At 33.2% G+C, this 144,179-nt stretch overlaps 6 protein-coding genes and 1 pseudogene across 9 annotated transcripts in view; 3 read left to right on the forward strand and 4 right to left on the reverse strand.

Moving 5' to 3' along the window:
* Nucleotides 1–8,211: 8,211 nt before the first annotated feature.
* Nucleotides 8,212–14,197, reverse strand: LOC100243657 (G-type lectin S-receptor-like serine/threonine-protein kinase LECRK3; annotated as a pseudogene).
* Nucleotides 14,198–21,773: 7,576 nt separating this feature from the next.
* On the reverse strand, nucleotides 21,774–24,196 carry LOC100248793 (G-type lectin S-receptor-like serine/threonine-protein kinase LECRK3). Its single transcript, XM_002275579.4, has one exon. It carries the CDS (start codon nucleotides 24,194–24,196, stop codon nucleotides 21,890–21,892), a length of 2,307 nt encoding a protein of 768 aa, XP_002275615.1. The 3' UTR covers nucleotides 21,774–21,889.
* Nucleotides 24,197–31,492: 7,296 nt separating this feature from the next.
* Nucleotides 31,493–34,032, reverse strand: LOC100253884 (G-type lectin S-receptor-like serine/threonine-protein kinase LECRK3). Its single transcript, XM_002275556.4, has one exon. The coding sequence runs from the start codon at nucleotides 34,004–34,006 to the stop codon at nucleotides 31,688–31,690; it is 2,319 nt and encodes a 772-aa protein (XP_002275592.1). The 5' UTR covers nucleotides 34,007–34,032; the 3' UTR covers nucleotides 31,493–31,687.
* A 12,323-nt stretch (nucleotides 34,033–46,355) lies between these two features.
* LOC100259251 (probable serine/threonine-protein kinase WNK6) lies at nucleotides 46,356–50,989 on the forward strand. Of its 3 annotated transcripts, XM_002275529.5 has the most exons (9): nucleotides 46,356–46,658; nucleotides 47,240–47,364; nucleotides 47,684–47,721; nucleotides 47,860–48,087; nucleotides 48,189–48,409; nucleotides 48,642–48,799; nucleotides 48,889–49,330; nucleotides 49,411–50,221; nucleotides 50,621–50,989. In XM_002275529.5, the coding sequence occupies exons 2-9, from the start codon at nucleotides 47,263–47,265 to the stop codon at nucleotides 50,781–50,783; spliced, it is 2,163 nt and encodes a 720-aa protein (XP_002275565.2). In that variant the 5' UTR covers nucleotides 46,356–46,658; nucleotides 47,240–47,262; the 3' UTR covers nucleotides 50,784–50,989. The 3 variants fall into 3 exon arrangements, with proteins under 3 accessions (XP_002275565.2, XP_059592511.1, XP_010649407.1); XM_059736528.1 differs by lacking the exon at nucleotides 50,621–50,989 and having other exon boundaries at nucleotides 46,359–46,687; nucleotides 49,411–50,386; XM_010651105.3 differs by lacking the exons at nucleotides 46,356–46,658; nucleotides 47,240–47,364; nucleotides 47,684–47,721 and having other exon boundaries at nucleotides 47,978–48,087; nucleotides 48,168–48,409.
* Nucleotides 50,763–87,243, forward strand: LOC100264422 (protein TONSOKU). 2 transcript variants are annotated; one of them, XM_059736527.1, is made up of 21 exons: nucleotides 50,763–50,863; nucleotides 60,077–60,874; nucleotides 64,177–64,353; nucleotides 64,632–64,723; nucleotides 65,430–65,528; nucleotides 66,148–66,602; nucleotides 66,690–66,733; nucleotides 66,812–66,907; nucleotides 67,013–67,063; nucleotides 67,637–67,784; nucleotides 70,688–70,804; nucleotides 76,870–76,970; nucleotides 77,158–77,281; nucleotides 77,449–77,561; nucleotides 78,431–78,542; nucleotides 78,827–78,931; nucleotides 79,028–79,094; nucleotides 79,188–79,308; nucleotides 79,408–79,581; nucleotides 85,989–86,106; nucleotides 86,369–87,243. In XM_059736527.1, the coding sequence occupies exons 2-21, from the start codon at nucleotides 60,230–60,232 to the stop codon at nucleotides 86,911–86,913; spliced, it is 3,504 nt and encodes a 1,167-aa protein (XP_059592510.1). In that variant the 5' UTR covers nucleotides 50,763–50,863; nucleotides 60,077–60,229; the 3' UTR covers nucleotides 86,914–87,243. The 2 variants fall into 2 exon arrangements, with proteins under 2 accessions (XP_059592510.1, XP_059592509.1); XM_059736526.1 differs by lacking the exon at nucleotides 50,763–50,863 and adding an exon at nucleotides 57,965–58,376.
* Nucleotides 87,244–110,216: 22,973 nt separating this feature from the next.
* LOC100264434 (U-box domain-containing protein 27) lies at nucleotides 110,217–113,503 on the forward strand. The gene has a single exon (XM_002281934.4). The coding sequence runs from the start codon at nucleotides 112,104–112,106 to the stop codon at nucleotides 113,340–113,342; it is 1,239 nt and encodes a 412-aa protein (XP_002281970.1). The 5' UTR covers nucleotides 110,217–112,103; the 3' UTR covers nucleotides 113,343–113,503.
* Nucleotides 113,504–141,467: 27,964 nt separating this feature from the next.
* Nucleotides 141,468–144,179, reverse strand: part of LOC132253690 (uncharacterized) — a 2,848-nt gene continuing 136 nt past the window's right edge. Inside the window, exons 2-4 of the mRNA XM_059736609.1 lie at nucleotides 143,471–144,055; nucleotides 142,220–143,352; nucleotides 141,468–142,119 (exon numbers count right to left, since the gene is read on the reverse strand). Coding sequence (XP_059592592.1) covers nucleotides 141,586–142,119; nucleotides 142,220–143,352; nucleotides 143,471–144,029 — 2,226 coding nt within the window. The 5' untranslated portion in view covers nucleotides 144,030–144,055 and the 3' untranslated portion in view covers nucleotides 141,468–141,585. The remainder of the gene's footprint in view (nucleotides 142,120–142,219; nucleotides 143,353–143,470; nucleotides 144,056–144,179) is intronic.

Raw genomic sequence — 144,179 nt, forward strand, 5'->3', positions numbered from 1 at the left:
CATCCTTTATCCTAGTTTCCTTGTATTCCTTGAGCTAAACTTGTAAAACAAGAATTTGTATTGAGTAATTCATTTCTTGTCATCCTTGTGAGGGAAGAATCCAAGTGAGATATATCACTTAGTGATTCCCAAGTGTGTAGTATCACTTAAAGAATTGTTCAAGAGTATGACATCTCTCGAGATTTGTAGATGGCCCCCTGGTATTGAGAATCCAAGTATAGAAGGCTAGAATGTTTGGTTTGGAAGCTTTGGTATAGAGAAACATGAAGCTTAGGATTGAAGTGAGAAGAGAGTGACATAAGTTGGGATGGGGCCAAACGACTATAAATCATTGTTTGCAATTTTTCTTTCATTCTCTCTTCACATTTCAATGTCTTATTAGTGGTTATGTTTGTCTCTTGCATTCATATTGTCAAAATTTATAAAAATTGATCGTTACCCTTCTTGGGTGATTGTTAGACTAATATAAACCTAAAATAGTAGTACTCTAATTATTTTTATAAAATATTAAACTCTTTAAGGAATAACCATCTAAGTTTTATCTCATTTGGATCATGATAACCCTAGTACAAAAATTTGGGATAGATTGGTGAATATTAGGGAGATTCAACAAATTAAGATAGTTTTGAACAACTTGTGTTTCTCAAAATTTTGGAATGTTTCAATTAAGGATCTTGATCGATAGTTAATTTTATATGTTATACCTAAAAAACAAAAAGGAGAATAAAGATTCAATTTTGAATATGTTTGCATAGGAAAAGAATTTGGTAAATATCAATAGGTTTTTATTATTATGTGTTAAGATAGTTTTGGATTTTGGTAATTCTGTATTATTTGAGTTTGTTATGGTTTATTACTTATTTGTATATTTTTTTTAACTCATTATAGTGTAGATGTAGAGAGTTGTATAATTTTTGGAGCTCATTTGATTAGTGAGAAAAATCAAGAAATTGAGTGGTATTTTAGAACCATTAATCAAGTTGAGGCTTAGTAGTCTTTTGGTAAACATTTGACTTTGTTATTAATCTTCAATATCTAGACTCCTAAATGGGCTCATTGGCTTGAGTCCTAATCGAAGTGGACTTTATTTTCATATATTCTTATTTTTAGAAATGTTGTATATTTCTATTTAAGGTGATGTCTAGGTAAGAATAGGTTCATAGGTATTTGGATATAGGTCTTAAAAGTAAGACATGATATTACAAAGTTAGATTTGAGTTTCCACTATTCTATCCATCAATTACATTGAGATTTATTTGAGCATTCAAGCTTGTTTGACTTGCATTATAGATGACATCTACACTAGGAGTTGTACTTAAGATCCAAGCTATAGGTTCCTTACAAGTTGATGAGTTGGTTACAATTGGTTGATAGACTTAGACAAACCATTTGAGGTTATAGTATACTAATTGAAATGATGACTTGTCTTGGTCGTCCTTCGAGTTTAAGCTTAAGATCACTTAGGTTCCTTTATAAGCTTAAGTCACTTGGGCACTTTTTAGGTTAGATTTCACTTAGATGTTTTTCTAAGATATGCCACTTAGATAGTTTTTTAGGTTAGATTCACTTGGGCACTTTTAACCCACTTTAGTCCACTTAGAAGCATTTTAAGATTAAGTTCCACTTAGGTGTTATTTTAGGCTTTTAGTTCACTTAGGTTTAATCTTGAACTTGATTGCATGATCTTAGGGTAAAGCGAGTATTTGAACTTGATTTTGATGTTTAAGGTCGAATCTAATTTTTCCTTGTTGCATGAATTGATATTCTAATTTCCTTATACATGCATGTGAGTGGTTACTTTTTTTTAATTTATTTTCGATTAAATGATTTTGACTTTGATTTTTTCCTTTTTGCATGAGATTTGATGCAAATTCTGGAAAGGAAAAAAGGCTCCCCCAATGGCAATGGAAGAGATCTCCCGGGTTGCATACGTATGGGAATTAGCATGTTGCCATGGAAAGGGACGCCCAATCCACTTGCCATATAAAAAGGTACACACGAATTGCAAATAAGGAAGCCATGGATTCTCTAGGATAGGAACACGCAGCAATTTGGAAGAAAGGGTTGCAAATCCCATAAAGAAAAAATCCATGACATCTTTAAGAAATTAGGAGAACCACTCATAAGGATGAGATGGGGCAGCAGGATATGGACCAAGAGAGAGCACCAATGCGTCTTGAGGACAAGAAGGCGGCCATATAAAATTCAAAATGGGGCGGCCACAAGAGAAGGAACCAACTGTCATGTCCACGAGAGAAGGATGCATGGTCCACCTTCGATGAGGATTCATACAACTGCATAGAAGTGGAAAGGGCCTAGTGTATAAAATCAATATAGTCACACATGGATTAAATGAGCCCTCTACTTTCATAGAGAAAAAACGGCCAGCGCACCAAGAGGAGGGATTTCCACTTTCCATTAACAAACACATGTCTATAAATAAAAGGATTCCACGGATTCTCTCCATGAGTATGTTTACGTTGAGGGGATGCACAGTCCGCAATGAAGACAGCCTGCATGCACAAGGGGATCTTGACACGGGATGCAATTTTTAAGAGAAAAAGTGAGCTGCACCATGGGGGGAAACGCATGCAGCCTACATAAATAAGATGTAGGCTGCACCATAAAAGGGAACAAGAACACCACGACCTACACCTTTGAAAGTGAGTAACACGCATACATAGAAAGGTGGCAACGCACCATAAGGCACATGCCATTGGAAAAAATACCACAACCACGGCTCCGTATCCTTGGAGACAACCAGCCCACACACAGTCCACATGTAATGTCGAAAAAGGTAAGTAAAGTTTTTGTTTAGTTTTAGTTTTTGATTCATTTATATTAATTCGAACTGTTTGAATTTTGTTTTTGTTTTAGTTTGATTCATTGTTTTAGATTGAAAAGCTTGAAGTTCATTTAGTTTTAGTTTCGTTTCATTATATTTGATTGAAAAGCTTAGATTTTTGTTTAATCTAGTTTTGATTTCTTTTATCTTAGTTTGAAAAGTTAGTCTTTGTTTTGTTTTTATTTTGATTTATTATGATAATTTGAAAAGTTAAAATTTTGTTTATTTTAGTTTTTATTTATCATGTTAGTTTTAAAAGTCAAAACTTTGCTTTGATTTTTAGTAGTTAGTTTGAAAAGTTATAATCTTGTTTTGTTTAGTTTTGATTCATTACTTTAGTTTAAAAAGCTAGGATTTTGTTTAATTAGGTCTTGATTCATTAATGTTATATTAAAAAGTTAAAAAATTTTAAATTTAGTTTTGATTCATTTATTTTAGTTTCAAAAGATAGAATTTTGTTCAACTTTAATGTTGATTCGTTATTTTGATCGAAAATTAGAACTATGTCTAATTAGTTTTGATTCATCTTATCTAGTTTAGGTACTTTTGTAATTTCTAGTTTACTAGTTTAATTAATCCCACGTGTTAAAGTTTGTGTTTTTAAATTCGTTCTGGTTTTTTTTATTATTATTATTTTAATTCTTTAGCATAATTGATCCCGTGTAATAAATCTCATTTAAAAAAAAAATTGATTTGATATAGTTTCAATTCATTTTTATTTAGTTTAGGTGTTTCTATAATATTAGTTTATTAGTCTAATTGATCCTATGTGATTAAATCTATGTTTTTTTTCTTAATTTGTAAGTCTTTTTTATTCATCCTTTTTAGTTCATAAGTTTCTAGAATTTAATTTGTTTAGTGTAATTGGTTCTATGTCATTATTTTTGTGTTTTAAACTTGCTAATTTTAATTCTTGGTAGATCTACTTTTAGTTTTTAGTTTGTGTTCTCCAAAATTTTAGCTAACTAGTCTAATTGGTCTTAAGTTGTATGATTCATGTTTTAAGTATATTAATTTTCATTCTTAGTTGATATTAGTTCAGTTAATGTGCATTAGAATTCCATGTACTCGTGTTACTATATTCATATTATTATATTCTCAATTTATGTGTTTGATTGATTTTTGTTATTTCTTGATTGATATTTTGTTAGTTTCATTTGACCTAAAGTCGTTTAGTTTACGACTTTGATGTTTGTTTATTAAATTTGTTTTTCAGAAGCCATCAGAAAATAATGAAGACTGGCCTTTACCCTCACCATTATTAGTCTTGGTTGATTACTAAATATTCCACTTAGTAAGTTTGGTTTTCTTTTGTTTTGTTAGGTGTTTTGATTTCTATGTGTTGTTGTTTGAAAATATAACTTTTCCTTTTTATAAAGAAAACTTTTTCTCAAAAGATCCTTTTGAAAATATATTTCAAACAACTCATCTAGGTCCTTATGGTCAAAATCTTTTTTCTTAAAAAGTATGCAAATGGATTTAATTCGGTTTGCATTCTCTTCTTTGTTTTAAAAAATTTTGGTTGAGTGGAATATGAATCCAAACTCCTGATCTCAAATAAATGGGATAATTCTTGACTTTGATGAGTTTACAAGTACTCATATGAGATTGGGAATGCATGGACTAAATTTATGTATGTTAATCGGAGGTTTGGTGAGACCCATACATAAACTTTCTTTTTTTCTTTTTCTTTTTTTCTAAACCTTTTTATTGTCAGCTTGTTTGGCTTACTATGTCTATGAATTAAAAAATTTATTTGACTTACTTTGGATTCTTCTAAAAATTTTCTTCTTATTGTATGATATTGTGGACTTCTTGAACTTTGTTTTAGAATTGTGTTGGAGTTAAAAAGCCTCTAAAAAATATATGGAGTTGTGAACTCATCTTCTAGTGTGTTCAATATTCACTCAGTTCTGGACAGTGAACTATTTTTGTGCTTTTAAATTATTGGATGCCTTTGCAAAATTATTTTGATATTTTTCCTTGATTCTAGCCTTCTTGAAGTTGATTTTAGACACAAAATATTACAAACTACTTTCCCAATTGAGAGATATACTTTTTTCTCTTGATACACCCACAACACTATCCTGATTTTAGATAGAGGGTATGCTTGCTTGAATTTAAAATTGATCCATGTGTATACTTGCGTTGCCATAATTTTTCTTGTAAATTTTAAATTCTGAGTATATTGTATGATTTTTTTTTCATGATTTTATCATACCTCTGTCTGGATTGGTTAAAAAAATGTGTTTCTGCATGTCTTGAATTTATGTTATGTTCTGGACCTTTTGGATGTCTTTTGTAAATTGGGATTAATTGGAACTTTAATAAATTTCTTGGCCACTTGGGTGATAATATGGACATGTAGGAAAGGTTCCATGATTTTTTGTGCAATTAAATTCTCATTGTAGATATTTTTTTAGGATTTGGTTTGTGATAGCTTCTATTCTAACTACATGTTGGAAATTCTATATAACACTTACTTTGTTATTTAATCTAGAGTTAATTAACATCTCATGACTTGATTTCATCTTTTGTATTGTGTTATAGATATAATGAGAATGTTGCCTAATTTTCTCCATGATGAAATATTACTCCTAGGTATTTATTTAGGATTTTTCTATTGAAACCGACTGTTTTGACCACTTGTTGCATGCTTTGTTTTAGTCCTTAATTTTGGTATTTTTGACTCTCATGTTCATTGGTTTAACTTTACCAATGGGTTGTATGCTTGTCCTATGTAATAGTTGACATTTCTTTAAACTCCTAAACTAATTTTTGATAATGTGTGAGAACTTGCTATGTGATTGTATGCATGAAATATACATTCTTGAGTTTAGATTTTTCTTAATGTTCAATCTCATTAAGTTCTTTTCATCTCATTTAAGTTGCATATATGTCATTTATATTAGGATTTAGTATCATATTTATTTTTTATTATAATTGTTTGATCCCTTTTGGCTTTATGCAAGCGCACTGTAAGTCTTGAAGTGTTATTCAAGTACGTTCCTTGCATCCTTTACCTCTTTAGCTATGTAAATATGCATACTTTGTGTGAGAACAACCTCATATGATATTGCTTTGTCATATTCTAGTTAGTGTTTGATTACTTGAATGAGATAGAATGCATGTTGTATCTTGTATTATATTGTCAAACTAACTTTAATGTTTTCATGAAAGTGCTTTGAGTTATAGCTAAGGTATGCAATCCTCTCGTCCTATGTGCTTATTTTCTTTGGTATGATTGTTTTAGTAACATGTTGTTAGGCTTTAGACATAATCACTTTTGCTATTTTTGGTATCCTTGATTTATTAATCAATTATCATGTTTGCCTCAACCTAGTCAATAGAGACTTGTTTTCAAGGCTTAGAAGTATGTTACATTTATGGTACTTTCTCAATAGGTAACCTAACCTCCATACTTAGACACAGGTTTTCAAAGATGCGTTTTTCCAAAAATATGGAGTCACTCTCAAGGTATTTATTTCTTATTTTATTTTTTTTCTTAAAAATAAAAATAAAAATAAGTGTCAACTCCAATTTTATAAAAATCAAATTTTCACTAAGAAAGCGAGTCCCGTTGTCGTGTAGGGACACACGAGAAAAATACGGGTCCACATCCCAACAACAATATATATACTATGCTTCAACAATGTATAAGGATATCAAATTTTGTTTCTTACTCAACCAAGCCATGAGACAATCACAAATGAAAAAAAACAAGCACCTGAAATGTTTTTCTTATCTTCTACATTTCCAACCCAATTAGCATCAAAATATCCAGCAATAGTAGGAGAAGAATCATAAGGATACCATAGTCCATAGTCTAAAGTCCCACTAATATAACATTTAATCCTTTTAACTGAAGTTAAGCGACTTTTTGGGGTTTGCTTGGTACCTAGCACAAGCTCCAACACTAAAGGATATGCCTAGACGACTCACATTAAGGTATAAGAAACTTCCTACCATGCTTCTATAGAGCTTTTGCTCTACATTTTTTCTAGATGTGTCCTTGCTAAGCTTGGTGGTAGTGCTCATAGATGTCCTAGAGTGCTTTGTAGATTCAAGACCAAATTTCTTTACTAACTCCCTAGCATATTTAGACAATGAAAGAAAGATGTCATCTTTTAGTTGTCTAATTTGTAATCCTAGGAAGCAATTTAGTTCACTTACCATACTCATCTCAAATTTAGATTTCATTTCTTTAACAAAGCTAAGGGCAAGGTTACTAGAGATGGCTCCAAAAACAATATCATTAACATAAATTTGGGTCACTAATAACTCAAATTTAGACCTATGGATAAATAAAGTTCTATCAACTCCCCCTCTCTCAAAATCTTTCTCAAAAGATAAGCAGTAAACCTCTCATACCAAGTTCTAGGAGCTTGTTAATTTTAAACAATAGAAGTCTTTTTTTAACCTATAAACATGATTAGGGAATTTTGGATCCTCGAAACCCTTAGGTTGCTCAACATAAACTTCTACATTTAGAAACATACTCTTAACATCCATTTGGAAACGTTTCATCCTCAAGAAACATGCAAGCTAGAAGTATTCTAATTGACTCTAACCAAGAAACATGAGCAAAAGTTTTCTCAAAATCAGTCCCCTCTATTTGAGAGTATCGTTGGGCTACTAGCCTAGCTTTTTTTCTCATAATGACCCCATTTTCATCTTATTTATTCTTAAATATCCATTTAGTACCCATCACATGCTTATCTTTAGGCCTAGGGATTAAGTACCACACATCATTCCTTATGAATTGATTTAGTTATTCCTATAGTGTGGTAGTCCAAGATTCATCTTCCAAGGCTTCCTCCACATTCTCAAACTCCAATTGGGAGGTATAACATATAAAGCTTATCTAAAGCTTATCTAATTTAGTCTTGATTGTCTCCTTGTAACCATGGATTCATCTAAGTTGCCTTTAACATTTGATATAGGGTAATTCTTAGGTATTCTTAATTTAGGTTTATAATTTCATCAAATTTATCAACTTGAAGTGCATTCTTATCCTTGTTGGGCTCTATTGTTTCTTCATGATGGTTTTCTAGGCTATCCTCATTTTCAGAGTTATCCCCATTTGATTCCAGGGTAAAATTTTCATTGTCAATTATATCCTTATCATACCCAGTGTCATTAATGACCACATTTAAAGATTTCTAGATAACTTGTGAATTTGATTATAAACCTTATAGGCTTTACCCTTATTGGAATCCCTAGAAAAAAAATACCTAAATTGGATTTTGAATCGAATTTGCCTAGGTTTTCTCCATTCCTGAGTATGTAACACTCATTGCCAAATGTCCTAAAGTACTTAAGGTTAGGTTTTCTCCCAATCCATAATTTATAAGAGGTCTACTTTGTTCATGGCCTAAGAAACTATTGGCAATGTAACATGCAATATCTAATCGCTTTAGCCCAAAATTGCATGGATGTATCGTCTGTGTGTAGCATGACTCTAGCCATTTCTTGAATGACTCTATTTTTCCTTTCAATAACTTCATTCTACTAAGGAGTTCTAGGATATGAGTACTCATGTTTAATTCCCTTTGAATCACAAAAGAGATCAACGTCAATATTGTCAAATTCTCTTCCCTTATCACTCCTAATTCTTACAATTGGACGACCTATTTCAACCTAAATTCTAGTTCATAAAGGGTTCAAGTGTTCAAAGGCCTCGGATTTTTGCCTAAAGAAACACGTGAAGGAATACCTGTAAAAACCATCAACTATAACTAGGACATATCTTTTCCTACCTCTATTTTCAGTATGCATAAGACCCATAAGATCCATATGAAGAAGGTCTAAAGGTCTAGTGTGTTGATTTCTTGAATTCTTTTGTATGTACATTTCACTTGTTTACCTTTCATGCACTCACCACAAATAGGTTTGAGCTAGCCACATTAACTCATCAATTCCTCTAACTCTATCATTATTCACTATGTGGACAAGATCCCTATAATTTATGTGACCTAACCTTCTGTGCCAAAGTTCAATTATATCAAGTTTTGCCCTACTGCACACTAGAGATGTTTTAGAGTTAGGTTTATTGCATAACAATTATCAACTGTTCTATGCCTTGTGAAAATGACTTCTCCATTTACTGGTAGCTCTTAAACTTTTTTGGAATTACTAGATAGTTGCTCATAGGATGCTAAAAATATTTAAGAAATATTGGTAAGTGAAACCCCAAAAGGGGTTGTAACCCAAGTACATGGGAAGTGTGTCAGTAGCATCAATAGAAGGAAACAGGAAAAAAAACACCCTAGGGTAACAGGATAATTACAAAGAAAAGTTAAAATTCAAGAAAGACATCCGTCCATCCCCCAAGAACTCAACCATCTATATTAATAGATTGCAACAAAAACTCCTTTTACTTCTTGTCTGGAATCTCACTTCCTGAAAAATCTGGAAATTCTGGTACAGGATGGTTTGACATTTTGAATAGGAGTGAATTCCATTTTTAAAATTTTTGGGTTATCTGTATGTTATTTACTTATTATTTTTCTTTTTGGATTTCATTATTGCATAGGGGAATTTTGTCCAAACAATGTTTTGAGGCTATCCCGACTTTTAAAAGTATGATAGATCAGATGTGACATGACTTGGAGAGATGGCACTTGAAATTAATTAGAGCATTGTTGGAAAGCAAGGGAATTTGAGGTGGTAGCAAAAGTGGGCTTGAAGGTTTTAACTATGGGGTTGGAGGAAAAGTTGAATAAAAGTAGTAGAATAAAAAGCAATTTGCAAGGGTGTAGGATATGACCCTTTTGGAATGTAACAGTGAGTTATTTTTCATGAAGCCAACCCAAATACTTGGGACCAAACTTTCTATTATTAGGATGATGACTGTTATTGAGATTGACAAATTTACATTTTTGTGAAGAGAATAATAAAAACAAGAATTGGCTTATAATTGATGGGATTGGAGGAAAAAATTATTGCATGCACATTGCTTTGAAAAGTTTGAGTAAATATATTTTCATTCTCTATTCAATAGTTCTGAAAACCCATGGTTGTTTAGAATGCCTTTTTTTCTACTTTGTTTTGGATGCATGTCCTTAGAAAAGCTACTTCTCAAGATTGGTTAGAAGCTTTACCTATTTCCAAGTTAGTCTTTTATAACTTGAATGGTTTGATAGGTGCATGATACTGAATCATTTGTTTGCACTAAGGGGTGCTTTCCTATTTTGATTATAGAATGTTATCGGGATATATATATATATATATATATATGTTATAGGTAAATTTTTGTGCCTATTTTGCCCCAATCTCCCATAAACACCCCCATCTCTTTACCACTTGAGTCAGGCCTCAAGGGTAGAATGTTATTAGGATATATTCCTTGTCATTTTTCTTTCCTCTTTTTTCTTTTTCTTTTTTATTTTTTTTTATTTTTTATATCCTTCCTCAGCATAGTTTGTTTATTTAAAAAGTAATGTTCTCCATGCTGGTAAATTTTACAGAGTTCATTTTTTCTCCGTTAACAGATTATAGGAGTGAAAAGAAGACAGATGTCAATTAGTTCTGGTTCTAAATCAAGGGATAAGGTTGTGATTGTGGAGGAGGTAACTTTACAGGGTGTTTTTGTGCTTTGGACAAAGTTTCCAAGTGCCATTGATGTAGAAAGGAAACCTGTGATGTCCATCCATTAGCATGACACAGGAGTTCTTGTTTCTTATCTCATTGCAGCCAAATTGAGGCTGATGTTGTGGAGTATTAATCTGTTTTACCAGCATTTGATATACCCTACTGATTCTCAGGAGATTATAACTTGTATTGTTCGTCATACATAGTGACTAAAATTATGAATCCAACGGTTAATTCCAGTCATTTTTGGATTTATATTTATAATCGAATGGGTTATAATTCGCTATACCGAGAGTGTGTTACTCTTTCATCAGACGGTCTTATTTCTTCCTCACTTCTACATTTATACTTACGGATATTTTTGTAAGTCTGCCCTACATTCTATATGGCTGCTCCCTGCATTCCCTAGTAAACCATCTTTTGTAGTACTAAACTTTCATGACTCCCAATTAAGCATGCTCGCGCACTTGGTAATCAAGAATTTCTTTTATTTCTGCTTGATTTACATGTATTTGTGTTCAACAAGCTAAGACCTTCACTAAGAAAACTGGTATTGAGTGTCCTCGGACCGAGCCATGGATCTGGCCAGATGTTAAGTTATTAGGAGGCATAAGATATTGAGTTGTAAGGAATTGACATGCAACAGATAAAACCATGTGTGAACTTGTGCATGAGCATCCAGAAATTTGCATTCTGTTTCTGACCATGCATGGTATTGAAGTTAGATACATGTTGTGTACTCTCATTGAACAAACCACAGCTTTACTTTTAACGTAATTGCGGAGAAATTCTAAACACAAGCTGAAGCCAGCAAGCACCTAAGGAGGGAAAACAAAAGTGCAAGATACCAATTACTATGTTTAGTCACATACACAAACACCATACCCTGAAATAGTAGTAAAACAAACATGCATTGTCCGACTCTAGATGGAAGAAAGAAAAGAACCAGGACTTGGAGGTACTGGGATGTCTACAGTACCTCCCAACATCATGAGGACCTTCTTCATTGATGGACGAAGCGATGGCTCGTCCAGGATGCACCAAAGACCAACTTTAACCATCCTATCCAATTGTCTCCTGTCCACCTCTTCATCGCCCACTAGTTTACCAAGCTGACCAGCTTCGAAACATTGGTAGACCCATTCTTCAAGAATGACTTCTTCTTCCGGGAGGCTCCAGTCTACATTCCTCCGACAACATATGGTCTCCAACAACACAATTCCATAGCTGTAAACATCTGCTTTAACCGACACTGGCTGTTTGCGATGCCACTCAGGAGCAACATAGCCCCTTGTTCCTCTGATCCCGGTAGATGTATTGGTCTGGTCATGCATCAGCAGCTTTGCTAATCCAAAGTCAGAAATTTTTGCACACCTATACTCATCCATGAGTATGTTTTGCGGTTTAATATCACAAATGTATTATCTGTGTCTCACACTCTTCATGCAGATAGAGAATGCCTCTTGCTACGTTGAGAGCAATTCCCATTCTCTCAATCCAGCGAGGTTGTTTTCCAGGTGTGAAGAGCAAATCTGCAAGTGATCCATTGCTCATGTATTGATATACCAAAAGCTTGTTTTGACCGTCAAGGCAGTAACCTAGCAATCTGACGAGATTCCTGTGGTGTGTTCTCCCAATTACTTTTAATTCATTTTGAAATTCTCTTTGCCCTTCAGCCAACTCCTTCGCTAGTTTCTTGACTGCTACAATCCTCCGGCCGTTTGATATGGCTCCCTTATAAACAGTCCCAGAAGCTCCCTTACCAATCTCTTCCTTAAAACCGTCGGTAACCTTCTCAAGTTCCATGTAGGTAAATGATCGCAGAGCAACGTCTTCAGTCAATCCAACATTCCCAGTCTCTGAGATCTTCTTGTATGCCCATAGATTCTTTCTACGAATTAGAACTCCAGATATGGCCAAGATAATGAGTGCAAAAGATGCTAATGAAACACTGATAACTAGGATGTCCGTCCGGAGCTCTTTCTTGCTTCCATGTGGAGAAACTTCTGGGGAACCCATCTTCACAAAGAGTATGTTTGAATCACCTAGCGATCTTCTCCCAAATCGCAAAGGAAGTCGTTGTTTTTTGCAACTTCCATCCTCAAACAGGGCAGCTTCACAGTTACAGTCCTCCAAGCAGGCTTGTTCACAATCTTCTTGGGTTGGTACTGATAGATTGGAGTAGGAAGCCTCTTCCCACCTGGTGTTCTCCAATGTTGACATGGTGTATTTGGTTCTTCCATCATTGCTTTTGCAAATTTCTTCTTTGAAATTTCTTATGCAGCCCGAACTCCAGTTGCTTTCCACAACAAAATAAAATCCAGGAAGACACTTACAGTCAGGCCTCTCATCAAGCAGAATACAAAACCCATTAACCCCGCATAGACCCTTAGGAGCACACTTGTCGTTTGAAGACCTCCATAAAATTGACCAGCTGCCGTTCTGACCCGAATCATGTGAGTACAGTTTGAAGATCCCATCCGGATCGATTTTCAGAAGATGGAGGTTTTCATTGTCATAACCTCCATCTGTTATATTCAATATATTGGAGCCATTAGTATTGAGCAAGTAAAGATGACCTCCACCATCAAGAAGTAGGGTCACATTATCTCCTACTCCACCTGTCTCTGATGTATAATAAGCATATGTTGGCGCGTCTGGAGTTTTCACCGGGTATTGCACAAGGTTCCCATTATTTTGCATCTTCAGGCGAAACATTCCAGTTGAGGGGTTAGTTTCCGACACACTAGAAAACAGCTCTTTCCCTGCCGAGAGACGTTGACCTGGTAAAAGGGTATCAGTTTGGAGATCAAAACTCTGCCATACGATGTCCCCATCAGAATTGTAGAGCACGAAATTTCCCGAATCCAGCATGGAAGCAGAAGAAGCTGAAGCAGAATTGGCAATCTCCTTTTGCTGACCCTGCGTTTGCAACCTGAGCCTGCCTTCACTAGTAAAGTGCAAGGTAGCGGTGCTGGGGACTGGGGGATCATCTCGGTTGGCTGTCCACACTACAGTTTTCTGGGGAATTCCGATGAGAAAAATTCCTAGATAATAGCCATTACCCTGCTTGTAGAATCCAAAGGCATATAGGCGGTTGGGTGACAGCCAAAAGGAGTTGGAAGTGGGTGTTAGAGAAGAACCTCGACTTATATTAGAACCTCTTTGCTGGGCTACTGCTGCAACACAAAATGCAGAGAGAAGAAGAAACAGTAAAGTAGTTGAAGCCATTAGAGATAAGCTTTCTCTATCTTTTCTGTTTCGGCCCTTTCCCTACAACAGTCGAGGTAACAAGTAAATAAGGGCAGGATTGCGCGTATAGGAGAAATGAGGAGCAGATGTGTCAAAGACTTTGGTCTATTTTGGATGGAAAAGTATGCAAAGAAAAGTCTTTAGTTCCAAAAGCATGAGCGTGGGGTAAGCCCTTTCCTCATTTTCTTTGTCTTGGAGTAGATGACACTGCATGTAATGTGGTTAATTCATGTGGGCCATCAAACTGAAGAACAACTGTTGGAGCTCATACTAGATTTCACAAATCTGAAGATCTTCCCCAGAAAGCTTTCTTCTCAAATGGTGGCCTAACCCTATTTCCCAGAATGAGTGTGGGCTGTTGATTTGGTGAATAAAAAGAATGATGTAACAACTAGATTAAAGAACAATAATTAATCCTCCCTCCCTCTTGTCTTTTTCATTTTATTTATTTATTTTATATTTTATATTTGAATGTAAGCCAAACTTTGATAAGGAAAGGGCAAAGGAGTGAGGTCTTTAATTCTAATTTGACACGGCTTACCTATATTATTTCTAATTTGATTCATTATTACGGCAGCCATTTTCCAAGAGCTGCATATTTGGTTTAGAAGCTCTATGACCGTGACACTAATAATGATATAAAATTATATTTCTTTAAATCTAGTGTAACTCAACAGCACATAAGAGAGTGATACTAATAATAATATAAAGTTGAGCCTAACTCTATCAGATGAGTTCTTTATATATATTCACAATTTAGTGACAAAAATTAAATTTGACATTGATTTACATATTTTATCCGAATTTCGTTACGTATTAGTGAGCTAAAAAAAATTAAACTAGAATTTCCTTAAAAAAATTGAGATAAATGCCCTTTGAACCAATGTCATGATGACTAAGGACCGCATCATATGACGAGGAAGAAGGGTTTGAAGTTTTGACTTCTTATGAAAATATTGAATAGATTTTGAGATCATTTCTTGAATTTTAGAAAATTAGTTTTTGAGAATTTTCCACCTTAATTTAAATGGAAAGAAAATTAGATGGACTTCAAGTGTTTCTAGAAGTTGAAATGACTCGATACATATTCAATTTTAAAATATATATACATACATACACACGTACATATATATATATATACATATATATATATATATATTCCTCGTTCGGTTTATTTATCACTTAAATATTTTATTTTATTTCAATTAATAAATATTTTGTACAACTCATAGATTGAACATTTGTGAATCATTTGATATTTTATATTTTATTTTTTTATTGAATCCTTCAGTTTTTTAGTTTTAGCATTAGATTCATATACTTCTCTTAATTCAAATAATATAGTAAGATTTATTTTTCTTTAAGTAGTATGGACGATCTTTAATTGATAAGCATATTCTGATTTTTTTTTTCACATTACTTTAGAAGTGTATTTTTGAATGATTATATAAATGAATATATATATATATATATATATATATATAGATATGTTAAACAACCATCTTATTTTTTTAGTAATGATTTTTTAATTAGTTTTTTAAATTCATATTTTTTATCGACCAACATGATATAAGTATGCCTAGTAAAGGCAATGGATGTACTTGCACATCCTAATTAGATGGATGAACTCAAACAAACAAATGAAAAAATAAAAATTAAAAACTTAAAAATAAAAATAAAAAGTAAAAAATAAAAAAATCTTTTTCAACCAAACGAATCATATGAGAATCTTATTCAATATACTTAAGATGAAAGATGCAAATACCAATAAATTCATTCATTAAACTTAAGTAGGATATGCAAGGTGATCCCATTAACTCTACTAGGCATAATGGGCTCATCATTTGATTTTATCATTGGTAGACCCAATATTATATTTAATAGTGTTTGTGTGCTAGATTTCATGTAACATCCTAGATTTTAAGTAGGATTTTTTTTTCAATTTTTGATTAAAAGTTGTTAATGCAATTTAAAAAATTATAAATATAATAATTAAAAATCCCTAATAATTTTAAAATAATTAAGGAAGTAAAAAAAAATAATGAACTAGCATGATTGATTTACAACAATGATAGGCAAATAACAATAACAACTTTTGCCCAATGAAAAAAATCATAGTAATAATTTGAATTGCTTATATATAAATAAAGTTGGTTAATAAGATGTAGTTAGATATGATGATATAGACATTTAATCAATAGAACTTAGTGATATTTTTTTTTACAACATTGAAATAAAATCAAATAACATTTGTAAAAAATGTTAATTATCCAAAACATGTGGAAATGACTTTTGAATTACTATTTGGCATTAAGTAGAGATGGTAAATTATGGCAAACATAAGAGTAAGAGTTAAATAATATTAAAATAAGTATTTTAATTAAATTAGCAAGGATTTGTAACAAAACATGGAGATAAAGCAATAACCAAAAACATATTTTAAAGAAAAGTTAATATTGAATATAAGTATAACATTAAATTGTAATGACCTAATTGTTTTTTTAACAAAAACAATTTGGGGAAATTTCTCCAAATTTTTATAGCAAGTTATATTCTCCTTAAATCATAAATTTCTTAAATTCAAAATATTCAACACCTATAATTAATTCAAGTGATTAAAAATAACTAGGAAATAAATGAGAATAGTTAGTTAATTTAAAGAAAGTAATTTTAGGGGACACTTGACACGTAGAGAGGAGTACAGAGATTTTAAGAGTATTATTATTATTCTTTCATTAGCTAGTGACACTTTTGGCACCCTATAAAGATAAGGAGAGATCAGTAGTAAATTTACAAGGCACTCAAAAAGTATACAATGTTAAATTGGAGGGAAAAATTGCAATTTCTTCTATTCTTCTATTTCAACTTCTCTCTCTCTTCTTAATTTTGGTGATAAGACTTCTAAAGGGTGTACGAAGAGAGCAAGGGTTAAAAGATATGTAGAGAAAACTTTCTTCCGCTATGTGAGTAATCTTACGATTAAGAAAATCGTTTCCATTTTTAAAAAATCAGATATAATTTCCATTTACAACATAGTTTTTTTCCCCCTAAATTTGGTTGAGATAATGCAGTTAATAAAATTTTATAATTTTTAACCATTTTCTTTTAGTTTACCAATAATTTGGTTGCCTTTAAAGTAAAGGAAAACGTTAACATACAGAATGTTTTTAATGTCCAAATATATATGCCTACTCGTGAGTATTCTCATTACTTATAATAGTGGCACAATGAAAAGGCTACAACCTTTTTTTTGCCCCCTCAAATTATGAGCTTTTTGATAGCCTAGAAAATGAGAATAAAAATATTGGATTCCAAGTCTTTATTCATATATATTTATTGAAAGTGTTTGAGAAGGAACTCGTATGGTGTTCTTAACTCAAGGAGATTTTGACTTGAGTTATTGCAACATTTGCAGGACCCAAATCGAAGGTCAATAATCTCTAATGCAATAGATTTGAGTTGCTATGAAGATAACTTTATGAAAAGAAGAAAATTCTCGTGAAGAGGAATATCCTATTTTTGTTATTTTGAGCAAGCAGTGTTCTTCACTTTTTTAGGATTTTTTGAAAAGATATTAAGACCCCAAATTATTTTTATAAATAGTAGACTCGGTAACAAGTTGTACCAACTAAGTTTTGTTAATTTGGAAAATATCAGTCCCATAGTAAAAAATTTTAATAAATTAGGAAACATCCGTGACAGGTTAGCCAAGACAATTTTGGACTAATCATGTTTCTCAAATTCTGAAATTTTTTAGAAAGATATTATATGACACTAAGGTTTGGTTAGTTTATTATTTTAATGATAACAAAAAAATTGAATCTAATGTTTTACATTTGAGTGTGATAGACAAAGATATCTCCTTGGAGCTATCAAGAAAAAGATACATAAAGTAAAAGTAGAAATATTAGGGAGAATCAAGAAAAGGTATATCAAGTCCATCTTTAGGATGTTTATGTAAGATGGTGGGTACATTAGGTTAGGATTGTATATCATCTATTTAAAGCACCAAAAATCATTCAATTGGACTCAAGCTTTCATTAAATATTTTCAAAATTGGATGAAGTATCTTTCTAAAAAAAAACCTCATTTGATTAATGCAATTCATGTTTTAAAATCTTTTCAAAAAGTTAAGGAGTTCATAAGCCGCTTCCCTCATAATTTTGCACTTAAACTTGAGTGTCTTTTAAAAAATCTCAAAATTCAAGGGAACTAGCCAATCTCTATGTCAATTGATCCAAGGTGGACTTAGATAAAAATGGCTTAGAGGATAGTAGCCATCAATTAAGGCTTAAACCTCAACTAGTTGAGCAAATGGTCAAACTTGATGCTCCATCAATTGATGCTTGTGCTTTAATGGTTCAGTGCAATCCTTTTTTTTTATTTCAAATGAAAAGCAATTGATGGATTGAAAAGTTAATCAATCAAACCTAACTGTGCTTAATGACTAGTTCAGGCCTCCAACTCCTATTTAAAAGTTGCATGTGTCATGTATTGTATAGAGGAGATTTCTGAATCATTGTTGAAATACTTTTTGGGTCTTTTAGAGTATTTTGAGTGCACTTTGAGCCAAAATTTTGTATATTCATTTATTACATCCTTTATCCTAGTTTCCTTGTATTCCTTGAGCTAAAATTGTAAAACAAGAATTTGTATTGAGCAATTCATTTCTTGGTAATCCTTGTGAGGGAAAAATCCAAGTGAGAGAGATCACTTAGCAATTCCCAAGTGTGAAGTATCACTTAAAGAATTGTTCAAGAGTATGACACCTCTCAATGTTTGTAGATGGTCCCTTGGTATTGAGAATCTAAGTATAGAAGGCTTGGTATTGAGAATCTAAGTATAGAAGGCTAGAATGTTTGGTTTGGAAGCTTTGGTATAGAGAAACATGAAGCTTAGGATTGAAGTAAGAGAACAGTGACCTAAGTTGGGATGGGGCCAAATGACTATAAATCATTGTTTGCAATTTTTCTTCCATTCTATCTTCACATTTCAACATCTTATTATTGGTTATGTTTGTCTCTTGCATTCATATTGTCAAAATTTGTAAAAATTGACCGTTACCCTTCCTAGGTAATTGTTAGACTAATATAAACCTAACACTGTAATACTCCTAATTATTTTTTATAAAATATTAAACTCTTTAAGGAATAACCATCTAAGTTTTATCTCATTTGGATCATGATAACCCAAGTAAAAATATGGGATAGATTGATGAATATTAGGGAGATTCAACAAATTATGATAGTTTTGAACAACTAGTGTTTCTCAAAATTTTGGAATGTTTCAATTAAGGATCTTGATTGATAGTTAATTTTATATGCTATACCTAAAAAAACAAAAAACAAAAAAGGGATGAAGATTCAATTTTGAATATGTTTCCATAGGAGAAGAATTTGGTAAATATCAGTAGGTATTTATTATTATGTGTTAAGATAGTTTTGGACTTTGGTAATTTTTGTATAATTTGAGTTTGTTATGGTTTATTAATTATTTGTATAATTTTTTTAACTCGTTATAGAGTAGATGTAGAAAGTTGTATAATTTTTTGAGCTCATTTGTTTAGTGAGAAAAATCAAGAAATTGAGTGGTATTTTAGAACCATTAATCAAGTTGAGGCTTAGTAGTCTTTTGGTAAACATTTAAATTTGCTATTAATCTTCAATAACTTTAATGAATTCAATTTCGGTAACAGGATAATTACAAAGATCCATCCCCCAAGAACTCAACCATCCATATTAACAAACTGGAAAAAAAAACTCCTTTTACCTCCTGTCCAGAATCTCACTTCCTGAAAATTCTGAAAATTCTGGTACAGGGGTTTTACATTTTGAATAGGAGTGAATTCCATTTTTTTTAATTATTGTGTTATTAGTATGTTATTTATTTATTATTTTTCTTTTTGGATTTCATTATTGCATAAGGGAATTTTGTCCAATTAAAAGTATGATAGATCAGATGTGACATGACTTGGAGAGATGGCACTTGAAATTAATTAGAGCATTGTTGGAAGCCAAAGCAAGGGAATTTGAGGTGGTAGCAAAAGTGGGCTTGAAGGTTTTAACTATGGGGTTGGAGGAAAAGTTGAATAAAAGTAGTAGAATAAAAAGCAATTTGCAAGGATGTAGGATATGACCCTTTTGGAATGTAACAGTGAGTTATTTTTCATGAAGCCAACCCAAATACTTGGGACCAAACTTTCTATTATTAGGATGATGACTGTTATTGAGATTTGACAAATTTACATTTTTGTGAAGAGAATAATAAAAACAAGAATTGGCTTATTATTGATGGGATTGGAGGAAGAAATTACTACATGCACATTGCTTTGAAAAGTTTGTATAAATATATTTTCATTCTCCACTCAATACTTCCGAAATCCCATGGTTGTTTAGAATGGCCTTTTTTTTTTATTTGTTTTGGATACATGTCCTTAGACGAGCTATTTCCCAAGATTGGTTAGAAGCTTTATTTACCTATTTCCAAGTTTTACTTTTATAGCTTGAATGGTTTGATAGGTCCATGATACCGAATCATTTGTTTGCATTATGGGGATAGATATATATATATTGATAGGTAAATTTTTGTGTCCATTGGGACTTGCACCAATTTCCCATAAACACTCCCCATGCCTTTATCACTTCAGTCTGCCTCAAGCGTAGAATGTTATTAGGATATATTCCTTGTCTTTTTTTTTTTTTTTTCTTGTCATCTTTTCTTTAAGTTTCTTTTTTGAAAAAAATGTAGGTTTTTCTTTGGTGGTGGTACCCAGTAGATTAGGTTGATACACCAAACTCTTATGGTGATTGCTTCACAGGTGTAAATAGATAGCACCTTCACAATTGTTCCTTTATTCTTCCTCACAACATAGCTAGATACATTCCTATGAATATAGTAAGATGTACGTTCATATGCTGAAAAGGAAGTGTGGAGTACATCAATTGTTACCTAAGATTTTTTCTTGGTTTTCTTGTCCAAAAATTTTGTTTATTTTACATGTTTTGCGTTCTCTTTTGGTTGGATTAATTGCTTTTCTCTTTGTTCTTTTCCTTCCCCAGCATGGTTCTTTGATTTAAAAAGTAATGGTCTCCATGCTGATAAATTTTACGCAGTTCATTTTTCTCTCTATTAACAGGTTATAGGAGTGAAAAGAAGGGAGGTGTCTATTAGTTCCGTTCTAAATCGAGGGATAAGGTTATGATTGTGGAGGAGGTAGCTTCACAAGGTGTTTTTGATGCTTTGGAAAAAGTTTCCAAACGCCATTGATGTAGAAAGGAGACCTGTGATTTCCATCCATTAGCATGACAGATGTGTTCTTGTTTCTTGTCTCATTGCAGCCAAAACGGATGCTGGTGTTGTGGAGTGTTAATCTGCTTTGCGTGTATTTGATATACCCTACTGATTCTCAGGAGACTATAACTTGTATTGTTTGTCATACATAGTGACTAAAATTGTGAATCCAACTGTTAATTGCAGTCATTTTTGGATTTATGTTTATAAATAAATAGTTTATAATTCGCTATACCAAGAGTGTGTTGCTCTTTCATCAGAGGGTCTTATTTCGTCATCACTTCTACATGTGTGCTTCAGGTTATTTTTGTAAGTCTGCCCTACATTCTATATGGCTGTTCTCTGCATTCCGTAATAAAACATCTTTTGTAGTACTAAACTTTCATGATGACTCTCAATTAAGCATGTTCTCGTACTTGGTAATCAAGAATTTCTTCTAGTTCTGCTTGATTCACGTGTATTTGTGCTCAACAAGCTAAGACCCTCGAGTGATCTCATGCGGCAATTAACGCGGTACCTTCACTAAGAAAACTGGCATTGAGTTTCCTTGGACCCGGTCATGGATCTTGCCAGATGTTAAGTTATTAGGATGCATAAGATATTGAGTTGTAAGTAAGTGGCTTGCATCAGATAAAACCATGTGTGAATTTGTGCATGAGCATCCAGAAATTTACATTCTGTTTCTGACCATGCATGGTATTGAAGTTAGATATGTGTTGTGACCTCTCATTGACAAACCAAAGCTTTATATTTAATTTTATTACAGAGAAATTCTTAACAAAGCCTGCAGCCTGTAAGCACCTAAGAAAGTGGGAAAACAACAATGCAAGATACCAATTACTATGTTTAATCACATACACAAACACCATACCCTAAAATAGTAGTAAAACATACATGCATTGTCCGACTCTAGATGGAAGAAAGAAAAGAACCAGGACTTGGGGGTACTGGGATGTCTACAGTACCTTCCAATATCAGGAGAACCTTATTCATTGATGGACGAAGCGATGGCTCGTCCAGGATGCACCAAAGACCAACTTTAACCATCCTCTCCAATTGTCTCTTGTCCACCTCTTCATCGCCCACTAGTTTACCGAGCTCCCCAGCTTCTAAACAATGGTAGACCCACTCTTCAAGAATCGCTTCTTCTTCCGGGAGGCTCCAGTCTACATTCCTCCGACAGCATATGGTCTCCAACAACACAATTCCATAGCTGTATACATCCGCTTTAACTGTCACTGCCAGTTTGCGATGCCACTCAGGCGCAACATAGCCCCTTGTTCCTCTGATCCCGGTAAAGGTATTGGTCTGGTCATGCATCAGCAGCTTTGCTAATCCAAAGTCAGAAATTTTTGCACATCTATACTCATCCATGAGTATGTTTTGTGGTTTAATATCACAATGTATGATCTGTGTCTCACACTCTTCATGAAGATAGAGAACGCCTTTTGCTACGTTGAGTGCAATTCTCACTCTCTCAACCCAGCAAGGTTGTTTTGCAGGTGTGAAGAGCAAATCTGCAAGTGAGCCATTGCTCATGTATTCATATACCAAAAGCCTGTTTCTCCCGTCAAGGCAGTAACCCAGCAATCTGACGAGATTCCTGTGGTGTGTTCTCCCAAGTACTTTTAATTCATTCTGAAATTCTCTTTGCCATTCAGCCAACACCTTCTCTTGTTTCTTGACTGCTACAATCCTCTGGCCGTTTGATATGGCTCCCTTATAAACAGTCCCAGACGCTCCCTTACCAATCTCTTCCTTAAAACAGTTGGTAACCTTCTCAAGTTCCATGTAGGTAAATGATCGCAGAGCAACGTCTTCAGTCAATCCTACATTCCCAGTCTCTGAGATCTTCTTGTATGCCAATAGATTCTTTCTATGAATTAGAACTCCAGAAATGGCCAAGATAATGAGAGTAAAAGATGCTAATGAAACACTGATAACTAGGATGTTTGTCCGAAGCTCTTTCTTGCTTCCTTGTCGTGAAACTTCTGGGGAACCCACCTTCACAAAGAGTATGTTTGAATCACTTAGCGATCTTCTCCCAAATCGCAAAGGAAGTCGTTGCTTTTTGCAACTTCCATCTTCAAACAGGGCAGCTTCACAGTTACAATCCTCCAAGCAGGCTTGTTCACAATCTTCTTGGGTTGATAATGATAGAGCGGAGTAGGAAGCATCTTCCCACCAGGTGTTCTCCAATGTTGACATGGTGAATTTGGTACTTCCATCCTTGCTTTTGCAAATTTCTTCTTGGAAATTTCTTATGCAGCCCAAACTCCAGTTGCTTGCAACAACAAAATCAAATCCAGGAAGACATTCACAGCCACGTCTGTCATCAAGCACAACACAAAACCCATTAACCCCGCATAGACCCTTAGGAGCACACTTGTCGTTTGAAGACCTCCATAAAATTGACCAGCTGCCGTTCTGACCCAAATCATGTGAGTACAGTTTGAAGATCCCATCCGGATCGATTCTCAGAAGATAGAGGTTTTCATTGTCATAACCTCCATCTGTTATATTCACTATATTGAAACCATTAGTATTGACCAAGTAAAGATGACCTCCACCATCAAGATGTAGGGTCACATTATCTCCTACTCCACCCGTATTTGTTGCATAATAGGCATATGTTTCCGTGTCTGGAGTTTTCACCGGGTATTGCACAAGGTTCCCATCATGTTGCATCTTCAGGCGAAACATTCCAGTTGAGGGGTTAGTTTCCGACACAATAGAAAACAGCTCTTTCCCTGCCGAGAGACGTTGACCTAGTAAAAGGGTATCGGTTGGGAGATCAAAACTCTGCCATACCATGTCCCCATCAGAATTATAGAGCACGAAATTTCCCGAATCCAGCATGGAAGCAGAAGAAGCTGAAGCAGAATTGACAATCTCCTTTTGCTGAGCTTGCGTTTGCAACCTGAGCCTGCCTTCGCTAGTAAAGTGCAAGGTAACGTTGCTGGGGACTGGGGGATCATCTCGGTTGGCTGTCCACACTACAGTTTTCTGGGGAATTCCGTTAAGAAAAATTCCTACATAATAGCCATCACCCTGCTTGTAGAATCCAAAGGCATATAGGCGGTTGGGTGAGAGCCAAAAAGAGTTGGAAGTGGGTGTTAGAGAAGAACCTCGACTTATATTAGAACCTCTCTGTTGGGCTTCTGCTGCAACACAAAATGCAGAGAGAAGAAGAAACAGTAAAGTAGTTGAAGCCATTAGAGATCAGCTTTCTCTATCTTTTCTGTTTCCGCTCTTTCCCTCCAACAGTCGAGGTAATAAGTAAATAAGGCCTGGATTGCGCGTCTAGGAGAAATGAGAAGAATGGATGAGTCAAAGTCAAAGTATGCAAAGAAAAGTTTTTGGTGCCAAACGCTTTAGCGTGGTGTGGCTCCCTGGTAAGTCCTTTCCTCATTTTCTTTGCCCTGGAATAGATTAAAGTGCATGTAATGTGGCTCATTCATCTGGGCCATCAAACTGAAGAACAACTGTTGGAGATTATACCAGATATCACAAATCTGACATGTTGGATCTGCTTGATCTTCCCCAGAAAGCTATCTTCTGAAATGGTGGCATAACCCTATTTCCTAGAATGGGTGGGCTGTTTTGATTTTGTGAATAAAGAGAATGATATCATATGAGTTCTTTGTCTGTATTTTGTTCTCACAATTTAGTGACAAAAAATCAATTTAACATTAGCTTAACATATTTTATCTGAATTCCGTTAGGTACTAGGGTATAACATTATATTCTCCAAATTTTTTTAAGTTAATATAGAATAAGAGTATAACATTAAATTGCAATAGCCTAAATTTTTTTAATAAACACAATTTGGGCAAATTTCTCCAAATTTTTATAGCCAATTATATTCTCATTAATTAAATTATAAATTTCACAAAATCAAAATGTTGAATTTAATTTTGAACACCTTTCAGGAATTTAATTTTATGACATTATGAAATATTTCTCTTAAAGGAATACTTTTAGTATAAATTCAATTTTTTTCAATAGATGATTGCTATAAAAATTGTGGAAGATACCTCTTGAAAAGATAAGTTTAACATAAATTTAATTTTGTGGAATTGTAGAAAGTGTCTCTTAAATAAACATCTTTAAAATAAATCCAATTTTATGAAATTGTGAAAAGATATCTCTTCCAAAGACACTTTTAATATAAATTCAATTTTTTTTAATATATGTCATTGATATAAAAATTGTAAAAGATATTTTTTTCAAGAGACACTGTAGCAAAAAGTACCATAAATTTGAAAATATTTTCTAATATATTGTATTTTAAAAAATTAATTTTAAACCGTTATCAAAAATCCTCACATATATGGTTGTGTACCAATTTGAAACTTCACAAGTCCGAGCACATGGCTTTTGTCTAATTTATTATATACTTTTGAAGTATATTGCATGTTTTTTCAATTTTTGAAGTTCCATTTAAAATGTCCATATTATATTAATAATTTCCTTCATATCCTTTTTAAATTGTTATCTTGTTAAATTTTTTTTTTCTATATTTGCTAATGATATTTTTGTCAATACTGATATTTTTATCCTAAGTTTTATATTTGATTCCAAATAAAATTCACTTCTGATTGAAAATAAAAATAAAAATCCATATCAAAATGGTACCAACATCTCAACTTCTAGATGAAATGCTTAGCCTGAAGGGATACTTGGATACTTGCAAGAACTTTCTTTAATAGTCTTAGGAAGAGAGGAAGCATTGGTATATCAACCATAGAAACTGAATACAACATGGTTTCTTCGTTTGACTTTGATTCACTGGTAGGTTCTCTCTTAGACTTTTTTGGATTTTTGTTATTTTACTAGGTATTTTATGATTAGTTTTTTTGTTAAACTACTACTTGGGAACTCTCTTTTTGTCACATCTGGCCTATGCATGGGACATGAATATATAAATTACGAATCATTTAAATTAACTAGGAACTCTCTTTTTTCTTTTTCTTTTGTCTACTAAACCTGAGGGGGATATCCTGATGGGAAGATTTGATATCTAGTTATTGCTGTTAGACACAAAAAAAATATCTAAATTCTCGAGTCCAACCAAGTTTTCCAAATACAAACATATGCCTCATTGCGTTGTCTGATAATCGTATCAGATTTTTCAAAGACGAAAACATGCTTTTAGAAGAGCAGCTTTCTCTCTATCTTTTGCGTTAAAGACCCAAGCAATTTAAGGGCTGGATTGTACGCGTAGGAGAAATGAGAAGAGTAGATGAGTTGAAGTCTTGAGTCTCTTTTGCGTGGTTTACGTGGCTCTCTGGTAAGTCTTTTCATCATTAACGCTGCCTTGGAATAGATTAAACTGCGTGTAATCTGGGCCATCGGACTAAAGAACAACTTTGGAAATTTTACTAGATGTCACAAATCTGAAATGTTTGATCTTCAACATTTCATTCTTTGAGTCTCTCTATGATCGGGAAGTATTCAAAGTCCATAGAAATTGGCCCGATCGCCAAAAACAGTTGCGTGGTCGTGGCTCTCTCTCCAGTCTATTTTCATCAGTCTTGGGGTTGCTTTGGAATGAATTACAGTGCCTATAATATGATTCTGGTTCATCAATTAAACTGAAGAACCACTGTTTTGAGATTTTATTTACTTGATTTCACAAATCTAAAATGTTAGATCCTCTTGCTCTGCAGATATTGGAGGTTTCATATTGGTTTAGAAAAAGCTAAGATAATTCATTCGGATGTTGTCCAATTATTGAAGGTTTGGAACTGTTACTTTTCCATGATGCTATCATATTTAAATAATATTGACCCCCATTAATTATAATAATATTGACACGCAATGCAACGTTTGGAAAATTTTGGACTATCATTTTCAATATTGGATTCAGGTTTAGGTTAGTTTTTTTCAACTTAAGCTTAATTTTGAGTTGGACCAAGGTTGGGGTGATCTGATCCTAACCAAAACCTAATTTAATGTTTTTATAATATTTATGATGTATATTATCCTATATAATAATATTATTTTTCTTTTTTAAATATTTAAGAAAAATATCAAATTATATTATATATATTATATATTTTTTCATTATTTAGAAAGATATATAAATTTATTTTTAGTTTTTTGTTCCTATTTTAAAATTTTGACTTATTTATTATTTAAATTTTCATATAAATATATATAAAATTTTAAAACAATATATATATTATAAATAGATTTTGAATTGTGCAACATGATCAATACTAAAAACTCAAATTCAATTAGTATTTAAAGAAATGAAGTTAAGTTGAACTTGGATTAAGTACCTTAAGTTAAAGGTCATGTTGGGTTAGGTTGGGGTCGAGTTGATTTTTTATTTTTATTTTTTGTTATTTGAGTTGAGATTGGATTAATCATAAATACAATCAACCCACCCTAATTCTAACCTTATTAATTATCTTGTACCCATCTCAAGATGAGAGCATGCTTGTCATGGTTTGAATGGGCTAAGAGGATCCCAACACGATGAGATGGGTGTGGGGATCATTTTCTCATCTCTACTTGTTCTTAAGTATCATGTTCCTTTTTAATCAAAATGGTATCTCCAATACTTGTTCCCATACCCATCAAAGAGGAAATAACATGAGTAGGATGTCATTGCATTAGAGTATCTAGTACATGCCTGTAGGGACCCCTCCCCCTGATGACACGTGGCGCGCCTCGCTGTCCGGAGCAACTCCATCCGAACTCCCCTTAGAGGACACGTGGCGCGCTCCCCTATCCGGACTCCTTTAGGAAGAATCACACAGCACTCGCGAACGTCACATCCGGACGATAGCATATCCTATCCGGATATGTTGTCCGGATCATTGACTAAAGTGAGCGTGCCTTGCTACGTCATTCCGACAGCCTGACACAGCCCACGTTCCGTCGCCTGTAGAGCGAAAGGACAGGAATGATGGCAAGTCACCTCCCACGATCTCTAACAGCCGCTCGTAGGGTGATGATGGCCCTGCCACCACCTAGAGGCATCATGACGAGCCAAAAAGTCTCCCCACCATTAAAGAGGGAGGCAGAGCTTCTGACACTATATAAAAGGACCTTCACACAAAGAGGAAGGTAAGCTTGCTATACCTAGAAAAAGGTCAACTGCTTAATCTCTCTAGCCATGACTGACAAAACCATCGGAGGGTGTGTCCGGACACCCTATCCGGACATCTTTTGCATGGACAACTGAACCAGAACTCAATCTTTATTGAAAGCGTGCGTCCATTTGGCAGCTACGTGGATCATCCTGACGCAAGGCCTCAACAACGCCTATTGAATATAACTAGTTGTGAGGCACTTCATACTTCATGCTTATTATCTAGGTCAAGAATATGATCCGTGGAGGCAATTAGACTTTGTGTACCTTGGTAATGGGGTTGTTCTACTTCCGCATCATGGGTAGACAAATTCTCTCTTAGTTCAAATTAATGTCTACATTCCAAAAGTCCAGTAGGGAGATTTTGATTTCACATTAACAATTGATTGGAAAAGTAAGCACAACAAAACTCTCTTCCTATCTTTACATTTATTTAATTATATACCATATGGTTAATTATTTATTCTTCTAGGTATGCAAACCAAACTTTTAATTATAAGGAAAGAAGTGCTAGAGGGCTCATTAAGTCACTAAGATTAATCAATACCCATCACTTTCCCCTTCATCTTCTCTACCTCCATTTTCTTTTACTGTATGAACTCTCATGCTCCTTCACATTCTTACATTCATTTTTTGAACAAATAAAAAATTAAAAAAGAAAAGATGAAAATGAAATAGCAACAACCATGATGTTGCTGGCATTATCGTGCAGCTATGGTAGTGCTACCTAGTTGTAAGTCCATGTTGATTTCTCATCTTTTTTTTTTTCATTATTTAGAGAAAAATGAAAATGAGAAGATCAAGAATAGAAGGGGACGGTAAGGTGCATGGTGAAGAAAATGAAGGGAAAAAGATGGAGATTGTAATTAAGGATTTTGGTCAAAGGAGGTGGGGCCCCTGTGATTTGTAAATTTCCATGGTCTTTTATTTAAAAATAGTTTATAAAAAAATAGAAGGGTGCACAAATAGAATTGACTCAAAGATAAAGTCTAAAAAGTCCTCTAAAAACTTGATAATTAATTTGCACTATATGATCATGTTTGGTTTTGGTTCTAAGTGTGCTTCATCTATAGATGGTGCAAGTGGAAGTTTAAAAGGTGTCGAACAAACAATCCGCAAGAGGATTGAGGGTTTTGGTTTAGGCAAAACCCTAACTATATATTATATTTCATAATAGATCTCTTAATTATCTTTCTCAATGCTTTCTCAATTTCATTTTATTCTTGCTAAATTGCATAAAATCTATTGTGTTGAGAGAGTGTTGGTCTTTTTAGAATTGTAAGTGGTTTATTTTTTCATATCTATGAATGTTTAGTTAGGCTAGCAATTTTGGACAAAATTCCTAAATGTCTCCTAACTCGATTTTTTGAATCTTTTCTCAAACTACTTGCTTAATGAAGATCAAGATATTGAATTTGTTAAGACACCAAAGTATGCAGTTGAGGTTGTAGATGAATGAAATGGAATCAACTAAGTTTTTGAAATTGTTTTCTTTTAAACTATTTGTTTCTAAAAAAAGTTGAAGGGGTCAAGACAACATTTTTTTATCAAGCATTTAGATGTCATGTTTCAAGATCAATCTAGATTTGGGTCAAATCAATCAAGTTTGTTTTTTCTTGATTCTTTCTTAGTCATTGGATTAAGGGCTTCTTTCATTTTAAAACATAAAATTGTTTCTTGTTTTGGAAAGGAGATACCTCCTGTCATTCTTCTTCCCTCTTAAGCTCTCTCTATCCGCAATTAAAGGTGTTTAATTGCCAAGAAAATCCCCTTTTTCATTTTGATTTCCAAATTGTTTTCCAACTGATTTTCTTAAAAAAGAATGGGTTGATTATTCTTTCCATTCATCTCTCAATTTCCTATTTGAGTTTATGTAAAAACTCATTTTCTTTTTAATTGAGCTTTATGTAAAGGCCGCGATCAAGCTTGGTGAGGACCTCAAGTATATTCTAATAGATGAAGGTGTGTTATCGAAGTGAGAAGGTGTTGGTCAAGTAAACCGTGAAGGATTAGTAGACTCAAGTTAGGTAAGCCCTTGTACATACTGGTTGTTCTCATAGAGAGTTTTTTATCATTGGTAGACTAGCCATTTTTTTTCTCTCTTAGGAGAGTTTCCACATAAAATATTTTGTCACTATCTTTCTTGCTCTTATTCTACTCTTTGATTTATTGTCAATTTTTAATATCATTCGTCACTTAAGCATGTATGTTGAGAGAATGAAATATAAGCTAAAATTGATGTGATTACCTTTTTGGATATTCTTAAATAATTTTTTTTCTTCATATTGTTAATGATATCAAGTAATTGGAAATGTAGTAGGAAGATAATTGTTCTCATGAATTAATGTTGGGGGATATCTAAACACTTGCATATGACTTGCATTTATAACCTATTGGGAGAGTGTTGTTGCATTCATGTTTGTTTGTGATTTTTATTTTTTGTTGAATAGTTGTTAAAAAAGAGGAATATAAATTTTGAGGATTCAAAGAGAAAGATAATATATATATGTTGGGAACCTTTTGAATTTGTTTTAAAAACACCTATTCCCCCATCTCTAGATGCAGTCCATCATTGAGATTCACCTTTAGTGCCAATTTGGATGAAACATTGATTGGTTTTATTATGGTAGCTACAAATGTTGATGAAATGAACTGTTATTAAAGCCCTAATTGGTTGGGAGAGTGTTAAAATATTCAAAATTACATAATAATTCCATTGATGTATTATTGATAATGGAGATGAGATGCTTTTTAAGTTAATTGCTTTGAGAATCAGCCTTAGAAGTCTAGCTAATTTGGGAGAGTGTGTTCATATTTGCATGAGACTTGCATATCTTTAATCGTTGGGAGTGTTGCTGCATATCATTGCTAGTTATGATCTTATTAGTTGGTTGAAAATGGAATAGCTAGGAAAAGGGAAGTGATCATTTTTGTCTTTGCAATTTTTAAATGGCACCTATTCACCCCTCTAGGTCTAATTCATAATTTATATTCACCTTCAAGCACAATCCTCCAAAATACTTCCAAAGATCATCAACCCACAAACCTTAGTTTTCAAATGCTTAAGACCATCAACAAAAGATATAATATTGATTTTTACAGGAAAATTGATGTAGATTAATTAATTCCATTTGTTTGATTTTATTATTACCTTGAAGCAAACAATTCTCAATGTGAAACAAGCAAAAAATAATTCATTATAAATTACAACCAAAAGAAAACAATGACAAAATCAATATATTATCTCACATCAAATATGAGAAAATATTCATAATACTGTATATGTATGAGTTCTTAATTTTATAGTCGGTTTTTAAAATTGTGAGTACCTCTTGATCAGTTATATGGCATTTGTTTAACCCTGCAATCTCTTGAGACACAGTGAAAACATAGATCGAACAATATCTAGAAGCAGGTCATTACAACTAAAACAAGAATAAGATGTAAATTTTGCATCAATTAAAGTACTCTACATTAGACTCTAAATAGGCGGAAAGTGAAGAGGAATTACTCAACAATTAACTTAAGACAACAGGAGGGTTTCTATCCATCTGTTTTATTTTGCACAGTGGGTCAAAGCCACGCAGGAACATTATCTGATCCTAGACGGCACTAAAATAAGTAGTAGAAGTACTGGGAGGTACAGGGATGTCTATAATACTGCCTTCCAACATCAGAAGAACCTTCTTTATTGAGGGACGGAACAGCGGCTCATCCTGGATGCACCAAAGTCCCACTTTAACCATCCTCTCCAGTTCTCGTTTGTCCACCTCTTCATCATCCACTAGTTTACCCAGCTCACCTGCCTCAAAACAATGACTAACCCATTCATTAAGGCCAATTTCTTCGTCAGGAAGGCTCAAGTCGAAATTCTTTCGGCAACATATGATCTGCAACAACATGATTCCAAAGCTGTACACGTCTACTTTAACTGTCACCGGCTGGTTTCGGAACCACTCCGGTGCAATATAACCCTTTGTTCCTCGGATCTCAGCAAGGGTGCTGGTCTGGCCATGCTTCAGCCTTTTTGCCAATCCAAAGCTACTAATTTTTGCACCCCCATACTCATCCATAAGTATGTTCTGTGGTTTTATGTCGCAATGCATAATCTGAGTCTCACATTCTTCATGCAGATAGAGGATACCTCTTGCTACATTCTGCGCAATTCCCATCCTTTCATCCCAACGAGGCCATTTAGCTGGTGTGAATAGTAAATTTGCAAGGGAACCATTGCTTATATATTCATACACCAGAAATCTGTTTGGACCTTCAAGGCAATAACCCAGCAATTGGACCAGGTTCCGGTGATGTGTTCCCGCAAGTGCTTTCATCTCAGTACGAAACTCCTTTTCCCCTGTGGAGACGTTGAGTTTCTTTACCGCTACTAGCCTCTGTCCGTTTGACATGGCTCCCTTATAAACGGTACCAAATCCTCCCTTACCAAGCACTTCCGTAAAGCCATTGGTCACTTTTTTAAGCTCTTGGTAAGTAAATGATTGCAATGTGGCACCCTCTGTCAAACGCAAATTCCCTTGCTTAGATACTTTTTTCAATGTGCAGCCACGATTTCTGTAAATAAGAAGTCCAGATATCGCTAAGACAATGCACGCTAGAGCAAGAAGTGAACAGCTTATGATTAGGATGTCCTTTCGCCACTCTTTTTTGCTTTCTTTGGGTGCACGTCGGGTTGCGGTGGACGTGCCTACCTTGACAAAAGCTGTTGTTTCATCACTCAGCGATCTTCTTCCAAATCTCGAAGGAAGCTTTTGCTTTCTGCACTCGCTGTTTTTGAATAATGCAGCTTCACAATTGCAGTCTTCCAAGCAGGCTTCTATGCAGTTCTCTTCAGTTCTTGACGAAATGACCAAATATGAATCATCTTCCCACATGACACTCTGCAGTGATTCGATACTGTATTCGATGCTTCCATCGTTGTTCTTGCAGGCTTCTGCAACAAAGTTCCTTTCGCAGCCCCAACTTTTCTGGCTTTTATCAACAAAATCAAAGCCAGGGAGACAAGTGCAAACAGGCTCTTGATCCATTAAACTGCAATAACTATTCAGGCCACACAAGCCTTTAGGATCGCATTTATCAATTGAGGATGACCATTCCACTGACCATTCGCTGCTCTGATCCAAACCCCGAGAATACAATCTGAAAATCCCATCCACATCAATTTTCATAAGATAGATTGTTTCTTCCTGTGGACCTCCTCCATCTGTTAGGTTCTTTATATTGAAGCCGGTGGCATTGAGTAAGTACAGATAGCCATCAGCATCAAGATTTAGTGTTGCATTATCTCCTTCTCCATGTGTGTCAGATGCCCAATAAGCATATTCAACTACTTCTGGAACATTTGTTGGGTACTGTACAAGGTTTCCATCATGCTGCATCTTCAACTGGAACATACCAGTTGAGTAGTTTTTTTCTGAGACACTGGAGACGAGCTCTGCTCCCGCCTGGAGACGCTGACCTGATAAAAGGGTGTCAGTTGGGTGATCAAAACTCTGCCATATGATCTCTTGTTTGGAATTATAGAGCACAAAATTCCCTGAATCGAGCATGGAAGCTGAGGAAGCATTCTGGTGGGGATCAATGATCGATATTTCCCGGCCTTGTGAGGTCCGCAAGACAAGCCCATGAACGGTGAATACTAAGGACACGTTGCTGGAGACTGGGGGTTCATCACGATTGGCTGTCCATACTATAGTGTTTTGGGGATTTCCTACAAGAATAATACCTATAGCAAATCCACCTTCTGCATGATAGAATCCAAAGGCAAAAAAACCAGAAGGTGAGAACCACAAAGAGTCAGTGGTGGGGGTAAGAGAAGAGGTTTTGCTTATATTGGAGTGCCTTTGTTGAGCTGTTGTAATAGAAAAGGAAAAGAGAAGAAGTAGAAATATGAAGACAGCAGCCATGAGAAGAAAGGAACCTCTATTTCTCTTGTTACTTGAATTTTGCTTTTTTGTTTTTTTCTAGAACACAACCAGAATCTGGCTATAATATAGGGAGCCAAATGCACTGAAGTTTCAGAAGGATAGTTATGGACAAAAGTAACTCAATGTTCATTGTTTTGACTTTGAACCCAACCACTCCGAAGTCAATTCAATATAATCAAACGGGTCATGTACTCTACCGTGGAAAACAAGTCTGACTAGAAGAGTCAAAGAAACCAATGACTACATTTGCCGTCTGGAATCATTGAATGAGAAGTCTATGAAGACATATGAATAGAAACTTCGTATAATTTTGCACTTGAAGAAAAAGTAGTCCCTCTTTCTATTTCGGAGTAACTTCCAATCTTGGAACATCATTTTGATATTGAACTTCAGTTTTTTTGCTTTGTGCTGAACCACAGAAATACTGCTATTAAGATCAAAAAATAAAATAAAGCGCTGCAACTCTGAGGATAAGTTTGAATGTAAAAGTTTTTCATTCTGGTATGATTTTAGAATCATGCTATTGTTCTCATGAAGTGATCACGAGATCTAATGCATATTGTAAATTATTCTTCCCCTGGTTAATTTTCTGAATCTTTTATAGAAATATATGTTCACACTGCACATTCCTTCAAAAATGTAGTTAATAAATTTTCCACCTTCTTAAATGTGTAGAAACCGAGTCTCTTAGTAAAGGCGTACACAACAAGTAGAGAAAGATTATGCGATTATTTCAAGTTTTTAGCGAGATATATAAAATATACTAAATGAGGTCTCCTACGTTAGCATTTTGGAAATAGTTTCTTTCTTTGAATCCAAAAATTCCAATATGAAATTTGCTCCAAAGCCATGGGAATCAAGGGTGCCAAGTTTTTGGTCTTTATGGGAATGAGGAAGCATAGAAAGACAACTCAATAGGAAATGTTCCCAAGTCCCTTAGCCATATCTTTAAAATTTTATGACCTTACAGTTAAAAGTATTTTGCTTTTTCATGGACTAAGGAACCCATAATCAAACTGAAGAAACTTTTTCAGAATTGGCGGTGAATAATAATCTGTAGCGCCTTTTGTTCATGAACTTTTGAACAGGAGTCATCACAGAAAAATAAAGTATTTGTGAGAGATATTATTCCTACAAACCCTCAAATTGGTTGGTGACTAGGGTCCTCAAAAAATTTCAGCCTTTGAGGGTTTCCAGTCAATTATCTATTCATCCAATGTACTCAGGATGTGGAAGAAAATTTTTGGATCCTGGAAGTCATTCTGCGGTCAAATGGCGTGTTTGGCCAAACCCTTGAAACCCAGCTATGGTGGCATTTGAGAGTGTACCACCCTTTTTTATTTTAATTTTTTGGGGTATAGGCGGGATTTTTGTGTCATAATTTTTGTTAAAGAATTGGTCAAGTCAAACGTAGCCAAAAGTTAATTTGGAAATTGATCTATAAATCATGGTCAAAGTTTCAACCGTTGAATTTATTTCCACATAGAAATGATCACAGAAAACAAATTGTGAAAATAGAAATTTGAAATTATTGGCATTATGGAATTTGGAATTCTTGGATTTATTGATTAACTAGATTGAATTCTATGGGGCTGCCAAAGTGGCGGTCACATCATCATGGAGTGAAAATGAAGATGGCCTATTGCAATATTATAAATTCCATTTCTTTACTATAAATAATATATAACTTTGATCTTAATGGCATGAATTGTACTTTGGCAAGTATATGGGAAGTTTTTATACTTGATGCTTCTTGTAATATTTTATAAAGTCTAAGGGAGAAACATATGAAAGATTTTTAAAGAGAAAAAAATCTTTGCATGTAATGTCCCACATCACAGAGGGAGGAAAGTTTCTAATATTATATAAGTATAGAAGTAGATTATTAGAAATGATATCAGAGTCATTCACCAATTCCGATATAGGAGTTTGTTTGACTCTATGAGGGGTGCCTATTTATTTGGTTTCATGATCCCATGAAATACAATGAGAACTGTAAAACCAAGGTTTGGTTAATTTCAGTTTTAATGATAATAAAATAAGGTTTTAAACTAATGATTATATTTTAAGTGTGGCTAAGCAAGATGATTTATAAAGTGGCAATATTCACAAAGACAAAATTAAGTTAAAGGAAAATCAATAAAAAGAGGAAGACTTAAAAGAGAAGTGTTTTTCAGAACCTAAATTTTATAAGATCTCTTTGTAAGGTTATTAGTGTATTAAGTTTTTTCATACATTATATTCTTTACTTATGCATTAAAATCATCCAAGAGTTATATTGTTTTAAATCTTTTAAAATTGGATGATTTCATGTTTTCAATTAAAATCTTGTGTCAAATGCTTTCCAAACTTATTTAAAATATTTTAAGTTGAAAAAAATGGTTATTAAGCTAAAAATGGCTCAACTAATTGAACCAGATGAGGAACTAGTCGACCGGTTCAGCTCAACCAATCGAGGAGTACAAAAACCTTATCTCTTTTCCAAAACATTTGTTCGACCAGTCGAGAGGCAGTCAAGGAGAGATTAAGGTCTAACGGCCACTTGTCATGCATTAAATATCAATGGCTAGTGAATCGATTAAACCAAAGCTCGATCGAACAAACTCCCAACAACTAGTTAGGCTTTTTCCTCTACAAAAAGACTATAATTTCCATTGCTTAATGAGTTTAACATTCCTAAACCTTTCTTAAATATATTTGAGCCTTGGGAGAGTGTTTTTTAGTACACCATTATTCTAAAACTTGCATATCATTAGTGCACCTATCAATCCTAGTTTATCTTGTATCATTTAACCCTAAAGTTTTATACTATGATTTTATGGGATTATTTCTTATTCTTATTTGTAAATTTTTTAGAAGAAAAGTCAAAATGTGATGTATCACTTAGGGATTCTCAAGTGTAGGGTATTACTTGTAGGGTTGTTCAAGAGTGAGATATCTGTTGAATATTATAAAAAGTGATTGGAGCCAAAAGTCCAAGAAGGTGTATTAAAACCATAATCCAATTGTATTGCTTGAAAGCTTGGTTTGAAAGCCTTGAATTGGTAGAACCTCAAGCTTGTGTTTGAACCTAGAGGAGAGTAGACATAGGTCAGGTTACACCGAATCACTATAAAAATCTTGTGTTTGCATTTTCTCGTCCCTACTCTTTTACTTTATATGAAATTATCTTTGTATTGTTGTATTATAAATTTGCATATAATTGTCTTTTGTATTTACATAATTTAAATTTGTAGAAAGGGACCATCACCCTATTCCCCCCCCCCCCCCCCCCCTCCTAGCGCGATTACCTTAAATTGAATTAGTCTATTTTTCTATAAAGACGTTGTTTCTACATGGAAATGTGTTTGTGATGTCTCATATTGAATAAGAAAAAGTTTCTCTTAACCTTGTAAACAACTTTTAAAGTTGTAAACATTGCAAGTTTTCATTCTTACTAAGCCAATGTGATTCTTCCATTCTAGTTAAATGTTTGACTCCATCGCATTGAAAAATGATTTCAAGATTAGTAACCTCAACTAGCTCGATTGGCCTGGGTTGAGCGACATCTAAGCCTCACATGTTTTGCTTTTGCTACTCCACCTACTATTATGGTGGTATCAATTGATCAATGAATTTTTTTAAACAAAAAATACAATAATGTTGAATAATATTTATTGATATTTTTAAAAATATTTTCAAATCCATGATACTTTTTATATTATCAATTAATAATTATCTTTTGAAGAAATAACTTAATTTAAATACGAAAAATGCTTTTCTCAAAAGATAACTTCAAAATGCAATTAAACACCTCTTTTTAAAATACAACTTTTAATTGAATTTCTCAAAAATGTCATAGATTTGAAAATATTCTCATGAGTGTCATTTTTTAGTAAATACGTTTTAGAAGATTTTTTCAAAATCCCCTTCTTACTAGGTCGGTCTTGTGTCACTCTCTTGAAGCTTCAATTCTAAAGGAATTTGAACGAAGGCGCTGATTTTGTCCAAACCTAGTGCATTATCGTCTACCACATTAAAGCTTTGTAACAACACGCCAAACAAATTTCAATGTGAGTTTTCTATAGAGAGACAGCCAAATAACTTAAGCTTGTTTGTTTTCATAGACTACTGTGTTGAAGATTTTATTCCAATTCAAATCCTCTTTCGTTAATGGTGAGAAGTGTGGGAATTATGATGGACGTGGCTGACATTTGTGATGCTTATCATACAAGAACTTCCAGCGGATGGTGGAGGAGATTCTTCATCAATTACCAATTAATATATGGAAATTGATGAAGCAATTTGAAGGCTCAATGAACAATCTTTCAACATTCTTTAATGTCCATTAATATCAAATGTTCCACTAGCTATGATTAATTGTTGATTGAAGCAAGCCAACTGTTATTTGATTAAGGAGCGTTCATCATCAAAACGAAGTTTCTGTCTAATTCATTTTTTGCACTAAAAAGCTTTTACAAACTAGAAATTTTATCAAAGGTTGTGTTATATATGGCATTAGTTGTGAAACTTGGCTCAACATCAACCTCGGTTGAAAGCGAAAAGCTGCCTTAAACTAGTGAACTTAATTAATCATCTTCTACTGAAGATAAAAGGGCTGAGAAAGAGAATGTGGTCGGTGATTGAAATGGGTTTGTTCAGATCTAGGTTGCTACATATATATTTTTTCCTACCATTCATTTGCATTTTAGAAGGTGAGCTACAAAGAGTAAAATTGGCCTATTAAAGTGCTTCATTATCAAACACTGAATTACCTTCAAATGCTACTCAATCGGCTTTCTATATTTAAGACTTTTTTAGAAAACTATGGATTTGATTCAAACTCGGTTTCCCTCCAGTAGTAGTGCCAAAGTGGCAGCCATATCATCAGCAAATGTACACTAAAATGGCCTAGATACCCAGCCATATTATTAAGAATATTTCAAAGTTAGTTTCTTGATTTTAAGGAGTGAATTATATTTAACTAATATTTTAGTCGGATACACACATATGCAATCGGTGATTGAATGATAATCACATGATTTCAGGAATTTACAAAAAAAAAATGCTTTTAATGGAAGAGTGAGAGTTGATTTCGTAAAGATCTGTTGATTTCATGCTAGTTATTACAAGGCTGCTAGTTGTTGTAAGGCTGAAGCCGGTCTCTTGAATGGTGGTGTAGACTTGGACTTTGTTTTTGCACATTTTTAGTATGGTTACCATATATAGTGTTCATTTCATGCATAATCAAGGAGATTTCATCTCTTATTTAATATGCCCCCTCAAGATAGTGTCTTAACTTGAAAGAACACCCATCTTGCTCCTGAACTTTTGAAATGCATTCTTAACTAAAGGTTTTGTGAAAACATCAACAATTTGAGCTGATGACGAGATATATTGAGTGATAAGAGTGCTCACAGCTCATTGGTACCTTGTTTTGAACAAAATGATAATCTAACCCAATGTATTTAGAACAAACATGACACATTGGGTTAATAGACATGTAACGAGCACTAATATTATCACAAAATAATTAAGGAGCCATAGAAAACGAGATGCTAATATATATATATATATATATATATATATTAACCAAGTGACTTGTACAATAGTGACCACCATCAAGTGGTACTGAGCCTTTTAACTTGACCTAGCAATAGTTTGTTGCTTCTTGGAGGACCAAAAGATCATGCAGTTTGCTCCTCGTAAGACACAAAAACCAATGGTACCCCTCGAAGTAGGGCAACCTACCTAATTGGCATCACTAAAGGCATAAAGTGTTAGGATAGAATCCTAAAAAGCATGTCATGATGTAATGATAAACAAGTTCATTAATTTTTATGATTTTGATTTCCATTTACTATCCTATTTATGCATTATATTTGTACTAACCATTTAGGTCTGCATTACTTGTATTGTACATAAATTGGGTACATTAGGAGTTACACGAAAGATTCAAGTTGTGGATTCTTTACAAGTTGATGAGTAGTTCATAGTTGATCCATAGATCGACTTAGACAATATGAGGTTGTAGTGTACTACCTCTTGATTAGAAGAATGACTTGTCTTGATTATCAGGATGCATATGTATTAATTTGTATAACTACACATTAGACAAGACCTATATGGTAAGTAATAAATAGGCAATTAGGTAGTCCAAACTTCACCAAGCTACTATGTTGTATGAACGATCTCTCAACCTTGAGAGAATATTGAGTTAGTATTAAGGTTTTCAGTGGCTTTAACATACAAGTGAGATCCTCAAGTAGTCATATATTCTCTATGCATTAGGTTACTATTAATTAAAATATGTGATAATAGGTATTTTCAAGATAGGCACTATATTATCTCATGTTTTTTAGAAAATGCATCTTCTTCAATAATTCTTAGGACATATGATCATCAAATATGTAGTTGTGGTAATTCTATTAGTAGAATTTGATATATATTTCTTATGAGCTAAAGTGTATCAATTGATCACATAATAGGCAAATCTAAGACTCAAGGATGGTTATAACTTTGAGAGGTTGATAACATCTACCTTGTTAAATTAGGAACATTGGTTCGTGGAGAGCTTACATGCAATAGTTAGAAGGTCTAGAATCTAAGCTTTATATCTTAATTTAATATCATAAGATATTATAGTGCAATTGACTATTTGTAGTATGATATTGAGTTAACTTTAGAATTAGATTATAAGAGAGTCAATATTTTCCTATAGGTCCAAGTGGTCTCCACTCAAGCTCACATTCTTTGATGGTACATCATTTGAGGGATATATGGGTTCTTTATTTATGTGTGTATAAGGGCATTTTAATAAATATTTAAGGTTACACAAGATCTTATGAATGAACTTTCTAAATTGAACTAATTAATTAATTGGAACCTAATAAAACTAATTAATTAATTCAAACCTACTAGGCTAGATTCAGTGACCTAAGACCAAGATGGATACAAGTCACTTAAGCTCCCAGCCAAGTTTATAAAACTCCCTAAAGGGTTCATTCATCCCAGTTTCCAAAGAGAGAGCCCTAGCCTTCATCCCAACAAAAAGAGAAGTCAACCCTTCTATAAGTTCCAAGATCTAAGAGAGAGTCATCAAGTGGAAGATCGTGAGGTATTTAAGATCTACATCATCCGCTTCATCAACTAGAAGTTGTTAGGACATTGAGTCTTGTTTTTGTATTAGCAATTTTGTTCTTTTAATTTTTAGTCATAGAAGTCTTTTTAGATAGTGATTGGATCTCCATTTAAGATCAAGGGGTGTTGTTCGTCCAATTGAGAAATCATAAGTATGTCTAAAAAGGGGTGTGGCAAGTTAGGCTCCTTTAAGGTATAAAGAGAATCGATTTTGTTTTGAACTTAAAAAGATTTAAAATTATTATTTTAAAAAGGGCAGGACCACTCAAGTGGTCCGAAACGCTCAAGTGCTAAAGACCGCTCAAGTGAGCCACATTGCTCAAGCGCCCGAGGCACTCAAGTGGTGTGTTAGTTGGCTTGAGCGGTCATGCTAATTTTTTCAAGATTTTTTTCACATAAATTCAATTTAGAACTCTTCCAAAACTGAAATTCTTCAAGCTTTTTACTTATTTATGTAACTCATTATAACCCCCTTAAGAGTAGAGATCAAAAAAAGATTATAGAGAAATCGTTAAGAGATTTGAGAGATTTCAAAAAGAGTCTCCTAGAAAGAAAGCCTAATGTATCACATCATTCCTAATCTCTCGTTCAATGATTCGATCTTTGAATCTTGTGTTGAAGACTTTCATCTCTTCAGCAAGGCTGAAGTGTATTCACTAAAGCAATCAAAGATTGCTACGTTGCAGACATAGATCAAGTTGTAAGTATTGAAAATTAAGTCTTTAGGGTAAAGTAGTTAAATAAATCTATATAACTTGATAACCAACAAACAAAAAAACAATTTTCTATTTTTAAAAATAGAAAAGATAGTGTTTTCTGATAATATATTTTATTTTTTTCATTTTTTTATTTTATTTTCTTAAGATTGTTTTAAAAAGTAATTATACAAATATGAAGAATGATTAAAAATAAAGTATAAAATTTATTTTTAAAATATAAAAGATAATTAAGAACATTTCAAGTTTTCAAATAGATAATTTTGTTCTATAAAATATTAGTTTTAAAAACAATTCTTAAAAACTATTTTCGAAAACATTTACCAAATACACCCTCAAATTCTTCCATCTTCTCATATTGGTCTTGTCCCACTAATTTATTCACTATATATATATATATATATATATATATATATATATATATATATATATATATATATATATGTAAACTTCCAAAAGGATATTAGATTACTTAACGTTAATGTTAAATAATTAAAGTCGTTTTAGGAAAGGGATAAACACATTAATTACCTTTTAATTGTGAATTAGATTATGATAAAAAAAAATCTAAAATTTCTTAAGTATTGATACCAAGGATCAATCATTCCAATGGTGACTACAACAAAGAAAGAAAGGGGAATGGATTGAGAGCGAGCTCCTTGAATTTTGTATATTTTTAAAAGCCAATGATGAGGAAATTCTGAATTGAGTAAATATAACAAAGTTTAAAAAAAAAAAATTACTTAAAATTTATACACAGCATTAACTATATTAAACTAGTAATTATAAATACAATTTTAACTGTCTTAATTTGTAATTATATATTTTTTTTAATAGATAGAAACTAGGAAAGAAATATTTTACGAATGACAATCATAAAAATCAATCACTCCCATGGTAGCAAGTACATGTAAAGTTATGTTTGGTTCTTGAAAAAAATTGAGGGAAAATGCAAATGAAAGAAAATAGAGGAAAAAAATGGAAAATAAAAAATAAATTTAAACTACTTCAAACACAATTAACTTATTTTAACTTATTGATATAAAGATTAAATAATTAAAAAAAATATATCAATTTCTAACTAATTTTAATTATATCTTATTTTCTTTGATATTCTCCATACGACAATCATACATAAAAAAATTATTTTCTTTAATATTTTTTTTCTTTTTTTAGTATTTTCTAGGAACCAAATGTAACCTAAGTGTAACTTCATTGAATTTTTCATATTATTTATAAAAAATAAAAATTTAGGCTAATTTGAATGGAGTGAATTTGCTAATTTATTGCAAGTTATATGCAAAATAACTGATATTAAACTTGTAGCTATAGATTTTATTTTTATTTTTATTTTTATTTTTTTTAATAGAAATTGTGAAGCAAAATCTAATTAACAAATTCTATTTATAAACTGAGAATCATAAAAATCTTCAAAAGCAATCTAGGACTTTGCAATTTGACTTCCTTGTATTAATAAAGCTGGTCAACCATGATGTACTGGTTCTTAATTTTCCTATCTAATGTAAACAAACTAGAACCCCTTAAGGATTGTTTCTATAGCAACCGAAACAACTTTTATGTATTATTGATATATAAAATTATCTAGAAGGGGTGAGCAGGTAGATCCTATCATATTTATATTTATGATATCATCTCAATTTTTATCATTAATTTTAATTATTGTTAACATTGTGAGTGAATTATTTTAGGAGAATATGAAGTTCCGGTATAATAGAACCATGTTTTTCACTTTTATTATTTTTTATATAAAAGAATTTTATCGTGATAATACATCTTTACTTTTTTATTTTGATGAACACTTAGGTGGCGTTTGTTTTTTTACTTAATTCTAAATAGAAGTTTAATACTTAATAGTATTAAATATTAGATTGTTTGTTTTTGTAGCATTTTATTTCTATTAAGTATTAAAAAGTAAAAAAAAAAGTCATTGTGTTATTTTTCTATTTAGAAAAAATCACATATTCTGACTTTTTTATTTAGTAAAAAGTTTATAATAAGTCATAAAAAAGTAAAAAAATAAACAACATAAATTCTAAAACTAAATGGTTTTCAGCAAAAAGCCAAAAAAATAACCACTTTAGTGATAATTGGTTTGTGGAATTAAATTTTTTGTAACAATTTAATTTTGGAAGATCATTGTATCTTGAGAGAAGAATCTTTATCAACTTTATGTAGAAGATGACATATTTTCTCTTAGGGCCTGCATTCTCATGTCGGCTTTTTCTAATCCTTTTCTTTTTCTTATTAATATAGTCTTTGATTTATTAATTAATTTATTATTATTATCTTGAGAATTTTATTGAAATAGGAAGTTGGGTATATCTAAATAACTTTTCTTTTGTTGAATCCTAATTGGATATATCTTTAACAATCTAAGAGAAAATACACAGGCTTCCATAAACCTAAGTTCCTTATGGAACATATCTTCCCCATGTAAAATAAATTATCCAAATCAGTACTAGAGACTCAAATTCTAACTCTATTGTAAAAACTACTTCAAATTCAAAAAATAAATAAGAAAATTCTTATCTTAGAAGTAAAAGAGTAATATTTGAAAAGAATTTTGGCATTCACTTTTTCACATATTTAGTTAATCGAAGACGATCAGACATATGATGAAGCAATGAATTCCTTAGATACTTTCTTTTGGAAAGAAGTAATAGATAGTGAAATGAATTCTATAACTAACAATAAGACTTGGTTTTAAGTGATCTTCCACATAGTTGTAAAACAATTGGATGTAAATGGATTTTTAGAAAAAAAAAAAAAAGTTAAGAACATATGGAACTATAGAAAATTTTGAAGCTAGACCTATATATATATATATGAAGGAAAATTATATTAATAATTTTATTTATATAGTAAATATTTTATTATTTTTATAATTTTAAAATTTATTATGTTATTTTATTTATATTATTTTTATATTTACTATCATAATAAGCTATGTTAGTGTTGGTATTTTTAACTTTTTTAGGAGTAATTTACTATCAAATTTCAAATTATTTGCTTTTTTATTTTTTGTTGATATATTATTTATTTCTTAAATTTTTTTATTAAAAAAAAACCAAAATATTTTACTTTTTCTAAATGGTACAAGTAACACTTATATTTTTCTTTATATTTTAATACTTAATAAAAATAAAATATTAAAAAATAAATAACTTAATACTTAATATTATTAAATATCATTTAATTTTAAATTCCATTTAAAATTAAGTAAAAGAAACAATTGTTTTCCAATTATTAAACAAAAAAATACACTTAATTAGCAATGATTGCTTGCACCATCCTCTAATATTCTTTGTGCACATTTCTCATAAATTGTCCATTCCACATCCAAAATTGACGAGAAAAGTGGTATCCAAAAACAACGATGGGTTGTGACACATGAGAGGGCTTGTCGAAGCCCATGGGTTGATCTAATTGCACAAAAAAAAAAAAAAAATATATATATATATATATATTTTATTGCAAAACAAGGAATCTTCATCTTAACCTTCACCCATTACTTTTATAGTTCGGTAAGCTCTTTCAAATAAAAAAAATTATAATTTTTGGAATAACGAATCTTCATGTTGAGGAAGAGAGAGAAATAGTGGGAATGTTGGCTTATTTGTAGTGGTCATATTTTATATATAAATAAAATGAGATACGTTAATATTGTCATATTCATGATAGGTTAGCATCTAAGAATAACAATAAAGTAATATTCTTAATTAATTTATCTCTTATTTGAGTTTTGTTTACACACTAAATTATAAAATCAAATTTAGACGATGTTTGTTTCTAATTGAATAAAAAAAGTCAAAATATTTTATTTTTTTTGTCCATCTAAAAATAAGTTATTAATATCACCTGATATAACTAAATGAACTTGTTATTTTATTTATATTAATTAATGTCAATAAGTTACTTTTAATTTTAAAACTTATAATATTTAGGGATGATGTCCAATATATTTTCTCTTTTCTTAAATTTAGGATAAAACCATGAAACACATTTTTTAGAGGCTACAACCTTTACTATGTACAATTGTAATTTTACTTGTTCTTGTAGTTTTACTTAATTACGTAGCCAAACGTGATTTTTATTAGGTAGTGTTTTTGAAAAAATAACTTGTAATATTAAAAAAATCACTTACAGTATTTTCTAAAATATCCTTGATGAATAATTTTTTTAATAAAAATATTTTCATTAAAAATATTTTGAGTAGAATCAATGCTTGGTAGTAATTTTAAAAAATATTTTTAATTTTATTAATATTTTAAAATATTAAAAAGATTAAAATTGGATATTAAAATCACAATCAAACAAAAGTTCCAATCACGGAATGGGAAAGTATCCCTTATATTTTGGACTACCACTAAGCAATAGTAAAAGACGTGAGGTCGATTTGTTACGGAGTTTTATCCGTCATGATCCTAATTGGATAAGGAATGGGAACAGCCTTTCCACCGACCGCATGACTGTTAGGAAATCTTTCATGAACCCCAATAACAAGAAGCCACGATAGCGAAAAAAATCACAGTTCAGAAATTTGGAAAAGCTAACCCAGCGTAACGCTAAAATTTTCTAGAAAAAGAGAGATTTCCAGCGAGAGATACCTATAAATATAGGTCGTGTAGTAACTGGCAAATTTTCTATCTATAGAGACAGAGAGAGGTGGATTCTGATTGAGTAATCGGACACTTGCTTGATTTTCTTGATCACGGTTAGGGTTAGGGTTTCGTATTTTGTGTCCGCTGTCGGATTCAGGCGGTGGCCGAAGGGAGGTAATTTTTTCTTTTTCTCTTTTTCGCAGGTAAATAAAGCACATAATTATGTGTAAATGTTGGCTTCGAGATTTTCTTTTTTTTTTTTCCTGTGTGTGTGTAATGCCCTTGTGTGGTGGTTTAGTGGCTGAAGAAGCTAGAATTTGGTGTTGTTTTCTGTTTGGTTGCGGGTGAAACTAGGGGGAAAGTAATGGAATTTGATTTATTTATTTCCTTTTTCTTTTCTTTTCCAGCAGTGGGAGTGACTCGAATGCATTCTGTTCTCGTGTTGTTTTCTTTTCTTTGTATTCTTTTTCTGGCAAAGCAAAACGGAGAATTAGTGTTCTCATTTGATTTTTTTTTTTTTTTTTTGAATTGAGGTTGTTTCAGTGCTTTCATCCGATTTTTAAAATTTAGGTTGTTTTGTCACTTGTTTTTTCCTCCTCTTTTTTTTTTGGTATTTTATGAATAAGCAAATGAAGAATTCGGGTTCTGATATGATTTTTCAATTTTGATTAGTTTAGTGCAGTTTCTGGTAACCAAATGGGTTACTGGATTTTTAGATATTGAACTTTTATTACTGGAGATTGTGGTGATCACAGATTGAGCTATTGGAGCTCAGCTGATGGGCTTGGTTGGTGTTGAGAGTGGTGAAGAGGGTATAGGGCATTCAGAGCCACCTGACCCTGATGTTCTAGAGATTGATCCTACTTCACGGTACATTCGGGTAATATTTTCATTTTATTTTGGTTTATTTGTTGACTAGTGCTTACCCTATGTTTGGTTACTTGGTAATTTAGGAAAAGGAAATTTTGAATGTCAATGCTTCAGAGAATTGAAAATGCACATCGAATTAGCTAAATATTTTACTGCTTGCAGTTGAATTCATGTTTATGAGTTTTATCTCAGCTCTGGAATTATGAAATTATGAGATTTAGAATTGATTAAAAAAAACCTTACCTGTCCAAACAGAACAATACTGTCTTGTTCTTATGACTTTGTTTTCTGTTTTTTTTTTTTTTTTGAATTGATTGTGGTTTTTACAGTTCAAAGACATTCTCGGGAAAGGCGCATTCAAGACTGTGTATCCATTTTTTTTGTTTCTCCAATAAACTTGGAGTTAATCTTGCTCTTTTATTGTGAATTTATTTAAATTTTTAGAAATTTGAGTTAATCTTGTTCATGGACTTCCATGCTTTCCTTAAATCTACTGTCATCATAGTTACAAGGCATTCGATCAAGTTGATGGAATTGAAGTAGCATGGAACCAAGTTCGCATTGATGAGGTATTACAGTCACCAGATGAGCTGGAAAGGCTGTATTCTGAAGTGCATCTCTTGAAATCATTGAAGCATAAGAACATAATAAAGTTTTATAATTCATGGATTGATGATGGGAACAAGACTGTAAATATCATTACCGAGTTGTTCACCTCGGGTAGCCTTAGACAGTATGTTTTCCTTCTCCCGTGTCCTCTGGAAGTTTTTTTATTTTTTTATTTTTTTATGGTGAGATCAACCTTCTTGTTAGTGGATTCGATCTTTGATTTAGGTACCGTAAGAAGCATAAGAAGGTTGACATGAAGGCAGTCAAGGGATGGGCAAGGCAAATTTTGATGGGTTTGAACTACCTTCACAATCACAATCCGCCAATTATACATAGAGACCTGAAATGTGATAACATTTTTATTAATGGGAACCAAGGGGAAGTTAAAATAGGAGATCTTGGCCTAGCGACTGTCATGCAACAGGCTAATGCAAGAACTGTGATAGGTATGTTCTATGCTTTCCTGTTTTTAGACACTGATGATACCTTTTATGATACACATTGTGTAGTACTTTTACAAGAGGATTTTCATTGTAGGCATTACGGATCCCAACAGGATTTTCTTATACTGATGATTTTAGAGGGTTTTCTATAGATATATTTGATGTTCTTGTATTGGCCATAGGTTCCAAGTTTGCTTCTGGTTTACATGTTAGTATGTGAATGTGGTCTTTGTAGGAACTCCTGAGTTCATGGCGCCTGAGCTGTATGATGAGAATTACAATGAGTTAGCTGATATATATTCCTTTGGGATGTGCATGCTGGAGATGGTAACACTTGAGTATCCTTACAGTGAATGCAGGAACTCAGCTCAGATATACAAGAAGGTTTCAAATGTAAGTTTTTGAGAATTGTCAAATTTGGTAGTTGGATTTGTTGATTATTGGTAAGGTTGGTCTGTTTCCTGATTTTCAAGCCTTTACAGGGAATAAAACCTGCCGCCCTGTCTAAAATAAAAGATCTAGAAGTTAAAATGTTTATAGAGAAGTGTCTAGTACCTGCATCTCAAAGATTGTCAGCAAAGAAGCTTCTGAATGATCCCTTCTTCCAAGTTGATGGATTGACTAAGAATCATCCTTTGCAACTTCCTGATATTGTTATTCCAAAGACTGGAGCCTTTGGTGACCGCTGTCTGCTCTCAGAAGGACCTACCAGTTTACAGAATAGACCACTTGCAATGGATCTTGATGCTGTTGATGATGATGAGCTACCCATTATCACCTCTATGGATAATTCTGTTGATGGAGGGCCCTATTCATTATGCATGGAGGTTCAAAGAGCAAAAGGAGGCAATTTTTTCCTGTTGAAAGGCGAGGGAAATGATGAGAACTCTATATCACTAATATTAAGAATAGCTGATCAGAATGGTAAATAAATTGCTATTCATGTCCAGTCATTTACTTAAATGTCAATCAATCACTGGGGAAATGTTTTTCTTTTATCGCAGGTCGCTTGAGAAATATCCATTTCATGTTCTACCTTGATAGTGATACAGCCCTCTCGGTTTCAAGTGAAATGGTGGAACAACTGGAACTAGCAGACCAGAATGTCACGTTCATTGCAGAGTTGATCGATTTGTTATTAATTATGCTAATACCAACCTGGAAACCTTGTGTCCCAATTGACCATCTGGTTGCTTTGAATAGAATGCAAACCTCTAATGGTCATCATGAGGACTTACAATGTCCAGAACATGGAGAGTGCTTGGTGGGATCATTCGAAGGTGTTTGTGAAACAGATAATCTTTTAAGCCCCCATGTCTACCCCAACTCAACTTCTTTTGAGGGATACATTGAGACAATGCAGGAAAACCCTAAACATTTGAGTCTTGATGAGATCAAGACTCATGCTGATTTAGGGCTTCCAAGCTCAGCCACAGTAGAGGATCATGGTTCTGATATGTCATATGTTTCTGCAACCTCAAATGAAGGGAGTGATAAGAAGTACTCTCATAATGCATATCTCTCTGCAGAGTCAGGATGCATGGATTACAATGAGTATGGATCGAAAAGGGGAGTTAGACAATCCTTGTCGGCAGTGCAAACGAGTTCATGCAACCTTGACAAGGGAAAGGCTACAGACATCGGCAGCAATGGTGCAGTGACTTCTTCAGATTATCCAATTGATTCATCTTTGTCTGACCAGGTTGAAAGTGAGAACATGATATTGGAGCTGGAAATGATTGAGCTGCAATACCACGAGGCAGTTAAGGAAATAGCCAAGAGAAGACAAGAAGCTATCAGGGAGACAAAGAAAAGGTTGTCACAGAAAAGGATAGAGTCAGTTATCTAGTCTTTTATTTTAGTTTTTTCTTTTGTGGATCTTCCTGGCAAGTGTAAAAAGTTTGTTTTTGGAAGAGAAAATTAGTTGTAATAAATCATATTCTATATATTTATATATGAAGAGTGGGTTTTTATTCTTAATTAAATTGGCTTGGGAAGCGGATTCCCTCTCAAAGGCAAGGAGATAATTCCAGATACAATGATACTGACAGAGTTGGATATAAAATATTGAGGTCTATCAATTACTTGTATGTTGTTACTGATTAGGACTATACTGCTACTAGTCTGTCATTTGGTAGTCAATATTGTAGCTAGAGCTTACATGAAATGTTGGAATTGTAAATTTTTACTGAACGTATTTTCCTGTTTTAATAGGCATGGTTTTGTCAGGCATGCATCCTTCGCTCACCCCCTTAAGGTTTCTTGGAACACTAATGCAAGTTACGGTGACTATCATGACTTTCAAGATAGTGATTCTGCAACGGTTACCTTTTCTATCTCATCTTCTCCAAAGCACCCAGACACCATTGAAGAATAGGAGGGTCCTTATTGTTTAATCAAATAACAACTTTGAGGAGCTTATTAGATGCGAGTACAACCAAGCTTGGCTTTTGTAAGGTAATTTCTCTGTGCTTGATTTTTTTATCTTTTAAAAAATTTCAATCTACCTATTAATGTTTCTTCTGTATGAAATGGTTAGATGCTTATACCTGTTCCTGAGTGAATCATCATGGTTGATAGAATTCGTTCCAATAGAGTTAATTAGCGGATCAATTGAAATTTTTCTTTAACATTGCTTACTTCTTTGACATGATTTTGTTTTGATTGTTCAATAAACTTTTTGATAATTTATAAGTCTCTAAGATCATGCCTAATTCACATATTTGAGGGAAAAAATAGAGAAGAAACACAAAAAGAAAGAGATGAGGAAAATTCATAAAAATTTTCTTTGTCCTGTTAATGATGACCAAAGCACGAAGTTTCCTAGAAATATCTCTAATATTTCCCGATGTTTTAAACCTTGCTAACAACAAAAGCTAGGTCTTATAACTTCTCATCATCATAATAGACATTATCCATTCTCCAATCACCTCTGCAACATCATTTTCCCATCCTTTATTGTAGTTAGAAAGGTTCCAAAAAAGTGAGCAAGATCTTTTTAATGAGGAAAAAAGTAAATAATTTCCTTTTCTATTTTCTTCAATATAATATAAGAAAATAATATCTCTCAGTTTGAGATCTAGGTTATAACACTAGTTTAAAATGAGACACCCTAATAACAATCTTATGATGTTAGGTTTTATTGTAAACAATGAAGGCAAAAGAAATGGAAAAACCAACATATGAGGGGATGAAAAAGGAAGTCTAAGATGTACTTGGAAATAGGAGTAGAGGAGGGCAAGAATTCAAACATTAATCTTTCTATTAATCCTATAGAGAAATCAAAACATGCTTCTCAAGTATCAAGGTTTGATGCCATTTCCATGGCATTAAAAAAGCAATAAAGAGAAAAAGAAAGTGAGAGAAAATAAGAAGTTATTTAAGAAGATTACCTACTTCAAGAGTCACAGAAAGAACTTTTTTTCCAAGGGGAGGCTAATAGGAAGATAAGTAGTTTGACTATCTTTCTATATCTTTTATAAGTCTCCCAAAATGACTCTCAAGCTCCTAGAGTTTTAACTAAGGGAGTCACTTTGTAACTCAATATTTAAATTGAGAAAGGCATATTTTCCCAAGGATGCAATGATAAATCATCACAAACTATTGTCACTATGATTCGAAAGCTATAAGTATGATTAAAGACGTACTTGCTTAATGAGTGAACCGTGTGTTATCTTTCATGTCACACAATTAAAAAGGGGTGTCGTATGGTGAACATACAACATATTATTAAAGATGTACTTGCTTAATAAGTGAACCATGTGTCATCTTTCATGTCATGCAATTAAAAAGAGGTGCAGTGTGGTGAACATACCACGTGGATGAACACATCAACTTGATGTAACCCAAAAGTGAGGAATACAAAAAGCTCACATTACAACATAGATTAAGTAGGTGACTCAAAGAAGGCAAAGTACCTCGGAACAAAGTACTCAAACTTCAACCCATATACTTTGTTCTCTTGTAAAAAGTTAGCACTTGACTACCACATCATTTAAAGTCATCTTCTAAGATATAATATAAATAGACTATATATATATATATAAAGGGAAAGCCTTTTACCATCACTTACAATAACAATTATCACTAAAGTATCATTGTGAGGGTGCTAAAATTCCTCACAACCACCAAGTAAAAAAATTATAGATCTCCTTCCTTAAAATCATTGTGTTAAACTAGATGAATCATTAAGCTTACTTGGTTATCCTTAACATTGTATATTGTTCATCGATTCTGTGTCCTTTTGTCCTCTTTATTATTACATTCTCTATGGATGACTAAAATGACTAATCTTTTTTTCATCTCCTCTTTTGCATTATTCATGGAATGGCTTGAACCTCTTTTACAACTCAATTATCTATCGGACTTCATGCCACAAACTACTAGAGTTGTCTCTTCTTCTATAGAATTCAACATGTTTTAGACTAGTGGCACCATTTCATGGTGTGTCTCGACACCTAATGATAGTCACAAAATTTTAACTAGTCATTTTCTAACAAATCTCTAGTAGGTATTGTCTACCATTTAAAATATTTAAACTTGTGTAATTCCTTTAAAATTTGATACTAAGGTGCATTCAAGGTCATGAAGTTGTCTTCCCCTTCGTTGATGACTTAAAGTGCTTGTATCATGCTTTTCCACTTTCTTGGTTCTTTTTTTCCTCTTTTTATTCCAATTTCCCCTCATGAGCTATGATAGGGCTTGCTTGTGTCAACACCACCTCCTTAGACAAGGAAGCCAACAATTCCTCTTACTAGGTGGCATATTTATCGGTCTTTGTGAATAAATTTTCCTTGATGTTTGGATTCTTATAACAAAGACTTGAATAAGTTATAGTTGACATGAATAGTCATCATATCATTACATTATTTCGCTTGGGAGCATGACTTAGCTAAATTAAGGAATGTGTTCCCAATAATATCCTATTCAAAATTTTTATTGTTGAAAATGAAACTAAACCCATCATTTAGCATGTGGAAGACACATATTGAGATGTGAACATCAAGCATTGTTTAGAAAAAGTTGATATGGATTTGGGCAATAAATGATAGAACCAAACCAATGCTAGTCCACTCAGATTGAATAGAAATATTTTGCAAAATAGAGCATCTGCCCTTAGCTAAAGCCAATGTACTTTCAGAAATTCATTGTGAGGATTTCTTCCTTTTTTGCCATACTATTTTTTGAATGGTGACTCATTAACTTGATAATTACAATTAACTTACTATTACTTCCTTATTAGCATTATATAAAAGATGATTTATTCTACTTATTTACTAATAATTGCATACATCATAAGCCTTAAATCATTACATTTGATCAATTTTGTCACTTAGATCCATTTTAAGGTAAAATGATGAGTTTGTGCAAGTTTTTCAAGAAAATAAAATGAAAACCATGTAGGAGAATTAGAATTAGGAAGAGATTTGAAACCCCTTGATCTCACTTATTTCATAAGCCCCCCTTATAAAGTACCCAATGCAACACTCATTAGAGCCAAAATATGTGCTCTAATGTACATGGTATGAGTTGTGCAACACAAAGTTCTAAATCATTCAACTTTGCTTAAATTGATGCTAAAACCCTAGCATTAGTACTAAGGTCTACTTTGATCTTAATTTCATAGGGAAAAAGAATGTAAAGAGAAACCTTGCCTTCAACCAAGGAAGGAAAAAGGGTTAAGCAAGCAAAAATGAGAAGTGAGACTTATGGAAAAGTTGAGAGCTAAAGAAAAGCTAAAAGAGCAAGCCATGGGCATGAGACTTGAGTGACAAGACTTATGGAGATGATTAAGGAAGATGAAATCATGTGGAAACAAGTTTAAACAAAAATTGAGAGAAAAGCAAAATAGTACAAATTGAATGAAACTAATCCTAACTTTGTCTTGCATTTGGAACACTTTCTAAGATCATGTAGAGCAAGCCACATATTATTTTGAAGCTTGGGAAGTAAAGAATCCAAAGCTTCAATTGGTTTGCAAATTAGTGTTGAAACAAAGAAATTATGGTTAACTAAAGCAAGTAATACAGGGGTAGGAAGTGAAATCGAAGCATTTTCAACTACAAAAATGTGACAACTTTAAAAGTTGAAAACTTTTTACTTGGAACATTATCATGAAGTTCCTACAACTTCCCATGCTAAAATCCATGTTGAAAGTTTTGGCATGTACTTTGTTCATTTTTTAAATTAGCAAAAATCCTTAAAGATTTGCAAATTTTGACACTTCTCCAATCCTAAGTGGTCCCTACACATTTGAAAATTATGATTTTATTATTCATAGTAACTTTAAGGTAATTTTTTGGAATAAGTGGTCAATAGGAACATGTCACATGTTAAGTTTTTATCCAAACTATAAAACTCTAAGAAGCATATACAATATTCAAGAGAAAAGTGTTACAAGACTTTTGGATTTTATTTTTTTTCACAAAGATCCTAGTTAAGTTCTTATTTGAATTATTTTGCATATATTTCAAGCATTTGTGCTTCACATGAGGATGACTTAAGCTATCTAGCCTAGTAGACTCCTTTGAACCTCAAATCTTTCATAAAAGTCTTAATTTTTCTTAAAAACATTTTCAACTTTACCAATGTGATTTTAAACTTGAAAATATTTCTTTATATTGGTTAAGTCATAAATAAAAGCTAATCCAATTTCATATGGGTTGGTTGAAGAATGTTCAAAGCTAAAAAATTAGTCAAACTTTCTAACTTATAGAGCATATGTCGATGACCACCATATGTGTCCACTTGCTTTTGTTTTGGTTTGATTTAGCTATATGGACGACCATGTGGTTATTTGCTTGTTGGTGAGGATGACCATGTGGTCATCCACTTGCAAATGTGGACAACCATGTGAACACCCACATTTGCCTTTTAGCTTTCAATGACTCTTTGTAATTCATTAAATGCTTACTAGTATGTAAATAATCATATGAATATTCAATTTTAGTGAATTTATTTCTAATGACTAGTTTGACTCCAAAACCTGTTTAAGTTCAACCTTTGGTGCATTTAAAGAGCAACAAAAATATGAAAAACCATATTTATTACTCATTAAAACTTCTTAATTCAAATAAATGTTTTATATTAGACTTGTTCATCCTTGTTAAAGAGCACTTACACTTGAGCCTCATCATTTTGTATACTACCCTTTGTACGAGTTTTTTTTCATTTATTTTCTTTTGTATTTAAAAGAAATAGTGCATACTCGGCTGATGTAAAAGTCAATTGAAACCTAGGAATCCAACGTAAAAGACATTTAAGAACTTTGGTTGAGAAAGTCTTTGAGATAATGGAAGTATTTCCTAGTTTGGAAAGGGGTTAAAGGAAGTAGACATAGACAATGTCAAACCACTATAAATCATTGGTGGTAATCTCTCTTGCTATTTAACTCCTCCATATATTGTTTCATTTTGCAATCATTCATTAATATTTGAATCATTACTAGCACAGGAGGGGTTTTTTTAAATAAAAAAAAAAAGAAAAAAATATCTTTACCCAAAAAATTGTTTTTTAACTTCAAAAAACATGTTTTGGTAAATTATAAACTAAAAGTAGATTGTTAAATTTGATTTTATTTTTTGAAAATAGGGTAACTTTTAAAATCAAATTTAAGTTGTTTTCACTTGCTTTTTTTTTTTTCTCTCTTTTTTTGTAGAATGTCATAAGATGCAATTAAAAATTTAAAAGTACGGAGAATAAGTAATAAACATTGTACAATGCAATAGTTCATAGTGCTTTTATGGAGATTAGACTCATAAAATTGATTTTTTTAAAGAGAAATTCATTTATCAAAAGCATATAGAATTGGTTTTAAGAATTGCTTTCAAAAATTTGATTTTTGAGAAATTTTTTTTTTGAAAACAATTACCTAATTTCCTAACTTGCCCATAAAGGTTCTCTTCATTTTTTGTTTTTTTGGCCAATTTGCTCCTAATTTTTAAAGTGAAATTTAGGTTTTATGGGAGATTTTTTTTTTTTTTTGAAAAATAATTTTTTAATGTTTTATAAAATAATAGTCTATTTGAAAACATGAAATGTTCTTAACTTATTTTTTATATTTTAAACTATTTTAAAAATAAATTTTACATGTAGTTATTTATTTAAAATCATTCTTCATATTTATATTTATATGATCAATTTTTAAAATAGATCTTACAAAACAAATGAAAACAATTGGAATATGTTATTTGATAAATGTTACTTAAAAACACCTTATTTTATGTTTTCTATTTGGCAAATACGTTTTTTTTTCATTTTGGAGAATAGAAAATTGTTTTCGAAAAGAATTACCAAACAAATTCTTAGTGTTCAAATAATAATATTATCAAAGCCTTCTTAGAAACAATAAAAAATAAAAAACCATTTTAACCACCTAAGTTTTGAACTATGGTCAAGTGGTTTTTATCAAATAACATCCTATAAAAACTCATAAATAGATTTCAAACTCTTTTGAGTGTTGTATTGAAGTTTTAAATATGTAAAAGGCAATGTTTAGATGGATAATTAGAGTAACAAAAAAAAAACTAATACAAGAAAGAGAAGAAAATAAATTACAAGCTCATTGTAAGAACAATTTCTTGAAGGTTCAAATTGTTGAATAAATGGAAAACTTTTAAAATTTAAAATTATATAAAAGAATAGAACTTCTCATGCAAAAAAGTGGGCCCAATTTGGTAAATATTTTTTAAAATAATATTTTGTTCTTAAAAAAAAAAAAGAAAATACATTTGACAATTAAAAAATATAAAACAAATTTTTTTTTTTTTGCTTTTAAAAATAGAAAATATGATTTTTTTCTCTTGGATAACATTTTCTAGTTGTTTTTATTTATATTTTTTAAAGCCATATATATATAAAAGTTATTTTTAAAAATATAAAAAAATAGATTAAAAATATTTTAGATTTTTAAATAGATTTTTGTTTTATAAAACATTGGAAATCAATTTAAATGAGGCTAAAAACATTTTAGGTTCCCATTAAATAAATAGTATTAAGTTTTAAAAATTAATATATAAAATAATATTTATAAACTTATGGTATCTATCAAAGAATCATGTTTAAATTTCCCAACAATATTCTTCTTCTTCCATATTTATAACAATTTTTTTAAAGAAAAAACCAAAAACAAAAATATAGTTGAATTGAATAAATAATACATTGTATATATTAATAATCAGCTCAAGTTAGATTTTATTTGAGTCAGCACGATCAATTTCCAAATTTTTTTTGACATAGTTATATATAAATCAATTGATTAAATAGGCTATGGTTATAATAAACTTTATTAATATGATTAAATAGGTGAATTTCGATTAAATTTGCATGTAGGACAAAAAATAATTTATTTATTGAACAAATCATGTATGTTGACATAAATTTGATTCAAGTACAATTCTACTTAATCAAATCCCATGAAAAATATATTGGATTCGTGTAGATCAATCGCATCAAATTTTGCTACTTTAAACACATCATCTCAGTATTTTTAATTTAATATTTAAATGAAAAAAAATTTATAATATATATATATATATCCGAAAACCAACTTACAGTTACAGGGAATTGAAATTCTGGGCGGTAAGTAAATGTGGCGGGAGTTTCAAAGGTGGCGCAAAATTTGAATAAAAACATATCCGAGAACCAAAAGAGAAGACAGAGAAACCCTACACAGCTACATCCAGATTCTGCACCGATAATGGTGAGAGACGACCCTCAGCTCAGCGCGGCCAAGCGCGCGTATCGGAATGCGTCGATGGAGGGAAATCGGCAGGAAGAGGCGAGGTGGGCCAACTTGATCGGCGACATATTCAAGAATAGAGGCGAGTACGTGGAAGCCCTAAAATGGCTTCGTATTGATTATGATATCTCCATGAAATACCTCCCTGAGAAGCAACTCCTTCCCACTTGCCAGTCCGTCGGCGAACTCCTCCTCCGTCTCGAGAATTTCAAGGATGCCCTTATTTATCAGGTAATTTGGGTTTCTGGTCTGTTTGGTTGGTGAGAAAGTGTGGGAAAATAAGAGATGACTGGGGGCTTTGTTTTCTGGGGTTTCGTTTATAATGAAAATTTAGGGCTCAATTGTTTATCACTTTGATTTAGGAGAGCACCGTAGGTTGTTTTGGGCGCTGAAAAGTGAAAAATTAATTGAGGCAATTAAATAATTTTCGCTTCTAGTGTATTTGATTGATGTGAAAGTGGGGAGAAAAGAAAAGAAAATTAAGGGTTTTGTCGCTGAATTTCAAATTAGAAAAATTTAGGTCTTTGAGACATGCTCATGTGGCAATGGGTTGGGTGGGGATCTGTGAGGTTTGTCTTGGATTCCCACGATCAGAAAGTCACTTATCACGAAAAATGAGAAGTTAAGGAATCAATATTTTTGGTGCTGAAGAGTAAAATAGAATCGGTGAGATTAGGCTGAACTGTTATGTTTGAATTGTTTGTTGAGGGTTTTGTGTTCTCGTGTTCTAGATAACAATAGAAATTTGAGATGGAAAACTTTAAACCTCTATTTGAATAAGGAGGAAATGCAGGTTCATATGGTTATGAGAAACGAAACATCAGTGCTACTGAGCCAAATTATTGTGTTAGTGGAGGTTTCATATCCTCAGGGTCAAAGTACTAAAAAGAAATTTGTGACCCAAAACTTTACCTTCCATTTGGTTAATAAGAAAGTGTAAGAGAAAGGGAAATGAAGTGCCTTTCGATATAGTTATGGAGGTTGAAAACCTAATATAATCAAACCAAGTTATTTTGTTGGGTTCAGTTGAGTGGGGGGAGGATGGTCTTTCTTTTTTAGTCTGAAAAATTTATGATTGAAAACTTCACACTCTGATCCGTTGATGATAGAATGTGGAAGCAGAAAACAAAATGTCCTGGAAAATGAAATCTTGACTCTATTGAGCCAAATGGCTACATTGGAGCTCAGTTGGATGCAGGTTTGTTTTCCTGTGGTTACATGTAATGGAAAGTTTTAGACTGCGAACTTTGTTCTCCATCTGGGTGGTGAGAATAGGTGGGGAAGTAAAATGAAAAGAGAAGTTGTGATGAACATCCCATTGCTTTGGTTTCTGAAAAAGTGAATAACATAATTAAGCCAAATAACTATTTTAGGCTCAGTTGAGTTGAAAGATTTTGTGGTCTATCAAATACTAGAAACTTTACAATCCTTTTCCCCCTAGTTTCTATGTTTTCTAATCAACCAAATGAAGCATTAGTTCTAATTTTCCAGGAATCCTTTTATAGCTTCTTTCTAATTTTGCTTTAGTTCAGTTTTGATTTAATTCTGATTAGATTTTCTTTACACTGGTTCATATTTTTTATTTCTCTTTGGTTGTGAGAAAATAGCGGAAAAAAATTTTAATTGAAGATTATGAATATCACATTGTTCATAATTTTAGGACCAAGAGAAACAATACTCTCCACTTTTCTAAGCTTTATACAACTAGTTAGCTTACTTGATTTTGGTTTCTGGGGGTCCTATGAAATCAGTTTTATTAATTTTGCATTCATTTTAAGCTTGGATCAGTGAACCTTACTGAATTAGAGTTGGGATGCTCTATTGTTTTATTTGCTCATTTTAAAAAAATGTTTAGTAATTTTGGATATAAAGTCTTTTTCATTTTCTTTAAATAATTTCATGCAACTTTTTTGTCATTTTTTTACTGGCAGAAAAAGCATCTAGAGTTAGCCAAGGACACTAATGACCTTGTTGAGCAGCAAAGAGCCAGTACCCAACTTGGTAGAACTTATCATGAAATCTTTCTAAGTTCGGATGATGACCACTACTCGGTTCGAAATGCCAAGAAGTATTTCAAGTCTGCCATGAGACTTGCTCAAACTCTCAAGGAGAACCCACCATCTAATAAATCTTCTTTCCTCAAGGAATTCATTGATGCACATAATAACATTGGAATGCTTGAAATGGATCTTGATAACTTAGAGGAAGCCCATAAAATTCTTACTAAGGGATTAAAGATATGTGATGAAGAAGAGGTGATTGATGATGATGATGGACGTAGTAGGCTCCACCACAACCTTGGACGTGTTTACATGGAGCTGAGGAAGTGGGATAAAGCTCGAGAGCACATTGAGAAGGATATCATAATCTGCAAGAGGATTGGGCATTTCCAAGGAGAGGCAAAGGGGTATATCAATCTTGGAGAATTGCATTACAGGGTACAAAAGTATGAGGAGGCAAATCTCTGCTATCAGAAGGCACTTGATCTAGCAAAATCCATGGAAGATGAGGATGCTTTGGTTAGTCAAATTGATGAGAACATTGTAACTGTAAAAAAAGCAGTGAAAGTAATGGCTGATATGCAGAAAGAAGAGCAGAATCTCAAGAAGCTAGCAAGAAACATGGCCACAGCAAGAGGCACACCGGGTGAACGGAGATGCCTTCTGCAACAGAATGCATCTCTTGATCTTCTCATTGAAAAATCAAGCATGATTTTTGCATGGCTTAAAGTAAGTATTTGTACTATTCATTTTCTCCCTTATGGTCTTTCCAATTGCAGAACTCTTGGTTTCGAGAACTATTTTCCTAGGAGCATTCAAGTACAATTGAAAATCTTAAGAATTACTTGTTTCTTTGTTTTAAACTATTGAAACTTTCCTCTATTTCATCATCTTTCTGCCTGGTTTAGCTGATTTTTTGGATTGTGGTAACATGCCAGTTGCTAAAGTCATGGCCTTTTGTCTATGCCTTTTCACCATGTGAAATATTCTGTAATTTTGTTATCCTCTATGTTAGATGGATTCCATCATAGGCATTGAGAGAGAGAGAATCATAATCTTTTTGCTCTTGCTCCTTTTTGTAGGTAACTCAACTTAGCCTATTGGTTGCATTTGGGCTGGTTGGTTGGGTTGGAAGCCAACCCCTCACTTTAGGTTGGGGATTTTCAACTCAACTTTGGACCTTTAAAATTCTGAAGATGTTAACATAAAATATATATAAAATGTTAAAATGCATTGTTGCCGATTTTCCTAAAATCTTAAGCTTAAGGATTTGGGTTCACAATGTATATCATGTTCTTTAACACCCCACCTCATGTGCGGCCCCATTCTTGCATGTGGAGGGATATACATACCCAAAGGCAAACAATTGCAAATAGTCCTTTTAGACTTAAAAATATGCAAATCATGGAGAGACAACTCCAACACATAACCTTTTGCCAAACAAAGTTCTAATACCATGTTGAACTACCAATTTTTCTAAAAGCTTAAACTTAAGGATTTGGGTTCATAATGTATATCATGTTCTTTAACATGTATATACTAGGTTGTGTTTGATATTAAGGTCTAGTTGGTAAAACCTTAAACCAAACTTAACCCTACATAAGGTGTGGTTGAAATTTCTCAACCTCGTGCTTCTTGGGCTAGGTTGGGCTTAGCTTGCCCTCCTTGGCATTAAAGTACAACATGTTTTTACCATATAGCTCTATCTAGGGCCATATCCTTTGAATGATAAACATTCGCCTCCTTTCTCATCAAAGCAATCCATAATCTTCTTGGCCTTCCTATAGTCTCTTCTATATTAGTTTGGTTGATTGTTCCTTGTTGCATATGGTTCAACTGTCATGAATGAGTTTTCCTCATAGTGTAGTCAATTAATAATGTTTGACCTTCTTGCAAATGCGCTACTCTCTTGTTTCATTCTTCTTGAGTACTCACTTATCTGGTTCAATTTCCTCATTTTGGCTAAACTTATCATAGAATATGTGTTTGTTATTTACTCAACATTTTATTGCATAACATAGCTTGATGACCGTTTCTTACCATCAATATTAAAGATGAACATGATTAAGTCAGTTTTTTATTCTTTGTTCCTTTTTTTTAGAAATATTATCAAAGATTAGTTACATTGTTCTATAAGAACTAATTGGAATTTAATGGCACAAATAATTAATGGTGATGATATTTTTGTGCAATTGACATGAGCCCAAGCCCTATGTTCATTTTTAATAATAAATCAACTAATTATCCTAAGAAGGAAAACACGTTTAAATACAACTATCAATCTTGACCAATGTACAAATTTTTCTAATTTTTACCCTTTTGTGTAAAATGGATATTATAAAAACAAGAAAAAGAATGCTATTTATGATTATTATTACATTGATGGACACAAAAATTGGGGTGTAATTTGAAAAAGGGTTCAATGACTTAAATGGACATAGGGATTAGGGACATGTCAATAAATGAAAAAACTTTTACATAACAGAATTATTTTATTATATATATGCAAGAACAACAAAACAACGGTATTCCAACAAATCCACTGTGCTCTTGATTTTAAGATACCAAGAATTTTAATCTAGGAAGATTTAGTGTGTCTAACATATGTCCAAGGATTAAAAAGTTGGATTATATCAATGAAATTTTGCTGATTTTTCTGGATCGGTCATGCTTGATATGAAATATGAAGAAGATATTCGGATATTTGGTTGGATTGAATTTCGTCACTTTTTTTTTTTTTTACTTCCCATAATTTTTCATTTTTTTTTTCCTGAAATTATTGGTGATATCGCTGATTTTTCTGTGACATAAATCTGCCACATCAGCAATACATCATCTCACACTCCACAATTGGTGCCCCATCAGCAGGATCTCATTATTCATTTCAAAATTCAAATGCAGAGAATGAAGTGGGCCTGACCCTAAGTTGAAGAAATGCACCTTGTGCAACTTGGTCTCATTAAATACATCATTTTTTTCTTTGTGATTTTTCTGTGTGATAAACAATTGTATATGTAGAAAACATAAAATGAGGAGGGAACACTGGGCTTAAACTCAGGTTCTCCAGCTTGACAAAAGCATGTTACACCATTTGGGCAACTTTGCTGTTATAAATAAACACACACACATACACACATATATATGTATAATAAAATTGTTAATTGTTGAAAATATAAAAACCTTCATAGTAGTATTCTTAATGAATTTTTTATGTTTTTTTGTATAATAATTAAATATAAAATAAATATAAATTTGTACTTAAAATTATAAACATTTTTAAACAAAAAAATTATATATATATATATATATTTATTTATGTAATCATTCTTTATTGTCTTTGAATATATCCAAATTAAATAAATCGTTATTTTAGTATTAACTATGCTTTCAAGTTCTATAAATTTTTATTATAGAATATGACAAATTATATCATATATATATATATATATATATATATTGTTTTCTTTAATAAAAGATCTTCAATATATGTATTGTTACTTGGTTTATCATTTATTAAAGTTTTTCCCAATATTTCGTTAAGCTTTGATCAATTTCATCCTCCTAATAGTTTTTGTTTGAATCTTCATTTAATATTTTTGATTTTTCTTGATATTTATGTAAAATCCAACTATCAATATTTATGTAATTTCTGATATTTTAATACTTTCACATATCCAAGCATACCACATGTCTCAAAACTAGCAAACCTCTTTCTGGACGTTTTATGTTACTTAGATTAGAATTAGAGGGATGTTGGGGTTTGATCCTTCTCTAGGAATGATGGCTCACTCATTTTGAAGTGTTCATGTAAAGTTTATCTTTTGTTACTATGTTTAGAAATGTGCCTTAATGGTGTTAGTGATGCAAATAGATATTCTCATATTGTATGTTATTCTTGCTTTCTAAGTTGAGCCACAATAGGATTATTGGTGCACTCAAGAGGCATATTGATTTTGCACTAAATAAATTCAGTTCATGTTTTTTTGAGGCTAAGAATTATACCATTTCTTATCATTAAATTTGTGGTTTAGCATCGTGAATTTGCCAAAAGGAAGAAGAGAATAGCAAATGAACTTTGTGACAAAGAAAAGCTTAGTGATTCATTTCTGGTTATTGGAGAGTCATACCAAAAGCTCAGAAACTTCGACAAAGCTCTTAAATGGTACACCAAAAGCTGGGAAACATACAAGTCAATCAACAATTTGGAGGTAAGCTTGGTGTTCATGCTGTGTATTACTAAGATGCCATTTATTGTGTTTTATAGTCATTGACAAAGATTAATTTACAGGTAAATTCTTCACTTATTGAAATTTAAGACCTAGAGATGACCTTGGTAATTGAGGCATCCCTTTGGTTTGAGGTTCTTGGAATTCAAATGTGGTTGGGTGAATCTGGGTTTAACAGTTGGTTTATAGATGCTCATCTTGTCAAGGAATATGGTTTATTATTTTATTAGATTCTCACTATGAATCAGTTGTGATTTCAGGGACAAGCATTGGCGAAGATTAACATTGGAGATGTATTGGACTCTGATGGTAATTGGGCAGGTGCCCTAGATGCATTTGAAGAGGGTTACAGGCATGTACTCATGATTCCAAATTAATACTCAATATCATTTGTTTGAATTGGCAGATCTAGGTTTGTTTGGGGGGAGGAATAGCTATAATTAGCTGCAAGGGTTCATGTGCAATTTGCATGGAGGTTTTCTTCACCATTTCACTTCACAATTTGCTTGGACATTGCTACTTTGCTGCTTTTTAAAAAGCATTACATACACTGCCCTGAGCAGACATTGGAAGTTTCCAATTCATAAGTTCCTATTATATTATAGAGGGTTACATGAATTGAAATCCAAGATTTGTATTTGTGTCTTCACCATTTTTCTAAAAGAAAGTTCCTTGAAACTATGGTGATAATCATATGCCAATACAAATTTGATATTCTCACAATTATGAACCATTTTTATTTTTTATTTTTTTATTTTATAGACCTCACAATTATGAATCATAACACTGTACTAGTAGCATGTGTTATCCCTCTTTAGTCCATAGGCAACATTATACACATCCAAACTAGATCTGTGTTGGCTATGCCAGAATTGCGAAATGGAAAAAAGAAGTGATTTTTGTGATTCCTATATGTTCCAAAACAATCCATGTGAAATATTCTAATCACAACTAGAAGTCATCCTTCCTTGGAGTTGTGGATGGAGGCATCCTTGTTAAGTAGTAAATGCTTTTGAAACATTTCAATTTTGTGATCATGCTGTTGTCTAATATTGCAGGATTGCTGTTCAAGAAAATCTTCCTTCTGTACAGCTTTCTGCGCTTGAAAATATGCACTATAGTCACATGATAAGATTTGACAATCTTGAAGAGGCTAGGTAATCTTCTACATGCCTGCCGCATTAACCCTTGCACAAACTTTCTTTTTAATTTTGATCTAGTCATACCATGCTAATATTCTACTGATCTGTAACCTGGATCCCTCTGTTTTGTGGAACAACTTTGTTTCCAAACATTACATTTGTGAACTTTGAAAACTTTTTATTTCTTTTCTTATTCCTTCTTTTTGGAAGGTAAAAAATAATGAACCAAAACCCATCCTTTGGAGCAAAAAGTGCTAAAAGCGATCAAATTAGTGCAAATAGGATAGAAGTTTGTATGTAGATGGTCATTTTTATGAACATTTCATAATAGTGAGTGAGAAATTGTACATTCCATCCTGATCATAGCATTTTTCTTGGGAAGCAGTGTTCTACCTGCCCATTCCATTTCATATACCATGGCAGTTTATTGAGTAACATTGCTTTGGTCTCTCTGGAATTTGAATTATTTTCTGGAAGTTATAGAGTTGAAGTGTAACACGAGTTTAGATTAGACTAGGTTGTAACTTCAATGGGTTTAAAACTTGGTCACTTTTGAAAATTTACTAATTTTTATAACTTTTTTGAACCTGAAACATATGTATCAAACTGCTGAAGGAAAGTTGCTCAACTGTAGGAGGTTGCAGTATTTAATTGACAAATTGAAGCAGTCTGGAAATGAAAAGCATGAAGGGAGAAATATTGCAGAGGACTGCTGCTCTGAAACTGATACAGAAAGGGATGATTGCTTATCCAATAGTAGGTCTGATCCAAGCTGTTCAGTAAAGAAGGGTAAATCCAAATCAGATCGTGGTGAATTTAAGGATGATGTACCTCTGATTTCACTTCTTCAAAGCAATAAAAAATTGCCCAAGTGGAACATTGCTCATGTAGACGAAGTCCTGCCAACTGGTGCCTCACACAAAAGTTCATCAACATCAACCAGTAATCAGCAAACAGTTGGCCGCAAACGTGTTCGGGTAGTCCTTTCTGATGATGAAGGCGAAATGCAGGATGAGGTGGCTTGCTCTAATTTTGAATGTGGAAGGCTTCATAAATGCCCAGTGGAGGATGTTGGTGCTACTGATGAATGTAAGTTATAATTTTTTAAATGATTTGAATTTTGAACTTCCATTATGAGAGTAACTGAGAATGACAAGTATTTCTACTTGATTGCAGTTAAAAATAGAACTGATCTAGCTAGTCCTGCTTCTGGATTTCAAGTAAGCACTAGCCTTCAAAAGTATTGTTTTCTAGTGGTGAAGTAGGTGACCATCTTCTTAATTCTTGTGGTTTGGCAGGATGTTTCAGCAATTCCTTCTAAATGTGCTATCAGTTCGTCTACTCCTATGATACTAGAAGAAAGCACTAGTTCATATAAATTGAGGACTCCTAACGTAACTGCTCAATTTGGCAAAAGCATTGTCAGAATTTTTATTTCTTCCAAATTTTCTCTGAGTGGTTTTAAATATGATACTAATGTCTCTGAAAACCTGTTGCAGAAGCATAGTGCTGCTGATCTCAAGTTGCACACTTCTGAAGGTGCATATGGTGTGAGTATTACTCATATTGACTTATTAAGATACTTCCATATTATGTTTCTTAGTAATATGTGGTTGCACTAAATTATTATCATTATTGTTGTTAATCTTAGTATTTCTACCCCTCATACTGTATTTTTATTGTTATTATTATTGAAGGAATTGTCATATGCACATGATGTTTAGGCAGTTTTGCTTACGCATAACTCTGTTAATCCATATCATGACACATGGAATATATATGATGCTGCTGTTGTTCAAAATTGTGGTACTGGTAGCTTCCTTGATTGGGTCCACACTGAAATCAACTTAGCAATGCATTGTATTATTTTCTAGAGTGATTTGGGTCTAAAACCAGACAGATCAATGGCTCTGATGTGTTGTAGGCCTGATTTTGATGTGTTAACTTTCAAGTGATTTCTGTATGTATGGGAGTGGATCCAAATATTTGAAATTTGTCATGATTTTTTATCACTCATAAGTAACACAATTTATGCATCATTATCTTATTCTTGCCTTCACATTGTTATCACCACTGTTATTATTTATAATTTGCTAACGTGTGAACTGTTGCACCAATTGCAGCAATATATAGCATTCAAAATTGAAAATGACCTGATACAAATAGAAGCAGCCCCATGTATGGTTGATGACATGCTGAGCATTGAGTCTCTCAAGGTTGAAGTTGCATGCTTATACTATCTACAACTTCCTGTAGACAAGAGGTCAAGGGGTAGGCAATTTTTGCCAAATTTTAAGTTCTCCAAACTTCATATTACTAATCATCAAAATATTGGCATGCGCTATATGCTTAACCAGTTGGATTAATGGTTTGTAGGCCTGTCTATAGATCAAAGTTAGATCCTAATTCAATCTGTTTTTCTGTTTTTCAGGAATTCTAATGATCTGTTTTTGATCTGAATCCACATGAACTGATGACTAACAAACATATTTGGATGTAGCTTGAGTTGATGTGTTAAAAACCCAGTCCTGTGATATACAGAAAAGTAGAGTTTTTGTAACATCTTATTATGCTTTATAAATTAAACTTCTAACGCATTAGATGTTTTGACCTGCATATGCCATATTAATGTGCTTACTTCTCTGTGTGTGTATTACAATACACAAATAATTAATAAATATAGGATAAAATAGATTGTATATTATATAATTTGAGTGTCTTCAAGTGGACCTGACTACCTGATCAGATCTTCGGTAATAGTCTAATTAGGATCTGGACTGTATTTTCCCAAGTCTGTTGCAATGGATCAGTTTGTGCATCAAAATGAACTTTGACTGCCCACCAATTCAAATCTAATCCATTTATAGGCTTACGAATTTGCTGAGATCAATAAAAGAAATTAGTTGTATCAAAGCCTTGTTTGTCAGGAGATCATGTGTTCGAACTTCATTGCATCTTTTGTTTCCCCACTTTATTAAGACCACTATAAGCCCACAAGATTATTGTTTGTGGTTTTTTTATTTGTGGGCTTGTGTGTGCCTATGTGTCTCTGCATGTGGGTATGGGGTCGCATTAGGAAAATTGGATGTCTAACAAGATGCTTTAGTATTACTACAAGAATGCTGTAAAGTTCAAAGTTTACCAATGGATGCAAAGAAGTTGTAGATATATAAATACACACACATGTAAATCAAATACCTAGGGAGTTAATGGATTTGTGCTAGGAAAGATGGGTGTCCTTTAAGAAATATGTGGGCTGAGCTAACAAATGTTATGAATGATTGATTACTTGGCAATGTGTAAGCGAAGGATTTACTAAATATGATTTTTTGTTCTTGAAGATGAATCTGACCTATGGATAACACCTAGAGGAAGGGTGAATGGGTGTTTTGAAAATAATTTGAGATGGTATCTCACTAATGCATACAATTCTCCTGATTTTTTCAAATGTTTTGATCTTCTTTTTCAATCCTACCAATAAGCAAACAAAGCACACAAATAATATGGATGCACCAACACTCTCCCAACAAAATAGTTGATAATTCACATGCAAATGAGTCAACATTCCCCAACTAAGATATATAAAATATTTCATCAATTTAAATATTTTTTATCAACGTAATTCACATTTTCACATGTCCATTAACATCAAGATCAAAACAAGAATATTTCATTCTCTTTCAAAGCTTTTTAGCTCATAACCTCAATCTCTCAACAAAATAAATCAATGGAAAATTCATAAGCCAATGAAAAACTAATTAAAAGATGAGATAGAAATGAAGAGATAATGACACCAAAATTTTAACATTGAAAACCTTCGGAGAGATAAAAAACCACAAACCGCTAATGATCAAAACATCCACTATGAAAAAAATTAAGTACAAAGATTTAGCAAGCCCAAGCCTTCGATCCTCTCCTAAACCACTTACCTAGAACCTTCAAACTTCAACTACCCACTTTCTTTTTCTGAAGCATACTTGGAATCCTCACCAAGCTTGATCTCGGCCTCTTCTTGAATCCACACAAGAAGAAATTTGGGTTTTTACCCCAAAATGATGAGTATGTGAGTAGGGATGAAATCCACATTGAATCAACCCCTTTTAAAAGAAATTTTCTCACTATAAAATGATTTTCAACTTCAATCCCATAAAATTTTCTTTCAAACCAAACACCCCTGAAATTTGGTAAGAAACATGAAGCATGAAGAGGGTTCCCTCAACTCTCACAACCACCTCGTCCTCATATGGAAATAAGGCTTAAATATTAGGGTTTTAAAACCCATCAAATGGTTGCAATTTGTTTGGAAAATAATGAAGATTCTCTGGTGTAATCAAAGTTTGATCAATCAAACAAGACTGAAAAAATTTGGGTTCAGCATTCTTCAAACATGAACAATTTGGAAAGCATGAGAGTCCAAGGGAGAATTTGAAGAGTATGAGTTGAGAGAAACACAAAAGGAATTTTGACTTAGAATTGCCCATACACAAATACTCTTACAGTTCTGCATAGGATGTGCTGGGAACCGATATTATAATATGTGTTCCCGCACCTTTGAGGTTTTTCAAAGTACAAAAATCAACAGATACTTCGGTTGTTATGCTTGTTTACTAATCAAGATAAACCATACATCATGTCTAGTTGAGATTGCACTTTCAATGTCTTAGTGGTGCTATTGCATGTGTATTGCTTCTAGTTGTGATGTTCTGGAGCTGATTTGTTGTATTGTAAATGACCAAAGGGTGGCCTACTTGGCCCAAATTATGGACTAGAGCCTACAAATATCTGTCAAATGTAACTCATGTGTATATGCAAGGTTATGTGCCTAGTTTACCTTTTCTGTGCATGCATGTGTTGCTTATGGGAGTACATCCAGTTTATCAATGTGTTACCTCATGCACCTTATTATAGTCTCATGTGGTGTAAATCTCATAGAATTGAAAATTTAATGTTGTTGCAAATATTTGGTTGAAGTTGACCATAATATCTTACATGGTTTTACCCCATTACTTGTCAGTTGTCATGTTATGCTGTTATTGATTGTTTCCAGAATGATAACTTTCCTTTTTCCAAATGCTTCATTGCTATTCCCTCCTCTCTCTCACTCTAAAGGATCAACAACTATGTATTTTACCTTCAAAACCATCATTAATTAATATCAGAGTGTGCCTCATTAGGTCTATTGCCCATCATTCAGCACATGAGATGTGGTGGGAAAGCTTTGGAATCCTTTGAAGCAATCGGAACTTTTAAGGACACTTTGGGAAATGGCTGGGTTGAAGTCTTCGTTGATGGTATGTATAATGGGTTACTTTATTTCCATTCCATAAAGGTGTTTTTAGTCCTAAGATCCTTCTCTACAAAGAATAGTGACTTCTGGTGACTTGTCCTGATGTCAGTTCGGGGTTTGTTTCTCACAGTGTGTTGCCTTTGTGGAATGCTCATGAACTTCAAACTATTGATCAGGATTCATGCAGGGGGGGGATGTGATGAAGTTTTAGACTTGTTGCTAACCTGAACCAGGCTTCGTGCTTGGAATCAAAATTTGACCTTTAGCTTTGAGCAATATAAAAGTAGATTACAGTTCTTAAGAAAATAGCAACTTCTAAACTTTTATTTGTTTTTTGATAGATATTTTGTCTAGAAACTTGGGCTTATGTTAGTCAGTTCTTTTATGTTTGCTACTAATTTACTAATTTTATGATAAGATATATCTCAACTAGTAAGTGAGGATGTGGGAGGTTCCAAGTTCAATTCCCAAAAGGGGCAAAAAATATTACCTGTAATAAATTGTACTTATCCTGATCCTTCCTTATATATTAAATGGTTTGATTGTTTACCTAATTCCTATTTGTTTCTTTAGTGTAGAGAAGATTGAATTTGTGTTTCATTTGGTATTTCTACTACACCAAATCTCAATATCCTGATTCCCAAGTCAATTCCATTGATTCCTTATTATACTCATAATTTTATGGGAAGATTTTTTTTGTTTTGCTTGGGTTTCATTTTTCTTCCTGATAGGTTTCATTTTAGTTCATAGTTGCCAGGTAACTTAATTTTGGGTAGGAGAATCCACCTCTATGGGTAGGAAAATGAAGTTGTAAATTTGCTAGCAGCTGGTAATAGAGTAGATTTGTTGGTTTACTCAAGGAAGAAGCAGCAGAAATTAAAAAGATCCCATCTCTCTCTTGCGTAACAAGTCATCAATCTTAGAATTAGGTAATTTTGATTGTCTTCCCTTTTTTTTCTTTCTTTCTAATCCAATGTGATATAGATTTGAATATTCGTAGTGCCATTAGAAAAAGAGTGAGAACTTGCACTAAATATCCTCTCAAATTTCTTATCTTTCCATAGACTTAGTTCCAATTGCAAAGCTTTTACTACTAATTTGTCCCATGATTGCCACAATATGTATTAGATGCTCTAAAAGATCCTAAATGGAAAGAGGCAATTTTTTTTTTAAAGAAATGAGAACTTGACATAAGATGATACTCGAGAAATTGTGGATTTGCCTAAAGGGAAAAAATAGGATGTAAATGGGTGGTTTTCACCATTAAGTATAAGGTTGATGGTTCAATAGAGAGACATAAGATGAGATTAGTAGCCAAGGGGTATACACAAACCTATGAAATTGACTATCAAGAAACATTTACATCTATTGCAATTTACAAAAATTAATTCCTCTAGGGTTCTCTTATCTTTGACAACAAATTTTCATAGGCCATTGCAACAATTTTATGTTAAAAAATGATTTTTGCATGACACCTTGGAAGAGGAGGTTTATATAGATTTACCACTTGGTTTTGAAGACAACTCAAATGATAGGAAGGTTCATAAGTTGAGAAAATCTTTGTATGGATGAAACAACTTCTTAGAGCACGATTTGATGGGTTCACTAGGTCTACCCTTAAATTTGGATATTGCCAAAGGCAAGGGGATTGAATTTTGTTCATTAAACCCTCTTCACACTAGAAAATCATTCACTTATGGTTTGTGTGGATGAAATACTTGTGATAGGCGATGATGTGGAAGAAATGAAGAATCTAAAGAATCTTTTGGCAAAGGAATTTGAAATTAAAGACTTCAGAGCCTTACAATATTTTTTTGGGATGGAAGTGGCAAGGTCCACTAAAGGACTATTTGTTTCACAAAGAAAATATGATTTGGATTTGCTCAATGAAACCAAAATGATGAGTTTTAAACCCAACAGATATTCCTATTGGCCCAAATCATATATTAGGAGCTAGCATAGAGGGAGTGCCAATGGAAAAGAAGAGATACCAAATATTGGTTGGGAAATTAATCTACCTTTCTTACATAAGACCTGATATAGCTTTTGCTTTGAGCTTGGTACAACTCATGCATTAACTCTTAGAGTGTCACATGGAGTTTCTTTAAAGGATCCTAAGTACATTAAGTCTACACTTGGAAAGGGTTTATTATCCTCAAAAGAACAATCATTTGCAGGTTGAAGCTTGCAAGGATGCAAATTGGGCAGTGTTCATCATAGACCATAGGTCAACTTGTTCTCCCACATTTATAGGAGGAAATTTATTCACTTGGAGAAGCAAAAAGCAACCTGTAATGGCAAGATCAAGTGTAGAAACAGATTTTTGTTAAATGGCTCAAGGAATATGTGAATTATTTTTACTCAAGATTCTTCTCATGGAGTTAAGGATGGAACTCATTAAACTTATGAGGATAAATTGTGAATAATAAGGTAACAATCAATATTGTACATAATTTGGTACAACATGACAAGACCAAGCATGTTGAAGCTGACTGACATTTTATTAATGATAAAACAAGAGCAAATGATTGCACACCATTTATTCCAAGAAAGAAGCAATTGATTGATATCTTCACAAGGTACTTCAAGTTATACATTCAAGTTTATAGTATGCAAACTAAAAATGGAAAATATCTTCAAACTAGGTTAAGGGGCAGTATATGATTATCCCTAAATTAGTGGCTGATTTGTTTGTATGTATACTGATTTCTTTCCTTGGATTTTGTCTCTCCATTCATGTATAGCAATAGTTGAATAATTTGTATAGGAAGGCTTAGATAAGACAACATTCTTAGGAAGATATTAACTTTGATAGTCTACTTTATTTTTTCCTTGTTTATAATTGAGTGTATATAATACCTAATGTAATTGCTGAAAATGATAAGAAAGAGTATTCCAATTTTTACTCTCTTGAACTATAACTTCATTCAAAGTATGCAGAAATTATGAAATGAATTCTCTTTTTTTCAACACTCTTCTTTTAAACATTTTCACTATAAATTTTGATTCGATCTCATATCATTTCCTTCCTCCTGGTTTTCAGTCTGTTCCCTGGTTCCTATTCTTGACATGTTTCTACAATTTTGATACATTGTTCATGTTCTTTTTGTCACATTTAATATAATTGTTTGGCACTATTCTATGAAAATATTTTGCTTCTTGTTTATTAGAGATAAAAGATATGATTGGGAAAAGGAAATTAATAAGAGCTTAAACATTTAACGAAAATGTGGAAACTTGTAAGAAAATTAACTTAATAACAGAGGTGGAGAAACTTGCAAAGGAATTAGCTTTTGTTCCAGAGTAGCTTTTTATGGAACTCTTAGAAAAATGCAGAATGGAAAGTTTTGAATACAAAATAATGAGGGAGAATTTCTAGATTCTGGGTGTTTGTTTCTGTTCAAGTGATGCGATTCATTCAATAGAGTGGTCTTTGGCTGTATGTGTGGGGTCCCAAATATAATCTTAGTGCAGTAAGCCTGTCAGTTTATAGGGTTTGGATGTCTAGATCCTATCGGCTAGACACAATGATGTGCCCCAGTTATATTCTTAGTGCATTAGGCATGTCAGCAGTTGGGCTTGGAGTTCATACCACCTGCATGTGGAGGGACACAGACAATAGTAGCAGCAGACAAAAGTTTGTGATAGCAGATACATAAATGGGGAGTAGTGGTGGGAGAGACTAACTCAAAACCAGGACCTCTAGCTTTGATACTATGTTGAGTTACTAACTTTCCTAAAAGCTTAAATTGTTAAGATTTGAGCTAACACTGTGTATCAAGCTAACAATTTCTTATAGGCTCTATCTGATAAGATATCGTTAAGCATCAATCGACCCAAAAGTTTCAACTATTGGAATGGACTAAGAATGAATATCAAGCTAATTTGGGCCAAAGTTGTAAACTTGTAACACCTTGCCTAATAGGTAGTCTTTTTGGAGCTTGCATGTGCTACTTACTAAATAGGGGAAATAAACAATTTTGAAGTTCAAACTCATGATTTCCTATAAACTAAGGCTTTGGTATCACATTAAGCTATCAATTGACCAAAAAACTTGAGTTAGGTAATAAACCAATGATGAACATCAAGCCAAATTGCTCCGAACAAATACAAAATTTGAAAGATGTCAACTTGAGAATCTGAAATTTTGCCTTAAAAAGGGGAAAGATAAACTTCAACATACAAATTGAGATTCATATGATAAAGTAAATACTTTCCTACACAGAATGACAAAGTTTATTATGTTGGATAGAACTACATTTGCATTTGATTTATACAGACGCATAGTTAAAAATTGACGATACACGATATGATACATTTTTTAATGGAAATTGATATGTATTGCAATCAATATCTTATTTCAAAGTGCATCTTACAATATTACAATACAACGATAAATCCATCTTTAACTATTTTCTATAATTTAAAAAAAAAAAAGAATTTATTGTATTTGTTGTTTAAAATATATTAAAAGATTAAAAATTATTCATAAAAAGGAGAAATTGGTAAGATAATCTTCTTGCCAAATGCTATATTAGAAGTCAAGTAAGTTTATTTTTACAATAAATATTAGAGAATATTTTTTTGAATGGTTTGAATGATGATGATTAATGAATAAGAATTTTTACTTAGGATATTAGATTATTTTTTAACTTCTTTTTTTAGTGGAAAATGAATGATGACGAACTTGAAAAGCTAGAACTTTGAAGTCATATTTGGAACTAAAAATCATAACTAAAAATTGAAGAAGTTTATTTTGTGGATTATGTCATATTTTGATAATTTGAACTTGTCAAAACTTTAACATTCAATGTTTATGATATGATATAGTTTAACTTTTTAGATCCTTCTATCTTCCATAAATTTGGTTGTATATTACTTTACACTTCATACTTTCAATAGATATATACATATATACATATTTTTTCTCTTCATTTTTTTATTATATAAAAAACTTACGATATACAATACGATACAAGATATTGAAAAATAAAAAAAAATGATATATGATACGTTTTATGAGTAAACAACTGTTTATAGATGGTTATTGGATAGACAACTTCAGTCCATTCCACCTTGTCCTCTTATTGCTTTGAACCAAACTGACCTGTTGATCAGACCACAAATCAGTGGCGCTAGTTGATTTTCATGATATTGGTGTAGAGTTGTATTGAGTTAGACCCTTCTAGAATACAACTCTCAAAATAGTGACCGGATATAGGACCGAGTCTATACCAAGATGGAAGCAATAATTGAAATTTTCAGTGGTTTACACTAGACATCAAACGTTGTCATCGTTGATTGGGAAGAGAATTTGTGGGGTTATTGGTCAGTTGCATTGAAGTCAGACCTAAAGTGTTCTGACATAAAATGAAGGTGGCAGTCATTTGGAGAGATGGGTGCTTGGTAGAGAATGGTTGAATATCCCAAGTGGAAAGAATTGTATGTAGTGTTTGTAGGTTTTACCTTAAGATGATTTTGTAGAACTCTTGTGGAATTTTTTGGGAATCAGTTTCTTTAGGTTTGAGAATTCTCATTCCTGTTGTGATTTAAGGAAGAATGACATCTTCCAATTTGGTTGCTGCCACAAAGTGTTGAGTAAATGGAGCAGAACAGTTGTTTGGAATACAATCCCAGCTAATAAAAAGTCTCTTAGTGTGCAAAAAGCACCATTTTAAAGCTCTCTACAAACTGGTGAATGGTAATGAGTCAAATGAATTTGTGGTGCTGTATCACATTTTCTTGTTCAGTGAAATGTGAATGTATTGGAAGATACTAATCTCTAAGGAAACTTTACTAAGTGAATATCATGGAATTGAACTAGATATATATAATTCTGGGATTGCTAATCTGCTGACACCAATAAGCATATTTAAAATGTCTTAAAGTTCACAGGTTTCTGGTTATAAGTGTTAAGAAATTAGTGCCGCTTCTGTCAAGTAGGAGCACATGGATTTCTTTGAGGCATTATAATTGCTCTACTCCATTGTTTCCAATTTTACTCTTTGCCATTATAATTTTCTGTATTATTGATAACAAGTATTCAACTTTTACTTATTACCTTAACAGGATGGGTTCAAAAGCGATTGATAAAGCTGTATGTTGACTGCTGCAAGGAGTTGTCTGAGACTCCCAATATTAAGTTGCTTAAGAAACTGTACAATTTGGAGGTATGAATAGGCTATAGACGTTTAATGTGTGCCATATTGCTAACCAATGTTGCTAAATATTATATTTTTGTCACATATATTCTAAGAACTCTTGGGAAAAGTAATTGGATTTTATACAGTTGTCATAAACTCTTGCTTGGAGGTCAAATAGTTCTGTTTATTTTTCTGTTTGTTTTCTGATTACCAGGTTTCAGAGGATGAAGTTATGGTGTCTGAATGTGACTTGCAAGATATATCAATAATGCCGTTACTGAATGCTTTGCATGTCCATAAGACCATTGCCATGTTAGACCTTTCTCACAATATGTTGGGTAATGTTATCTGGTTTCATGGCCATATGTTCTCTGATTGTGATGTGTTGGTTCTGGACTTAAAGCATATTACTCACTTATCTCTTAAATGATAGCAGTTCTCCATGCATTTTTTCTGATTTTCTTTGGATAAATAGTATCTCTTACTTTGAGTTTTTATCTCCCAGGGAATGGAACAATGGAGAAACTTCAACAAGTATTCATATCATCAGGCCAAAAATATGGTGGCTTGGCTTTGGATTTGCACTGCAATCGATTTGGTCCTACTACCTTGTTCCAGGTTTATGACCTAATTTTGCTACTGTTTTCATGTCCGCATGTTCAAAGCTTCATTTTCCTTGTTTTTTTTTTCAGTTAATTTAAAGGCTTCAGTTTTCTTCCTTTTCCTTGTTTTGTTTTTTCCCCTTTCTTTTTGTTTCTAGAGGGCAGTGCACGTCACATCATATAATGAAATTTGAACTTGATCCTGCACAATCCTTCGATGGATCTTGCAATCTCCCATAAGCGGGCACAATGTCAATGACTTTAATTCACAAGCCAAGAAGTTAGAGGATTGATCTATGTAGTTTTATATCGATCCATTTGTTTCTTTTATGTGTTTAAGTACAAAGGCAAGATGTTCAAAATCTAGACAATTTTACACAAAACCTCCTAGAGATATGGTTTCAATTTTATCACATATGTAATTATGAATGTTTTTGAAACCAATTTTGAAAAACAGTTTTTGATAACTTTCTCTAATGTATTGTAGAACAAAAGTTTGTTTGGAAAGTTGAAATGTTCTTAACTTGTTCTTTATGTCTTTAAATATGTTTTAAAAATAGCTTTTATCCATAGTGCTTTATTTTTAATTATTCTCCATATTTGTGTAATTATTTTTTAAAATAACTCTCAGAAGACAAGTGAAAATAACTAAAAACAGCTAAAATACGTTTTTTAAAATAATCATGTTTTTTGTTTTCTGGTTCCTAACGTGTTTTCTTGTTTTTGTGTTTTGGAGAATAGAACTGTTTTAAAATATAGTTGCTGAACAGGGCCCCTATGATTCTAGTGCTTTTATTATTGTATTTACTCATTATTGACATAACTATAATTGGAAATGCCTTTTCAAGTGACTAAATACAGGTTTATTACATATATGATCTCCAGATTTGTGAATGCCCTGTGCTATTTGCTCGATTGGAAGTGCTTAATATCTCTGGGAACCGTCTCACTGATGCATGTGGATCTTACCTTTCAACTATCTTGGAAAAGTGCAAAGGTAAAGTGCTTTTCCTGCTGTGCAGTTAATGCAAATGTTAGTTTTTTATCACCTGTATCAAATAATGTGCGACAGCACAACAGAAAAAATTGAATCACTAGTTTTGTTGCTTTTTCATGAATCTGATATTTGTTCAACTCAAATATTTGGAATACAGTTTTCATAACTTTTCTGATACTAATTCAGTGTCAATGGTATCAATTTGTTAAATATGGTTGCATGCGGATTCTTCTATTGCAGGGATTTTGCTATTTCTTTTGCTTATGGTTCTCTTTGTCTTGTAGCCCTTTATTACTTGAATATAGAGCGGTGTTCTATCACGTCTAGAACTGTTCAGAAGGTTGCTGATGCACTTGATTCTCAATCTGTACTTGCACAGCTTTGTTTGGGTATTCCGGATTTTTTATTAAATATCTCAATAACAATATTCAACAGGTTTCTTGTTATTTGCTTGGTAGGGTTTTTAATGCTCACTTCTTTAACAGGACATAACAATCCTATATCTGGAAATTCTATCATGAATCTGATGGGCAAACTTTCCACTTTAGAAAGGTGTAATTTCTTTTCAATCTTATTTCTGTTTTCTAGAGTCATGCGGCCTGTGAAAATAAACATAAAAAAGATTGAAAATTTGCTTGTTTGCAGATTTTCAGAGCTGAATCTGAATGGTTTAAAGCTAAGCAAGACTGTAGTTGATAGCCTCTGCCAACTTGTCAAATCCTCATGTTTATCAGGATTAATGCTTGGTGGTAGTAGTATTGGAACTGTGAGTGAAATTTCCTTTTTTCTATTGCTTTTCATTCATTATTGGACTTCAGATGTGCTCCTGCCTCTTGTAGTGACTGAATGTTGATGATATTTGCAGGATGGTGCACTACAGTTGACTAAGTCCTTGTTCAGTGGGGCCCAAGAGCTTGTGAAACTTGACTTATCTTATTGTGGACTAACATCTGAGTACATTACCAATCTAAATGCTGAAGTTCCTATGGTTGGTGGTATTCTTGAGATAAACCTTGGAGGAAATCCCGTTATGCAAAAGGTTTGTTTTCTTGTCATTTTAGCTTGATACAAATGAGTATTCTAATTTGACACTTGTTTTCTGTGCTCTTATAGTTGGTTTCTTAGGCAAGTAATATTATGCTAGAGTGCACAGGATAGTTTAATTATTGAGATATGCATCTTCGATATGCAACATTCTCTATGTTTCATGGACATTGATATGTGTTTAGTTGTAGGGTGTGTTTAGGTGTTAGGTTGTCTAAATGCCAAATCTTATTAGGTTGCATCTTAATGATCAAGATGTCCATATTTTCTTCTCCAGTACACTAGTTAAGATGAAATGTAAGTATAACATGGTATGTCAGACAAGGGTATTCAGTATTCCACTCATATTAAAATATCCATGTAACAAAGAAGTTAATTAAGCAAGCATGCAGACAAAGTTTTAGTGAAGAATTAATAATTCATCTATTCATAATGACACATGGTAGTAATCAAGTGCCATGTGGTGGTGATTAACATGTCACAAGGTGAAAATTACATGTGACATGAAGATATGTGCATATTGCAAATTCAGAAAGCACTAACTTTTGAATTGAAGCGCACTTGGTTAATGAACTCTTTTCCTTTATGCATCCCAATGCTTAACACTTGCTTGAATCATGAAAGCATTAGGGGACTCCTAAGATATTCCATAACTCAGTTTCGGATTCTCCCTGGAGGTGTTGCAGATTTTGCTGCCTAGACTGAGACTTGAGAATCTTTGTTTCTATCCGAGTGTAAGGACTAACTAAACTAATTGCATGTATTATCGCATAACTAAAGGGAGTATGCTCATCTTCTTATAAAAGGCATGTTCATCAATGAGAGCCTTAAAATCTTTATGTAGAGTCTTAAACCTTTATTTGAGAATCAAAAGAGAAGATTTTAACTTAGAGTAACTTTTAAGCAGAAGTTAGTTAGAGATTTGAAAGACAGCACAGATAGTTCCTCACGAACCTTCAAAAATAGGACCTAGAGACTTAAAAGACTGGTCAGAGAGCTCCTAGCGAACCTTAAAATGGAGGATGCTTGAGGGTCAAAAGAATTCCATATGATCCTTTAAATTAAGAGGCTAGACTTGGAAGACAGTATAGATTCACTGCCCTTAAGCGGTTAAACTAAGCGTACTCATTCATCCTGTCACCTCATTATTGAACAGTTGGCATTACCACTGTGTCATCATTATCATGATGTTAACAATGTGCCTCATCATTAACTACCTATTTAGCTATTCTAGCTCCATCACCAATAGAATCCTAAAGCATTTACCAGTTACTGTTGAGGTGACTGATCAGAATGATTACTATACATATTGGACGTCCAATTATGTCAAATCTGATATCCTTTTCCACCATCACTTTATTGATGATATCTATGCAAGAAAGAATAAACAGCAGATGCTTGCTTCAATCACTGAATAGAATGCTGAGCATAAAATTTTTGAGATCATTCAGTTGCCACAGGAACCATTGTCCTGAAGTAATTCCATCTTCATCCCAACAAGGAGTTTCATGCTGATCAAACAGCTGTCATAACTGTGCACCTACTTCTCAAACACATAACCTTACCCCACTTAGACAGCAATGCTAGAGAGTAGTCACAATTCCTGCTCTGTTGGTCTTGCCATTTCAAATATGGGAGAATGAATAGAATTTTTTGTTTGTGTTTTGCTCTGAAAGTAAAATAGAAGTTGTATTATATTGATCTATCACTATTACCGTAAAATTCAAATAGGGAATTGATTGGGTAAACAAGTCTACAATTAAGTGTACATACCTCATTTCTCCTATCCCTTGTCAGTAAATATTCCTGGAGGCTGTAAAGTGCAGGTGGAAAGATTGGGATACAGTGTACCACATCTTGTATTTTCCCAGTTAAGGATGTCATACTCTTGGGCATGCTGATACTCATGATTGGAGGTGGCCTATTGATGTTCTTGCAAAAAGAAATGCTTGAATTTCTCTGAACAGTCTCAAAGAATGATTTATCCAATGCAAAATACTTTCCTAATAGGCAAGTCTGGGTCAGTTTTGTTATTGCTCATGTACAATCTGAAACAAGGAAGCCACAACTTCAGTCCCTTGTCCCTTCGAAAGAGCCTTGGTTATACTACATCTAGGTTGTGTTATAATGCATCTATTTCAAAATGCTAAGGCACTTGCTGTGGTGGGGGAATCCTAAAGAACAACTTTTGGAACTGCTATGAATAATATCAGAGCATATTACTCTAGCTACTGTATAAAGAAAAGAAAAAAATAAATACATCTCTACCTTTGTGGCTTAGGTTTTATAGGCAGACACCTTTTGTATTATGCTGTCCTTAGCAAAGCAATGTGATGAATTGTAAGGTGTCATTGCTTCCTGTATTGAGAGCTTTAGGTGAGGGAAGCAGCACTTTTAGTTTGAGGGGGAGATGCGGTGAATCATGCTTGATTGTAGATGGAATTGACATACGACAAAATGTGGGTTTGTTTACATATCTAAAGATGGATTGCCTCATTCTTGATCATGATAGACAATGTGTATTGGTGTCACGCCTTTGATTTGCCCAAGAAGGCTAAACAAAGAATGAGACGACTAGATGAATGCTATGTGGTATTAAAGCTTCTGCAAGTAAAGTTTAATAAAAGCCCCAGTAGTGACCTTGACCTAGTTTACGATACCTGCTATCCAATCTGGACAATATATAACAAGAAAATAATTGCTTGTAGATGAAATGTAACATTACTGAATCCTCCTTTACCCACTAATGATACTTGTTGGATGTTGTTAATATGAAGTTTCAATTTTTTTATTTATTAAAACTGGTAACTCGACATATGGATGTCATCAGAAGTTTCTTTGATCATCAATGTAAAACTTCAAGCATGGTTGTGCTTAGATTAGTCTAACACAACATATGAGAAAGTTCACCGTTTCATCACGTGTCTTTGGACAAGGCGTGTAGTTAGGAAAGTGCTTCCACAAGAAAATTTGAGGGAAGCAACCACGTGGGTACCGTCCCATAAGGCTGTTCATGAATAGCTGAATCATTTTTAGCTGGTGGTAAGATCTCAAAAAATTGGGGAGCTAGAGTGAAAATGAGCACTCTTGACCATGTTGATTACTACTGGAAATACTATAGGATGAAGTCCATATGATTTTTTGTGAAAAACATAATGCAATACCTAAATCAATACGAAAGCTATGAGAACATTGGTCTTCTTTGCTTTGGGATTAGATATTATCTTCTTAGCTTTATTCTTTCCCTAGAGAAATAAAAAGGTGAATTTTTGCTTGAAATTTGAATGCTCCATTCTGTGGAAAGGGCTGTTGCCTTGGTGAAGGGGATGTGCACTTTGAACACCTCATACTTGTAGCATTATAGAATGATTTTCCTATTAGGTCATTCAAGGATTGGTTCAAAAAAAATTTTCAGAATGAAGGTTAGTATGATTTAACGTTTTAATAAATATGTATATGGATTGAAAGAAGAAAAAGACTTAGAGGGTAAAAGCATGTGTACACTGTAGATGTCTCCGTAAGGAGGTTAAAATGCAATTCCTTAACAACTTAATACTGCAAAAAACAATTATTTCAGCCCAATAATAAAAAAGCAACATGGTAGTGTCTGTTAAACTAATAATTCTCCCAATAGCTTAAACTATTAGGCCATGGTCCAAAAACGTATCAGAAGCCAATTTAGCTAAAACCTTAATATCTTATTCCATGTGCAGCCTCTTCTTGCTCACACTCATGCTCTATAAATGGGCAATAAAAAAGCAATGGAGTATGGCCTCCGAAAGGGCAAAGCTGTGATACGATGTTGAGTTACTAATTGACCCCAAAATTTAGGTATGATGAGGCAACAATGCATACGGAGCCGACTTAAGCTAAAGCCTTAATAATGTCTAACACAAAAAAGTTTGACCAATGATCACTATTTTGTGTTGTGACATCAAATGAGTCTACCTTTGTGAGTTGTATGATAAAATGGTGAATTTCAGGTTAATGTTGATACACAACAACAATGTGATAGATGACCTAGTAGTTCATCAATTTGTACTGGTACATGACAATAACTAAGCAATATGTTGCATGGGTTTGAGTGGGATTTTTTTTAAAAGATTATTTTTAAACAAATATTATTGAAAAAAGTTGTTTGGAAAATAAATACAAAAATACGGCATTTTTTGCTGCCTGTTTTATTTTTACATTGAACTCGTAGTTTGGAAAGATGAGTTCACTTTTTTCATTGAATTCATCTTTTGTTGCATGGGTTTGAGTGGGATTTTTTTTTAAAGTTGTTTGGAAAATAAATACAAAAATACAACAATTTTGGTTGCCTGTTTTATTTTTACATTGAACTCGTGTTTTCGAAAGACGATTTCACTTTTTATATTGCACTTGTCTTTTCAAAAGATGAATTTACTTCTTACATTCAAAGTATTTATATTGAGGGCGAATTCACTTTTTACATTCAAATTTTTATATTGAACTTGTCTTTTGAAGAGAAGAGTTCATTTTTTTACATTGAACTCATCTTTTGAAGTAGGAAGTACCCAACAAGGATCCTACATTCACAATTTTGTCAACATGGGTATGCTATGTGAAGTTTAAGGGTGTGTAAAGCAATGACTAAATGGCTTTAGCAAGATAAACAAAGATACTAACATGAAGATGAGTATATTTAATGCAAATTTAACAAGAAGTGCTCTTAAAGTGGGAACTGATTGTCCCATGAATGAAATATCCAGTTAATAGCTTCTTTATCCTATGCGCTTCAATAGAGTCCTGAACTTGAGCGAGTTAGGGAGATGGGACATTCTTGAAAATTATTGCCTATTTCCTCTGTTGAGATGTTACAGTAATGTCACCTCAATTGAAAGTGGGATGCTTCGAGGGTCTTGCTTGGTTGCTGGAGTGAGGATTAAGTGAGCTACTTATTTGGCCTCTCCTGCAATCAAACTCAACCATGTTCTTTCCATGGTCTACTAAGGAGAGTCATGAAACAAAGCAAATTGTGATTTGTGAATAATCTTCCTCCTACCCTCGACATTCTGGGTATTTATTGATTGCCTAGGAATCTTCTAGTAATATCCTCATAGAGGAGAGATATCAAGCCTTAAAGCATTTATAAAGAGAACGTGAATGAAATCCTAGGAGCTACTTTGAAACTGAAGAAGCTATATACTAGAAAAACAATTCAGAGAGCTCTTTGTAAAACCTTAAAACCAAGAGTGCCACCGATTCAATAGAGAATCTGGAAAGCTCATAATGACTGTTGCTACTGGAACCTTCAATTGCCTTGCTCTTTCTTCAAACCATGTATCCTCATCCTCCTACCACCTCATCATTGAAGAGTTGTGTCACCACTGCAGACTTACTTAACTGATAATACTTAGCTATATATCACCAAACCATACTAAAAGATTCTCAAATCTTCATCTTCATTGTGATTTCAAATAGCAATTGGTGTCCAGCAATGGCACAATACTTACTATTGCAACTTTTTGATTGTTTCCTGCAAGACCTTCAGAATTATAGTTTTAATTGGTCAATAGTTTTCTAGCTGCTACTCTCTGATTGCGTTCTTTATTTTGGCCAGGCAAAGTTGATCTATAGAAATTCATCATGATCTAATACCATGACAGTAGTGGATATATACATTACACAAATAATAATATTATATATGCTGTTTAATTGCAATACTTGTTATTTAGTAGTGGTAAAACAAGAGTTGTGAAATGCCTTGGTTGAGGCAAATTAGATATATTCATATAATTGAGTTTCTGCATTAACCATTTAAAGTATGTTATGGATGTAGGTTTTGAGAAACTTTTACTTTGGTTGTGGGGTTGTTGGATGCTTGACTCTCATTATATTGGGTCAGATATTAGTTATCTTCTTGTTAGATATTTTCAACAAAAATGATGACTTCTACTTTGGTTGTTGGTTTCTTCTGGAAATTTAATTAGCCTCTTTTAAATATTTCCATTTAATAGAGTTATCTATTGCAGGAAGCCTTAGCAAATTGGCTTCTTGTTCATTTTCCAGGACAACTAGTCTCTACTAGATAAATTTTTTAAGGTTCTTGGTTTCCTGATATATATTTCTACTTAATGAAAATATGATGGGGAGTTAGGATAAACTCAGCTATCCTTCTATGCAAATTTTGAAAGCGCTTGGGCTGTTGGATATGTTCATTTAATGGATATTTGATATGGTTCTGAGGAGCTACCCTACTGAAATTTTTCTTGATTTCGTTGCATCTTTTCTTTTACTTCAAGTGGTGATATATATATTTTTTCCTTGTGGTCATCTAATCTCCTCTTTTTGGCCCCTTTGTTGATAACCTATCAAAAGAGATATATTGCATTAAAAGCTTTTCATTTTCTTGAGAGACTGAATAGTTGATGAACACAGGGTGGCAGTGCATTAGCATCACTACTCATGAATCCTCATTGTTGTCTCAAAGTTTTGGTGCTTAACAACTGTCAGCTTGGCCTTGCTGGAGTTCTTCAAATAATTCAGGCACTATCAGGTGAAAAACATTACAGTGGCGTTTGTTTGTTTGTTTTTTCCCTAAAATCTAAATAAATCTTAATTTAATTTAAGTGTAAATATCACTTAATAGTGTTAAGTATTAAGCTGGTTTTTTTAATGTTTTATTTCTATTAAGTGTTAAGTAGTTTGTTTTATATATGCTAAAAATTTACATCTTAATGCATTAAGCCTAATTTGGCTTCAGTTTAGTACCTGAAAACTAACTCCTGAAGGACTGTTGATTTTGTTGTTTCTAACAGAGAATGACTCTCTGGAAGAACTCAATGTTGCTGGAAATGCCGATCTGGACAGACATTGTACTTCACAAAATAACTTAAAAGCATTAGAAAGCTCAGAGACCTTTCCGCAAATTCTCAATATTTCTGTTTCTTCCCCCAAGGTGTGCGTACTAAAGGAAGTTGCTGCTGCTCAAGAGGGGTCATGTATTATGAACACAGACTACAATCAGCTTGAGGTTGCCGATAGTGAAGATGATCCAATTACAGCAGAACCTGCTGCATCTTATGATGACAGTTGCACAAATTCATGTAAAAGGATGCTTCAGTTTTCTGAGAGTGAATTCATTCAAGGGCTCTCAACTGCCATTGGCATGGCAAAGAAGTTGCAATTACTAGATCTTAGCAATAATGGTTTCTCAACACAAGATACAGAAACAATATACACTGCATGGTCATTGGGTTCAAGATCTGGTTTGGCTCAGAGGCACATTAAGGAACAGACAGTCCATTTGTTGGTGCGGGGGCAGAAGTGCTGTGGAGTGAAACCCTGCTGCAAAAGAGACTGATGCTGCAGCAAGTCTGTTTGATTCACTTCTCCTTTAACTGGGATCCTCAGAAGCAGCCTCACAAGTGATTGATACAAAATATGCTACTAGCAACTGTCAAACTGATACTGGGGTGCTTCACAGATCTTGGAGGAATGTACTTGGCTTATTTGTGTGTATATATAGTACCCGCATGCCATGTTTTAAGAAGCTACTTACTGTCAAATAATTGTAGTTTATTGTTATCTAATTAGGCATTGCAAAAGATAGGAAATTGATTGTTAGAGACTGATAGATAGGGTTATTAAACAAGAATTTGAATAAAGAAGGTGATACCAGTGAGTTTATTTATGAACTTGCCTTAATAGCAGCTTGCTATCAATGCATTTTATTCCTTACGGTGTCAGTAGCGCCCTCCATGATGGTCTAGTCATGAAAGTCGTCGTCTTCTCCATGCTTTATTTCCATAAAGACTCGTAGCATTCCACAACTCAAGTTAGGGAGAGGCTTGTAGAGCTGCATATACTTCCAAGCTCTAGGGTGGGCCTGGGTGGCACATGAACAACATTGGTTGCTATAAAATTCCTACATGGGTGGATTGACCTATAACTAGATACTAAAGCCTTGTTTGGGTTAGCTTCCTATTTTTTGTTTTAGCTGGAAGATGAAGTTAAGAGTCAAAGTAACAATTTTTAAAAGATGATATTAATATTTTAGAAGTTTTTTAAATTTGAAAATATTTATTGCATAAATTGAAATAGAGCCTCTATTATTATTTATTATTTTTAGAGATCATTTATTCAATTTTCCTTCCATTCTCAACAGGACTTTACTTTCATTTCTTCCAACAAAAAAATTAAATAAATAAAGTAAATTATTTGTAGCATATATAAATGAAATGCTTTTTTCCCAACAAAAAATTAAGATATCCATAGTATACAAATTGAAAGATTTGGATAGTCAATAAGTTATAATTGGACGATACAAAAGATATAACAACCAAAAACTAACTAAAATATATATAACATATATAAATTAAAATATTTGAAATTAACATTATATACATTAAAAAAAATTATATGTATGATATATCTTTAATAATTTAATAATTATAATTGGGTGAAATGATATTTAATGAATTTTTTCTAAAAAAATTAATTTCAAGCATTCATTTCAAAATAAAAAATCAATCCAAATTCCAAATTGTATATAGTTTTTTCATTTAAACTATATGTTAATAAAAATGCATAATTTCATAATGGTACTTATAATATAGTTGTTTTCATTCATACCCAATCTCAATTATTCTTTACTAAAAATATTAATAATTGTGCAATCATAGTCACTTTTTTTTTCAAAATTATTTCATTTTTCATATTTATTTCTATTTATATTTTCAATGATTTTCTTTCTTATTAAATTAAATTAATAGATATAATTGTCATAACCTATTTTTAAAATTTTATTTTTCATATTTATTTCTATTTGTATTTGTAAAAGCTTTTTATTAAATTTAATTACATAAGTAATTGATATAAGCTCATTTTTAAAATCATTTAATTGTGAATTATTTAAATTATTGAACATTATTACAAAACCAAATTATGTCCAATTTCTATTTGTATTTTCAATAATTTTCAATTCCCCTTCTTTCTTAAATTAAATTAACATAATTATATGGATTAACACTATTACATAAATTAACATTCTTTGTAATATATATATATTTTTCATTCATATATAAGGTTCATTATTCCTTATTAAAAATAAAAACGATTATGTAATAGTAATAATCTCTTTTCAAAATCATTTAATATCATTACTATACCAAGTTAATAAAAACACATTTAATTTTGTTTTTCATAGTCATTTTTATATTAACTTAATTTTCTTTTTTCACTATAATATTGATTTTCTACAATATCTATTATTTTTTTAATAAATTAAATTACGATTATTATTAAATTCACAAGATCTCATTTTCAAAATAGTTTACAATTTATTTTGGATTTATTTAATAAATTTAATTTTCATATTCCATATTCCATAGTTCACCTTATCAAGACTCAATCAATTTTTATTAAATTACTAAGTTAAATTAATAATCTTATATGATCATGTTTTGATAGTTGAATATAATATGAGATAGGATAAGAGAGAAGATAACACATTTTATCCCATGTTTGGTTGATGACGGAATAGAATAAGTTATTCTTTCACTCAATTAAATATGAGATATAATTAGTAAGATATATTATGATATATTTAAATTGAAATATATGATATGCATATTCCATGAGTAAAAAATTTATTATTTTCATCAATTTTTTTATATTACTTATTTTTCAAAATAAAAAATTTTGATTAAATATTAAAATTGTAATTAAAAAAAGAATTAAAAATATTTATAAAATATATTGTAAAATAATACTAATATATATATATATATATCACATAGATGCACTTAGTACTCGATGATTGATAAAGTATTTTAAACTATTCTTGATTTAATCCGTAATTAATTGAGTTAGTTTTTTAAATTCCAAATTATTCTTAAAAATTTGTTGATCATTAAAGAATCTAATACTTTAACTTCTATTATCCCACTTGATTTAGATTTATTTTCTTAGTGAGACAATTGTAAAAAGTATAATTATGTGCAAAGGAGAAAAAATAGATTCATGATTCATTCTAAACCAATTTTAGTCTATTATTTTTATGGTAAATATAAAATGATAAATTTTTCTTGATTTGAAGTTCATTTATCCAATGAAAAAAATTTATAAAAATATAATTTTAAGACATGGACCTCCAACTCATCTACAACCAAGCAAGACTCATGCAAACTTCAATAGTATGAGCTTTCTTATTTTGTTATTGTCAATTTTCATTATCTTTATCATTTATTTGTAATTATGCATATAATTAAGCTATTGAATATTCCTATTATTTCTTTTTAAAATTTCATATATGCTTTTGTAAATCAATGTGAATAATAAATAAAAAAATTATGCCTTCATCATTATACTTCATTGTGTATGGTATCAATGTCGTATTGCTCTAACAAACATCGATCTTTGATTTCCCTTGCTCCAAATCTCATATTTTTCTCTTCATTTACTACATGGTCATAAAGTCATAACCAAACTCCGACTATTATCCCTCTTCAAGGAAATCACAACATGTTGGTTGCTCTTAATTCAATGTCATGGTTGCTAGTAAAACTTAGTGGCCCTAAAATTCCTACTTGGTGTATTCAATTTCTAACATCACTTTGACTATGGTAAGACAAGGCACATAGCTGACACTTTAATAGCACCACCTTCAACTATCAAGAAAAATGACATTGATGCTATCAATCTAGAGTACAAAATTTGGAAGACGCAAGATAGTCTTCTCCTTAATGCCATGCTTGCATCCTTCACCAATCGTGTCTCACCTCTTGTTGTTTTTGCCAAAACAACAAAAAATGCTTGGGATTGATTGCATAAAACCTTCGCCAACATGTTTCAATCCCATGTCTTTGGTCTTAGAGATTACTAAATTCATGAATGACAACATGGTAGTTACAAAGTTAATATAAATTGTCAAGACCATTGCTGATAAATTGGAACTTGTTAGAAGCCTTGCTAAAGATGATGATTTAGTGATTGTTGTACTAAACAGACTTGGACATGACTTCAAAGAAATAGATGTTGCTATTAAAATAGAGATGTATCAATTTCTTTTGAAGAACTTAATAAGAAATTGGTAGATCATAAGTGATATCTTAAGTTACACACTAGCCAACAAGAAAATGTGCAAGTCAAAACCTAATACAATTGAAAGAACTCTTAACAACTTGAATAAAGGCAACATTTCCTATGGTAAGAAAGGAAATGACTATAATTTCAGGAATCAACATTTGAATCAAGAAAACACCACCAACCCCAATCATTAGGGAAAATTTTCAACTCTAGGAAATCATTTAAACCTTTTCAATCAAATTGGTGTCCTTAATATGAGAATCAAAATTAAACAATGTGTCAACTATGTGACAAGATTAGTTACTTGGCCAAAACTTATCGTTCTTAGCCCATTCTTTCACTTAAACCATAGGCTCATTCCATATCCAACAACTCCAATAGCCTTTGTTGGAACATGGACTCGAGCACTTTGCACCATATAACATCTAATATCCAGAATTTGTCTCTTCACTTAGGCTATAACGACATTGGTGACATTGCTATCAATGATGGTAATGGTGTTCTTATCTCACATATATACTTGTCACATTAAGCTTATTATTCTTATCTTCATTTTTTAACTAAATATTTTGTATATTTCTTTCATAAAATACATATATTTAGGAAACAAACAATAACACCTACATTGAGTTCTTTCCTACTTTTTTTGTTATAAAGGATCTGAAAATGAAAACTTCATTTGTCTAAGGCTAGAATAAATGGATTCTATATGAATGGTTAACCTCTTATATTGCACTCCAGTCTTTGCCATATGCCTATGTTTCTAATAAAGTCACAATAAATCAATGGTATCATCATCTTGGCCACCCTGGTCCTTAAGTTCTTGAAAGTGTTGTATCTAGTAATATTCTTTCTATAACCAAAATGTCAAATCCAAATATGTGTAATTTGGATGATAAAAGTCACCATTTATTTTTTGGTATTTCTTTTCTTCCTAGTAATATATTGCTAGAAATAATTTTCATGGATGTCTAGGGACCTTTCCCTAATCACTTTATTTGACAACTCCTAGTTGTACATAATTTTTGTTGATTATTCTCTAAATACTCCTAACTTTATCCTTTGAAACACAAGTTTGATGTCACCAAGATTTTTAAGGCAACCATAAATACTATTTTAAGGAATCAATAAATACATTGTATTTTTTATGGAGGAGGAGAATTTCAAGGATTAAATCCCACACTTTTCAAACATGGGATCCTACATCCCGTCTTTCTCTCTTACACTTCACAAATTAAGGGCTCATCTGAATGATGACATTGTTTCATAACGCTTCCCTACCCCTTAAATTTTTGTTTGTAGCTTCCAAACAATGTCATATCTTATAAATCATCTTTGAAAATTTTGGAAAATTGGTCTCCTTTTGAAAAACTTTTTCAACATATCCCAAATTATCATAAACTCAAAGCATTCAACCACCCATGTCAACCTTGGCTTCAACTAGAAACAAATAATAAACTTGAAATATGATCCACACTGTGTATCTTTTTAGGATCTTTTAGGTTACATAATTCCTATAAATGTTTTAACCCTGTTTCATCATGTAGTCTTTGTAGAAGACAATTTTTCATACCAAAATATGGTCTTCCATGAGTCAAGAATTACTAATCATGTCCTTAAGTCTTGACCATTCCTTGATTCTACCTCAAATCAAACGAGCCTTCCTATTCTCTCATTTGAAACACCTAACCCTACTTTTGATTTTCCTATTTTAACTTTTTCAAGAATTTTCATATCAAAAAATGGTCTTCCATGAGTCAAAAGTTACCAATCATGTCCTTAAGTCTTGACCATTTCTTGATTTTGACTCAAGTCAAGAAAACATTCCTATTATTTCAGTTGAAATCTACTTCTTATTCTCCTATTCTAACTCATTTCATTTGCACTTTGCCTCATCTGGGTAACATCTTAACCAATGCCAACTTACCCACTTTAAGAACCAATAAAATCCTCAAATATCTTGATTATCAACCCATACAAATAACTTGGACTCTTCCAAAACAAACGAGCTTATTAAAGGTAAGTACTTCCTTACCCTCTCATTCACATACACAAATCTAACACCAAACCCATCACCGCAAAGCATTGCCATATGATCTAAAATGCATATTTTTAAATCTTTTTTTTTTCTCACTACCAACTCACATTCCATACCTGGCTTTATTGATCCAACCACTCACATTCAAGCACAAAAACACTCTCAATGGTATTTGGCTATGAGCAATGATTTTGATGCTTTTATTCATAACCAAACATAGACCCTTATTCGTCCTTTTAATACACGAGATGTAGTTGATTGTAAATGGATTTTCAAGGTCAAGTAGAATCTAGATGGCACTATTGCTCGTCATAAAGCTCATTTAATGGTCATAGGTTTTCATCAACACCATATGATAGATTTTCATGTCATTCTCAATTCCATGGTTAAGCCTACCATTGTGAGACTTGTTCTTTCACTTGAATTTTAGTTTAATTGATCATTTTGTCAACTTGAAATCAATGACACCCTTCTTCAAGAAACTTCGACTACATGCTACAACTTTTTGACTTTATTGACAAACAATATCCTATCATGTTTGTAGGTTAAAGAAAAAGCCATTTATAGGCTTCGTTAAGCTTTAAGTGCATGGTGTCATGAATTGTGAAACTTTCTTATCAGTGATGGCTTTATCAACTTTATTTCACACACCTCTCTTGTTTACGTTGATAATATCCTTGTCACTAGAAACAATTTGGAGGTAGCACATCAATTTATCACACTTACTTATCTAATCAATTGTCTCTCAAATATCTTATAACATTGAATTATTTTCAAGGTATTCAGACTATTTGAACCACCAATGATCTTTTCATCTCTCAACATAAATAGATTCATGATTTCTTGAAGAAAACTAAAATGCATAATGCAAAAGAAATAACTAGGCCCCTTTCCACTATTAAGACTTTAAAATTGCATGATGGTGTCCTTCTTTCGAATGCTTCTCAATATCACCAAGTTGTAAGAGCCTTGCAATATTTAGCATTCACTCGACCTGATATTTCATTTGTTGTGAATAAATTGTCTCAATTTTTGCATCATCCCTTATTGAATCACCAAGCAATAGTTAAAAAGGTCCCTCATTATCTCAAAAGCACCATGCATCATAACATTCTCCTTCTCAGGTCTCTTAACGTGTTCCTTTGTGCATTTTCAAAAATTGACTAAGTTGGAAATGCTTATGACCACACTTTGACAATGACATACATTAGTTTTCTTAGTACAAATCTGGTTAGTTGGAGTTTCACATAACAATTTCCCATTGCTTGATCTTTTACCAAAGCTAAATATAGAGTTGTTGCTACCACCATTGTCGAAATAAACTGGCTTCAAAATTTGATTCATGAACTTCAACTCCAACATCCAATCATTCATGTTATTTAGTGCAACAACATCAAAACAACTTATCTTAGTGTCAACCCTATGTTTCACTCATGTATGAAGCATATGGCCTTTCACGTTCACTTTGTATGTGATCAAGCATCCAAGAAACTATTGTGTTTCATAGTTCACTCCATTGACTAACTAGTTGACTCATTAACAAAACTACTTTCTCTTCAGCAAATAATCCAACATCATACATAGAAAGATGAGTCTTTATGAAGGAACGCCTATCTTGAGGGGGGATAATAAGGCATGCATGTCTAGCTCATCTACAACCAAGAAAGACTCATTTAAGCCTCCTTGAATAGAAGCTTTCTTACTTAGTTCTTGCTAGCTTCTATTACCTTTATCATCTTGCTACAATTGTGTATATAATTAGGCCATTGACCATTCATATTATTTCTCTATATAGTTCTATATATACTCTTGTAAATCAATGTAAATGATAAGAAAACATTATTCCTCCATCTTTGTGCTTGATTTTATCGTTATGTGAATAGAAGAAACAATTGAGTCATTTTGGACTAGTTTTATTTAGTCTATGAATTTCTAGCAGTGATTGATTTGTTTTTCTTAAGTTTTGCTTGATTTGTAATTTATTTATTTATTTGGTAAGAAAATTACAAAAAAAAAAATATGATTCTTCGTAGAAATAAAGCAATATAGTCATTCTAGACTAATTTTTGTTCATAAACTTATAGTATAAATTGATTCAGTAAAATTGCTTGAGTTGTTAATAAATTCAAAGCATCAAATCTTACTTGATTTGATTTGAAGCTTATTTACCTAGTGAAAAGAATTAAAACATTTATAGTTATATGTAAAGAACAAACTAAGAAAGTCATTCAAGATGAGTTTTGGTATGTGACCTTTTAATATTAATTGGGTCAATTTTGAGTTCTATGATTTTGTAGTATTAATTTGATCAATTTTTTAGTTTTAAATTATTTTTAAAAATTAGTAAATCCTATGCATGCAGTACATGTCACCTGACTTCAAATTTATTTGTTTAATAAAAAAAGCTTAGAGAAGTTAAAGAAAACGTATAATTAAAAAAGATTTCATATTTGAAGATATTCAATATTAGTTAGTGGTGAGGAATTAAATGAAATAGCAAAGAGATCATGTTATATTTTATTTATTTATGACTTTTCTTAAATGATTTTTTTTAAATGATTTTTTTTTATTTCTTCATGTTTCCTTTTGTTTTTTAAAATAAATGAAAACAACTTAAACTTATTCTTTGAAAACTGTTTTCTATTTTCTTTATATATATATATATATATATATATAATATTGCTTTTAAAAAGTAACTGCTAAACAGTGATATAAATTTCTAAAAAGAACTTTTTGTTTTAAAAACAAAAAAACTAGTTTTAAATATCAGCACCAAACAGACCCTTATAGTTCATGTTTTAAAAGGTGTAGCTGTTTTGATAATTGAATTGATAAAAACAACACCCAAAACGTTCCTCCCAAAAATAATGTCATCTCGCTATCAAATGCGGGCTTCACGACAATTGGGGTCTCTACTGTTAGACTGCTTGCAACTTGTGCGCTGTGTCTGGCTCCATTCATATCCAATAGAATATCAGACAAGCCTGCTGCATGGAAGACTCACTGACGCCCTTGTACCATACCCTGCCATATATCCTTTCCACACCCTGCACTTCCAGACAAGCCTATTTATCCAATCAACTATTTGTAGAATGATACAAAAGATTGGAGAATGGGAAAAAAAAAAACACTTCATCACAACTCTAATGCCTTACAATTTTCAAGACAATGTCATGAGATATCAAAAATTCATTTGTTCATATGCTACAAGTTGATAGGAGGTAGATTAAGATTTGAATCCAAACCATTGACTTGGGTGGCCTCAAATACACTCTTGCATTGAATGTAATCATGTACTTTTCTTTTATCAAAATGGGCATTGATTTATGCCATGTCATGGTCCTTTTCCCTTAATTTGTGCCATAAAAGCTCCAACCCCCATAATGGATTGGGACACTTCATTAACCCCTAAAGTTCTTGGAAGAGATGAAAGGTAAGTTTTAACATTATCTTAGCCTTTGAAAATGATTCATTGTTGAGAGTCTTAGGTTTAGAAACATTTGATTAATGTGATAAAAGGATCATATGATCCATATTTGCTGTTGATGAAAAAATGTTAGGGCCACAGTCCAGTACTGCAGTGATCATGATTCAAATTCTAAGTCTTTTTTAGAGGCTTGGGAAGCTTTTTGGGTTTTTTAATTTACTTTTTGCCATAAAACAGGGGACATATTGAGTAGCATTGTGGTCTCGGTCAATGGAGCTCCAAGCAAGGGTCCCCTTATTGAATTCTAAACAAGATTGAATAAGATATGAAGGGCATCACATGGTGCCCAGAGTTAATATCATATTGACTATTCTGTATTCTATTTATGAAATATTTAGTGTAAGATTTGTGTGTTCAGTGCACCGACAACCAACAAGTGTCTTCACATTTCCAAAAAAGAAAGAAAAGGAGAGAAACAAAATTCAATGCAGAAAGCCCGAATTTTCAAAGGAAGGTTCCTACATATTGAATTTTTAGTTGCATGCATGGAGACTTTTGGTGCCACTTTGACCATGCCAAAATGGGTTCCGACCCACTAGAGAAGTTCCATTTCCAAACCAATTTTGAGGTTGTTGGTTTTCTTGAAATGGGGATGGGGATGGGGTTAAATAACTATTAATAAACTTTGTATGTATTTAGTAGTTCATTTTATGGTCGTAATTATATCTAATCAACATCGACTAACATACGTGGAGATATCTCTACAAAAGAAAAAATCGCGATAATTAAAACCGATATTAATAATAATAACAATAATAATGACCCTCATTATTTTTAGAGAAAAAGAAGAAAAAGAGATGATTGAAGATGTGAGGTGGAAATTGGTATTAGGGTAAAATAAAATAAAATAAAAACCACTAGAAAATGATTTTGCAATAAGCTCATACACCCATTGAATTTGTACCACCATGAGAAATGATACATTATTAATTACACATCCAATACTACTCCTTGTGGAAGAAAGGTGAATCTCTTGAGCCAAAAGGTGTAGAAAAGAAGGGGGGGGATGTTGCTTACAGGAATAAAAGATGGCTGTCTTCATTGCATTCACTCCAAATTATGAAAATACACCGAAAAATGGATTGCCCAAACACTAGCTAAGTCATAATACAAAAAATAGATTGCCCACACACTACCCAAATCATAATTTCCATGAATGAAGAATTCTAATCATAATACAATATGCCCCATTCTGCAAAAAACTATCAAATACCCACCTTTCGGTCCAATCAAATGGAGCCTCTCACATTATTTCCAAACTTTGGATCCATCAAGACATCCTTTGGAGAGCCCAAAATAAAGGGTTAATACCACCTTTAGAGTTCTTTTGCCATGATGAATGCAGAGAAAAAAACTTCCCAGTACTTACTCATTTCACTTCACTGTATTCTTTTTAAAAGCTATACACTGTTGTCATCATTATATGATGAGATTACAGATGGCAAATTATTTCGACCGAAAATGGCAAGTATTGGGTTGGATGAAGAAGATGGGAAAATTTTCAGTATAAAATAATTAGTTTGGTAAAGTGGGAAATTATAATTAATTCTAAGGGACGTGAGAAATGTTATAATTAACCAATATAGGGACATGGATAATGGTGAAACTCCTTATTAAATGCTGTATCAAATCAAAGAGAATACGTACATCACTGCAACCCATGACACATGAGATCATCTTTCCTGAAATCAATGGCACTGTACAGTTTATTGAGATGAAGAAGATCTTTCATTCTCTCACTCACTCATATTTTATGATTTGGTGTGATTGCTGGTGAATGATTGTATATAATGGTCATTATTCCACCTAAAGATCAATATTATAATAAGTAATTGATTTGAGTAAAAAATTCATCTGCCCAACAGAAGGGGCTTCTGAATATCCATGGATGTTCATGTGATGGATGAGAAGGGAAAAGGAAGAATTTCAAAGAGAGATAAGCTGAAAATTTGCATGTATTATATCTTCTGTGTACAATAAGTTTAAAAGTCATTACCCCACAAACATAGAAAACATAATAGACTGACTCAAAAACAAAAGAAAAAGAAGGGAGAAAGGGAAAACTAGAACTTGTGTGATGTGTCAAACTAGTGATGTTTGATTTCTACATTTTAATGCACACCAAAAAATTTAGATTAAACCAACCAGTTGATCATCTCCACGAGTATGGAAGAGACAACAACACATACCCATATATAACATCTCTTGAAGCAAACCCTTGTCATGAAAGCTCAAAAAATGAATACAACAACTCCATTTACAGTGCCCATCAACGCTTGATTGTTATAATAAGAAAAAGAAACAAAACCCATGTCACCTTTTGTTCAAAAAAAGGGAGAAAAAAAAGTCTCTGCAAGTGGACTTCAAGGTGATCTCCAGCTTTGCAAGCCAATGTCATTGTGTTTCCTTGAGGGACCCGAAGCTGGAATTGGTAGTGCCCTTGGCAAGAACCCTAAGAAGTGGCCTGAATTGTGAGACCTGGGCTTCAATTTGAAAACTTGAGAGCTTCTTGAGCCATGGCAGTGACCAGCAATGAAGAAGAAGAGCAAAAACAACCAAAGTAGTAGCGCTGCAGGTCTTTTACTAAGACCCATCTTGCAGAAACTATGGAGAGACGACAGAGGTAGAGGTGGTGTAGTAATTGTTGAGATGGCTTGTTTTTGAGGGGTTTGAGGAGAAAAAGGCGGAGAGAGCAAGAAACATGGGCAAATTGAATGCAGAATCGTGTGTATAAGATTGAGCCGTTGGGTGTGTGTTGGTGTGAGGGAGGGGAGAGTGAAAGACTTAAAAGAAATCAGATGCTTCCACAAGTAATAACGCTGGAAGCAGAAAGTTGAAAAGCTTGAAAAGAAGCTTTTCAAAGAGAGAGGGAGAGGGAGAGAGAGGGGGAGAGAGAGAGAGAGATTGATAAATAAAAGAAGTGATGGAAGAAAAGGGCTCTCTCTTTGTGAAATGCCAAGAAAAGAAAGGAAAGCATGGAAAAAGTAGGGTAAGGGGGTAATGTCAAGTTGCGGTTAGGTGAGTGTGTGGACCCACTTCACATTAATGGCCGACTAAGGAATTGGAACTGTAGTTTTAGACCCCCTCGTAACAGCAAAACTTGTCCCTCCACACGACCCATTCCTCAATTAAAGGCCTTTGCACTCACTGCCAATATGCAACAACAGTGAGTAAACAAATCTCTGTCCTTTCTCTCAAATACTCAGTAGTACTCCTACTAGCTAGCTACTACTTGCTACCACCTCCATCTCCGATTCTCCATACCCTACCGCTTCAATGCCTACTATTCCTGTTTTCAAGGGAGGGTAGACACAGAGAGATAGAGAGAGAGAGAAAGAGAGGATGAACAGTGAAGAAAAAGAGCCCTTCCACCCCCATGTTCATGGTCATGTCCCTTGTCCCATATCCATGTCCCATGACCCCACTTTATGACATTTAGTGTTGTAACAATACATGAAGACACGTCCCTTGAAAAAGAGACCTACTTCTACTGCTCGATTGAAAGTGAACTTCAGATTGCAACACGGAGAAGATTATTAAACTACATATATATATATATATATATTTCACAAGGCCCCCACCTCGCCTCCTGATCACTGTTTTTGCTTGCACAAAGAAACTTGCAAAAGTTTTGAGAAGCCATTTAGTACCTCCTGGTTTCTTGTTCAATCGTACTCTTATCCCAATTATTGTCTAAATCCAGCATCACTCCCTAAGAAAATATTGTAACGAAGAAGACGGTCAAAACTCAAAAGCCATGTGCCCTTCTGCATTCAACATTGGTTCATTAAGATCTTTCATCAATTTCAACTCATGTTTGTGAACACATCATTTTGACACACTTCTACAGGAATATGAATCCCACTGTTGTTGCATATGTCATTCACGCGTTAGTAGGTGAATTTGGCTTACCAGATCAACTGAGGTTTGCTACTGTACTCCATAACAATGCCAGCCTGTTTTCAATTACTTCTTACTCTCTCAAGATACTTGATCCTTCTCAGAGTACAACAAAAAATGCAAGGACTGATTTGAGAAAACCCACTCAATTCCTCATAGAACCTCACATATAATAAACCTTAATCAGAAGCTCTAGTCATACTCATAATAATCTTCTCTTAAAGGGTTTGGTATAAAGAAAAATCGACCATTCGTTGGAATAGTCCATTCAATGGATGATAGTGGGAGACGCGGTGGCCATGGGCTAAGAAGAAGCTCAGATGGGTCATTATCCTTTTCATTTAAACTACATTTATGGATGCTATAAAGTCAATATAGGAGGGCAAAAGGTCGAAACATACAGTAACAGTTGATTGATTGAATTACAAGGACTTGCAAAATGGTCCCACGGGCATTGAAATATTTTACTAAGACTGGGCCCGTTGATGTGTGTGTGGTAAAGGTCAAAACATACAACCTGTTAGGTCACATGTTTTCTCGTCCCTTTATAGCTTTTGTGATCTGGGGTTGATACAATTTGTGGGAAAAAGATTTAGCCCCCATCCGTTTGGTTCTCAAGAAAATAAAGAGAAAATGGGATACGGTAGGGTTTGGTACTAAAGAAAACGTTAAAAAATGGAATTGAGGAATGGATTCTGAAAACTACAATTCCCTCTGGTACCTTGCTCTTACATTCAAGACGTACAAGGGAGAAATAAATTAATCATGACAGAGGACTTGTTTGGACGTCTACTGAGTAGTCAATATCTCTGTCGTTTTGAAGGTAAAAAATTGTCGTTTTTGTTTGGCCCCTACCACCTCTACTGACAACATGGGAATTGCTACAGAATTTCATAAATTCATATCAATTTTTATTATATATCTAGTATTGTTTGATATATTGTATTTATTGTTGTCTCCTAGATTTGGTTTTATTTCGTTCACAACCATACATTTGTACAAGAGGAAAGTTTATAAAAAAGACAATGGGATTAATTGAATTTTCATGGACTGTACCCAAGCATGCCCTATTGTGGAAAGAAAAAAAATAAATATAAACAAATTATTTCAAATTTGATACATGATCATAAATAAGTAAAATGAAAGAAAAAATTTAAAACTTATTTACTAAAATTACCTTCTTTTTTTTAATTATTTTTCAATGAGAGATTTAATTTGTAGACTTTGTTTAATTGGACCCATTTGATCATGTTTTTCTAAATTTATTTTTAAATCTTGTTTTTTATTTATTAATTTTAAAACAATTTTTTAAAAATAAGTCTAGAAAGCATAATTAGACCCTTTTTTTCTTTTTTCTTTTTTTTAAAAAAAGTATGAAAACAACTCTTCCTTGTTTTTAAAAAATTATTCTTTATTTTATTTTGTTTTTAAAAATTGTTTCCAAAAAATAAAGGCCAAATAATATTAAAAAATAAAAATAAAAAACTATTTTTAAATCACAAATATATTGTTAATTTGTAAACTTTGTTTAGTTGAGGGCTCATTTCATTATGTTTTCTAAAACAGTTTTTAGAAACAAGTTTAAAAAAAAACATAATAAAATAGATTATTTTTTCTTTTTATTTTTAAAAATCAATTAAAATAACTCTTACTTGTTCTCTAAAAATTATTTGTTATTTCATTTGTTTTTTTAAATTATTTTCATAAATAGTATTAGCAATTTTTAAAATAGATTTTTTATTTTTAAAAATAAAAAATTATTTTTAAACCACAACATCAAAGATTTTAATAAATCAATCATTTTTCTTTCATTTTCTTTTCTCTTTTTTCTAGACAATTTATTATTATTATTATTTGAATTCTTAGAATTTTGGAGAGTATATTCTTCTTCTCAGATTGCAATCTACCAAATAAAACGACAAAAAAAAAGTCTCATTTTGGAGCTCAGTTGGTAGAACTGTAGAAGGTAAAAAAGGTAAAAAGGTGAAAGTGAAAGTATATATGTATATATATAAATTAAAAATAAATAAATAAATAAAAGGAAAAGGAAGAAGCCTCTCTCCTACACCAAGTAGCAGTGAAATTTGAAAGTGTTGAACCTTGGAACGGCCCAACATGAGAGAAATCCAGGGCCCATTATAATTTCAGAGCCATTTATGAAAGCCCACTTTCCTCTAATTTACTATATGATACATCTTAGTTCACTTCAAATTTTTATGAGAACATACTAATTAGCAGCAAAATGTTCTCATCATTGCTCTACATATAGAATACTATTTATGTCACTTCATGCGACTTAGACTTGACTCATGATACATGGCCAACAAATAAAATTAAAAAAAAAAAAAAAAAAAAGGAAAAATGAGAAGAAAGGGAGTGGACTAGGGGAGAAGGTGAGGTGATTGGCGATGGATCCTCATAAAGACTGTGGTTTCATCCCATCTGAAGTTTCAATACGCCACCCGCCTCCTAGAAAATCCCAATACCAAACCCCACTTCCACTATGAATAATGATGTAAACATTTTTTAAAAAAAAATTTTAAAATATATATCAAAGTGTTAGAGACACACGGAGGGGTGGTAATCATGAATGATGATGGAGTTGATTGTACGGTACAACCGGCCAAAACACTTGAAAAGCTTCACCAGCCTTGTAGCCTTTGACCGTGGACTCCTCTGTCCCCTCTCCGCCATTAATTATGCTTCCATCTTGTCTATTGCTGTATGTGGGGTCTACTGGTTTCTTTCCGTAAAGGAAACCAATTTGATTGGTTGAGGGAGGTTGGGCTGCCTCTGGATTGGTTGCCTCGGGTTAACCGTTAACATCAACTCACGTGTTCTCCTGTCATTTTTCTATTTTCAAATCTTCAATTATAGTTGAGTGTTACTATTTTGATCTTCATGCACATATATATATAGACAACTTGCAGGAGTGACTTCATTATATTTCTTAAGTTCATTAGGATTTTTTGGGATTTGAAATGTAATTTTTTTGTCTAAGAATTTAATTTTTATTAAAATTATATTTTAATTATACATATGTCCCCTAATAATTAGTTTTTGTTGTGCTAAATTATTATTATTATTATTATTATACCAAATCAAGCCTCGTTTTTAAAATCCGATCAAAAAAATGATTTTAAATTTTGGAAAATCCAACTACAACTATTGTTCAAGTATTATGATATTTGGAAAATATAATATCAAATATTTGATTAAAAGGTTTTCAGAAACTTAATTTTGGAAATCTAACTTTTTATTTTTATTTTTGGCTTTATTTTGATAAAAATACCTTTATTATTATTATTATTATTATTATTATTATTATAAAAATAACTATTTTTAAAAAAACATGTTGTAAATACTTAAAATAATTTAGGATATGTCAAAAAATTGACTACTCTTTGAATAAGAACATGGTAGGTGTAAATTGAACAATTATGAGGAGTATTTCATTCTTTTAATCAATTATTTCTTAATAAAACCACGTCTTTTATAAGATTGGATAAGATTGGAAGTACAAAGACGATAAAAAAATGTTTAACATGCAATAATACTTACAAAGAAGTAGAAAAAGTAAAAATAAAAAAGGGCTTAGACTACAAACTCTAAGAAAATAATTTGAGCTTTCTTTACATAAAGAAAATGAAAAGAGTTTTCAATTATTTTCCATAGATATTAGCCCTTGTCAATAAGATGATATCTAATGACAAAAATATTTTATAGGAGAAAAATTATCTAACCTAAATGATGTGATTCGAGTATAAGGTAATAGTAAAAAAAGTAATGATAAATCTTAATACCATGATGATGGATGAATTAGTGGGTTTCTTGCAAGCCCATGAGCAAGTCTTACGTGGAATGTCTTAAATTAAGGTAAAAGAAGCAAAGTGAATTAAGTTAAAAAATAAGAGTTTCAAGATAATGTTGGAATTTCTAGATTAAATAAAAGATGAGAAGAATATAATATTTTTCATAATAATATTATCTATCTCAACTATCTCATGAATCAAGTGGTATTTCTTTTCTATATATTTAACCTTCAAGTGGTTCTTAGTTGTTTAGACTATGCTAAGACCCTATCATTATCATAAAACAAGATTTATCATAAAATAGGATCATGGGCGGTATAGTTAAAGGGACTACCTCAAGTCTCATGAAGAACTCTCTAAGACAATCGATTTCTTTTGCTACTTCAGAAGTAGCAACACAATTAGCTTCCATAATGGAGTCAATAATACAAAATCATTAGATTAGGAACACCAGTTCATATGGAGTTTTCATATAGCAGTTAGCAGGTCATGTATGCAAACTCTATATCTTGATTTAACAACATAGGATACTATAGTGCAATGGATTTTTTGTAGTGAGATATTAAGCTACTTTTAGAATTAGATTATAAGAAAGCTAGTATTTTCCTATTGTGAGTCTCAATGGTCTCTTCTCAAGCTCATATGTCTAAATGACTCATCATTTTAGGGATAGATGAGTTTTTTATTCATTCGTGAGCATAAGAGTGCTTTACTTTAAGGATAAGATGCCCTCAAGATTTAAATCTTCTAATTTTTGGGATTTCCTTATTATACACTAGTTAGTCCAATTTGATATAATAAATATTTTTTTTGAAAATTTTCAAGATTATTAATTTATCATTAAGGGAAATATTAAAAAAGTTTGGAAAACTAGTGATTTGATGTGAAATAAATTTCTATGAAAATATTAATTTCAAGATAAAATATTTACCAAATTAGAATAGTGCATGAGAAAAAATAATTTTATGAAATGATTTTAAAATTTGAGAGCAATTTTCTTATCAAATTAATTTTGGATAAAATGCTTTCATAGAAATTTAAAATTTTTCAAAATTACATTCTCCTATTGTAATTGAGTTTCCAATTTAGGAAATAGATCACTTTGAAAAATTTCATAGAGGATAATTTATTAAGGAAATTACAAAGAGATTTTAAAGCTCTTAACTAATTCAAAAAATTAAGTGATGGAGAGGATATTAACAAAATTCACGGTCACCATTATTAACCCAACGATAGATTAGGTTAAGGAATCAAAGGATCTAAACTTTTTATGTTATTTTAAACTAAAGAAAATCTAGCTTAAAGTTACGTGATTTTTTCTTTGTGGTAGAACACGTTAAAGAATATATCAATATTATCATCTAAAAATTTGAATAAGATATAGAATTTCTTATTTATGAAAATAAATCATTTTTATTTATTATTTTCACTAATCTTTCTCCAGAACAAGACAAATATTTGATATAATTTTAAACTTGTAAAAACTAGATATATTCAATTGAATCTTGAGAAAAAATTATTAAAATTAACCCAAGATAAAAAGAAAATGCCTATTATGATGCTTAGTTGTACCGAGGACTAGGCATATAAACAAGGTCAATTGAATCTATGTTTTTAGAAAATTTGGTTGAATCGATTGTCTAGTTCTTGGAAAGCCAAACCAAACCAATTCTTTAAACATTAGGTCGTGCTTTAACATTAATTGGGTTATTGAATTCTCGACAAGATAAACAAAAACCACTAAAACACGAATATTCAAAACAAAATAACACACTCAAAACTATTACACAAAGCTTTATGGCCCATTCACCCTTTATTTGGTTCTCAAGGAAAGAAAAAAAGAAAAGAAAAAGAAAAACTAAAAGAAAATTTCCAACCAAACAATAAAAGAGGCAAAATAATTGAAGGTTGAAAACTTCAAAAGCACAAATTCAAATTACAATTTATGGTTAGGTCGGTGGTACCCTTTTCCCTTTGTCTCTCAAAATAATACCCTTTCAAGTAGGATGCATACAAGGTCGGTGCCGATAATTCAATTCACGTCAATTCATTGTTTCCAAACTAAACATCGAATTGATATGAATTTTTTTTTCTTTCGAAATCCAACCAAACACCTCTAAATGAAAAGGCCAAACCAATTGAATCAGCTTGGACTGATTCAAGTCGGTTTGAGAAGCTTGTGTGCTTGAACTAACACCCCCTACCGAAGAAAATCCCATTCCTAACTTCACTTTTGCTAAGTGACGGATGGTGATTTGATGCCAAAAGGGTTTGGTATTTAGTAAGTGGTAACCATTTTTTATCATATCCGTCCATCACTTGTCACATAGTCTGAGTGGTGAAAGTAATGGTGTGTCTAGCACTATCTTATGTTTATGTTTATTTTGGTAATGGAGGTGGTAGTTTAAGTACTTCCATCATGGAAAGTCATGCAAAATAGTTTTAAAATTTATCCTCTTAACCTTTACTTAAGATATTTCATGTTGTTTTTCCTAATTTAATTTTAGCTATAGGTTTGGGTTACATTTAATTTATTTAGCCTTTTTTCTAGGCTCGTAAGAACATTAGGTATCAAGTCATATCCAACTTTACCTCACATCCATCCTATCTAGAGGAAAGAAAAAGAGTTTTGGCTTTTAATATTATCACCAAATAAAATATAAAATTTTATATTTGTTTAGTCATATTCTTTAAAATTTGTTTTTAAAAAAATACAACCCAACAGACCCATGTCTTCTTTTTATTTTCAAAAATTAGTAAAAATAACTCCTACTTGTTATCTAAATATTATTATCTATATTTCACTTTGTTTTTTTAAATTGTTTCCCGAAAACAATGGTTAAATAGTATTAGTAATTTTAAAAAATAGTTTTTTATTTAAAAAAAAAAATTGTTTTTAAATCACACTTGGCTCTTAGCTTTTTTTTTCTCTCTCTCTTAATTTTGAAATAAAAACTGCTATTATGATTGAGAATTGCTTTTGAGATAGAAAGAGCATATTAACTTTAAAAAAAAAAAAGAAAAAAAAATGGATAGTCTCTCAAAACTTTGTGACCCGGATTTTTGTGAAAATGATAGGCCCAGATGGAAGTGGATCCCTCTCAAGACCAGTCCATTTAAAAAGCCCATTTGTCCATTTCTCATTTTCCATCCATCTCACAAGGAAAAAACGTAGAAAAGAAGAAAGCAGAGGAGGTTAGTCTTTCATATTTCCAAAACAAAGGAAGTTTGTAAAACAAACACAGAGCCCCCACAAGCCATCCCTCTAATTTTAGGCTCTGTGTCGTCCCCACTCTTTGTTTTTTAGAGATGGAAAAGTGTGTATATTTAGCAAGTCAACTTTTCAATTAATTTGTTGCTTTCACTCAACAAATCCCTGGATTCCACCAAATTAGGCTTTGCTTTCTTGCTTTTAGAAGGCTTTGGTATTGGGTCTTGCCTATGAATACTAAAATTCCTGTTTAAAAGTCAAATACAAATTTGAAAGATGGTTGGATAGCATCTTAATACCACATACTAAAGAGGTTTTTTTTTTTAATAAAAAAGTACGATCAATAAAATAATTTTGTTTTATATTTGTCGGGTTTTTTTATAACTCCATCTTATTATTTGTAAATTTAAATTTGAAAGAATCAATCTCCTTCGAATTTCATATTAAACTATAGATATATGAGTCTGAATACTAATCCAAGGAAAGAGTATATTAAAAAAAAAAAAAAAAATCAAACAACGATCCCACCACTCTTACCAAGGTAATGAATAATCTTTTTTAAGGGTCCATCGAAGAAAGAACAAACTCTAAAATAGTAAATTTTATGGAATATTAAACTTTTATACCGGGACTCATCTTTATCACCCTTCTTCGTCTTCCAATAAAATTAGATCATAAAAAACGTAGTTTATAACAATCATCATTTATTTATTTTGGATTTAATCACTTAGCAACAAATACAATGACGGGTTATGGTTGTATTTTTGGTAAAGACTAGGGAAGATGCAAAAGGCAATTAATGTAATAAGTAGAAGAATAATAAATGGGTGTGTGCATTGATTGCTAATGGAGTATAGTTTGATAGTGGAAAATTTCGGTTAGGGAAGACCATTTCATCGTGCCATGCACAATCAATATGAAGTGATGTACACGAAACAATAGATGGAAATGGCCAAATGGGTAAGCAATCATGCTACCACCCCTCCATGTCCACGTCCATCTCTATTTATCCCAAATTCCAATATTCCAAGTTATCAATGTAATGAGTAATGACTAATCCATCATCTCAAACACAACCTATGATGGAGCTATACATTTTTAGGGATTTTGAAAAATAAAATAAAGTTTAAATCATTACGTTTGAAATTTTATTTTTGAATTTACATGGTTTGTGAGGAGTAAAATAAAAAGGGTCTTTTTTTTTTCAAAAAAAAAAAAATCTGTTTAAATACGAAATTTTAATATTATCATTTAAAAAATTAACTTTGAATTTTGAAATTTATCCTAAATTAATTTTAATTATTGTATATAGCATGTTCATAATGTCTACATTTATTAGAAGGTTTTTTAGGGTCCATTATAGCTTTTTAAATATTTAAAAATTTTATCTTAATTTATAGTTTAACTGGTTACAAGTAAGGGTGTTTGGTGAAATTTCACGAGTTAAGTTGATTTAAGTTAAATTATATTTAAGTTATTTAATTTTTATTTTAAGTATTAAAATTGTTTGATAAAATTTATTTCAAATTATTAAATTAACATATTCATCCTCATAAATTATAATTATGACAAAATAAATCAAGTAACAACAAAGTTCGTGGAGTAGTAAAAGAAATAATAAAAATAATTAGGATAAATAAAGGTGAAAATGTAAAATAAATATATATACTTAAAAATAAATTAATTATTTTTATTAATTACTTAAAATTATTTTTTATTTTAAGTTATACCATCAAGTTATTTTACCAAATGTATTTAATTTATTTATTGAATTAAATTAAGTTATTAAATCGGTTATTAAATTGGTTTACCAAACACCCATTAAAAATTACTTTTTTAAAAAAAAAAAGAAAGTAAAATAGATTTTAATTTTTATGCATTAAATGGAAATTATTTATACAAATGCATTAAGAGAAATGGTAATATAACAAAGCCATGTAGTTTTGATGATGGAATATACAATAAGCACTATAGGTTATACAACAATTAATAAAAATAAAATGATTAAAGTAAGGGGCCTATTGAGTGGTTGGTATTAATCCATTATGATTTTAACAAATAATACCCATAGTAATAATAATAAAGTTGTAAACAAATGATCATATTTTTAGGAAGTGGAGCATCATATATTCATTAATTGCTTCTAGGTAGCCTTTAAGTATATCAATAATGAATTTCCAATGGAATCCCCTTTTCTAACATACCATCAATGGGGGCGTGCCATGAATTTTACTTTATCCCAAGTTTGGTGATTCAATCAATTTCAATTTCACGTGTAGCCTTTCTTTGGTATTAAAATAATATTAAGGAAAGCGTAAAAAAAAAAAAAGTAAAATTAATTAAAGTTACGGTATTTTTAAATTATTTAATATTTATGTAAGTAAAAAAAAAAAAAATTATTGGTTTTTAATTTATTTTTATTTTTATTTTTTAAAAAGTTATTTAATTAAAATGGTTGTTGGAACCAATTTTGGAAATCTAGTCCTCCAATCATTTATTGACAAAAATATCCTTATTTTTTTTTATAATGATAATTTTTTCTTTTAAAATTTATATGTAAATATTTAAAAAAATTAAAAACTTTCATATAAAAAATAAGTTATATAGGGAATATTTCATCCCTCTTAATCAATTAATTATTATTTTTAAATCAAATATAATTAAAATAAAAAAAGTGCTTTTTAATTATTTAATATTTATATAAAAATAAAATAAAATAAAATTGAAAAAATATAAAAATAATTTTGTCCTTCTATTTTTTTATTTTTTTATTCCAAAGAAAAGTTTGAATGGAATTGTATTCAATTATGACAAAGAAAAAAAAAAAAAAAAATCCCTTCCCCTTTGCCTTTCTCTATCCTTATCCCTTTTGTTCACAATTTCTACATGAGTAAAGCCAAGTTTTTTAGGTTGAAGTAATCACTTTTTGTTAGCAAGAAGATAAAACACAAGTGAGAAACGATGCCACCGAATTCAAACTTTGGATAAAGCAATTCAAAATCAAAGTAAAAAAGATCACACAGCTCCGAGTCAAAAAAAATGTGGATATCATGTGGAATGAAGATAGAGAAAAACAAAGCAAGAAAAAGGAAATCCAAAGCACATACAAGAAGCCTCTGTTGAAGCTTGAAGCTTCAAACTTGGAAACTCCAACATCAAAATTGCCTAATTCTGATTATATAAATATATTAAACAAGTGGTCAAGTACCAAAATACTTGTCCTAATTTTATTAAAAAAAAAAAAATTGAGAAAATGGAATTTTGATGAGTCCGTATTCCTGGGCCCACGGGTGGTGGGGGAGTGGTTCTGTGGTTGCCCCGGCTATGAAGTTAGAAAAAACCACAAAATTTGACTTAGAAATCAGCTACAGCGAGGCATTGGCGTGTGGTGCAGAACCACCAAATTGGACTTTTTGGGGCAATTAGGTAGGTCAATTTCTTAAAGGAGCCTTCTTTGTCTTTGAAATTTTTGGCTTTCCCAATCCCCTCTTCCATCATAATAATACACACTAATGTCGTAATCAAACATGTCTCTACGTACTTTTGAAATTTGATATTCTCCTTCACTCTTTTGCTACCCAACTTGTATTTTATTTTTTCATATATATATTTCAATTGGGTACGCTCCAAAGTGGGAAAATAATTTTACCTTGGGTATTTGTACCATCACGATATAAACTATATAGTAGGTATATTTGGAAGAATAAAATAAGAGGGGGAAAAGAAAATTCACCGTTCTAGACTAGACTCAATGAATGGAAATGGGAATCAATTTCTTCCACAATTGAAGCAACACCATGTGTAGGCGTACTGGAGGTTGACGTGAGAATGAGTACCACATTTATGTGTTTGTCAGCATTTGATCCGCTTCATTAATACACTTATTTTATTTTTGACTTCTATTACTTGTTCCATCACGGCTAGTATTTCTAAATAATAAAAAAGATAATTAAAATAGAAAAAATTGGATTGAATGAAGACGATTTTTGTTTCCTCCTTTTTCTCTGTGTCTAAGTAAAACACGGCATGAATGGACTAGCAATACCTTTTCTCCCAATCAAAAGCATTGGTAGTCAACTAAATTCACTGCCAAATTTGAAATTTCAATTCCAAACTGCCCCCAGTTGAAAGATGGGTTCCAGTTTATTCACTTTGTGAGACATTGAAAGGTAAAACGGAGAATACTCATTGCCATTAGGGCCATAGCAGAGGGTGAAGAAATGTGTCAGAAGAAAGCTGAGTTCAGAGTTGGGTTGTCCTATTACTAGGAAATACTAGTCACTTTCGGTGCTATTATAATACTGTTCCTCCGCATTGGGATCCGTAAAACCAACCTGCTCACTTCTCTATTCATCTTCAATGTGCCCTACAGTCTACAGTGCGTGAACCTTGGGATGGAATCATGGAACCAGTTGGGCCTAGGAAAATATTTAGATATAAGGAGGTAATGGGGGAGGAAGAGGAAGAATTAAAAACCAAGGACAGGGCGTACCAATAAAATAAAAAGGGAAAATATAAAAAGAAAAAAAACCCGTAAATCAATGGTTTGTGCACCTTGTGATGTAATCCACCGACCAACCGAACCCTCGGTGGTCCCCGCTTCCCCCACAAATACTCCTCATTGCTTTGTGGGCCCCACGATTCTCCCTCATTTCCACCACTCCCTCCTCCTTCAATCCCAACGCTCCATCCCCTCGTGATTCACGACCGCCACTCTGATCCCCCAATCTCACGGCCCTCAACCCCACGAGCCTCTCTGCGCGGTCAACACTCGAATAAAAATAACTTAAAATAATAGCTCCCCCTTTGACCAAAGACCAAAGCTGTAGAATATAATAATAATAAAAATATTACCAGAAAAAAGTACCTTTTGCTCGCGTCATCAAAGCTTTGACTCTGTTTCTCTCTCTTCTTAAATCCTCCCTTCGCTGCCCTTTTTTTCTGTTCTTCTTCGTCTTCTTCAGCAGCTCTACTGCTCTTCCAGCAAAATAATTCTGTGCTTTCGCAGAAGTTGAAGATGGTGAGGGATAACTTGTTTATTACAGTTCCCAGCCTTTTCCGTTGCCCGATATCTCTGGACGTCATGAAGTCCCCGGTGAGTCTCTGCACCGGCGTCACCTATGACCGCTCGAGCATTCAGAGGTGGCTCGACAACGGCAACAACACTTGTCCGGCCACTATGCAGGTGCTCCACAGTAAGGACTTTGTGCCCAACCACACCCTACAACGCCTCATCCAGATCTGGTCCAACTCGGTCCGCCACCGCTCCAACTCGCCCGACTCCCCCATCCAGCTCGTTCCCTCTCTGTCCCCAGACCAAGCGAGGGACCTGATTAAAGAAATCGAGAGCAAGCCAGAGGACTGTCTCGAATGTATGTCGAAGATTATTTGTTTCGCGAGAGAGTCCGAGGAAAGCCGCAAGTTTCTTGCGAGAATTGATGGATTCGTCTCGTTGCTGGTTGATTTTCTCGGCAGCGGCAATGCTAATTTCCTTGCGCTTGAACAAGTGGTGAGGGTTTTGGACATGATTATAAGTGAGCACGAAGATCATAAGCAGCTGGCGAATTCGATGCTGAAGAGTGATCGCGATTGCTTGTCTTCAATCCTCCTCGTTTTGCAACAAGGAAGCGCGGAATCTAGAATCGCATCTGCTAGGGTTTTGGAGTCGATCGCAATCGATGCTGAATCGAAGCTCTTGATAGCCGAAAAGGATGGATTATTTTCTGAATTGATTCGCATAATGAGCACCGAGACCGATCCTACAATGATAGAATCAACCTTGTCTTGCTTGATCGCAGTATCAATGCCGAGACGCATCCGACCAAAAATCGTGAGACTCGGCGTCGTCAAGCAACTCACGAAATTATTATCCGATCCCAACTGGAGCGTTTCGGTGACCGAGAAGGCTCTGAAACTGCTGGAAATGGCATCATCGTGCAAAGAGGGAAAATCCGAGATATGTGAGAACTCCGACTGCGTATCTGCCATAGTGCAGAAGATGTTGAAGGTGTCGAGCACGGCGACGGAGCACGCCGTGACGATACTGTGGAGCGTGTGCTATTTGTCAAGAGACGACAGGGCTCAGAGCACGGTCACCCAGAACAACGGATTGACCAAGATTTTGGTGCTTATGCAGAGCAATTGCTCGCCGGCGGTGAGGCAACTAGCCGGAGATTTGTTGAAAATATTCAGAGTGAGCTCCAAATCGTGTCTGTCAAGCTATGATACCAAAACAACCCATATCATGCCTTTTTGACTCATCTATCACTGATTTTCTTCCTCTCTTTCTATATTGAATGAGACGGAGACGGAGACGGAGACGGAGATGGGGATGGGGATGGAGAGAGAGACAAGTTTGTATATGCAAAGACAAATTTTGTTAACCAATAGAAGAAAGAATTCATTTGATTTTGTTTACATGTCTGTTTCTTCCATTTCAGTTTCTTGCCTTTTTGTTAGGCACATGGGAAAAAATCAAAGTGGCTGAAAACTCTGTTCTTATCTCTGACTCAAAACCCTTCCTTTTTCAACAAAATTAAATCTCAATTATGTAGTATAATTCGTGCAAATGGGCCTTCTCCCGTGTCTTGAAAGATCTTCGGAAATATTACTTTTAGAGAGAGAAGAAAAAAATCTTTGCAAATATTACTTTTAGAGAGAGAGAAGAAAAAAGAACGGCTCATACTGAGAAGAATCAAACGGGTCACTGCTTTGGTGCAATTATTTTTTTAGAGAAGTTGGGGCAAGACAGAGAAAGACAAGGTGCCGCAATTGCTGAAATGGTTGCTTTGTATTATATAAACCATTCTAGCTTTCCCTTTCACTTAAAAATTGGTTTGGTCACCGCAAGGCACTAGCAGTAGCAATTGCTGAAAGGGATTGGAATCATATCCCAAAAAGAAATGGAGAGATGGATAGCTAGGTTTGACCCCTCCAGATCTCTAATCTCCCCCAACAAATATACAAAACCTGAAAGATAAGGGCCAGAGGCTGAGTGGTTTGGAGGGCCAAGGATTGGCTCCAAATCAACAAGTGGGATGCCGTTTTGTTCCTTTCTATATTTCATGGCTTCTTGTGCTCTGGGTTTGGCAAGGGCATTGGATCCAGAGTGAGCATTGCGCGGAAACCAAGAATATTAAACAGTAGTTGGGTGGTATGGATGGAGTGCGAGTGGAAGGAGTGATGATGGGAATGGGGTAGAATGTTGGGTCAAAATGGACACCTCACGTGAGCTTTTGGGTTGGGAACTCCCGCTTGCTTTAAGCAATGCTCAGTGGTTGGACGTTGGACGTTGGACGTGCGAGTGGGAGCACCTTCATCATTGTTTTATTTCCTAGCCAACTTATATGCTATATTTGTGTTGGATCTTGAGGTTTTGTATTACAGACATTTCCATTGAGGTGGAGAGAAATGCATAAAATTTTATTTCTCCTCTATTTGCTACATGAAACATGTGTAAAGCAAATCCTATAATTTTCAACTACCTTTGTAAAAGTAAAACAAACTTTTCTCCCTTAAATCGAAGAGACATTGAGGTGGAGATTTTGTAAAATTTGGTCTTTTGTGAAAGGGACGTGGGCGGGGGTGGGGCATGGATATTGGATAGGAGGACATAATTTCCAGTTTGAAGAAACATTCATCACACGTAATTCAATTGACAAGACAATGTTGATTGTGTGCAAAAGAAAAAACAAAAAAATTGTCCTCCCTCACTTCACCACCATTTGACATGTCAGAGGCAGAGGTGCCCCTAGTCTTCTCCAACTCCCACTTTCTCTCGCTAATTCCCTAATCATCTCCCCCCCCCCTGCTGGATGGATCTTATCCATTTCCCTTTCCCTTTGCTTTACCACTAATCATGTTTCCCCCCACGACCCGCTTTTGTTTTTTCCCATTGCCACCTCCAACACTCTCAATTATTTTCCTTCCTTTCTTTACACTTTTGTTTCAAATGTTATTATATGCTATTAAAGGCAAATCTAGGGGTAATCTTAGGTTATACTTATTTGATTATATTGTAAAATAAAAGAGACATCCATGTCCAACCGACAAAATCTTAACTTTCCTAATCGACCCTGCATTCAATTTTCCAATTAAAGTAAAAATTAGGATAAATTTGAATTGATTTTCAAATCCACAAACCCCTCTGACTTTTGCACTACCTGACGGTTGCCAGAATAATTGGGCTGATGGGCTGGGTCTCAAGAAAATGGGCTAGGAGGGTGGGGAAAAGCTAGGCCCATTTTTAGAAGTGGGTGAAGAAATGTATCACTGTTGAAGGCCCCATGGGCCTATGTCAGAAGGTCCATGGAGAAGCATCATTTACGGTGTCACCCATTTATATAAATAAAAGCTATAAATTGCACAGTGAGAATATTATTTTTACAAAATATAGATCAGTTTTGGAGGTGTGAGTGAGGACACCAACCACCTTTTTTTAAGGATGGGGATAAGGCGGTTTTTTTGAGATTTTTTTGAAAACTCGGGTTCAAGACGGATTTGGGTATTATCTTGTCTCGCCCCGCCCTATCCTAATTACATATAAAATTAATTAATTTTAATTTTAATTTCTTACTTTTAATATATAATAATAATAATAATGTTCAATAAAATAGGTTATAAAAAATTATAATTTTTTAATTTTTTATAAAATATATTTATTTTAATGTAATTAAAATAATTTTAAAATTTTTCAAAAAAAAAATTAAACGAAACTGAAAATTATTTTGAATAAACAAGCTAAGTTGGAATAGGGAGGCATGTCCCGAATCATCCTATTCTTTTAAGCCAACTTTTTTATTTGCTAACACGTTGTATCTTTTAGTAGAATAAATATTTTATTTCACATGGGCCAAACAACGAACTAGAAAATAGAGAAATGGAAAAACAGTTCTATTTGTCATTAGTTAATATATTTAGATTATATTTTAAAATGGAAATAAAAAAAATATTATTATGAAAATCAAATATCACTCTTATGAATTTGATTCTTCTTGTCAATGTGATATTATAATTCATCTTTATTTTCATTTTATTTTCATTCGGTATTTTTATATGTCACATACAGTAAAACTCTTGTAAAACAATACTTCTTAAACAAAGAGGAATAATTAATTTTAATGGGAATATTGATTTATCAATGAATGAATATTTATTAATTTATCCATACATAAATATTTATTAATTCATCTAAATATTCATTTAGTAATTTAGAAAAAGTATATAAAGTGCTTGTACATGAAAAAAATATATATACCAAAGATAGTGTATGCATTGAGGTTAAAACTAAGAAATAGAAACTATAAAAAGTTACTTAAATAATGAATTTTGTTTATTATTTTTTTTTATGTATTTCATAAATTATTAATTTATATTTCTTTGGGCTTTTAAAGAAAATTATTATCTTATATATTTAGTGAGATTATTAATTTATTACCCGAATTGAGATCAAAAGATTTTATAGTTTAAATAAGGTTATTACTTTATTTAATATTTATTTATCTAGATTTTATTGTGCACCATCAACGTCTCACTTGTGGTCCTATGAAAAAGGGTTGTACGATTAGCTCATTTTTATAATACAATTTTTTTTATATATATAATATATGGTTTTAACTTTAATTTTAACCATCTAAAGCTAACATAAAAAAATAAAAATAAAAATAAAATAAACTATTGCAATCAAGGTATTAATTTCATCGAATCTAAACCTTCTCACAAAATAAATGAGTAAATTTTAGAACATACTAGGATCTATTTTTGAGAGGTTACAAGCTCTTTTTTAAGCTCAATAAAAAGTTCTATACATCTTTGATTAATTTTATTCAAAGAAATCATAATTTAATATAAAAATTAAAAAAATATTACTTTTTATAGAAACTCAATTTTGAGTTATGCAAGAAGTTATTTTATATTTAATAAAAATTTTACAGTATAAATAAGGCCTTTAAAAAAAATTGGAAAACTATTTCTAACTAAGCCTTAATATACTTTGTAATTTGACAAAACATATTAATTTATTTAAATTGAAAAAATATTAAGGCTAAAATTTCATTGGTCACTATGGTTCATTAACAAAATTGCTATTGATAGAAGTTAGATATAATTAATAAAGATTCTATTTTTAATCATTTTATTTCTTATTTCTTAATCAAATTTAGAGATTTTATTTTATTTTATTTTATTTTTTGAAAAATAGTTACCAAATATGAAACCAACAAAATAAGAGTCAATTAATTTAGATAATAAATAAGTTTAAAATAAATTCATGAGTTTTAATAACAAAAATAAATACTCAATCATATGACACTTGACTTATTTACATATAATATGAGAATATTAAAATAAAAGTTACAAGTAGGACAAATATATTCCAAACAATTGTAATTGCCTAAAAGACTAAAATAAAAAATAAAAAATAAAAATCCAACCAACTGGACCAGGAGGATTGGGTTGGGTTCCAAGAATATGAATCCAGTAAAAAAAAAAAACACCCTAGGCCCATTTTCAGAAATGGGGTGGAAAATTTTCTTAGCGATATAGGCCTCATGGGCCTATTTTAGAATATAAGTCACAACCCAACAACCCAAAGCATTTTAAGCACGCAGGAGCATTGTTCATCATATAAATACAATTTAAGATATGAAAATTTACTTAAATGTCTATAAATTCATTAATTTTTTATGTCAAAAAATTATTATCTTTTTATATTTTTAATAAGCTTTAAGTCATCAATTTTAGAAATAAAAAGTTAAAAACTATAAATTGCATATTGAAAAATATTGTTTGAAAAAAAAAAAAACCTTGCAAAATCTATATCATCTTTGTAGGTGTGAGTGGGGACACCAACATATATTTTTTTCTACCAACTTTCTTATTTGCTAATATGTTGTATTTTTTCAACTAATACACTTTTATTTATTTATTTATTTTGTGTTTCATTTGGGTCATATGAAAAAGGTCGACAAATTGTTTTAAGCATCATATGAAATGAGGTTGGTAGATTATTCTCACTCTTTGTGATTTTGTAATTTAAGAAGATGGTTCTAAGTTTTTTGTGAACTAAGATACTTATGTTACCTTTGGAATAGGAATTATACACTTGAATGAATTGTTTGTACTTCTTTGTATTTATCATGCATTAAATTAGAATGTTTGTTTATGATTTTTTTTTAACAAAAAAAAAAAAGAAAAAAAAAAGAGAGAGAAGTGGCTCAAACTCAATTCACAGACAAATGGACTCAATTTATTAAGAGTTTGTTCAAGTTAGCTGTATTGGAATTGAGCCCTAAAAATAAGACATGATGTAATAAAGTTAGACTTAATAATTCTTAGAAAATTAATTTTTTTTAAATTATCAAATTAATATATTTATTTTTTATATTTTAATTAATATTATAAATTTATTTTTTAACATCCACATTAAAAAGCATTATATATACATAAAATAATTATGAAATATTTACTATAAAAAAAATAAGTCATGAATGTATAGCTCTAGTTGTAAAAGAAACTAATAAATAAGATAAAAGAAATTTAAAATTTAAAAGCAAAGTTAATTATTTTGAATTAGTGTTTAGAGTTATTTATGTTATTAAGGTATTTTATCAAATATATTTAATCTACTTAATGATTTATATTAAGTTATTAAATCACGTTAAGTTAACTTACCAATTACCGCTTTATATTTTAATGAAACAAGGAACTAGATAAGAAAGTTTTTTACCACCAAGGTCGGATTAAATACTAGGACTTTTAGTATCCAATATCAGATATGTTTGGTTCTTGCAAAATCTAAAGGAAAAGTAAAATAAAAGAAAAAGAAAAAGAAAAATAAAAATTGATTTGAAGTTAATAAATTAATTTTACATATTTCTTTAAACTTATATCACTTGATTTAATTCTTATATATAAAGATTAAATAATTTGAAAATGTACAAATTTTTAATTGATTTAAATTACATTTGATTTTCTTTCCTATTTTTCATAATAAAGCCAAACATAAGAAAATAATTTACCTTAGTAATTTTTTTTCTTACACAATGTTTCACTTTAGAAAATTTAAGGAAAAATGTGAAGAAAAGAAAATAAAGAAGAAAAATGTAAAAAAAGAACGAGTGAAGAAAAGTAAATAATAAATTTAAAATCAATAAATTATTAGATACTACTTGATCTCATTTCATTTCTTTCAACTCTTCCATGTAAAGGATAAATAATTTTTAATTAAATTTAATTATATATATATTTTTTAATTTTTCATAATAAAATCAAATATGAGAAAAATCAATTTTTTTTTCTTTTTTCAAGACTTTCGTGGATCACATTATATTTACAGATATAGATGCAGAATTGGTCTTCAATTTATTTATTTATAGTGGTTGCATTATATCTAACTTGAAAACCTATATATATATATATGTTTTATAGGAACGTTGGGCTCCTTTGGGCTTTCAATTGAAATGGGTTTCATTTGTTATAGGGCCAATGAAAATGTAGTCAAGTCCATCTACTTACCAGTAAGCCCAATTTGTGCATTTCCATTAGCCTTTTATGGGCTGATAAAAAAAGCTAGGCCCATTTTCAAAAATTGGTTAGAAAACCTTCTTACTGATAAAGGCAGCCAAGGCCTCAAACACCAATGCTTTTCATATGGATAAGTGCTTTTGAAAATGTTTTTTTTTTTTTATAGTAATGTGTTATATTTTAGAAAATTGATTTTTGGAACAACAACCTACCAAAGATGAAGGCTATGTTTGATTCCCGGACAATACTAGGGAAAGAAAAAAAATATTAAAAAAAAATAATTTTCTCATGTTTTGTTTCATTATAAAAAAAAAATCAAATATAATTAAAATTAATTAAAAATTGATATATTTTAAAATTATTTAATCTTCCTATATTAGAAAGAAATAAGTAAAATGAGTTTGAAAAAACGTATAAAACTAATTTATTAAATTTAAATTTATTTATTTATTTTACTCTTTATTTTCTTTCCTTCGCATTTTTTCTCAAATTTTTCGAGAACCAAACATAGCCTAAGTAATTCTTTATATCTTTAACATTAATTATTTTTTTTTAAAAAAATCGAAAATATAAATTTTATATGTAGTTCCAAACATTAGGAAGAACATCTAAACTTTCAAAAATCACTCTTAACCTAAGCTCAACATTAATATAAAAAATATAATATATATACAATACTATTTTTTTTTAATGAAAATAAAAGAATACTTGATCTATTAGTTAGTTAATAAGACATATACTAAGAAACCTTTGTCGGGCTTAAAAGACTTGTATTGAAATCTCTCAAACTACCTAACGTGGAGAAAAGATAAGGAAAAAAGCATCATCACTGTTTGAAGCAGAGGAATGTCACTGTTTGAGTAAGAGGAATGTGGCATAGGGTGATAGGGAATGATGTCCAAGGCATATTAATGCTACTGCCTCTCTTTATCTCGCACCCAAAGTAGAAATCTATTTATAGCCTCCAGCATTGGGCGTGGTCCTCCTCCTCCTCCTCCTCCTCCTCCTCCATCTTCCTCTCACACTAGGCATTTAGGGACTGACCGCTACAAGTCTAGATGGGCTTAGCTCTATTCAAGTTTGTTGAAAAGAGTTTTAAGCTCTTGTTTTTTCCTTGACTGCTTTATTTATTGTTCTTTAAAAGTAGGAAGCAAAGCAAAATCTAGGTAAAGAAAAAGTTTATTAGGATAGAAAGGAACTCTTTGATTTCTCTATTACTATTATTTGTCCCTTTGGAATGCTTATAGTAGAAGGTAAAAATGGAAATTTCATTTCATTTCTCATTTATTAAGATGTTTAAGTTATAATTAAAAATCAAAATCAAAACAACATTTCATTCCCATTGCATCGTCTTTCAAGATGGGGTTGAATTAGATGCCACCTTCCTTTCGTAGTTCTCTTAGAAAGATGAAAATGGATGGTTCCATTAGGTCAATCTCTCTTTGACAGTTAAGTTAGTCAGAGTGAAATATAAGGATAACAAATAAAGAATAAAATTGTTTTCAAGCCTTGTTCTAAGATTGAGACTTATTTTCATAGTTGTCTTTTGGTGGATAAATTATGGGAAGGTAATAAATGGGGGCATCGATTATGTATTCCCTTAAATAATTTTCGATATTTTTTTTTTAAAGGCTTTGGGCATTATGTAATAATTATGGATTGACTTTTAAGATTTTGATCATTATGTGATTAATATTACATTCTTAACCATTATGCAATTAATGTGTGGTCATCCTTTAAGCAGGTCTATGAGCAATGGTTGTCTCTTAAACGAGGTTGACCTTTTCAATGGTGTGATGATTGTGGTGGTCTAATCATATTTATTATGCTATAGCTGAGTGACTCTCATAGTGGCATCATGGTTGGTGGTGTATGGAGGTAAGGTCTCACTCTTTAGACTTTACATTGATAAAGGATTTTTTTTGTCCCTATGTTCCCCATTTTTCAAGTCATTTTAGTGAATAAGTTAGAAAATCAAAGTAGAGACAATGTGTTTTTTTCAAGGTAATAAATCTTTTTGCATCCTTGAAGCATCAATGTTAAGTTAATCATTGCTTATTTCTTATAAAAGAGGGCTTTAGTCTAAACATTTTCACTTTCTACATTTCTTCTTCTCCACCTTATTTCATTTTTTGTTCACAAGGTAATGGTGGATTTTATGAACATTCGATAACACTTCAAGTTCCCTCAACTATGAGGATTTTATTTTTTCATTGAAACAATGAACTCCCTTTATTGAGGCCAAGAGAATGCTTAATATCTATTGAGTATCTAAAAACCAAGAGAGCTAGTATGTGTAAGGAATCCCATATCACGCAGTTTCTATCCCAAGATCAAGTTAGGCACATGGATCCCTTCTTAGGGCATCTAGATCCTAACAACAAAAGTAAAAGCACATTTCTAAACAATAAAGGATCTAAATTAATGGATTAGAAAACTTTACCACCAATTTGGATGTTCCTAAAACTTTTCCTTTTGGTGAAGAATCAAACAATGTTGTCGAAAGCCTTGTAGACCCAAGATCTTTTGCTCGATGACTCTACCTCAAACCTTATCACTCCAGCGATGGGGGGTTTAGAAGGTAGACACTAGAGCTTTCTTTCTTTGGATGGTGGGAAAAAAGTAGAATAATAAAACGCTAATCCTTAAGCACTACAAAAGCACATTTCTTTCAATACTGCACTGCAAAAGTTTCTCTGAATCATCAACATAATCTCTACTCTTCTAGGGCAAGATTTGAAATATAGATCTTGTTTGTCAACCAAGAAAATCTATGGACTATCCTAGAATCTTGATCTCTCTGTAAACTACTTCAAAAGAAAATTACAAATCTAAAACTACTTTCTATAAAAGAGAAATCTCTCAACTTTCAACATGACAAGCTATTTATAGACATCTGAGCAACTCTTTGTCCAATCATAGCCTAACATATACATGACCAAATTTAATGAGATTGTTACAGTTTAGATCATTGTTGATAACTACAAACCAAATCAATACAATTTTAGAATTTAATAACCAATTTGATACCAACTTTGCATTCTTGATTCTAGAAGGATTTATACAATTCAATGAATTTATCCAATGCATTAGATTACTTATGCATTAGGTAAATATATTCAAACTTAAAGTAATAATATGTATATGGGATGAAATATTCATACCCTCCCGTGCATGGACATTAAAAGTCTTACATATGTTAGTATGTAATAACTCCATATACTCCTTAGCTCTGTATTTTTTAGCAGTAAAAAGTCTCTTAGTCATTTTACCTTCTATACAGGATTCATAGACTGGAAGATCTTTTGGAATCAAAGAAGGTAATATCCTAAGCTTGACCAAACTATGGATCCTGTTTAGACTAATATGACCCAAGTGTAAGTGTCAAATTTGTGTTTGATTAGTCTTAAGTTTTTTTTGTTTGAAGTGAGATATGATAATTCTCATTACTTAGCAAAACAAATAATGGAGATACCTGATAAATATTATCAACCAATGATCCTAAGAATATAAACAAATTATTCATATTAATAAAAACTGTTTCATTATTAAAAACCATTGAATAATTCAATTTACATAAACTAGAAACTGAAATCAAATTCTTTATAGACTTAGAAACATAAAGACAATCTTTGAGTTCTAAAGGACAACTATCATCTATGAGGGCAACATTTCTCACTACTTGCATAACAATCCTCGCTTTGAAAGCCAAAGCCAGGTACATCTTCCCATCATTCAATCTTCTCCTTAGCTAAAACCTTGTAAAGAATTACAGATATGGTTAGTAGCCTTAGAATCTATCTACTAAGAGTTAGTGGAATCCACCACTAAACATGATTCAACTAAAAGTGAATGATGCATAATTTGTTTTTTCTTCATGAATTCTAGACACTCATTTTTTCAACGGTTTTTTTTTTTCCACAAACAAAGCACTTACCCTTTTCTTTACTCTTCTTGCCTCTAGCCTTAAACTTTTTTTTTTTTTGTTGATGGTCTTAAAGTTTTTTTCTTCTTCTTACTAGAAAAACTTGAAGAATCTTTGATTGTAAAATAAACGTCTTTCTAGTTCTTGAGAATCCCCCTATTCATCTAGAGTTCCCTCATCAAATCAAGTAAGCTCATCACCCACTTATTCATATTATACTTAAGCTTGAATTGCCTAAAAAAATTTGATAAGGTCTTTAAGGCCATGTCAACTCAAGTTTCCCTATCGATCTCAACTCCAATGATCTCCATTTTGTCAAAGAGTTCGATCATACAAACCATATTATCTTTAACAAGAGTTCCTTTTGACATGCCCTTACCACCAAACATCCTATGCAAACTAAGGACAATATTGAAAAATGGTATTACTCTTGATACCACTAGAAAAACTACTGAAAATCCAATAGAGAACACCTAAAGAGTGGAGAGGGTGAATGAGTGATTTAAAAAATTTTAAATAAAAATTATATGTTATACCAAAAATTTATCTCAGTAGATATTAGGGATGTCCCAAATAACTATATGGGTTATACCTAAAATCTTTAGGTATATAAAAATATGATTTTTTGTTTTTAGGGATACCCTGTAATTTGTTAGGGATAAAATAATATAATTGTTAATATCCAAAATATGCCTTAAGAGATGTTAGAGAAAACAATAATTGGTTATAGGTATAACAACCATAACCTCTAAGATGACCAACCCAACAACCTCAATAACGAACTAACCAATTAAATGGTTATCAATATCATCAACTAGAATATAAGTAGTAATAAAACAATATGTAATGAGGTACAAGATTTTTATGTGGAAAACCCTCACAAATTGTGGAGATAAAAAGTCTCAAGGTCTAGATCTACCAATCTAAATTCACTATTTGAAATCAAGTTACACAAATTTATCAGACCATTTTACCAAAAAAAAAAAACTTATTCTCCAACACCTATAACTTGATCTACGTCCGTGACACAACAACTCTTTATTGCTCCCTAATAGATCATTCGACCACTCTGGAGGGATTAAGGTCTTTAACCCACAATTTAAAGATTTAAATCATTGAATGAAAGATCGGGAATGGTATGACAATTAGACTCTCTCAAGGAGTCTATCTCATAAAAATAAGAGGTCTCTAAACTTTAAGATCTCTACGATCTCCGATCTCTTAGCTTGAATCTCTTACCCTTAAGGGGTTATAAGGGAGACATTTATAGGCTAAAGCCAAAGAGTCTCGATATCTTAAGTTTTCAAATTAGAGTTTGAATGAAATTTATCCAAAATTTGTTTCTAAACTTGGCAAGACTATCATGACCGTTTGTGTAGACTTAGATTGCTTGAGCCAGATTAACTGCTTGAGTGACCCCTATTTTTTTTTTGAAAAATCATTTAAAGACATTTTAAGTCCAAAAATGATATTGAACCTTTTTATATCTCAAAGAAGCCTTATATGCCACAAGCCAAACTTTTTTAGACTTACTTGCGACTTCTCGGTTTGACGAATAATAACCCTTAATTTTCAATGAAGAGCAAGTCACCATCTAAAAAGATTTCTATGACCAAACATTAATTGGAACAAAATTGTCAACATATAACTAAGACTCAATATCTTAACAAATGTCACAAGCTATTATCATAGACATGTGCTGATGTTGCAACACTTTATCCAAAAAAAAAAGTATGATGCACTTGGTCTCTTAATCCGTCTTATGCTAAATATGGTATGTGCTCTTCTCCTTTTGTGTGGAATGTTCATTAAGAGAACTAGGAACAAAATCTTATGTTACCCATTTTAGCTCATCTGAAGTGAGTACCATGCCTAGAATTTTTTTTTTCCAATCCATATAACTTGGTTTGATCAATTTATTAGTAGTAAAAATAATAGTAATCCAATTATATGACACAATATCTATAACATAAATAAAACCATGCATTAATTAACTAATCATTCATAACAAATCTAGTATATATTTAGCAAAAATGTAAAGTTCTCATAACTATATATCTATTTGCAAAGCATCCTAGTATCATAAGATTCAACCCCACGGTACGTAGGTCATGACCTTATTATTAGTTAGAGACCCTCTCAAATTGATCTCTTTGCTTTAGTTAAAATCATGCTAGCATACCTTTTGTTTGGCCCCTTGAACTATGCAAGTGGGACTGTGGTGGGCAATTAGACCACTTCATATCCAAGTTGTGTGTGTAATCATTATTCTTGATATTAATGTCACTAAGTGAAGAACCCCATCATCAGAGTGGTTACTCCCACTATAGACATGTCTAGTCTAGTCCATATAGAGAGTTCATATATCATAATTCTTTGTGCCCAACCTATTATTGGAGTAGTGATGAACCAAATCAAGATGAACTTGATAATGAAGGATATGGGTTTTGCTAAGGCCCTCTACTACTTCATTTTTAGAAAAGAAAGACTTTAATTAGTTTTGGAAAACCTTTCTTAAAATAAATTTTATATCATGAGATTTTTCAAAATCCATTATTTATTTTCTAAATTGGAACGTTTGTACTAAAATATAATTGCTCTCCTATTTATTGTCCTTAAACTATCCTTATCCATAAAAGTCTTTTCTTTCTTAGGGAGAAGAGTTTGAAAAACTTATTGTTATCCTTGTTCTCTTAGGGAGAAGAGCTTAGAGAACTACCTATTCCAAATCAAAAGGATGGTTCCAAAAGAAATAAAAATTTATAATTAGCAACATTCAATTTACATAAATAACTTTGGAAAATACATTTTCATGAAAATTTATTTTCTTAAAAAAAATCCAAAATTATTATTTTTCAATATTTTAAAATTTTATTTCCTAACACATGCCCTATACCAAATATACACAAAATGAAATAATAATAAAATAAAATATCCCCCTTAGCCTTGGTGATTCTATTGCAAAAATCTTGGTAACTTGATTTGGATTGAATTTAAATTTGCTAAAAATAAAACCTACAACCATAAATAAGGTTAGATTAGAAAACCCTAATCCATTATAATTATACAAAAAAAAAGGCCAAAACTTCTCTTGTTTCCTCCTTATTGCCATCTATAGTACTGCTTAAGCGCTGGTGGGACCGCTCGAATGCACTTTGAGCATTGGAAATCCGCTTGAGCTCTTGTGATTCGTTGGAAGACTATTTAAGCACCAATCTAAGTAGTCAAGTGTTGTTACCTGCATCTTCAACCTAAGGTTGCTTCCTTCATGGCTTTCGACCAATTTTTTTTATCGAAAAACTTACCTTTTCTGGTTGGTTTCTCCATATAGGACATATTGGAATTACTGGAATGGTTTTTTTTTTCTCTCTCTCTTTCTCTTTCTCTTATGGCTTATGTGGATGAGAAAAATAATATTTTTTACATCCAAGCAAAAATCCTATGCTCCTTGAAACTAGAGCATACAACCTATCCTATGCTCTTAATTGTAGAGCTTACAACCTAATCTAAAGAGAAAACAAACATAATCACAAAAATAATCATCATATTCAATAGATGAACTAATAATAATCATACATTCATCATTGGGACCATGGGATGAAAAACATAACCCTGAAAAATAGAGTTAGCATGTCTAAGAATGAATCTAACATGTAAAAACTTATCCTAGAACTTTGATACTAGTTGATGGAAAATCTAGATCACTTTGTTTCCTGACCTTAGATCATATAGGGTGCATGAAACTATCCTTAGGCTTCCCTAGGTCTAACACAACAAAAAACTATGGCTATAAAAACCATAAAATATATTAGAATTAGATATTAGAAATAGGAAGAAGATTTTGTATTGTGACAATCAGAGTGCTATTCATTTAGCAAAAAATCCTATTTATCATGTTAGGACAAGACATATACATGTTTGATATCATTATATTTGATTGGTTTTGGAAGATGGAATTTTAACTCTTGAGAAAACTAAGGGGTGTCATAATCCAACTGATGATATGCTAACAAAGACGATCGTAGTAGAGAAATACCGCTTAATATGTATTGTTAGCTTATCTAATATGTATTGTTAATTTATCGATCTATGTTAACTCATTAAGTAATAGGAATGTAACTTAGCGAGTTTAACTCAATCCAACCCAATTTTGGGTAGGTTTAGGCAACCCTTTTGTAATTTGGATTCAATTTGAGGGAAAAAAATAAAAAAAAAACCTAATCTAATTGAATTTGAATTAGGTTTGGATTGGAACATCAAACAAACCAAACCTTTGAATTGAGTATTTAATAATTTTAACCAAATAATTATATTTTATGTTATATTATTTAACTAGTGTTTTAAATTATAATTTGCTTTAAGAATTTAATCAATACTCAATTTTTTTATTTTTAAATAGATAAATTAACTTCTTATCAATTAAAATTACACCATTTATGTGTACATAATTTGCTTTGAATTGAACTTTTTTTTATCTATTAATATAATATATTATACACCTTTTTTTGTTTTTTATTTGTTTTTTGTTTTTTTTTTCTTTTTTAATTGGTACAACTCAATCTAACTCGAGTTTTGAACTTATTAACAACCCAAAATTGAGAAAAAAGATTGAGTAGTGTTGGGGTTGGACACCTCAGTTTTACAAATCAAGTTGAACTGAGTTTCTACAAATATGATTTATTTTTAAATTGAGTTGGAATTGATTATCTAGTTGATTTGCACCTTATTAACTAACAATTTAGTGTCTTTTGGATCCACTTTTTGTTTTCTATTTTTAAAATTTTAGAAAGTTATAACTTTTATATAAGATATAAGAATTCATAAAGGTATATATATAAAAAGTAATGGTTTAAAAAACCATTTGAAAAATTGAGATATCAAAACAATTTTATTATCTCAAATTTTAAAATTTTTTGAAAGAGATTTTTAATGATATTGTACGCACAAATTTTGTAAGTCTTGCGAAATTAGCAAAACAATATGAAAATAATGAGAACAAAATATTTATTAAAATTAAAATATTGTGAGTACAATCTCAAATATAATATTCTTTATAAAAAAATATTTTATTTCTGATTCTTTCGCTTTGATCACAACTTGAAGAACGACAATGACGTTTTCTTGATTTCGGAAATCAATTGAGGGCCACAAGTGGTTTATTCCTGAATGAACTCGTTGAATGATGAAGAACACGTGTTGTAGTTTTTTTGCCGTTTATCAAATTTGTAGGGAGATTTGATGAAGTTTTTTCATCAAATTTGTACGGAGATTTGATGAAGTTTTATCTTTTGTTGTGAAGTCATTTATCAAATTTGTAGGGAGATTTGATGAACTTTTTTCTTTTGTTTTTTCCCGTACGAAATTGTCTTTGGATTTTCTTACTAAGATTTTCCTTTTTGAATTTTTCTAGTTTATGAATTTCTCCTCTCCTTTCTTGAAAGAAGACATCTCTATTTATAGATGAAGATGCAGAATTTGAATTTCAAATTTAAAATTGCTTAATTCAAGGGATTTAGTCCCTTGATTTTAGCAATTTTTTTTTCTCTCGATAGGTTTTACTTTTTTTTAAGAAATTTATCCATAAGAAGATATTATTTATTTATTTTTTCATTTTGAAGACTAAATTAATAGTAATTTAATCCACTAAAATTTTTATATCTACAAATGTAAAGTAAATCTATACATTTTATACAAGAGATTTTACTTTTACATAAAAGTTTTCAATAAAAACAAAAAACAAAAGGAGCATCCAAAGACAAATAAAGTTGTGAGTAAAATTAGTAATTTAACCTTAATATCATTCATTTTCTCTAATTCTCTCAATAATGTTGTATAAGTTTGAAATAACCATATCGTTATACTTATTGCTTCCTCTATGAACACAATATAATTTAGAGTGTGTTTCGTAATAATTTTAAGAAGTGTTTTTAGTTTTTTTTTTTTTATATACTTGAAAATTTTTATATTTCAAATATTAAAAAGAGTGAAAACACCTTTTACAAGGTCAACTTTTAATGTTTGCCTAAAAACATCTTGCTTTTCATGGAAAATGAAATCCAAAATATATTTTACTGTTGTCAAGTGGGTTCCAATAATTAATTTCATACCCTTCTTATTTATTCTAATAATATCTTTACAACTTATAAAGTGGTAGATTAAAATTTAATAATAAAAACTATTTGGGTCATCAAATTTTAACATAAAGCATGCTCATTATTGGAGACCCAACCAAATAAATGTAAAGATGATAATATTTTATATTCTTTTACTCATCCAATAATTGATCAGACTAATGTTGATATCTCACAAGATTTAGATTGAGTAGAGGGTATCACAGCATGGGGACCATATAATTTTCCTAAGAGATATATTAATGAAGTCTCTCAACCAGTAACATGTTCCAACCAGGAGGAATATGTGTCACTGTTCTAACCAGAGGAATAATGTGGCATTGGGAAGTATGTCTTGAGGTATATTATTGTGACTCTGATTCTCTTAATTTCAAACCCAAACTAGAAATCTATCCATAGCCTTTTTGATATGTCCTTCCCACCAATAGGATTCTCAAACTATAATCTTTCTGAAATTATCATAAGATACGTAGCCTGAAACCCTTGGTCCCCCTCCACCCAGCTTGTACTGTGCCAAAACCACAGTGGTTTAGAGGCTGGCCACTAGATGGGCTCCACATCACCATTATGCATGTCCTTTGTTTCTTTACAAAGTGACATTCGCTCATCTGGATATTAATAATCATTATCAACAAAGCCCATGTGGCTGGTATTACAAGCCACCAATGGGTGGTACGTACGTACTCCCTCACGTTCATCCATGATATAAGAAAGGGTATGGGAATGGGAATGAGAATAGATGAATCACAGAAGTATGAATTTTGAAATTCAAGGCCTCAAATGGAGTGGGCTGGAGAAAGTGATCTCTCTACTTTGATTCATGAGATGGGCAAGTTGAGGGCCCAACCCACATTTCTGAAACCTATCAAATGTATTCCCATGCAAATACTCGACCAATTGGTTGAGGAGATGATGGCATGGCCCATGTTTGGAACAGTTTGTAGGCTTAGAAAATAAAACCCCAGGACAAAAATAAATTTAAAAATATTAGAATAATTATTTCTAATGTATTCAGTCATGTATTTATAAGAATTCTATAATGGGTATTGGTCTAAAAAAATTAAAAAAAAATTAAAAAAAAAAACCCATCAAGAATTTGGTTGGAAATTGAAAATTTCAAACTATTTAATTCCATAAGTTCTGATAAAATGAGGGTTGTATTAATGATTGAGGTGAAAGACCAAACGGGGACCATATGAAACCCCACAATTACAAATTAAAATGGAGAAAATAAAGAAGGTAAAAAGAGAAAAGAAAAGAACATGGAATAACGATCACTGTTCCAACCTGGGGAATGCCACTGTGAAATAATGGAGAACATATATGACTGTTTGAACCAGAGGAATGTGGCATAGGGAAGCATAGTCTAAGGTATATTACTGTTAAATTGAAGCCCAAAATAGAACAGTATTCATAGCCTTTATGTTTGTTTGTTTGTACCCACCAAAATAATTCTGATATTATGAGCTTCCTCAACCCATAAGATTAGACTCCAGCATGGTCCCTCTCTCTCCTCCATTGTACTGTGGCCTCGGGCATGCACACCTACTGTGTCCTACAGACTGACTACTGTATGGGCTCCACACCAAAATTATTCATGTCTCCCTTTTCTCTTTGTAAAGTGTCATTTTTCCTATGGAGTCTGTGAAAGGTATTCGATTTCCATGTGCTCGGCTGAATCCAAAAGAATGGATATCCTGAAAGGTTATCCAGGACCACTGCGACCTACGTACACTATTAAACAGATTGCCTTTTCACACAACTTACAATAATGAATATGAAGGTAAAAAATTACTAAATAAAAATAAAAATAAAAAACTAAAAAATATGTTATTGTCAAATTTTGATTTTTTTTTTTATTTGAGCTATTAAAGTTTGATGATCTGAATTCTATTTGGTTTGATCCAAAAAGCTCGTAGTATAATACATGTGATAAAACTATAATTATGAAATTTTTTGGAGGGTCTATTGTTACCTGATCCTATAACCCACCATTAATTCCGTTGGGGGTGTAGGAGTTTTGCCCCTATAATATAAACCTATTTAGTCTGACTCAAAAAGCTCACAGTATGAGATATGTGATAAAACTATAATTATGAGATTTTTTAGGAGGTTTGTGGTTGTCCGATCCTATAACCCACCACTAATTCTATATATATAGTTTTAGGGTTATGATGATTATACTTCTGTTATAGTCGCTAACATCTCTCTTCTCTTGTACTGATCTTTTGATATAATATTTTTTTTTCTTCTTTGCTATTTTTTTTTTTCAATTTAGGGTTTCGCATAAATTTACGTCTTTTTATTCTATTTTCTTTTATTGTTTATTCTCGTTATTGTGTAACATTTGCCTTATGTAATTATGTAATTCATCGTCATTTTTATTATTGATCAAAGAGAAAATTAAGATGAATTGACCGCCAAGAATCAGCCTCTCAAAATTCATAAAGAATGTTGGTACACCACCTACATTGTTCCACAATGGACCAGTGGATGCGATTTGCATCCTTCATTCATGAAATAATAACTATAGGCCAATACAATGGTTTCATGTTAGGTGAAAGCATAAAATATAGTATCACTTAAAATATGTATTAGGTCCACAAATAAATCAAATAAATTGTTATGATACATAATCAGAACAGCCACGTCTCCATACCAAAAGCATATTTGAAAAGGCCCCATAACTTGCACATTACTCTTTCATATATATATATATATAGATGAGTTGCCTTGAAGGATCCCCAGGCTTGAAACCCTAGGAGTCAACCACCACACCCTTGGTTTGAATACAATAGAGGAGGGAGGGAGTATTTAAAATGCTTGCCGCTGCTATAGCTAAAAAAATGTGTTCTCATGTGTTATTTGTCTTTCTTGTGGCAATGATTCGATGAGAGAAATATGAACCAGCGTGTGCCACGACCACTTGGAAAGACTATAATATTAGGTCAATCAAAGTATGCAAATTTTTGAAGATGCCATGTATCTTTTAGCATATATTATAGCATGTACATGGAGGGATATTTAAAATTTTCATTGGTACAACTGTAGCTTCGGGTACGTCCATGTCCAATAAAGGCTAGAGTTGCGTTTGGCTGGTTGCTGAGAAAATGTGTGTGGAGTAGTGTCTCTCCTTATCTTGAAAGTGTAGTATTCCATTTGAGGTTGAAAATGAAAACTATGGTTCAATGTGATCCAAAAATGAGATGGTGAGATATTGGTAGAAGTGTGAAGATATTGGAAAAAGGCAGAAGCTTATGTAGGGTTCGGTGATGGTACCAAATCATCCCTCGTGCCATGTAGGTGGGGTTCATTATTAGACCCATAAAGGGCCAGCATCCCCATTACACTGAGGGTACAAATGTACCTCATTGTGATGCCCTAGCTAGACTCTCTCAAAGGGAACATATATGCAAAAGCCTATCTTATCCCAAGAGAAAATTCAACCTTTGAGGTGAACTTAAATGTTTCTTGTTCATGTACCAAAAGATTTGAAATGATAGGATTGCAGGTTATAAATTCATTCAGATGATTTAGGAGAGAGGATTATTAAGGATGATTTTAATCAAATAAATTTTTATTTGAGAAATATGTCTTGGATCTTTTTTTTGAGTGATAAGTTTTCATCGGACTCTGATCGAAGATAGTGCCATTTGGAGGTATTTTTTATTCAAGGTGAATCAAACTTTTAGGTAGTGTTTGTTTTTTTACTTAATTCTAAATAAAATCTTAATACTTAATAGTATTAAATATTAGGTTGTTTGTTTTTGTAGTATTTTATTTTTATTAAGTATTAAAAAAATCAATATATTATTTTTTCTATTTAGAAAAAACTATATATTTTGTTTTTTTCTATTTAGTAAAAAGTTTATAATAAATCATGAAAAAGTAGAAAAACAAATTGTTTTCAGTAAAAAGCCAAAAAAACAAATACCACCTTAGTCTTTGGTGATGATATTTGAACACTAAAATTAATTAGAATGTGGAGAATTCTGTGGATATGATTAAGTAGGTAAGCTAAATATATGATCACATGGTGTCATTGACCATGGATTAATCCCACATGAATAATTAAACTAGTTAAGGATCTCCATATCTTGAAACTCTCTAATTAAACCATGATTGAATGGAGGCAATGTGAGAAATGGACCACTGGGGATGTCCACCAAGAGAGGCTGATCAGTGCTAGTGCAGCAATTCAAAAAAACAATAAGAAAAGAAGGTTGAAAAAGGGCTGGGAATGGGCCACATAGAGGAGGAGGAAGAGATAAGCACTAGTGGCAAGTGAATGGTTGAGACTTGGGGGAATGTGCAATCAAAGTCAAATTCAATGGTAAGTCAGGTGAGTCTCCAAGCAAAACGAACAAGTGACCATGTGAGTGGGGTCTAAGATTTCAATCAAATATTTCAAAAACAAAAAGATAAACTCTACACAGCCCTAGATTTGGTAAGTGTGAGAGAAGAATACATGCCTAACTGTTCCATTACAATTATTATAGCTAAGTTTCTTTGCATTGCTGCCCCCATTTCTTGGGTTTTTGCTGCTTATCCCTTTCTCCCTTCTAATTTTCATTTATTCCTTCATCTTACATCTATTCTTACACTCACATATGTTGTAGGAAAGTACATCTACATTCCATTTTCTCTTTCTTTGGTATAATTAATACTTCACCGGTTTAGTTACTAGGTTTGCTTATATTTTATCATGGAGTAATTAAAAAATCCCCTTCTAATGTCCTTTTTTTTTTGTGACATAATATCACCTTGTAATCTAAAAACATACAACATAAAAATATTTTAAAATTTAGAAAACAACTTCTTAATAATAGTGTCATTGTATTTATCAAAAATCAAATCCACCGGTTCTCATTTATAAATCATTTTTTACTGTAAATAAATATATATATATATATATATAATTATGGATCCATATTTTTTACGTGCATCTCCACTCAAATTGATTTTTTTTAAAATATTTGGAATTGCCACTTATTTTAATTTTTTTTAAAGGGAAAATAAAATAAAAATAAAGATCATGTATGATTCTTTATTTGAAAAAGACATGTCCGTAAAAATAGAATCTGGAGTCGAGGATCAGGTTACTTATTGAGAAGGTATGATGATGAGTCATAACATCTCTCTAAGTAAAATGTTGTTTTTACAAAAAACATTTCGAATATAAATATTACCAAATGCACTTTTAGTTAATGTTGTCGTAGAAATCTAAAAGTGAAAAATGTTGTGTTTGGAAACTTGTCATCTTATGAACATAGAAATACACCTTTAAATTTACAAAGATGACTAGGAAATCAATAGAAGATTTGGTGGAAACATGCTCTAAAAGAAGTACTAAGTAAACAAGTTGTGCTTCTTGTAGGGACCCCTCCCCTTGGGAAACACGTGGCACGCAGCTCATAGTGACGCGTGGCACGTGTTATCAGCCGGACCATCATTATCCGGATTCCCCTAAGGATATGCATGGTGTAGACATCCTATCCGGACCGCCTCAAGGAAAGGCAAACGACGTTTCATCTTCTCCTATCCAAGGAAGAGCAAACGACGCTGGCAGAGCGTACACATCCGGATAGTCTCCACAACACATCCGGATAGTCAGCATGAGCCATCCGGATATAAATCTTCTGGATGGTCAATTAAAGTAAAGCGAGTCTTACACGCAATCACAACAAGCAGCCATGGCCCACATCCCATCACCTGCAGAATGAGAAGACAAGAGGAAGTGACAGCAAGTCACTTCCCACGATCATTCTGCATAATCGCTTCCCACGATCTCTGACGGCCGCATCACCTACCATAGTCTCTGACAGCCATTCATAGGATGATAGTGCTCCTACTAACACCTATTGTCATCATCACAACAGAAAAGATCTCCTCACCATTAATGAGAGGAACAGTACCCCTGAAGCTGGATATATATACCATCGCACAAAGAAGAAAGGGGATCTCCTGGTAACCTCTTGATACCTAGAAAAAGGCCAACTGATTTATATATCTCTTTCTCACCATGGCTAACAAAACCATCGGAGGGTGCGTCCGGACACCCTGTCCGGATGCCTTTTGCAGGTGCAACCACTGAATCAAGAACCCCTTGTGTGTTGAGAATCACGTGTCCATCCATATAGCAGCAACGTGGACCATCGGATACGCGAGGCGACAACATTGGCGCCGTCTGTGGGAAACTTTTACTTTTTATTTTGATTCAGTCACTGGCAAAGATGGCCACACCTTCCCAAAGTCGATCATCTGGTAGAGAGGAAGAAGATAATCACGAATGGCGTCAAGCCATCGAAAAAAGACAGTTGGCAAGCGAAAAACAGCTAAAAGCTCTCCTCCAGGAGACGGAGAGGTTAAGGGAAGAAAACGCTGTGTTACGCATTCAAGCCTCAACATCAGGACCTCCTCGTCGTCAGCGCTCAAAAGGCCAGGTGGCAAACTCAAAGCCAGAGCCAGAATCAATATACCCTGGGTCAACAGGAGCTATCCCAGGAACGTACAACGCAAGGCCCCATGAGCCACGCACACCCATGCCTCGAGCTCCCCGTGAGGAAAGCTCAGATTCCACTCATTTCTCAGCAAAAAGACAGCGTGATAGAAAATCACAGTTGTCAAGTTCTATGCGCGCAAGACTAGGCCCACAAGAGCCTGGGAGATCAAGGCCACCAGCAGCCACAACCCGGGCGCCACGCCCCGATCCTATGATCGCTCCCATGGTGCAGAACGTACCTCCGCATCGTGACCCCATGGTCGCCCTAGCGATGCGGAACGTTCATTCACACCTAGCGGAACGACCAGCTGGGAGAAACCTCCCAAACGAGCCACCCATTGGCTCCATCAGCAAAAGGCTGGATGACATGCTCTCCACGCCCTTTTGCTCTCATATCACCCATTACGAGCCCCCAAGAGGATTCCTCGTACCAAAGTTTTCCACATACGATGGGACCAACGATCCCTTCGATCACATCATGCACTATCGACAGCTTATGACGCTCGATATTGGCAACGATGCATTATTATGCAAAGTATTCCCTGCCAGCCTTCAAGGGCAGGCCCTCTCATGGTTTCATCGCCTACCTCCTAACTCTATTGACAATTTCAGGGACCTCTCTGAAGCATTCGTGGGACAGTACTTGTGCTCTGCTCGACACAAGCAGAATATCAGCACCCTCCAGAACATAAAAATGAGAGACAACGAATCCTTGAGGGAATTTGTGAAACGATTTGGCCAAGCCGTACTCCAAATAGAGGTTTGCAGCATGGATGCTGTCCTACAAATCTTCAAGAGAAGCATTTGTCCAGGCACTCCATTTTTTGAATCACTGGCAAAAAAGCCTCCCACAACGATGGACGATTTGTTCAGACGTGCTAACAAATATTCAATGCTCGAAGATGACGTGCGTGCAGCCACTCAACAAGTTTTGGTTGCCGGACGGGCTTCTAGAGATAACGCGGACAGGCATGCCAAGCCTCCGGACCGTCCAAAACCAGTTGACCGGAGACAGGACGGGCCGAGTCGTCCGAATAGGCCGCCCGTCACACTCCTATCCGTATCATACGAAAAACTTCTCCCAATGATCCAAGGGTTGTCCGACTTCAGGTGGCCTAGACCCCTCGAAACGGACCCATCCATAAGAGACCGCAGCAAGAAATGCGCCTTCCACAAAGACCATGGTCATACAACAGAGACGTGTCGATCCCTCCAGTATCTAGTTGAAAGGCTCATCAAAGCAGGACATTTAAAACAGTACCTCCGCTCAGATACTGGAGGAAGGGACGTATCTCAGCATCATAACTCTGAGGCCCCGAGGGCCCCAGTCGCCCCCAAGGCTGTGATAAACTATATCAATGGGGGCCCGTCTGACGAGGAATACGATTCCAGGCGTAAAAGGCAGAAATTGCTGCGGGCCGCGTCAATACGCGAGCGCATTAATTCCATCCGGCCGGGTCTTACTGGAGAGGGCCCTCGCCCCATAGATGGGACAATCATTTTCCCACCAGTAGATCCCACCCGGACGCTACAGCCACATCGCGACGCCCTCATCCTCTCTCTAGAAATAGGAGATTTTGATGTAAGACGTATCTTGGTTGATCCAGGCAGTTCAGCCGATCTAGTACAAGCATCAGTCATTGGCCATATGGGACACAGTCTCGCGGGTCTCGAAAACCCCGGACGAATCTTATCTGGATTCAACGGATCATCAACAACATCCTTAGGAGACATTATACTGCCGGTTCGAGCTGGACCAGTCACTCTCAACGTGCAATTCTCGGTGGTGCAAGAATTGTCACCCTTCAATATCATCTTGGGACGCACATGGCTTCACTACATGAAAGCCATCCCCTCCACATATCATCAAATGGTGAGTTTCCTCACCAATGAAGGGCAAACTGACTTGTATGGCAGCCAGTTAGCCGCTCGCCAGTGCTACCAAATAGCACGTGAAGCAGTCGCTAACCAGGAAGATGCATCTCCCCTTGAACCTAGCATTGCGCGCGACCAATAGCAATTATTGGGTCCGGTGGACAAGGATCCCCCGGTAGCAGATCCCTTACAAACAATCCAAATCTCAGAAGAGAATGATCACCTCACAAACATCAGTTCCCTCATGACACAAGAAGAAACCCAGAGCATACAGAATATCCTTCGAAGTAACCATGACATCTTCGCATGGACACATTCGGATATGAAGGGAATTCATCCCTCTATCGCCTCTCACAAGCTTAACGTCTTTCCAGCAGCCAGACCCATTCGACAGAAGATTAGACGATTTCACCCGGATAGACAAAGAGTTATCCAAGATGAAATTAACAAATTGTTGGAAGCCGGATTCATCAGAGAGGTATCTTATCCGGATTGGTTGGCAAATGTAGTAGTGGTACCAAAGAAAGAGGGCAAATGGCGAGTTTGTGTTGATTACACCAATCTCAATAATGCATGTCCAAAAGACAGTTTTCCCTTACCGCGGATAGATCAAATTGTGGATTCCACTTCCGGGCAAGGGATGCTCTCTTTCTTGGATGCCTTCTCCGGCTATCACCAAATTCCCATGTCTCCGGATGACGAAGAAAAAACAGCATTCATAACGCCACACGGCCTCTATTGCTACAAAGTCATGCCATTCGGACTCAAAAACGCTGGCGCCACGTATCAAAGATTGATGACTAAAATCTTCAAACCTCTGATAGGCCGCTCGGTCGAGGTATACATTGACGATATCGTGGTTAAAAGCAAAACTCGAGAGCATCATATCCTCCATTTACAAGAAGTATTTTACCTCTTGCGAAAGTATGACATGAAGCTAAATCCTTCCAAATGTGCCTTTGGCGTGAGTGCTGGCAAATTTCTGGGATTTATGGTCAGCCAAAGAGGCATAGAAGTCAGCCCGGATCAAGTCAAAGCAGTCATGGAGACACCTCCTCCCAGGAACAAAAAGGAGTTACAACGCCTTACAGGCAAGCTCGTTGCGTTAGGACGTTTTATAGCCCGCTTCACTGACGAGTTGCGACCCTTCTTCTTAGCGATACGAAAAGCTGGAACGCAGGGATGGACGGACAATTGCCAAAACGCGTTGGAAAGAATTAAACACTGTCTTATGCATCCGCCCATCTTGAGCAGCCCCATGCCAAAGGAGAAGCTATATATGTATTTAGCTGTCTCAGAATGGGCAATCAGCGCCGTTCTATTCCGCTGCCCTTCGCCAAAGGAGCAGAAACCTGTCTACTATGTCAGCAGAGCTTTGGCAGATATAGAAACCAGGTATTCAAAAATGGAGCTAACAGCCTTAGCTCTTCGAAGTGCTGCTCAAAAGCTCCGCCCCTATTTTCAAGCTCACCCAGTGATTGTACTGACCGACCAGCCCCTTCGTAGCATTCTACACAAGCCAGATTTAACTGGGCGAATGCTACAGTGGGCCATCGAATTGAGCGAATTTGGAATCGAATTCCAACCCAGATTATCCAAAAAAGGCCAAGTAATGGCCGACTTCGTGCTCGAATATTCACGAAGACCCGACCAGCACCACGAATCAGGTGAACAGGAGTGGTGGACTCTACGAGTTGACGGAGCCTCACGCTCATCAGGCTCTGGAGTTGGGCTCTTATTGCAGTCCCCAACTGGGGAACATCTGGAGCAGGCCATCCGGCTGGGATTCTCCGCGTCTAACAATGAAGCAGAATACGAGGCCATCCTGTCCGGATTGGACCTCGCTCTTGCGCTATCCGTCTCCAAACTCCGAATCTACAGCGACTCGCAACTAGTGGTAAGGCATGTCCAGAAAGAATATGAGGCTAAGGACTCACGCATGGCGCGATACTTGGCCAAAGTAAGAAGCACCTTACAGCAATTCACCGAGTGGACAATTGAAAAAATTAAGCGAGCTGACAACGGGCGCGCTGACGCCTTGGCCGGTATAGCTGCTTCCCTCCCCATCAGAGAAGCCATTCTATTGCCTATCCATGTACAAGCCAATCCCTCTGTCGCAGAAAATTCCACTTGCAACTCCATTGAAGCAGACCAAGCGGATGATCAAGAATGGACGCATAATATTGCAGAATGTCTCCGGACAGGAACTTTACCCGAAGATCCTAAACGAGCGCACAAAATCCGGGTGCAAGCTGCCCGTTTCACCCTGATTGGGGGGCACCTGTACAAGCGATCCTTCACAGGGCCTTATCTTCGCTGTCTTGGGCATTCAGAGGCCCAGTATGTGTTAGCTGAGTTACATGAAGGAGTATGCGGAAATCATACGGGAGGACGATCCCTAGCACATAGAGCTCATTCACAAGGATACTACTGGCCAACAATGAAGAAAGACGCGGCAACATATGTCCAAAAATGTGATAAATGTCAAAAATACGCTCCCATTCCACATGTACCATCAATCGCATTAAAATCGGTCTCAAGCCCATGGCCTTTCGCGCAGTGGGGCATGGACATAGTGGGACCCCTCCCAGCAGCACCCGCCCAAAAGAAATTCCTTCTTGTCGCCACTGATCACTTCAGTAAATGGGTAGAAGCTGAAGCATATGCAAGCATCAAAGATAAAGATGTTACCAAGTTCGTATGGAAGAACATTGTTTGCCGTTATGGGATTCCCCAAATCATCATAGCTGACAACGGTCCACAATTTGACAGCATTGCATTCAGGAATTTCTGTTCGGAATTGAATATCCGGAATTCATACTCCACGCCACGTTATCCTCAAAGCAATGGTCAGGCGGAAGCCACAAACAAAACTCTAGTCAATGCCTTGAAGAAAAGGCTGGAGCGAGCCAAAGGGAGGTGGGTGGAGGAACTACCCGGCGTCCTGTGGGCCTATCGGACCACACCCGGACGACCAACAGGAAATACTCCTTTTGCCCTCACATATGGAATGGATGCAGTCATTCCCACTGAAATAGGTCTTCCTACTATCCGGACTGATGCAGCAAAGCAAAAAGATGCCGACACGGAACTAGGAAGAAATTTGGACTGGGCAGACGAAGTCAGAGAAAGCGCATCCATCCGGATGGCAGATTATCAACAAAGAGCATCAGCGCATTACAATCGAAAAGTCAGGCCCAGAAACTTCAAAAATGGTACGCTAGTACTTAGAAAAGTTTTTGAAAATACTGCTGAAGTAGGCGCAGGAAAATTCCAAGCCAATTGGGAAGGACCCTACATAGTGTCTAAGGCAAATGAAAATGGAGCCTATCATTTACAAAAGCTAGATGGCACTCCGTTACTCAGACCATGGAATGTGTTTAATTTAAAGCAGTATTATCAGTAGAAAGTGTACACAAGTGCAAATGAGAAAGAAGTAAGTTTTATTGATATGAGTAAATGTAAATTACAAAGAGACATCCGGACCACAAAAATATACAGAAGGAAAAATTACAGCAGAAAAATTGCAAGAAGAGATAAACTATCAGGGAGCAGGTTTCTCATGGAGCTTCTTTTCTTCACTTGGAGGAATTGAAGGGGTATCTCGCTTTATACCGTTCTTCTTCATGCAGCAGCGATACCCAAAGATAAATGTATCATCCACTTGTCTCTGGTAATCCGCTGCAAGTTCCTCCCTTTCCACAGCAAACTCCCGTTCAAGTTCCTCTTTTTGCACATCCAGACGCAGCTGCAAGTCTTCCTTCTGCTTCTTTTCATTCAAAACTTCTGTCCGGAGTCGACTCAATTCATCCCTTAGCCGGGCTGCCTCACCCTCCGCCTCATGAAGGCGGCCCGCAGTTGATTCTTCTTGACCCTTTGCCTCAGCCAACTCCACCCGGAGGGCTTCATTTTCCTCTCGCATGGTGGATAGACTGGCCTCAGCCTCCTCCATTCTCAGACGCAGTTGATTTTCAATCTCTTGGTGCCGAGAGGAGAAGGTCTTCATATAGTCTGCGGTCTGCAGCAGCTGAGTAAAAAGAGCGTGTTGTTGAGACATGCTGCGGAGGCCCCTCACCAGCTAACACACAAACAAGAAAAGCAAAAACATAAATCATACTACAACAAACACATCAGTGCAACAAAAAGTCAAAAAGCAAAAACACAAGACAGCGGCGTACCGTTTCTATCATATCAAACATCTTAGCAGAGGGCTTGATGGCTTTCCAGTCAGGAGTAATCTGCTTTAACTTAGCTTCCAACTCCGCGTAGCTGAAAGGGCTAGCGGGAGCGGCATCATCAGCAGATTCCTCCTCGGATGAGGAAGGAGAGGGTAGCTCGTGTCCCGGAATCGGAGCCCCCATATTTTCGTCCGGGCACATAGGTCCGGATGCATCCTCAGCCGGAATTATTGCCGGAACGGCTGAGGTCTCAGTAGCCATCTCCACCTCGCCTCCATCCGGATGAGCGTCATGAGCAGAAGCGCAGCTAATTTCAATCTCTTGCTGCCGCTCTTGAAGCCGCTCAAAGAGTCCGGACTGTAGATCGCGCATCAAACGCGGCTTCTTGAGGGGAGGCCCTTTCACCAGGACTATAGCCAGGCGATCCGGGTCGTCGGAAGGCTGACTTTGGCTTTCTGCCCCCGCTTCCTCCAACGGGGCCGTTTCAGCTGCATCCGGATTGAGGTTGCCCGGATGGTTGATAGATGCAGCTTCCTCAACCACGTTGGCTAGACGCGCAGCCGCGACTAAGGAGGGACCTGAGTGATTCAACCCCGACATGCGCCCGGGGCCGCTTGAGATAGAGTGCGGAGCAGCATTTACTGGCTCCTCTATCATTACTTCCCCCTCATAGGTAGTTTGTGGAGGAGGAAACTCCTTGGGAGGAGTGGGTTCCTTCGCATCCTTCCCATGCTTCTTCACCAGCTTCCCCCTTTTTCCTGACGTTTTCTTCGGAGGGGAGTCCGGACCCCGCTTCTGTCCGGGAGCCTTCCGGATAGTGCCTTCAGTCTTTTTCTGATCTCTATCCTCTAGGAGCTTTCGCCGCCTTTCAGCGTCAGCTTCTTTAGCTTCCTGATAGAGGGGGAGCTCTTTCACTGTATAATGCTCCCTAGGCACTATCTCATCCTTTGCCAATTTCCTAGGAAGGATGTTGATAACATATTCCTGGGGCTCCCGGACGACCTCTGTCAAATTCCGCGCCGAGAGCAATGTTTTGTAGGCCCTCTCCTTGGGATCTATTTCAAATAATTTGCAGACACAGGCAAAGGATGCCTTTTCCACCCAATCCACAAGGTGGCCCCTCAATTCCAAACCTGCATTGTCAGCAACAAAAGGTGAGAATTCCGCCCGGAAAGATCTGGAAAAATCAGCAAAGCAAAATCTGAAAAAAAAAAAAAAAAAAAAAAAAAAAAAATCGCAAAACAAGATTACCCGGAATTTTTAGGGTATAATTCGGAGAAAAAGGCCTCGACGGATGCTGCGATAGCCCCGCCCATCCACCCCAGACTGCCACCAGCCCCTTCGCCCCTCCCTTTGTCGAATCTGGCAGTTCTGTCACCATTTGAAGGGAGGGCAGGTGAGCGGACACACTGAAGATATCATTCTTTGCTTTCTTCAGGGAATAGACAAAGAACACTTCCAGTAGCGTCAGGTCGAGGCTGTACAGCATGTTGATGATGCTGCATCCCATCAGCACCCGGACAAGGTTGGGGTGAATAAAGATAGGGGGAATTTGAGAGAAGTGGAGGAATTCCTTGAACAACGCCGGCAGAGGGAACCGGAGCCCCGCGTTGAATTGTTCCTTTGTGAAGAGGATAGCGTTTTTTCCACCTTTCTCAGTAGGCATAGCCGCCTCCTCGTTCACCAGGTCTATCAACACGTCATGGGGGATCAGGAATCGCTCCCGGAACTCCTTCGCATTTAATTTGTCTATCGCCTTTTCGCTAGCCTCGCTGACCCGGACAGACGAAACAGTCTTTTTTGGAGCCATTTCTTACCACAAAGCCAAAGCAAAATCTACACGCAAAAACAATGCAAACGGTTCAGACCAAGCAATCAGAAAATACACAAACCCTAACTCAAAGCCGTCAGAAAAACCCCTCAAAAACCCCTCCAAACAACAACAAAGTACCAACATTCA

Source organism: Vitis vinifera, chromosome 4 (genome assembly GCF_030704535.1).
Source record: "Vitis vinifera cultivar Pinot Noir 40024 chromosome 4, ASM3070453v1".
Taxonomy (NCBI): Eukaryota; Viridiplantae; Streptophyta; class Magnoliopsida; order Vitales; family Vitaceae; genus Vitis; species Vitis vinifera.

What these genes read in the sequence shown, in the direction of transcription:
- LOC100248793 (XM_002275579.4), bottom strand. Translation starts at nt 24,196, where the DNA reads ATGGCTTCAACTACTTTACTGTTTCTTCTTCTCTCTGCATTTTGTGTT.
- LOC100253884 (XM_002275556.4), bottom strand. Translation starts at nt 34,006, where the DNA reads ATGGCTGCTGTCTTCATATTTCTACTTCTTCTCTTTTCCTTTTCTATT.
- LOC100259251 (XM_002275529.5), top strand. Translation starts at nt 47,263, where the DNA reads ATGGGCTTGGTTGGTGTTGAGAGTGGTGAAGAGGGTATAGGGCATTCA. An exon ending in TAATGCAAGAACTGTGATAG is followed by an intron (nt 48,410 to 48,641) that starts GTATGTTCTATG and finishes TGGTCTTTGTAG; the next exon opens with GAACTCCTGAGTTCATGGCG. An exon ending in AAGAATAGCTGATCAGAATG is followed by an intron (nt 49,331 to 49,410) that starts GTAAATAAATTG and finishes CTTTTATCGCAG; the next exon opens with GTCGCTTGAGAAATATCCAT.
- LOC100264422 (XM_059736526.1), top strand. Translation starts at nt 58,104, where the DNA reads ATGGTGAGAGACGACCCTCAGCTCAGCGCGGCCAAGCGCGCGTATCGG. An exon ending in GCATTTGAAGAGGGTTACAG is followed by an intron (nt 64,724 to 65,429) that starts GCATGTACTCAT and finishes CTAATATTGCAG; the next exon opens with GATTGCTGTTCAAGAAAATC. An exon ending in ACTTGCACAGCTTTGTTTGG is followed by an intron (nt 78,932 to 79,027) that starts GTATTCCGGATT and finishes CTTCTTTAACAG; the next exon opens with GACATAACAATCCTATATCT.
- LOC100264434 (XM_002281934.4), top strand. Translation starts at nt 112,104, where the DNA reads ATGGTGAGGGATAACTTGTTTATTACAGTTCCCAGCCTTTTCCGTTGC.